The sequence below is a fragment of the Antechinus flavipes genome, chromosome 2 (assembly GCF_016432865.1).
Source record: "Antechinus flavipes isolate AdamAnt ecotype Samford, QLD, Australia chromosome 2, AdamAnt_v2, whole genome shotgun sequence".
Taxonomy (NCBI): Eukaryota; Metazoa; Chordata; class Mammalia; order Dasyuromorphia; family Dasyuridae; genus Antechinus; species Antechinus flavipes.
Window position 1 is genome coordinate 172786968 of NC_067399.1, and position 144179 is coordinate 172931146.

Consider the following 144179-nt stretch of genomic DNA (forward strand, 5'->3'; position numbering starts at 1 on the left):
TTTAAAAGCAAGTGAGTAGACCTATAAACTTGATGTGACTATGGTTCAGATGTGTAAAAGTAGTGGCGAATTAGCTACTAATATCCCATAGACATTTCAAAGAAATTGATTAGTCCTGCTAAACTAGATTATAAATGGTTCACAAATGCAAAGAAGAAAATTAATCGTGTAAGAATTTCACTGCAACTTGAATGAGAAATAACAAGTATATCAGAAGAGACTAATTTTTTTTTTTTTTTTTAACAATAGAAGCTAACATTACCCTTAGCACAGGAGTCTTATAGTGCAGGCATATTGTCATAACAAACTTCAAAACATAGCAGCTCAGGAGACTTCAGAATTAATAATTACAGTTACAACTTAAAGAGGAACAGATTAAGAAACATAGTTTCAACATATTTTAGAAAGACAAATAGTATTGCAAGTGGATAGTAACATGACTCAATAGCACAGCAAGCAATAACTCAATCCTGATGAACTAGATGTGAACAAAGTATAGATGCATCACAAGAAACAAATGGTACCAATTTCACTAACCAATCTCAAACACAGACAAATGAACTAGATTCTCACATACCTCCAAAGTATACCTAGGATACTAATACTGATATAACTAAGCAACAATGTGACAGGTCTAACAGAATGTCTGCTAACTGTACAGGATATCATTGTGACTCATGCTTATCAGAAAATGAAACTAATTGTAAAAGATTTGGTCAATGACAGGATTGACACATACGATAAAAATTAACTGGACGTCAACAGGGCTTACTTAGTCTTACTAGAGGAGTTTCATTACTTAGAAACTGATGCCTTAATATTACTCAAATATATACATGAAAAGACTAACAGTGATACAATGGGACTTAACATACGTCAAGAAACATGATTTCAACACACTTCTGATACAAAGAGGCTAGAAGTATAGCTTGACTTGACTCAGACATGCATGTTCAGGAATCTACCAGTGTCAGAAATAAGAGTTAACTTGTCATTATACAAAGCTGATGAATAGCTTATAACAAAGCCATTATTAGCCAGGTAGGAATACAAAGACTACCTTGGCCCAGTTTATGGGAAATAACTGAAAATGGCTAAGGACATTCTAGAAGATATTAAAGGAGATGGTAGTTATGTATAGTTGACCAGTTGTCAATTCTGAAATATAAAGGTTTCACCCATCAAGTTTTCCAGTATAGTCAGGACAACCAATTGTTAAAAAGACAGATATGTCAAATAAAGTAAAAATTGAAAATGAAGTAGGGCCGACATTCAAAGAGGGTTGGATGAAAGAAAATACAGAATGGAGTCTCTCTCCATGCTTAGAATGACCAAAACTCCATTCTACTAGTAATGAACAAGAAGGGAGGATTAATTAGCTGATGAGCAAAACAAAATAAATGAAAAGAATCATTGGGAAGACAGTAAGCAGGCAAAAGTAGCTAAGGGAAAAAGCAGTTATCCAAGTTGCCCAACTTCATTCCAATTAGTCAATCAACTATCATTTATTGACCTTCTATTATGTGCCAGGCAAATGAGTCTCAATACCTTCCTAAATTCAGCAGGCAGATTACTACCAGATGTGGACTTTGCCATACCAAGCTCTCTCCTTGTTGGAATCTTTACAAACTGCTAACTCATTAGAGCTGATAGATTATTGATCTGATCTTACAAGAAGATGTTTTGGGCCAGAACCTGAAACAAGGTACTAAGTAGAACTAATTGATACAATGCTTGTGTTCACACCTTTACTCATTGGAGTTCACAAGTATGGGAGATTCACAAAGTAAACTTTGTAATTTTGTGAATTCACACCTCCCTTGAAGTTCTTACCACCAGAGAGCACTCTGGGAAGAAACCCATAATCTCTCTCTCTCTCGTATCCCACAATCCCTCTCTCTCAAAGGAGCATAAATAGAGCTTCAATGGGCCAATCAAGAAAGTTTTCAGAGGAAGAAGCTACGAGTAGAGAGTTCAGCTGAAGATTGAGAAGGCTTTCTCAAAGGCAAGACAGATTCAACTTGGTGCTGGCTCTGGAGGCTGAAGAAAGCAGAGGCAGAAGCAAAGGACAAAGCAGCAAGAGCTCTTGGAACTAAGCAGAGAGGCAGGCCTCTAAGCTAACTGGGCTATATTGGAGACAATAAAAGATCTAAACTTTTATCACCTGGCTGCATTTGGGGTAATTATTGATCTGAACTGATACTAAGGCTGCCTCCAGAAAATCTCCCCTGAGAAACCTACCTTCTCCCAGAGAGAACCTTATTATATTATTTTAAAGAAGAAAAAGAACACCACATCTCCTGAATTCCAATCCTGGTTTAGCTTTTGTTTTGATTTTCAGTAATACTTCCAAGTTATATTGCCAACAATGAAATGTAATTAGATCAGGTCAAATGGTATAATTTTTGAAATTTTTATTATGTAATGCCAGATTGCTTTCTAAAAAAGTTTCTACAAGTTTATGATTCTACTGGCAGTGGATGAGTGTATTTTTTCTTTTATACCCTTAGCAGTTTTACCTCAATGAAGGTCTTCAAAGGCTAGAATACCATTTACCAGAATGGATTATTTTTTTATAGATTGCATTAGTTAATTCCTTATATCATTTAAATTCTATGATTCATTTTTTTAAAGTACTTGTGGCCATTTGCTGAGTATGAAGCGGTATTTTAAAACTGTTTTACTTATTTTTGTTAATGATGTATTTCAAATATGTTTTCTTTAAAGGGTTAATGGAAACCCTTTAAAATTGTTTCTTGCAATATGGATATATAATTCCTACTAACATTACCAATTCTTCATCTTGTCAAATTTTAAATGTGACTTGAAGTATTTTTTAATTTTACTTCCAAAAATTTTACAGAAAATTTTTAAAATTTTCAGTCAAGTATATCAGTATTTTACTAATAATTTCCTTTTTGTTGAATAAAAGTATTGTTTTCATTGCATAACAGAAAAGCATTACTCCATTTCAATGTTTAAGAATCTCATGGAGCTAAAAGTCATTACATTGTATAAGATGCAGGTCTAAACCCTTTTCCTACATTACTCTTAATTTCCCCAAGTACGTTTGTTAAATGATGAATTCTTTTCCCTAGATTTTTAAGACTTTCTACAGATTTATCAAATACTAACCTTTCATGAACATTTTATTGTCCATTTGGTGTTTGCTGATTTAATTTTCCATTTTGTCTCTGGAACCAGAGAGCTTTAAAAATTACTTTATATTTTAAAAATCTAGGAATTATAAGGAATATAAGGCTACTTTATTCTCTTAAGTGTCCTCCTAATTTATGGTTTTCTACTATTTCTCCATATATATTTTCATATGATTTTATCTAATTTCATAAAGGTCACCAACATTTTTAGTTAAAATTACAATTTAATTAATGGTATGTTGCTATCTTTATGTTATTAAATCCATTCACTATTGATGGATGCCCCTCTAGTCAAGACTGCACTATTATCCCCTAGTGAAAAATTCTCCTGTCTCTATGCCTTTGCATAAAAATGCTCTGCTTTTTGACCTTTATTTCTCATGTTAGCTTCCATTAAAGGTTAGCTCAATTGCACTTTTATACAAATATCTTCCTATTTCCCCATTTGTAAGTACTCTCCTCAGAAATGACTAACTGAAAATTTGTGAAGATGTAAAATCCTCACATTAAGATGAGAAGGAACAATTTTTACTTTTGTATTCCTAATCTCTGACCCAATGTCTTGCATAAAACATGTTTTTTTTGGGGGGCGATTCAGTACTTTTTCTTTATTTTTTAATTTTTTTTTTATTATAACTCTTTATATACAAAACATATGCATGGGCAATTTTTCAACATTGACTCTTGCAAAACCTTCTGTTCCTACTTTTCCCCTCCTTTCTCCCACCCCCTCCCCAAACTGGCAAGTAGTCCCATACATGTTAAATATGTTAAAGTATATGTTAAATATATGTATACATATTTATACAGTTATCTAGTTGCACAGGAAAGATCAAATTTAGGAAGAAGGTAAAACTAACCTGAGAAGAAAAAAACAAAAATGCAAGCAAACATTAACAGAAAGAGTTGAAATGTTATGTTGTGGTTCATATTCATTTCCCAGTGTTCTTTCTCTGGGTGTAACTGGTTCTGTTCATTACAGATTAATTAGAACTGATTTGGATCCTTTTATTGTTGGAGAGCCACATCCATCAGAATTGATCATCATGTAGTATTGTTGTTGAAGTGTATAATGATCTCCTGGTTCTACTCATTTCACTTAGCACCAGTTCATCAAGCCTCTCTGTATTCATCCTGGTCATTTCTTATAGAAAAATAATATTCCATAACATTCATATATCACGATTTATTCAGCCATTCTCCAATTGATGGGCATCCCTTCAATATCCAGTTTCTAGCCACTACAAAAAGGGCTGCCACATTTTTGCACATATGGGTCCCTTTCTTCCTTTAAGATCTCTTTGGGATATAATCCCAGTAGTAACACTGCTGGATCACAGGGTATGCACAGTTTGATAATGTTTTGAGTACAGTTCCAAATTGCTTTCCAGAATAGTTGCACAGAACACTTTAAAAAGTGTTTGCTGAATTGTACAGAAAGGACAGTAAGAGAAGACCTAACTGGCTTCAAATATCTGAAAAGAAAACTTGGGTAAGACAGGGTGAATTGTTCTTACTTTAGAGGACAGAACTGAAGTGGAAGTTACATGGAAGCAAATTTATCAAGGCTTTAAAATTAAGTTAATAGATCATTGTCTCAAATAGGGAACATCCTTTTCAAACCTGGTTGTATTCAAGTAGAGAATGGTTCAAATTAATATTATAAAAGGGATTCCAAGAAAGGTCAGGCAGCTATATACTAAATAATCTCAGAAGTCCTCTTTTACAATATGTTTTCATTGAATGATTTTTAGATTCCCAAAATGCCTATCTTAGTTACTAAAAGTCCTATTTACAGACACTAATTTCTAACTCCTACTTTGACTGTAGAACCCATTAACTTTTCAGTTTGCACCACTGAGGCAACCAGATTAGAATCCCAATTCTGATATTTACCAGTTATATAATGAAGTCATGTGATCTTTTTCAATTCTTCTCTCCATCTGTGAAATATTGATAATTCTACGGGCAAAAAGCTTTGTAAATTTTCAAACATAACCTAATTTTTTTCCTCTTATCTTTGCTTACAGCAGCTAGTACCATGCTAGGTGAGGTAGTAGGTTATCTATTTAAGTACCCCATAAATTCTTAAGGCAATATATACGTTAAATCCACGAATAAAAATGTCATATCAAAGATCAATCTATTTAACTCCTAATACAATTGCATTTCTTTTAAAATAACATCTCATCTTTTTTTTTTTTCATTGACAGCATTTTTTCTTAGCCTTATGAATCATGATAGCCAGATTTTTAAAATATTAAATATAAACTATTTTAATTTTCCCTCTAGCAATTAATGCCCAAAATTTATCTTAAAGCAACATGAAAATCTACCACAGGTAGCTGTTTTTGCTTGCCAGTTCTGTCTCTAAGGTTGGCAGGGAGCAATTTTTTAATTGAATATTTTTTCCCTTTCTCTCCCAAGGGCTGAAACAAAAAATCCCCACACCATTCCTGCTCTGCGGTGCCACCTTGGAAGCTTCCCTTTTAATAAAAGCACGTTGGCTCATCGGTTTATTTTCGGCTGTGGCAACCATGAAAAGGAGGGGAGGAAAGGGTGCTCGTTGCCACGACAACCACCCCAAACCCAAAAGCAAGTGAAAAAGGAAAAGGCGAGGAAAGACCTCTAGGCTGAGAGAATGGAGACCAGGGGCTAGAGAGAGGGGGATGGCAGGGGCTTTCCTGACTTTCCTTCAGGTTTCATCTGCCCAAAGACCCAACCTGGGGGGACCCTCCACTCAGGTTAAGAGGCTGAGGAATTGGGGAATCTCTCCAGACCACCTTAAAAAAAGAAACGGAGAAAAAGGTGGGGGCCTGAGGTGGTGAGCGGGGGGAGGGAAAAAAAAACCCGAGCCCGCCCCCCTCCCCGCCGCAGAGCCAGCCTCCGCTTCACTTCCTGACTTTCAAAGCTTGTCTTCTCTCCTGCCTTTCAACATGGCGGGCCCAAGCGCCAAGGAAGCCCGGAGGCCTGGAGCCCCAAGCTTCTTGGCCGCTACAGTGGCCGTGACGATGGCGATGGTTGGGCCCCCTTCGGCAGCGGCGGCAGGGCAGGAGGAGTCGAGCCGGGTACGAGCCATGACCTCCTCCAACTGGACCCTGGTGCTTGAGGGGGAGTGGATGCTGAAATTGTAAGTCACCCCCCACCCCCACTCTCACCCCCGCCCCCGCCTTCTCTCCTACCCTGGCTGCTGCTGCTCTCCAGCCGCTAAGAGGGCGGGGTCGCCTTCCCGGCTCTCTAAAATCCCCGCCCTACACTAGAGAATCCCCCCTCCCTCCTGTAGATCGCTTCCCCCAAACCCGCAATGCGCTTTACTTGCGGCTCTCACGCTTCGCCTCTGAGCGCGGAGTCGGGGCGCATGCGCCTTTTGAGAGCTCGCATCGGACGAGCCCCCCCATAACCTCCTCTCTGGGGAGGCAGAGTGTAATCCCCTCTGCTGAGTTCCCTTTTGGAGGGAAAAGGAGACGTTTCCTGAACAAAAAGGGAGAATGAAAGCTCCTGGGAAAAGAGCTTGTCTAGCGACGGGGGGACGGGGATTTCTATGTGTTTTAGAATGGGTTTAGGGGAAGATAGGATTTGTAGGGAAGCTTAAGGTTTTGATAAACTGGAGAGGAGATCAAATAGCCAAAAAGGTTTTGGGGGTGGGGGAGTGGGTTTTCTTGGAGGAGATGAAAAAAAGGGTTCATTTAAAATGTCTTTAAAATTTTTTTCTTGTTGTTGTTTTTACATTTTAGGGCTAGGAGGAAGGGGTTGGGACAACAATGTTAAGGTTTGTTGCTCAGATGAGCCTAACCTATCTCCCAGGGTTAAGGCTAAGTCTCTCCCCAAAGGTTCACATTTTCCTGTAGAATCGTTAGGGTAGCATGGAAAGAGCCCTAGATTGGGAGTCGTTTGGAGATTGAGTCGTGATCTCTCTGGAATTCAATTTTTCTTTTTCATTTAGAATTGAACTTTATTGCTTCTGGTGTCTCTTCCAGCACTGAATCTGTGATCTTTCACTTTCCTGGGAAGGAATTCAAAAAGGGGAATGAGAGGCAGTTGAGGAAGGATTTTTGTAGCAACATGTGTGCTTTGTATTAGGTGCCCTTGGTGCACTTGATAAAACACTGATTTGGGGTTTCTTCAGCTGTAAAAAGATAGAAATTTCTGTTAATTATCTCATAAATTTCTTGTTATGAAAATGCTTTTTAACCTTACAGAATCATTATACAGGTGATCTTTGTAGCATTCTCACTTACTGTCTTACAGGACTTGGGTAAATCACTTCCTTTGGACTCAATTTGCTCCTTTATAAAATGAAACTAGTTGATTTTAAGGGCCATTTCAGACCTTGATCCAAGTGTGAACATATGTTGAAAAAAAAGACTAAACCTTGGTATTTGAAGATCTTACCTTAGGTAACGGAAAGAGAAAAAACATACATCAAAATATAACACAAGCATGTAAACATGTTACATTGAATAATATTTGTTGTCAGATGTTTCTAATATAGATTTACCTGGATAATATGATACTAAGCAAAGCATTAAAATGCTTAAGATTTCTGATATTATACATATTGCTGGTAATACTATACACACACACACACACACACACACACACACACACACATATACACACACACACAAGCACCTAATAAATATAAATTTTATTGATTGTACCACATGGACTTGTAGGAAAAGAGGATCTTGGTGAGTCTTTGAAATGTTGATAGCTGGTGGTTGTGGTGTTTGTTTGTTTTTTTTTTTCCAATGAGAATATTTCCTGAAGAAGATATAATTTGATAAAATTTTCTGGGGGATCTTGAGGAAGACTGGTAATTTAGATAATGTGAACTAAAAGAATCTTTCTATTTGAGGTAATGAATGACCTAGCACAAGGCAAAGTTGAGTGTTCATAGATATATCAAAGGCTTTGTGAATCTCTGTTGGCCAAAGGGGACAGGAAGGAATGAGAAATGTCAGATGAGGAAGACTAATGAAAGGTTAAATGTAACATGTCCTATTCATAACTTGGTAATTGATTTGAAGATGAAGATGATTTAAAAAAAAATTTCTGATTGGCATAGCATTCCACAATAGCAGTTGGTCTTCAGCTTTGTAAGAGTTGTAATAGCTCCATTTAGTCTTGTTTAGTGAAAGCTGTTGATAATGCCACTTATTTTACTTTATCTTTTTAAAATTTTATCTTTTAAAATCTTTATTTAAGAATTAATTCTTTCTGATTTGATTTTAGCTATATGTTTCTTAAAATGCCTTTGAATTATAATTACAGATCTTCATAGTCCTGAAACAAAGGAAAAAGAATTGGAAAATATGAGTTAGGGTAAATTTGTCTATAATAAAACCCCTTTTTGGTATACTTAATAATGTATAGTAACCAAAACACTAACAACTTTAACATTTGACCCTATGAGTTTTTAATATTTATAAATATTTATCTATGTTATCACTATGTGTGTACCCATCAGCCCAACTATCTATTCTTTCTCTTTATTACTTTAATATATTTTCCTCATAAATCCTTTGTGCCCTACCCTACCCACTGGACTTAACTTTTTTCCATTTTCAGCAATTTTTGGATGTCAAAAATATAAATATGTTATGTTCACCATTTTCTTCCACTCACATGCCATGACCCAAATCATCTTGATTTTAAGTACCAGCAAGGTTTTCTTCCCCTCAGCTGCTCTCCATTATGCCATGTAGGGCAAAGGAGGTTAAGGAGAGAGCAGTGTAAATATGGAACAGAAGAGACCCCAGGACAGAGCTTGAAGTAATGTCTTCATTTAGAAGTAGGACAAGAATGGTGCTTTAGTAATGGTCAAGGAGGAATAGCCAGAGAAGCATGAAAATCAAACCTAAGCAATGTCATGAAAAAACTAGAGAAGTATCCATCCAAACTCCAGAATCACTCTGAGAATTTAAAAAGAATAAGGACTAAGAAAAGGCCATCTAGTTTAGCAAATAAATAATTATTGATACTTTCAGAAAATTTAATTTCAGTTGAATTATAAGGACCATAGGGTTTAAATCTAGAATGGAACAGTCATATGTGAGCTAGAGGAAAACAAATGAAATTCATTTATTTTTTTCTTTTTTCTTTTTTTTCTTTTTTCCCCCATAGGAGCTTGACTCTGAAAAGGACAATATGACAGTACCCTAGGCTTAGTAATTGTAAATGAAGTTGTTGCTTTATTTTGTTTGCTTGTTAATGAGAGAGATCCGAATATGTTTATGTAATGTGAGGTCAGAGCCAGTAGACTGGCAGAATAAATATAAATATAAATAGGAATGCTGAAAAGCATGATGGTTAGACTTCAGGATTATAGACCTTTATATCAGTTATCTTATCATTCAGTATATCAAGAATCAATGCTCAATCAATGTCTTCATTTCTGCTTATCAATAAAGAGGAAAAAAAAAATACATATACCTACATATTTATGAAATCTGAAAAAAGTTCAGATTATGTTAAGACTTCCCAGTATTCCATCATTTTAAATCCTTAGAATTAATTTCAACATGAAGCTACTGTTAAGGTGTTCACAATGAAATTGGTGGCAAAACTTTTTAGAGCAAGCACACATCCCTACTATAGACACTGATAAAAATAATATAGTCAGTGTTAGAGGTACCTTTTTTCCCCCGTTATAGTAAGTCAAGAATTCTTATTTTGTAAAGCATGCATTACATGAGCATTAATATCACAGTTCTTTATCTTTTGGTGGTATTGATGATAGGTTTTCAAAGGCCAATCCAGACTTCGGTGGGGCCTATGAAGCCAAAAAGCTTTCAGGTACAGGCACAAAAACAAATTTCAGAGAGGCATATCCCTAGTGGGATGACCACCAGAGTCTGCAAAAGTGGTGAGATCTATTCTCATGTGGGGGTAATTACTCTGATAGAATCATAGTTCTTTTGAAATATTGAAGCACATAACTATCATAAGTGAATCAATTAAATATTTTTTGAATCATAGCTGGCTTTCAGCATGGGTTTAAGTTTTCTCATAAATATGTACAAGTTGCCATAGTGCTCTAGTTATAATCACCTTCTACCCATGCAATTAGTCCTAATAAAGATGAGGAACTTGAACGCAAGTGCAATTTATTTAGGATCTAGGTTTTAAGCTTTTGCTTTTGGAATTTCAGGGTGTGGATTGACAGGAAAAACTTAAAATTTACTTTGTGTAAATTAGCAGACGAGGCCAATATTATGTCCTTGGAGAGAAAATATGTGTCCTATTTTAGACTTGCCTTTTTTTTTTGCCTACAGAAGAGGAGATGATTTGTTTTGAATATTCAGTATTTTTGAGATTCATGGAATATCCAGTAGACCATAACTGTAGAGTTCACTTCCTATTTAGGAAAATTAGAGATCTAAAACTGCATTAAGTTAAGTGAAGCCTAATGCCTGGAACTGACATAAACTTTAACAATAATAATTTTATAGAAGTTAAGCATTCTATCAAGTACCAGTTGAAAAACAGTTTTTATTCAGTGCTTATACACTGAAGTCATTCTGGAATTTTATTTTGTATTCTACACTTGTATATGCTTAATGAAAGAAAAGGCAGGAAATGAATCATTCTCTCTTGTATCAATATTTTTTATGTTTCCTGGGGAAATATTCTTTAATGCTTAAAATAATACCATTAAATATGGGGAATAATTAGCTCTAAATGTGATTTTAATCATGGCAAATAAGTTCAAATTTTTAATTATATTTGAAACTTTGTAGTTTTTCTTTCAAGTGTACTTCAGAGCCACTGAATTTTGATAAATAATTATTAGAAAACTTCTTTAGTCTTCCATCTCACATGCCTTGACTTGATTAGAGATGAACCTAATGTTTTTTTGGTTACTTTGCTTTAATCTATGTTTTTCCTTTACAAAAGACAGCTATAGGTAATAAAAATAGGACTGTCAGTGGGCTATAAAACAATATTATAGTGTGTGAGTTTGCATTTGGGGCTCATGAAGTAATTTTAGTAAAAATGTTTATGAATACTAAGAAAAAAATAATGGTCCCTACCTTCTCCTAAAATATCCTTTTTCATTAAAAAAAATGTCAAATGCAATTAGTGATTGTCACCACCAGTAAGTTAATTGATTCTTAGGAAATTCAGTATAATTGACAGTTCTTGATATAATGTAATAGGAATAGTTTCTGAAAAAACTCATCTTTTTTTAAAAAATATTTTTCTATCTAATATCAGTCAATATTGTTGGCCATACTTTTGAATTTCTTAAAAGAAATGTCTTTTAAAAAATTATTAAAGAGAAAAGTCAATAAAAAAGCAATATATTCATAATATGTTAATATCATTCTCTATTGTATTTTGCAGCTTCTCTTTTCTTTTTTATTTTATTGCAATTTGTTATTATTTTATTAATGCACAGGATTTTCCAAAAGTCTTATTATAACTTGAAAGTTTTTAAAATAGTATTCTATTTCATTCTTTTAAAATCCAGATCTTTCTATATTCTTTAAATTTACCAACTCATCATTTACTATAACAGCAGAAATATTCGAATCTTACACTATCTAGTTATTATTCATGTTGTTAATCTAATGATGTTAATGTTGCTAATAAAACAATAATAATTAATATGACTGGCAAATAGTGTAGTTTCCCTATTTTTTCTCTTTTGAATGACCCTATTTTAACTTAATTCTGAGATCAATGATTATTCTCCCTGTTTTTTTTTTTCTAATAAATTTTACTCCTGCTCATTACTATTATGTTTCTGTGTATCTTGTTTTCTGTCCCTGCTAATTCTTCTACTTTACTTCTGCCTCCTACTTTTTCTTGCTATGACTTAAATTCCCCTTTCCCCTTACTCTTCCCCAGATTACTTTCTTAATCTTATCCTCTTTTTTTCTTTTATCCTTTCCTTCTCTCTCTCCATTCCTGTTACTCTACCCATCTTTGTTTTCTAATTTTTTTTCTCCCTTCCCCCACCCTCTCCCCTTGACAGTAATTGAACCAATATATGGTAATTCCTCTATACATATTTCCACAAATATCATGCAGCACGAGAAAAATCAGATCAAAAAGGAAAAAAAAATGAGAAAGAAAAAAAATGCAAGCAAACAACAACAAAAAGAATGAAAATACTATGTTGTGTTGCATATCAGTTCCTACTGTCCTCTCTCTGGGTGCAGATAACTTTCTTCATCACAAGACAATTGGAACTGGCCTAGATCATCTCATTGTTGACAAAAGCCATGTTCATTAGAATTGATCATCATATAATCTTGCTGTTGCCATGTACAGTAATGTCCTGGTTCTGCTCATTTCACTTAGCATTATAAGTCTCTCCAGGCCTCTCTGAAATCATCCTGTTGGTCATTTATTATAGAATAATAATATTCCATAACATTCTTATACCATGACTTAATCAGCCAATCTCCAATTGATGGGCATCCACTCAGTTTCCAGTTTCTTGCCTCTACAGAAGAGGGCTGCCACAAACACCCTTGCACATGTGGGTCCCTTTACCTCTTTTAAGATCTCTTTGGGATATAAGCCCATTAGGAACACTGCTGGATCAAAGGGTTTGCACAGCTTGATAGCCCTTTGGGCATAATTCCAAATTGCTCTTAAGAATGGTTGAATCAGTTCACAACTCCACCAACAATGTATTAGTGTTCCAGTTTTCTCAACATTCCCTTCAACATTCATCATTATCTTTTCCTCTTAGCCAATCTGAGAGGTATGTAATGGTACCTCAAAGTTGTCTTAAATTGCATTTCTCTGATCAATAGTGATTTAGAGCACCTTTTCACATGAGTAGAAATGGTTTTAATTTCTTAATGTGAAAATTGACTGTTCATGTACTTTGACCATTTATCAAATGGAGAATAAAATAGCCAGATTTTAAAGAATCATCTCTTTAGCCCATAGTATTATTAGTAACTAATGTAAAAATGAGATAGTGGCATAAAACTATTTCCTTTTCTCATTCTTCATTTTCTTTCATTGTCATTCTTTTGACTATCTTTCTGATAACTAACAATATCTTGACAGTACCTGTTTAGTCTCATTGCTTTAAGTCATCATAGGATGCCTTTATTTGCCTACATTTAAGGACACTGGATTGATTCACTTTCCTTGTTTTAGGGACTTATACAGCTCCAATAACTTGACATAAAGCTATTATTTGTTATTAATAGGTATTGGTGGACAATAGATAAAAATGAAATACAATATACGTTTAACATATATAGCCTGGGTGCTTGAAAGGAGTGAGATGAGTTCTCTCTACTCACTTCTAAGTAGATATTAGAGGTGAAAACCTGTCAGTGACAGTCTAAATATACCTGAAGAATGAACTGTAGTCTACATATTCTTATGACCTGATCAGTTGAAAATGAAAAAATCTAGGCTTTTGACACTATATAATCTCAGCATTAGTTCTGAGGAAATTGTTTAGAAAAAGGTAAATGTGCCCCTTCCAATTAGGAAAGCTATGGAGTCTGCTTCTCTTGGCAGTGAAAATGAAAAGGAATATTCAGTTCTTATGTGTATTGAAGAGGAAATATATATTGTAGAATCCATCTAATTCTTTCCTGCATTTTATCTCATGTGATAAAGTTTCTTACAAAGAAATGTCATTAAAGTCTACTCCCTTTGTTGACAGAGGTATATGTAACCATTCCATTATTGCCTTGAACATGTCTCAAGAACACCCTTGTGTTTTATAAAGTGGCTCAACATCATCACTTTCTATCCTTCAAACATTCCATTTCAAAAGCAGAATCTTTTTTAGCCCTGCCACCATTTTTGCCATGAGTTTTCAGCATTGCCAACTGTGACTCTTCCTTGGCATTTTACAGATAACCCTGTACTGTTATAAAATAACAGATTCTATCTCACAGTTTACAACTTTTTTTTTTTTTTTGATACAAATGTTCTATCAAAAGCCATGTTTAGAAAAAGGAAGAATTGCCCTGCAACTTCAGCTGAGCTTGTTTAGTGACTATGGGTTTTGTTTTGTTTGTTTCATCATAGAAAAATAGAGCATTTCTCAAAATCATTGCAGTAATGACTCTGAATGATATAATCAAACTAAATTCCAAGGGAAAATTGTTTGCCTTAGATATCTTTCATCAGCTTTTTAAAGGATGAGAGATTGGAGGAGAAAAATGTATTTGAAAAGATCAGTCAAGTTGCTACTGAGATAGAAAAAGAAAAATCTGTTATGGAATAGAAGCATTTGATTTGGACTTTCTTGGGGAAATATATTAATCTAGATTTAAATAATTTAATTCCTCCATTTTTTTCAAAATTTGTCTAATAAAAATAAAAGTATTTCATGAGCTATATAAATGTTACATTTCAGTCAAAATTTTAAATACCTTTAAGTATATTTAAATCTGTCAAAAAGTTTTAGACTGAATATAAATATTTTCAAACACTAAGGTTAAACAGAAACAGGTTGAAAGTATGATTATAGAATTTTTTTAATGGTAAAAATTAGGCTAAAAACACTTAGGAACCACAGTAGATTGAACTTGTTTACTCTTTTAGCAGCACAAAAAAAGCATTTTGAATTTCAGTACAAATTCAGCCCAACCTTCTATATCTTTTAATCATCAACAAATAATATATATGAAAATAATTATCTTTCTAAAAATATTGATGACTGAGCACTGGTTCTTTATGTGGCTTTTGAAAAAAAAAAGGATTACTTTAAAAGACAAAGACAGAAATATGTCCAAAAGATCAATAGATTATCAGCATAAGTCATGAGTTCTATCTCCTGCATGAAACATTTCCCAAATCTTCCAACTACAAATGATGTCTCCCACTCATCTTAAATTATATTGTATTTTTAAATATCATTTTGCATTCTGACCTTTAACACTAAAGGAACTTTCCATATACAGAACACAAAAGGGGAGTCTATGAAACCTTGAATACTGCTTTATGAAAAAAAAAGTACATAAAATTTTGTTCTTTGCCTTGAAAACTGTCCTGCTTGTCCATCCTCTCTATCTGGACTTCCTTCTGTTCTCTTTTATGCATTTTAAAAATGTTACAGTGGCCCACTCTATTGTATTACAATTATATGTCATAATTTGCTTAGTCTTTTCCCAAATTTCTAAGAATTACTTTAATGCACTTAATCTTGTAGATGCCAGCTCCTTAGTATTTTTTTTTTCCTTTTCAGTTATCATTTTCAGAAACAAGAAGTTTGTTTTGTTTATGGTTGTTCCTCCCATAGTATTATTCTTTCTGTTAACCATTCCCAGCAGCTACATCTGTTTCCCTGTTGAGTTTTTTTTTTAAATGCACGTGCATATGTATTCATTTTAAGTAAGAGTAAAGTTCATCTGATGATAGCATCCCACACATCCTATATGTCCCCATTGCTTCATATTTGTATTTTCTCCACACTAATTATGAGAACTAGAAAGTTGCTCTAACTCCTTCCTCCCTTTTATACTGTTATTCCTCTTTTTATCTTCCTTTCTTTTTCTCTTTTAAAAACCTGAAAAATACAACCAGTTTTCCTGCCTTTCCCCAAGTGTCTCTTGCTTTTCTTTTTTTATTATAAAGCATTTAAATTTCAAAACATATGCATACTTTTCAACATTCATCCTTGTGTTCCAATTTCTCTCCTTTCTCCTACTCCCTTCTCTATATGGCAAGTAGTACAGTATATGTTAAACACGTGTAATTCTTCTATACATATTTCCACAAGTATTAGACTGCATAAGAAAAATCATATCAAAAAGAAAAAAAAATTAGAAAAAAAACAAAATGAAAGCAACAACAACAAAAAGTGAAAATACTATGTTGTGATCCACATTCAGTCCCCACAAACCTTTCTTTGAATGCAGATGTCTCTCTCCCTTAAAAGACCATTGGAACTTGCCTGAATCACTTCACTGTTGAAAAGAGCCCTATCCATCAGAATTGATCATTGTGTAATCTTCTTGGTGGGTACAATGTTCTCTTGGTTCTACTCACTTCACTTAATATCAGTTCATGTAAGTCTGTCCAGACCTTTCTAAAATCATCCTGCTGATTGTTTCTTATAGAACAATAGTATCCCATAATATTCATAAATTGTAACTTATTCAGCCATTCTCCAACTGATGCATATCTACTCAGTTTCCAATTCCTTGCCACTAAAAAAGCTATTACAAATATTTTTCATATGGGAGTCCTTTCCTCTTTTTTATGGTCTCTCTGGGATACAGATCAAAAAATATGCACAATTTGATAGCCCTTTGGGCATAGTTCCATATTGCTCTCCAGAATGATTTGATTAGTTTACTATTCCACCAGTAATGTGAGTGTTCCAGTTTTCCCACATCCCCTCTAACATTCATCATTATCTTTTTCTGTCATCTTAGCCAATCTGAGAGGTGTGTAGTGGTACCTTAGAATTGTCTTAATTTGCATTTCTTTTATCAGTAATGATTTAGATCATTTTTTTATGTGACTAGAAATGGTTTTAATTTCTTCATCTGAAAATTGTTCATATCCTTTGACTATTTATCAATTGGAGAGCAGTTTATATTCTTATGAATTTGATTCAATTCTTTATATATTTTAGAAATGAGGGCTTTATCAGGACCCTTAGATATAATTTTCCCCTTGGTTTTCTGCTTTACTTCTAGTCTTGTCAGTATTGGTTTTGTTTGTACAAAACTTTTTTAACTTAATATAATCAAAATTATTCATTTTGCAATCCAGAATGTACTCTAGTTTTTCTTTGGCCATAAATTCCTTTCTTCTCCACAGATCTGAGAGGTAGACTATTCTTTGTTTTTCTAATTTGCTTACAGTATCACTTTTTATGTCTAAATTAAGAACACATTTCATTCTTATTTTGGTTTAGGGTATTAAGAGTGGATCAATGCCTAGTTTCTGCCATATTAATTTCCAATTTTCCTAGCACTTTTTTTTTGTCAAATAATGAGTTCTTATCCTAGAAGCTGGGGTTTTTGGGTTTTTCAAACACTAGATTATTAAAGTCATTGACAATTGTATCTTATGAACCTGATCTACTCCACTCATTAACTACTCTATTTCTTAGCCAGTACCAAATGGTTTTGATGATTGCTGCTTTATTATATAGTATTATGTTTGGTACAGTTAGGCCACCTTCCTTTGTAGTTTTTTTCATTAATTCCTTTGAAATTCTTGAACTTTTGTTCTAGATGAACTTTGTTATTATTTTTTCTAGCTCTGTAAAATAATTTCTTGGGAATTTGATTGGTATGGCACTGAATGAGTAGATTAATTTAAATAGAATTGTCATTTTTATTATATTAGCTCAACTTACCCATGAGCACTTGATATTCTTTTAATTTATTAGATCTGACTTTATTTGTGTAGAAAGTCTTTTGTAATTGTGTTCATATAGTTCCTCACTTTGTCTTGGCAAGTCAATTCCCAAATTGTTGTGACCAGCACAACTCAAATGGGCTAAGTTGAAAATAAGGAGCCGGGGTTGCTGATAATTCAACAGAGCCATTTAATGTGAGAGTTCATGTTGTTTATATATCTTAAAACAATGTTACTATGAAAAACATTGTTCTGTAATCAATCCTGATTTAACTCTTTGAAGCATGTTGTTATTTATAAGGACTCAGTCTTATTTAAAATTCACAGTGCCCCAGTAATTGTGCTAGGATCTTTTGTTTTCTCATGATTTCAAGCTTAAATGCACTCTTGGTTAATCTTAGGAGGAGGGAAACATCCCAGTTAACTGAAATTTCTAATTTCCTGGGAGTTCTCTATTTCTCCCCCCTTTTTTGTTTATTGAGATGCTCTCAAATCTTAAAGTCTGAGATCTTGCCTGTGGACATTCTCTGCAATCCTTTTAATTATGGTCAGAAAATAGCTTATCAGAATAGGTCCACAGACACAGAAACATATAAGCAAAATTATAGCAAATGCTATGAGAATAATTTCATGTCCAATGGCACTGAATATTCCTTGTGCTTTTGATCTAATCAGCAATTGTTTGGGTGGTCTGGTCAGGTTCTAGATTTTCATGTGATTCTTTATCTAACATATCAGCAATTTTTTGAAGATCTTCAATATCCATTGTAACACTTGAATTTCCCCATAATCCATTAAGGTAATTTCTAAATTTATCCCATTCCCACTCTGATTCTTTGTATTGCTTATTAACCATACAGAAACTAGTGAATCTATAGTCACAAACTAATCTTTGTCTAATCCTTAATATTTCCTATTTCAAGGACATCATTCCTTACTTGATTTTTAGTTTCATAAAACTCCTTATTAATTTTATTCTGTATAGGAAACCCTTTAGAGATGTTTACAGTAAGTTCATGCAAATAATTAGCTTGAGCTACTTGATTTTGAACAGTGGTTACAGACATAGCAATCAAGGCACTGAAAACTAAAATAGAAATTAATGCAATTATACCAAAAACAACACATGAAATACATCTTTTCTTTCTACTTTTGCTGAGTAAATTTTCAATGTTCTCCAAGAATAGTTTGCTTAAATGTGAGACCAATTATCGTTCTGTATAAATAACATATTAAATGAAGGCTTCATGATAAACACAGTACTGATATTAACCTTATTTCCTATGCATTAGAAACCTTGCATTCTCTGCAAATAACATTATGAACCCCTACCTTTTTTATTGTCCTTGGACAATTTCTTCTCACATGAAAGCGTAATCAATCCCCAGACATGCCTGCACAGTAGCATTATATGATATATTCTTATTTCTGTTCTGAAAATATCCCTCAATAGGAGCGGATGGTAATGTGATTTTTCTAAACCTGATCATTCCCCTTTTGATTATATCCCCACCAATTCAGTTGGGATATCCTCCATGCATATGATGATTACGAGAGTCCTTAGGCCCGGACATATAAGTCTGATTCCAAATTGTGTGACAAAGTCTTTGCTCTGTTCTGCATTCCAGAAAAGGAGGATCAGCTTCTTCAGAGTCCCATAAGTCCTAATCTGAACAAAGTGATATATGAATTCACTAATTGGGAATTGTTTCACAGTTCTCTCCCAATATACCAATAATAATGGTTGTTAGATTGAGGAAATGTATGGTTTGTGGCACTATGGACTTAAAGCCTTTTTTTTTTTTTTTTTGCAAGATTGGAGGGTTGCAACATTCTTAGTAGTTAAAGGCCTATGAAAAAGATCATATCTATAATGAAAAAGCTCAAAACAGAGAAAGAAAATTATAGATCAATTTCCCTAATGAATATTGATGCAAAAATCTTAAAATATTAGCAAAGTGATTACAGCAAGTTATCATCAGGATAATACACATGATTAAGTAGGATTTATATCAGGAATATAGGGCTGATTCAATATTAGGAAAACTATTAGCATAATTGACTATATCAACAACCAAACTAACAGAAATCATATGATTATTTCAATAGATGCAGAAAAAGCATTTGACAAAACCCAACACTCATTCCTATTAAAAACACTAGAGAATATAGGAGTAAATGAAGTTTCCTTAAAATGATCAGTCGCATCTATTTAATACCATCAGCAAGCATCATATGTAATGAGAATAAACTAGAACCATCCCCAGTAAGCTCAGGGGTGAAACAAAGTTGCCCACTATCACCATTACTATTCAATAATGTATTAGAAATATTAACACTAGCAATAAGAGAAGAAAAAGAAAATAGAATTAGAGTAGGTAATGAGGAAACCAAATTATCATTCTTTCCAGATGATATGATGGTATATTTAGAAAATCCTAGAGAATTAACTAAAAAGCTACTACAAACAATTCACAGCTTTAGCAAAGTTGCAGGACAGAAAATAAATCCACAGAAATCATCATTTCCATGTTACTTACAAAGTTCAGCAGCAAGAGATAAGAAGAGAAATAACTGTAGATAATATAAAATATTTGGTATAGAGAACTCCCAGGAAGCTGGAAACTAAAGTAACTGGGATGTTCTCCTCCTCCTAAGATTAATGAAGAGTACATTTTAGCTTGAAATCATGAGAAAACAAAGTCCTGGCACAATATCCTGAGGCATTGTGAACTTTAAGTAATATTAAGTCCCTAGAAACAAACAACATGCTTCAGAGAGTTAGATCACAGAAAACAGAAATTAGAGTTGGTTACAGAACAATGTATTGTTAAAAAAAAAAAAAAAAAAAAGCATTTTTTTCTTAGCCATTATTCCCCTTTTTAACATGATTAACTGTAAATTATGTAATTTCTAATTAATTTTTGGTCAATTTTTCCATGATCCTTTATTAATGTAAATTTATTGCATCATGATCTGAAAAAAGTACTTACCATTTCTGCTTTTCTGCATTTGATTTTGAGATTTCTGTACCCTCATACATGGTCACTTGTTGTATAGATTCCATGTACTGCCCAGAAAAAAGCATATTCCTTTCTGTCTCCATTCAGTTTTCTCCAAAGGTCTATCATACATAATTTTTCTAAAATTCTTTTTATCTCCTTAACTTCTTTCTTGAGTATTTTGTGGTTTGATTTATCTAATTCTGATAGAGGGATGTTGAGATCCCTCACTGGTATAGTTTTGCTGGCCGTTTCTTCTTATAGTTGTCTTAATTTCTCCTTTAGGAACCTGGATGCTATACCACTTGGTGCATACATGTTTAGTATTGATATTACATCATTATCTATGGTACCCTTTAGCAAGATATAATTATCTTCATTATCTCTTTTAATTAGTTCTATTTTTTGCTTTTGCTTGATCTGAGATCAGGATCACTACTCCTGCTTTTTTTAAATTTTAGCTGAAGCATAATAGATTCTGCTCCAGCCTTTTACTTTTACTCTATATTTATCATGCTGTTTTATATGTGTTTCTTGCAAACCTCATATTGGAGGATTCTGGCTTTTAATCCATCCTGCTATACGATTCACTTTTATGGCAGAGTTCATCCCATTCACATTTCACAGTTAATTACTTACTTTATATTTTCCTCCATCTTATTTTTCCTAAATTATACTTTTCTCTTTCCTTTTCCCCTTTCCCTCCTCACCAGTGTTTTGCTTTTGACCACTACTTCTTTCAGTCTGCCTTCCCCTTTTACAGCTCCTCCCCCTTTCTTATCCCTTTTCTCTACCACTTATATTCTCCCTTATATTCCCTCCTCCTTTCTTTTTCCTTTCTCATCCTACTTCCCTGTAAGATGAGACAAGTTTACATATTAACTCAATATGTCCGATATTCTTTCTTTGAGCCAAGTATAATGAGATTAAGGTTTACACAATGCTCATTCCCCTCCCTTCTTTCCCTTAACTATAACAGGTCTTTTTTTTTTGATCTTCATGTGATGAAATTTACCTCATTTTATTTCTTCTTCCTTTTTATCCCAGTATAATCCCTTTTCCATCCCTAGTTTCTTTTTTTTTTGTATTATTATAGTAAAGTCAAATTATATCTGCTCCCTCTAAGTTTACCCCTAACAAAGAAACAGTTCTCAAGAGTTAAAACATATCATCTTTCCATATAAGGATACAAGCATTTTAACATTTATAGAGCATAGTTTTTTTCCTCCCTTTTTTACCTCTTATGCTTTTGTTGAGTTCTGTATTTTAAGATCAGATTTTCTGTTCAACATGTTTAACATGTATAGGACTGCTTGCCATCTGGGGAAGGGAGTAGAGGGAAGGAGAGGAAAAGTTGGAACAGAAGTGAGTGCAAGGGATAATGTTATAAAAAATTACCTAGGCATGGGTTCTGTCAATAAAAAGTTATAATTATTTAAAAAAAAGAAAAAAGGAAAAAAAAAGATTTTCTATTTAACTATGGTCTTTTTTATCTAAAATAGTGGAAAATCCCTTATTTCAATAAATGTCTATTTTTTCCCTGCTGAAAGATAATGCTTAGTTTTGCTGGATAGTTGGTTCTTGGCTGCAGTCCAAATTCCTTTGCCCTTTGGTAAATCATATTTCAGGCCCTTCAGCCTTTTAACATGGAAGCTGATAAGTCCTGGGTAATCCTGATTGTGGCCCCTCTATATTTGAATTTCTTTCTGGCTGCTTACATTTTCTTCTTGATCTGATAATTCTGGAATTTAGCTACAATATTCTTTGAAGTCTTCATTTTAAGGTCTTTTTTAGGGATTGATCAGTGGATTCATTCACTGGCTATTTTACCCTTTAGTTTGAACATATCAGGGTAGTCATTGATGATTTCTTGAAAGATGCTGTCTAGGCTCTTTTTTTTTTTTTTTTTTTTTAAATCATGGTTTTCTGGGATTCCAATTCTTAGATTGTCTCTCCTGGATCTATTTTCCAGGTCAGTTGTTTTTCTGATGAGGTAGTTTACATTTTCTTCTCTCTCTCTCTCTCTCTGTCTCTCTCTCTCTCTCTCTCTCTCTCTCTTTTGTTTTGATTTTGTTTGATTCTTGATGTCTCATTGAGTCATTCACTTGCATTTGTTGAATTCTAATTTTTGGTACATTGTTTTCTTCAGTTAGTTTTTTAAAATCTCCTTTTGAATTTGGCCAATTGAACTTTTAAATAAGTTGTTCTGTTCATTGGATTTTTTTTTTTATTTCACAAATTCTGTTTTTCAAGGAGTTGTTTTATTTTTCCTTTTATAAAACTATTTTTTAAGGAGTGATTTTCTTCAGACAATTTTTATATTTCCTTTTTCAGGGTTCTCATTTCCTTTCCCTATTTTCTTCTAACTCTAAGATCCTTTTTGAATTCTTCCAAGAGAGCTTTGTGAGATGGAGACTAAAATATATTATCCTTTGAGGCTTCATTGGGAGTTATTTTGCCTTTAGTGTTCTCAAGGTTTGAGGTCTGTTCTTCCCTGTCCCCAAAAATGCTATCTATGGTCAGAGTTCCTTTTACTTTTTTATTCCTTTTTAAAGGTTGAAGGCTGCTCTTAGGAAAAAGAGGAAATTGTTCTAAGCTTCCTCTACAGGTGACAGCAGCTGCTGGCAGCTTCCTTCTCATATTGGGTGGGCATAGCTAAGTCTTGCTTGTTATGTTGGGATTCAGGGGCTCACTATTTGTCCTTTGTATTTTTGATGGAGATTTTACAACTAGCTTGCTGACCCACTGGCTTCTGAACCAGAATAGAGTAGAAAATGCTGCTGTATTTTGACTAAAAGCCAGTAGATTCATCCAGCACAGGGAAGACTCTTTACCTTGGGTCTCCTTGCACTGGCCTGAGCTTCTCTCCTTCCTCTCTCCCCCTCCAGCCTGATTGAGACAGATCTTTTCTGAATGACCTTTTCTTCAAAAATACCTTCTGCTGGAAAATTTGTTTTACTCCAAGTATTTGTGGGTTCTATACTCTAAAACCAATTCAGAGGCTTAATCTGGTGTCAACCTGAGGGAAGCTGGGAGCTCAAAGACCTGTCTATTCTGTACCATCTTTCTTGACGTTTTTTCATTTTTTTCTTTCTCTTTTCCTAGGAAGAATGAAAATCCTTTCAAATTATAATACTTTGAGTTACCCTGTTGAGAGGTAGTTTGTATAGTCAAATAATACAAAGTATTTTACTTTGACATTTGAATGGTACTTGTGTACTAGACTTTGCACAGATCACAAATTTTAATTGTATTTGTAGATAATGACCTGATGGTGGTGTTTGGCCATAAATACTGTTACAGATTTTGATCAGCTGTCTTTTTGTTTTTCATTTCTTGTCATCTGTCATGATAGATTTCCTCCTCTCTGTTCTGTTCTTTATACTTTGCTTGACTTTCCTTCTAATTCCTTTTTTCTTCTTTTATTTAAATAATTATGTTCTCCCCTCACCTCCATTTTTCTTGACATCCCTTAACCTTTTGAAAATCCCTTTGTTTTTTATTATTTCCTTCAAGGAACTAAGCTATTTAGAATTTAGAGCAATCTTTTTTATACCTAATTGACTTTTTTTTGTTATTGGGGATATTTTGGCAAAATTTGTAGTTTTCTCTTTGAGGAAATATTGTTCCAACATCATTATCCATTTAATGTTAGTCCTTTTTAACATGGTTAATATGGCAACAAGTACACATATGTTATATATCAACTCTTAAACAGGTCTCATACTTAAACTATTGCTTAATAAATTCACAATTTTTTTTTTTTTTTATATTGAGGCTTCTCTTTTCCAATTACCTAAGACACAATAAGAAACACTTCTAGTCACATATTCTTCTGGTTTCAATAAATAGCATCAGATTCTTTTTGATTTAGCATAGTAAATACACTGAAACATATAAAAAAGGGAACAAATTTTCACATGCTACAGAGAAGGAGAATAGTTATCATTTTAACCAAATGCTATGTTTAAATATTTAATGACATTGGCTTAGACATTTAAAGAACATTTATTCTAAGTTATAAGTAAATGTCATGGTTCAGGAGAAATTAAGAGAACTATTTTTCTTTTTCTTTCTTTCTTTCATTTTATTATTATAGCTTTTTATTTACAAAAAGATAAGCTTGGGTAATTTTTCAACATTGACCCTTGTAAAATTTTCTGTTCCAACTTTTCCTCTCCTTTCCCCAACCTCCTCCCCCAGATGGCAGGTAGTCCAATACATGTTAAATATGTTAAAGTATATGTTAAAGACAATACATGTATACATATTTATACAGTTATCTTGCTGCACAAGAAAAATCAGATCTAGAAAGAAAATTAAAAAAAAACTGAGAAGGAAAACAAAAATGCAAGCAAACAATAACAGAAGAGTGGAAATTCTATGTTGTGGTCCACACTCATTTCCTACAGTTCTCTCTCAGGTATAGTTGATTTTCTTCATTACTGAACAATTGGAGCTGGTTTGAATTATCTCATTAATTAACAGACATTTTAAAGAAGAACACTAATGAAGCAGATAATATGGAATAATTAAAAAAAATTAAATTGATATAATAAAGGATAAGTTTTTGCTTTTTGGAAGATTTGCTTATGTATAATAAATCCTTCCCTGATGTTGTTACCTGGGTAAAACTTACTCTGCTGTGATAAGATTATTTTCAGAAATAGATTTTGAGGAGGAAGGCAAGAAGATAACCAATAATTTAAACTTCTCACCATATGCTAGGGTAGTTACAAATTGGAATCCTTACTAACTGCTAACTAATTAGAGTTGATCTAATCTTACAAGAAGATGTTTTGGCCAGAACCTGAAACAAGGTACTAAGTAGAACTAATTAAGACAAGGCTTGTGTTCCCACCTTTACTCATTGGAGTCCACAAGTATGCTAGCTTCACAAAGTACACTTTCTAACTTCAAGGGAGTCCACACCTCCCTTAAAGCTCTTTGGGCTAGAGAGCACTATAGCCCTTGATCTTCTATCAGCTTAAGCAGGCTTTCTATAGCACCACTCCTGGGTGGGGCTGGGGTTTGTGGGGTTGGGGTGGGGGATGGAGAATCTTTACCTAAGATCTGTCCCATTTTCGCCAAAAAAGGTTGTACTCACTCAGTTCCTGGTCACTGGAAAAAGTAGGACATCTGATAGCTCAATGTTGGTATAGAGATAGAATGGGAAAACAGAGTGGGAGAACAAGACCCAATATCCCATGTCCAAAATGCAACAGAGGCTTCCATTGGGCCTCAGAATGTAGACAGATTCAGGGAAACGGGATGAGGGCCCAGCCCCAGGGCCCAAAGCAAAAAACACTTGGGGCATGATGGCAGCCAATGGTGCACCCAGAGAGTGCCTACAAGTTCAGTACCCAGACATGACCAATCAGCCAGAAAGCCATATGATGGGAGAAGGGGATTACACAGTCAACCAGCCAGGAAGCAACCTGATGGGAGAAAGGAATTACAATTGGGGAGAATAGAGCTGTATGCAGCTGGGACAACTGAGATACCCCCGGGAGAGGTGAAATCTGTTCCTCTCCAGCCTATGGATCCCCTACCTCCAGGCACAGTAGGCTTGACCATTTCACCTTGTACAAAACAGTGTCCATCCACACACTGATGTGGGAAACTGGGGAATGTGTAGATAATATCCCAGTCACTAATACAGGTAGACAATGTGTGACTTATCACCCAGGAGACGTAGTAGCATCAGGTTTACTCATACAGAATCCTAATAAGCAGCCTCGTGATAGTCACCCAGGTTCTGACTCCAGACCACAAAATCCAGGAATATACTGGACAGCAGCAGTAACGGCTGACCGACCTATGCTCATCATCTATATAAATGGCCTACCATTGGAAGGATTGGTAGACCCAGGTGCGGATCATACAGTTATTAGAGGTGCCAGTTGGCCCAGTCACTGGCCAAAGATTAAAGCAGATACCTATATGTCTGGAGTAGGAGGATCAATAGCAGCTGAAGTTAGTGCTGCCCCTATGAGATGGACTTTTGAAGGCAAAACAGGAGTTTTTACTCCTTTTATAGTTGAAAAAATCCCCATCAATCTGTGGGGAAGAGACGTTTTACAACAATTGGGGTTAAAAATGAGTACTTCGGTTTTTTAAGCAGGGCTGCTGTTGAAGGCCTGCCAACACTTTCACCTGTTCCTATCCAATGGAAAACTGATACACCAGTGTGGATAGAACAGTGGCCCTTAAGTAGCAATAAAATTCAGGCCTTATTAGATATAGTACAGGAGCAGCTTGAACAAGGGCATTTACAACCTTCTCTAAGTCCTTGGAATTCACCAGTGTTCGTTGTAAAAAAGAAATCGGGAAAATGGAGGATGCTCACTGATTTAAGAAAAGTGAACGAACAGATGGAAACTATGGGAACTCTTCAGCCTGGACTTCCATCTCCTACTCAGCTTCCTAGAGAATGGCCTCTTTGGGTTATAGACATCAAGGATTGTTTCTATTCCGTTCCTCTGGATAAGGAGGATATGAAGAGATTTGCCTTTTCGGTGCCCAGTGTCAATTTAGCTGAGCCTTATAAAAGATATGAATGGATGGTTTTGCCACAGGGAATGAAGAACAGCCCCACTATGTGTCAAATGTATGTTGCTGCTGCTCTTGCTCCAATAAGAAAAGCATTTCCAAAAGTTATGCTATTACATTATATGGATGATATATTGGGATGTGCACCTGAGGAACAAATGTTAGAAGCATGTTTACAAAAAACCATAGAAACACTAAGATACTACAAACTTCATATCGCTACAGAAAAAATTCAAAGGCATGCTCCTTTTCAATATTTAGGATATGAAATATATCCTAAGGCACTTACACTACAAAAACTGTCTTTAAGAACAGAGAGGTTGAACACCTTAAATGATTTCCAAAAATTAATAGGAGATATCCAATGGATGCATCCAGTATTAGGTTTAACTACCAATCAATTGCAACCCCTATATGACATTTTAAGGGGAGACACTGCTTTAAATTCACCACGCCGGCTTACAAAAGAAGCTCAAGAGACCTTGAGAGAAGTTGAACTGGCTTTATCCAATGTAGTTGAGAGAGTAACTCAAAAACCCTTGGAAATATCAGTTTTTGCTACAAAAGAAGCACCCACAGCAGTCCTTCATCAAGGAGACAGTGTGATAGAGTGGGTGAACCTCCCAGCACAACCAGAACAAAGCCTTACGCCTTACCCAGTGCTTGTGGCTAGGATTCTCTTAAAAGCCATTAAGCGAGAAGTACAATTATCTGGGACAAGACCTGACAAGATATACACCTTCTATACAAATGCACAAATTAATATATGCTGTGAAACCATCCCAGAGTGGCAAATTTTATTGTCCATGGCTCCAAATTTTGCACATGGATCTCCATTAAAGATAACCAGACTACTACATAATTGACAATGGATTTTTGAGGAGAAGGTTTCTAAGGTTCCTCTTGAAGGACCAACTATTTTTACAGACGCAGCCAAACAAAATATTTGTGCTGTATACTCTCATGATTTAACCGTAAAAAGAGTAGTCAGAACTCCTTTTCAGTCCACTCAGCAGAACGAATTATATGCGATCATGCTAGCTCTCATTTATTACCCAGGCAACATAAATATAATATCTGATTCAGCCTATTCAGTAGGTGTGGTACAAAGAATTGCCACAGCCCAAATAAAATTTGCAGCTTCTAATATATATCAGCTCTTTAAGGAACTTCAAGAGCAAGTGAGAAAGCATCCAGGAAAGATTTATATCCTGCATGTCCACTCACATAGTGGACTTCCAGGTCCTATTTTTGATGGAAATTCAAAGGCAGATAGCCTTTTAACTATGTTGGCCAGTACGCCTTTATTTCAGGAGGCCCAGGAATCCCATTCTAAATACCATCAGGCTGCTCGAGCTTTGCGTTTACAGTTTGGGATTACAAAAGAAGAAGCTAGGAGCATAGTAAAAAGCTGTACAGCTTGCCTTCCCTTCCATGCTCCTACACTGCCTCCAGGGAAGAACTCTTGTGGTTTGAGACCCAATGAAATGTGGCAAATGGATGTGACCCATTATAAATCTTTTGGTCGTCTGTCTTTTATCCACGTTGTGGTAGACACCTTTTCAGGATTCACTTTTGCCATACCAGCAGCAAAAGAGACAGCCCGAGTGGTCACTGAATTCCTCATTCAAGCATTCGCAATTATGGGTGTGCCACAAGAAATAAAAACAGATAATGGACCGGCATATACCTCCAAACATTTTGAACACTTTTGTGCACAGTATAAGATTTTACACACTACTGGCATACCCTTCAATCCTCAAGGTCAAGCAATAGTAGAAAGAAGAAACAGGGACATTAAGACACTCCTCCAAAAACAAAAGAAAGGGGGAGCCACGGGTAACCCTAGAGAACTTCTAAATTTAGTTCTCTATACCATTAATTTTTTAATCTTTGATAAAGATGCACTGGCTCCAGCAGACAGGTTTTATAACCCACCAGAAGAGCAGTGTCCAGTGCGAGCAGCTCCACTATCTTTAGATAATCGCCAGGTGATGTGGAGAGACCCAGAAAGTGGTGAATGGAAAGGACCAGATAGGCTAACTGCTTGGGGGAGAGGATTTGCTTGCATCTCTACATGTGGAGAAGGAATCAGATGGTGCCTATGAGCCGCATTCGCCTTGTCCATCGCAGAAAGATGGAGCAGACCCTTGAAACAAAGGAGAAGACCCAAGAAATATCGGGTGGCTCTGTTGCTGACTGTGCTCACCATTGAAAGAGCATAGCTGATAAGGAGACTGTTAAAAAGACTTTTAAAATCTTCAGGAATCATTGGATTTCCTAACACAAGATGAAACTGTTTTAGTTCTTGAAAAACCAGCGAGAATCATTGGATTCCTTAAGATGAAAAATTGTTGATGAGACCTTTTGCAGTACTTCAGAGCTTACAAGAATTATTAGATTCCTGGCACATGAACTAATGGACAATGGAATCCTATTGGACTGTTTCTAGGACTTATGGACATGTGTAAATTTTCAGGATGATTCATGTTATTTGTTACATTACTATTAGCCTATGTTATATTGCTATGTGCTCCTGTAAATTATGTATAATGCCTCCCATATTGATGGATTTATGTATACCATGTATATCTGTTACAAAGTTCTGGCCCATATTGATGGATTTATGTGTACCCCCTCAAAAAACCCCTATGTTTTAAAACAAAAGAAAGGGGGAGATGTTGGAATCCTTACTAACTGCTAACTAATTAGAGTTGATATAATCTTACAAGAAGATGTTTTGGCCAGAACCTGAAACAAGGTACTAAGTAGAACTAATTAATACAAGGCTTGTGTTCCCACCTTTACTCATTGGAGTCCACAAGTATGCTAGCTTCACAAAGTATACTTTCTAACTTCAAGGGAGTCCACACCTCCCTTAAAGCTCATTGGGCCAGAGAGCACTATGGGAGAAAACCCATAATCCCATTCTCTCAGAAGAGTCAGATAAAAGGCCAGCGATGAGGGATCTATGGCAGAATACATTTTTTCCTCTTGGCTGGCTGATCGCGTTGGACTCGAGAGGAGCGACTCTGGTGCAGAGAACACTTTGACGGATTTCAGTGGAGCTACGCCAGAAGCCCTCTCTCCGCGGCAAGTTGGTGGCTGGGCTCCCCAGAAGGAGATAAAAGAGACCTTCCATCTCTGTCTTGGTTGGAGGCAGAAGAAAGCAGAGGCAGAGGCTGAAGGACAGAACCTTTGGATTTGGAGACATCCGAAGGGCACCAAGCCTCTAAACCGGCTTTGCCTTGAGAAGAACAAGAACTCCAACATTTGAACTCATATCAGTTACATATAGAAACTTTGGAATTATTTGTGACACACTCTAGTGTTTATCACTATGAATGAACAAGAAAATGTTTAAAGTGTGTTTTAGGGGACATTTTTAGCTTCCATTCATGGTTTAGTTTATGTGCTAGTTAGGGAATTCAATGTCTCTTAATTTTTAGTGTAACTTCATCAAATATTTTTATATGTGTATACATAATTATATATATATATATATATATATACACACATACATATGCATATGCATATATATACACTCATATATATGTATGTATGGTGTCCTCCATTAGCAAGTAAGCTTCTCAAAGAGAGAATTTTTTTTTTTTAATTTTTGATGTTGCATCCCCAGAATGGGGCAGTGTAAAGGGCCACAGATAGTGGGGGAACTCTGGGTGAGTATAAGACCCTTCAGCCCAGAGGGAACCTGCTAACAACGTCTGGTTCGGCTCCCCATCTTCCCTAAGGGCTCTTGGTCTTCCTGAGGAGTCAGGGGGTGGTGACAACCTGTGTTGTAGTTGAAGCAGAGTGATAAAAGGTGGGAGAGATCTGCATACAATGGCAAGTTATTTATATGGTACCACATGCACAGTATATAGTTAGCACATGTGCAGTATCACTTTGGTTACATAAGGGTATGAGGGTATATAAGGCTGAGAGAATGTGGAATATATTCATCCATCTTTGGTCATTCTCATGGGTCTCCTGTTTCATCACTCCTCCATTAAGACCAATGACTCAGGCTGGCCCCAAGATCCTCCAGAGAACTAGTCCAGATGGTATATTTTGGCACTCCAACTTGGAGGCTCTAGAAAGCACACAACAGGGCAGTGCTTTCAACATGTTATCATGGATTTATTAAGCTTTTACAGTGTGCCTGGCTCAGAGATTGAAACTATGAAGACAGTGACAAGAATGAAAGATTCTATGCCCCCAAGGAGCTTACATTATAGGAAAAGGCTAGAAAGAAAGACTGCATCTTCAGGTGAGCCAATATAACATATATTCAAGTAGATATAAATACATTTTGCATAGTAGCAGTCCCTAATGACTAAGATTTATTATGTAAAACTTCTTAAAGAAGGTGGTGTTTTCCTGAGTAATGAAGGGAGCTACAGGTTTCAAGAAGCAGAGGCAAAGAAAGCAGAGAAAGCATGGAGAAAGTGTAGGTAAAAGTGCAGAGGCAGGAGATGGAACATTGTGCACAGGGAACATCAGGCATGTTAGCTTGAGTGGAAAGGAGAATTTTTAAGAAGTAATATGAAATTAATCTGAAAAGAAAGGTCAGGGGGAGGATTCTTGGAAGATGACAGAGTTGGTTGGTAAATTTTAAGCTCTCCTGATTTCCCTCGCAAATGGTGCAAATTTTTGCCTTAGGGTGAACAAAGACTGGTGAGAAACCAATAAGACTTAGGGCAGAACAGGGGTCCTCCAGATACTACCTTACAAGAACTAAAGAAAGACCCCAGTCAGGCATTAACCCGAATAAATGCAAATACCTCTGGGCTAGTTCCACAGAAACATCATGTGGGCACCCCTAGGGGCTAGATGGTTGTGGCTGCAGCCTTTGCAGGAACCACAGAGACTTTTACCTCCCAGGCTGTTCGTGGAGTTGCAGTTTGAATCCAGGAAGATGTAGTGTACTTTAGCTGATTAGGAATGCCAACCCAAGCTGTGCTGTTGAGTTGGGCCCTAGGTGAGTAGGAACTAGCACTTAGTGAGCATAGAAGCAGTGGGGCAGGAGCATTGGTGGTTGTAGGCACTTGCAGGAGGAAGGTGGTTTGGGGTTCCTAGTCAGAATGAAGAGTTGAAGGGAAGGTTGAGACATCATTGAGTATTATTAGAGGTACTTATACTAATACCTCTTATTAAAAAAAAAAAAAAAAATTGAGCTAGCAAAGAAGAAAGAATCCCACCATTGAAATATCTTATGGGAACAGGGAAACTGGGATTCATCTTCAAAGGAAGATACATTAGTTTAAAAAAAAAAAAAAAAAAAAAGCTTCTATCCCAAAGAGTAATATGAAATGGCTCCCTTTCTAGAGAGAATTTATAAAAAATTTCTAGAATCAAATGAGAGACATTAAGGAAAAACTAAATAAAAAATTTAAATCATCCAAGAAAAACAAGAAGATTATGAATAAAAAAAATTAATCAATTAGACAAGAAGATACAGTCTCAATGATGAAAATAACTCTTTGATAATTAGAGTTGAGCAAGGAGAAGCCAGTGAAGGTAGGAGAGACCAATAAATAACAAAACATATTATAAAGAATGAGAAAATAGAACAGAATGTGAAAGAATTCATAAGAAAAACAACAGATCTGGAGAACAGATCAAAAAGAGAAAATATAAGAATAATTGTATTGCCAGAAAGTTGTGACCAAAAACAGAACTTTGACACAACAATGCAGGAAAAAATTCTAGAAAATTGGCCTGGAGTGATGGAACATGAAGGGAAAGTAGAAATAGAAAAAAGTCCACTGTTCACAACCTCAAAGAGATCTTTTGTGGAAAACACATCAGAATTTTATTGCCAAATTTTGAAACACCCAAATCAAAGAGAAAATTTTGCAAAAAATAAGAAAAAAAGTCAAATATACTTGAGATAAAATTAGAATTGTATAAGTCTTAGCTGCAGCTACAATAAAAGACCACAGGTCTTGGAATCATATCTACAGACAAGTAAAAAAATTAGCCTATGGCCAAAAATATTATCAAGCAAAATTATCTATACTTTGGAATGGGAAAAAATGGACATTTAATGAATTTGCAGATTTTCAAGAGGTTTTATCCTAATTTAACACAACCCTAATTTAACTGAAAATTTAACAGATAAGAGCCAATATCAAAGAGCAGTTTTAAGGAACTCAACATGGACAAACTGTTTAAACATGGACAATTTTTTTTTTTTACATAAGAAATGTATTATATTTAACTTTACATCATTAATAGGTTAAGTTCAAAAGAAAGACTGGGAGAGTAAAGGTAAAAATAATAATCATGTTATACAAATGAGGTGCAGAAGAATAGACACAAAGGCATTAGAGGTAGGAGAAGGGCTCATAGTTCTGAAAACCTACTCACATTGAAAATGGGTTCAAAAGGCAACACTACATATATAACATGAAGGGTTTAGCACCCTCCAAAATCTACAAAGAAATAGGGGAGAGAGATGGCAGATGAGAATGCAAAAGGTGAGGGAAGAAGACAAAGGAGGGATCCTTGGGTGGGGAGAGATTAAGTAATAGTAATGCAAGTTAGGAAGTTGAATTTAATTAAAGAGTTAGCCTAGATAAGAAAGGCATGTGGATGTATGTATATATCTACATATCTATACTATATTTTTGCTGAGGCAATTGGGGTTAAGTGACTTGCCCAGGATCACACAGCCAGGAAGTATTAAGTGTCTGAGATCACATTTGAACTTAGGTCCTCCTGACTACAGGGCTGATGCGCTATCCATTGCACCACCTACCTGTATCATAAATATATATTTTCTTTGCTATAGCTTGCTTGCGAGTGATAGGAGGATGAAAGGGAGATATGTGTATTTCTGCCTGTGCATGTATATTTCTATATGTATATGTATATTTCTTTATACATATTATATAAATATATCGTTTCTTACCTATAGCATATATGGGGATGGGGGTGGGACTGAAAGGGGGGAAAAGAATAAAGTAAATAAGGTGCATAGCAGAGAACAAAAGAACAATTTACAAGGAAGTAAAGAAAGATGGACACTCATTAATATAAGTTCATCTACTTGTATATATATATGTGTATATATATGCATATATATACTTTCTTAAATTAGTATTTGTTGATGTATATTTTGAATCCTCCCTGATATTCATTATGATACATATATCATTTAATGTTTTCTTTTGTTTTATTTTATTTTGTTTTTGTTTTGTATTGCTTTTCTATTTTTCTTTTTGTTTATTCTATTTCTTCAAATAAAATATTTTTTTGGGGAAAAAAAAAGGTCAGAGCTGTATAGTGAATAGCTTCAATACCAAACAGGTGCTTGTATTTTATCCTAGAGGAGGTAAGAAACCACCTAAACTGCTTAATTAGAGAAATCACAAGATCAGATCAGTGTACTATCATTTCATCTATTACATCAGCATAGATTAGAGAAAAGACTAGAGGTAGGGAATTAAATAAGGAGACTATTGAAATAGTATAGGTCAGAGGTATCGGAATCTGAACTGATAATTGTCATTTCAGTCCATGGAGTCACATTTGAGAGATCTTGTGGAGGTCAAGTTCAGAGGATGTGATAATTGATTGGATATAGGAAGAGTGAAAGAGAAGGAGAATGACTGTTGAGGTTATGATCTGACTAATGGAAAAGACTCCAGTCACCTTGGCATAATTAAGGAAGAAAGTTATAATTCTGGGAAGAGCTGAGTTCAACTTGGATATGTTGAATTTGGTAAACATTCATGGGCCATTTTAAGTACAATGATAATTGATACTTTATGAAATTCTACCTAGAAAAAAAAAATCCCCTGACCTTCCTTTCAGGCTATGTTGGAAAAAACTTAAGATAAACTCATGCTGTAAGTCTAGCTTCTCTTGCCCTATCACAGGCCACTCTCCTTGTTGATTTGACAGGACTTCAGCTCTGATTTATTTGATTTAGTGTCATAAACAGGATTAGAGAATATTTACCACAATTTTCTTTACAGGTCTTGGGATGGGAGTTTCAGCAAAAGGCAAGCAAGCAGATTCTCATGTTTGTGTCCAATTCTTAGTGGTTCTTGAAGCTCTAAATATTGCAGGGTTGTTTCTGATTAGTTTGAAGATCATTTTCCTTTCTTTTTAATGTTAGTACCTTTTCTCTTAGATTATTTCTAATTTAACTTTCAAAAGTCTTGTTTGTACATAGTTATTTGTTATCTTCCTGTTGTGTTCTTCTGGAACTCCCTGTCCAGGCGCCAAAAAGTAGTGTCCAGACTAGCTCTCTGGAGGATATGTGGACCAGCCTTGGTCTTAGTGGAGGAGAGAAGAAGGTAGGAGAACCACCAGAATGGTCAAAGATGGAGGGTTTCATTTCCAGTTCTCTCAGCTCTTAAATACCTCAGGATGATTACATCGTTACACTAAATAATTACATCATTACACTAAATATGTGTAAACTAGAGAACCATTATCTCATCAATCACACTGAGTATGTGCTAACTATAAGCACTTTCCTATGTAAAATACCTCTTGCTGTAAGTATCCCTTGCTTCAAGTAGAACACAGGTGGTCACGCTCTACCTGACTTCTCAGGAAAGTTGAGAACACCAAAGGGAAATGGGGAGCCAAATCAGACATTGTCAACAGGTTTCCTCTAGGCTCAGAGTTCCCCCACTATCTGCAGCCCTTTACGTCTTCCCCAAAAGATTGTAAATTCCTTGAGATTAGAAATTATTTTTGCTGTTCTTTGAATCCTCTGCATTTGATAGAATACATGACACATAATAGACACTTAGTCAATAAGCATTTATTAAGCTCTTACTATGTGCCTGGCATTATGCTAAAATATGGGAATGTAAATTCAAATAGAAACAAAGATAGTCCTTGACCTTCAAGGAATTAATTATTCTTATGGGGTAAAATTACACAAAAGAAAGCTGAAAGTAGGGAAATGGGAAGGGAGGGGGAAGGTCAAGGACTATCTATTTGAATTTATATTCCCATAATTTGTCTGGAAAGTAATGGGACATGGCTTAATAAATGTTTGTTTACTTAATTTTTGTTTTGGAAAGCAAGATATTTAGTTGGTATAGTGGATAGAGCACTGACCCTGAAGTTAGGAGGACCTGAGTTCAAATCTAGCCTCAGATACTTGACATTTACCAGCTGTATGTTCCTGGGCAGGTCACTAAGTCCCAATTGCCTTGCATAAAAGAACAGAAAAGCAAAATATTTGTCCTGTCATGCTGTGATATGACAATTCTCCATGATCTTTTAAAGATTATTATTAATAGTTTAGCAGTCATCCCTTTCAGTTTTTTCAGAACTCTAGAATGTGTTCTATCAGGGCTAGGCACTTGAATTCATCAAGGGCACCTAGGTGCTCTCTTGGTATCTTTCTAATTATTCTGATTTTCAATTCCTATTTTCAATTCTTTTCCTTCCTGTCTTTTCCATCTTAAATATCATGCTCTCTGGGAGAAAAAAAGAAATAAAATAAGAATTGAATAGCTCTTCCTTCTCTTCATCCATTTTCATTCCGTCTCTAATACCTGCTATCTATCCCTAATTTTATTTTTGTTCTTCCCAATATAACTAAAAGTAAATGGTGCTAACTTTCCTTGGCAATTTTAATACTTTAAATGTTTTCGTACTGTGGAAAATATTCTACTTGACATTAACTCAACTCACTTGGATTAATACTATTCCTTGTCCTTCTGTCTTCTATACCTCTCAAAAAATTTAACTTGATTTATGAGTTTCCCTGTATACTCACATTCGTCTCTTTAAACAAACCTCCTTCTCTTTGCTCCTCCTCATTATTATTTCTCTTTGGATCTTCAGATTTTCATTTTTTGAGATTTTTATCAGATCTCTTGAAATGATTTCCTTTGTAGAATTTTAGGTTTGGGGATCCTTTTAGGAAATCTTTAAAATTAAAAAAAAAATCTATGATCTGCATCAGATTTTATATGTCTTTCTTTACTTGGTTCTAAGATGGAGTAGTCACTACCCCCTAGCAATCAGTTCTTCCTTGTTTGGTCTAGTCTGGCCCTATGATTTCATCAGTATAGATAAAATCTGGCATGCACATTTCTTTCACTTAATGTGTGTGAGGGATGTAGAAGACCCTTACCCAAAATGATTACTCATATCATTCAGTAGAAAGCAGAATAGTTGTTTATTGAAATGGATGAGCCATCCCATCACGACATAAGAAAGAGAAAGCTTGTGGTAGGAGGGCTAAAGAAGTAGTAAAGATACATAGCTTTTATACAAGAGATTACATCACAAGTAAGAGAGCATTGAGAAGGAGAGGGGGAGGTATCTAATTGGTTGTTGTTATTTAGAGAGATTGGAATGGAAGATTTTTGTTTCCTCAAAATCACCTGATTTCTAGGAAACAGAAAATCAAGTCTTCAGGCTTAATCAAGCAGAGAGTGGTCAAGCTAATAGACTAAATATCGATAAATGTCAAATACTGATAAATGTCATCAGCTCAGGTTATGTTAATATGTTTATAGCTGGCCAAGGCTCAAGTAAATATGGGCCTGCACATATAATACAGGTCATAGAGGAAACACAGAAATAATGAAAATAAAATGCAGAAAAAGAATTCCTTCATTCCTGTAATTCTTCACCTTATCTCTCTATTTCACACATGTGGATGAGGAACTATTTAATGTAGAGTTTTAGAGAATTGTCTAGGAACACTGAGAGTTAAGGCTCTATCCACTACATGTTGCTACCTTTTTCTTCTCGCTGGTGAGATTCAAATTGTCCATTGTTTGAAATATAAAATTATCATTAAATTAAGAAATTATTAGGTATTCTGATTTGGGTAGAGTCTATTCCAATAAATATCTGTTTAAATGAAGTTCTTTATCACTTCCATTTCATGTCTTCTAGGCTAGGAATTTGATGTTTCCTAAACTACCTTTCTTTTCCTCTTTTGATCTATCTAGGTGATGTGGTATGCACTAACAACAATAATGCTTCTCTTTCTGAGTCCATTTATCTTTACTCAAATGCTCTTCACTCTGCTTCTTTTACTTTTATTTCCTCACATAAATACATGTTTAAAATAGTGTTTAACCTCACCTCTATCCTTTTCCAATCCTTTGGAATATTTCATCCTTTTGGAATAAGACATACCCTTCCATATCATATTCCGTCATAGGTCTTATTCCTGTAAGAAACAAAATATCTTACCAAGAACTCTACAGATTCACTGATGAATGCAGGAAAGATTTATTTTATATTCTTACAAGAAAGGGTGCCTAGATGAGTAGACACACTTTTGAAACTCCAAAGGCAGCATTTTATTTCCTATCCTGAAGCACAAGTCCTTCTACTGATTCCTCTTTAATTGAATGTGATAGAAGTATACTTCATGAATCTCCACCCCTCATTACATAGCCAGTCCTTGCTCTCAAAGGAACTTCCATTCTAGTAGTGTGAAAGGTAACTAAAGAGGGTTAAGAACAAAGGACAAAAGATTCTTTTCAAATCCCAGGCCACCACCCCAGATTACAAAAGTCAGTCCCTGCCCCCAAGGAGTTTACATTCTTTTGGAAGAAGATAAACTCCACCCTTGGTTATTCCTTGATGTCCTTTGGGTTACATTTCTCCAATTTAATTCTCATAACTGTAAAAAACAAATGCTTATCAATTTCTCACATTTCATAAAGTCTTAGATCAAACTTTACTCCTTGTATTAAAGTCTTTATTTCTTCCTACTTGTTACCCATCCTTTATGCATTTGTGTATCTGCATCTGAGGCCTTGTATTTTATTGCTTGTCTATTTACTTTGACTTGTTCTCATGCGAATTTCTGGAAGTCTCTGCTTCTGTTCTTATGTACTTTATGGCTATTCTCTATAGAGTCTAGCTTGATTGTTATATAATAGGCATTTTTCTCCCTCTCCAATTTTTAGTTTAAAACTTTTTTTTGATTAGATTCACAAGATTCTAAGTAAGTACATCTTAAAAACCAGGTTTGTTGGCTATATACTTGACTAGAGTCCTATCATGGTCCAGAAATCCAAGTAGTATTCTCAGGAAAATCTAGGTTATGTTGTAATGCCGGAGAAACTGAGACAATATAGAGATTAGAGAGTATTTAATAATTTATTTAAAAGGGAGAGATTTCCTAGGACCAAATGGATCCATGGTTTGGTCCTGTTGTGCCACAGTTAGTTCCCTTTTGATGTCCTGACCTAGTTTTTCCAATTGTCCTATTTAGTTACTCTGCCTCAGGTTATGATCTTTCCCTCCTAATGTTTGATGAGATAAAGGTTTTATATTTTTAGGTTATGATTATTCCTTCTTAATGTTTGACAGGATAAAGGTCTATCCATTTTAGACATCATTAGAATATCAGTAACCTCTCCAGTACCTCCCTCCGTTGTGTCATCCTAGGTGTCTCCCCACATTAGGTTATCCCCTTCTATTATGTCATTATTCTTGTTATCCTGTAAAAAAGCTTGCTGTCTGATACTCAGTGCTGGATTCTTTGAGATGATAGCCTTGTCCAGCCCTGGGACCAACCATGGATCCATGTGGTCCCAGTATGTCTCTCCATTTAATAAACTATTAAATTGGTCTCTAATCTCTGCCTTGCTCAGTTTCTCCAACATTGCAGTCCCAGGGCTGAATGAGATTATTGTTTCCAAGAATACAGCAAACGATGTGAGTTCTCAATGACATATATACATGTGGCTCAGACTCAGGGGATTGACTGAGCCAGGGGTGGAGTCAGAATGCTGAGAGGGGGAAAGGGACTATGACAGAGTGGGGTGAATCATCAGAGATGGGATGACATAATGGGGGAGGCACCCCAGAGATGAGGAGAGGCATTTTGATAAGACTGTGTCTGATATTCTGATAGCTTGGGCTGGGGAGAAGCATTTTGATATTCTTAAACAGGGATCCTCAAACTATGGCCCACGGGCCAGATGCAGCAGCTGAGGACGTTTATCCCCCTCACCCAGTGCCATGAAGTTTCTTTATTTAAAGGCCCACAAAACAAAAGTTTTTGTTTTTACTATAGTCTGGCCCTTCAGCAGTCTGAGGGACAGTGAACTGGCCCCCTATTTAAAAAGTTTGAGGACCCCTATAATCTAAAATATAAGATCTTTTATCCTTATCAAATATTCTGATAAAGAGGGAGGGGAGGTTTTGCAGGATTGAGCAGAACCATTATAAACCGAGGGAGAAAAATTAGGGAAACTGAGTCAGGATAATTAGGGAAACTGAGTCAGGACAATAAAAGAGAACTGTGGCATAACAGTGTCTCTTTGATCTACCCTGGTCTAGATTCCTAGGAATAGTTATTTTGCAACTGAACTCACCACTCCTAGTTTAGGTTATAATTACTGGACTCTTTTATCTTCTCTTATGTAGTGACTAAAATAATAATAACCATTTGATACTTATAGGATCATAAAAATCACTTCTCTCTTGAAAATTGATCTTGTCTGCCAAGAGAACATTATCTTGGTGTCTTTCTAATAATAAAAGTCTTTTTATCACAGCCTTTTTGAGTTAACAAATTTCCTTCCCTATAAGCCCACCATACCTTGGTGTTTTGGAGAACAAGGAGAAAAATCCATTCTTGCCACTCAATCCATACCTCATCAATGAGGTAAAGTCTGCTTTTCAGGGCTCCTAGTATGGGAACCAAAAATATGATAAGGTTTAGGTTTTGGGGTTCCCTTTCAAAGGGAATCAAATGATAAGGTCTAGATTCAGGGAACCGAAATGAGATTAGGGTTTCTGGTGGTCAGGGAATTAAATTCTAGTCTAGTTGCAGGTTTGGGGTTCAGGGAACCAAATGGAGAGGTTTGGCTCTCCTGTGCCCCCTTGGGATTCAGTGCAATAGAAGGGAGTTTGGGGGAATCCCCTTCTGGCAGTGCAGGGATTCACTGTTAAAGGAATTTACAAACCCCAAAACTTAGATTGATAAAAGAGGTTTATTATAGGGATTGGGAAGTAAGGTTAGAAATCCTGACAGAGAGGCATAAAGTCTCATTAGTGAAATAGATGAGGGTAAAGAGAGGGTAGCACTGGAAAAGAATATTATTCCAGTGGGCAGAGGCTTCCTTGGCATAGTATGGCATAATCTAGCATGGCATAGTATGGCAGGTTTAGAAGCTCTGCAAAGAGAGGATTTTAGTTTGGCTCTTGTATAATAGGAGTTTTGATTACAAGCTGAAGGGGGCTCGTGGGTGGAGTCCCAAGTTGGCTCATCTACAAGCTGGGTTTCAGCTTGAGCTGGAATTTGAGTAGAATTGAATGAGTTTCTTTAATTCAATAGAGTTGGAATTCTTTTGCTCAGGACTGAACCAACCCCATCTAGATAATAGAATGAAATTGTCTTGTTTCCCTCGGCTGGGTCCCTCAATTAGGCAGAGTTGAAGATTTTCTCCTTCAAGGAGTTTAGAGTTTCGGGTTTCCTTCTTCAGTGTGATTTGGATTATGTATGTTCAATCAAATTAAACATTTTCACATTAGACATATTGTAAAAGAAGAACCAGAACAAAAGGGAAAAGACATGAAAAACAAACAAGCAAAAATAAGGTAAAAATCTATGTTTGATTTACATTCAGACTCCATAGTTCTCTCTCAGGATGTGGGTAGCATTTTCCTTATGAGTCTTTTGGAATTGTCATAGATTATTGCATTGCTGAGAAGAGCTAAGTCAATCATATGTGATCATCATACAATGTCATTGTAAAAATGTTTTTTTTTTTAATTTTTTATTTAATAATTACTTTATATTGACACTCGTTTCTGTTCCGATTTTTTTTTCCCCTCCCTCCCTCCACCCCCTCCCCTAGATGGCAAGCAGTCCTTTATATGTTGGATATGTTGCAGTATATCCTAGATACAATATATGTTTGCAGAACCGAACAGTTCTCTTGTTGCTTAGGGAGAATTGGATTCAGAAGGTATAAATAACCCGGGAAGAAAAACAAAAATGCAGATAGTTCACATTCGTTTCCCAGTGTTCTTTCTTTGGGTGTAGCTGCTTTTGTCCGTCATTTATCAATTGAAACTCAGTCTTTGTCAAAGAAATCCACTTCCATCAAAATATGTCCTCATACAACATCGTTGTCGAAGTGTATAATGATCTCCTGGTTCTGCTCATTTCACTTAGCATCAGTTCATGTAAGTCTCGCCAGTCCTCTCTGTATTCATCCTGCTGGTCATTTCTTACAGAACAATAATATTCCATAACATTCATATACCACAATTTACCCAGCCATTCTCCAATTGATGGGCATCCATTCATTTTCCAGTTTCTAGCCACTACAAACAGGCTGCTACAAACATTTTGGCACATACAGGTCCCTTTCCCTTCTTTAGTATTTCTTTGGGATATAAGCCCAATAGAAACACTGCTGGATCAAAGGGTATGCACAATTTGATAATTTTTTGGGCATAATTCCAGATTGCTCTCCAGAATGGTTGGATTCGTTCACAACTCCACCAACAATGCATTAGTGTCCCAGTTTTCCCGCATCCCCTCCAACATTCATCATTATTTTTTCCTGTCATCTTAGCCAATCTGACAGGTGTGTAGTGGTATCTCAGAGTTGTCTTAATTTGCATTTCTCTGATCAATAATGATTTGGAACACTCTTTCATATGAGTGGTAATAGTTTCAATCTCATCCTCTGAAAATTGTCTGTTCATATCCTTTGACCATTTATCAATTGGAGAATGGCTTGATTTCTTATAAATTTGAGTCAGTTCTCTATATATTTTGGAAATGAGGCCTTTATCAGAACCTTTAACTGTGAAAATGTTTTCCAAAATGTTAAAAAATATATAGAATATTCTCTTGGTTCTGTTCATTTCACTTAAGCATAAGGTCATGTCTTTACAGATTTTTCTGAAATTCACCCACTCATCATTTCTTATAGAACAAGAGCATTCCATTCATATAGTAGAATTTGTAAATACATTTTCCAATTTCCAATTGGAATATATTTTTAAATATTCCCTCAATTTCCATTTCTTTGCCACTACTGTAAATAGTTTTTTTACAGGAAGGTCATTTTCCCTTTTTTATGGTTTCTTTGAGATAACAAATCTAGTTGAGTTACTGCTGGATCAAAAGATATGAACAATTTGATTGTTATTTGGGCCCAGTTCCAAATTGTTCTTCAGAATGGCTGGATCCATTCACAATTTCACTTACAAGATATCAGTGTCCCAATTTTCTCACTTCTTTGCCAACATTTATTATTTTCCTTTTATGTCATATTAGCTAATCTAACAGGTGAAAGTTGGTACCTCAGAGCTGTTTTACTTTGCATTTCTCTAATTAATAGTGATTTAAAACATTTTTCATATGAATATAAATAGTTGTGACTTCTTTGTCTGAAAACTGCCTATTTATGTCTTTGGGGAATGACTTGTATTCTTATAAATTTGACTTAGTTTTCTATATATTTAAGAAATATTGCTAGAAACACTTGTTATAAAAATTATTTCCCATCTTTCTGCTTTCCATCTAATGGTAGTTATGTTGGGTTTATTTGTGCAAAAGCTTATTAATTTAATGTAATCAAAATTATCCATTTTGCATTCATAATGTTCTCTCTCTCTCCTTTGGTCATGTATCCTTCCCTTCTCCATAGTTCTGACAGGTAAACTATTCCTTTTTCTTCTAATGTGCTTGTAGTATCACCCTTTATGTCTAAATCATGTATTTTGTTCAAGGTGTGAAATGTTGATCTATGCATAGTTTCTGCTACACTGTTTTCCAATAGTTTTTGGCAGATCATGAGTTCTTGTGCCAGAAATGGGAATCTTTGGATATAAAACAGTATATTACTATAGTCATTTGGTACTCTATCTTTTCTACCTAACGCATCTTACCACTCTATTTCTTAGCTAGAGCCAGCTAGTTTTGATATTGCTGCTTATAGTTTTAGATCTAATACAGCTAGGCTACCTTCCTTTACATTTTTTCAATTAATTCACTTAATATTCTTGACCTTTTATTCTTTCAGATGAATTTTGTTGTTATTTTTTCTAGCTCTATAAAATAATTTTCGACACTTTGGTTGGTATGGAACTGAATAAGTAAATTAATTTAGGTAGAATTGTTATTTTTATTCTATTAGCTTGGTCTACTCATGAACAATTGATATTTTCCCAGTTGTATAGATCTGACTTTTATTTGTGTGAAAAGTGTTTTGTGATTGTGTTCATATAATTCTAGATTTGTGTTCCAAATATTTTATGAAGTCTACAGTTATTTTAAATGAAATTTATTTTTCTATTTCTTGCTGTTAGGCTTCAGGCTCCTCATATTAAAGATGAGAAAGGATATGCCTTACATCACAAAGGTGATAAATATCAATTAGGATTTGAAAACAGTTTCTCCGACCATGGAGTCATATGATGTAAATACAAATTTGAAGGTTTTCACTTTCACAAAATCTGAACAGAACAAAAAACCACATAGTAAAGTTCTTCTTTTCCCATAAATCTTTTCATAAGAAAATATTTTGTTTGAATATACTGGGACATAGATTGATAAATTCAGTGTTCTAATTTTTCCATCTCTAAAAAATATGCTTTTAAAAAATATATATTTTCCTTTTCTGTGCCTTTTTTTAAAAAATAAACAAAAATTGTTTTATATGTCTTTATTTTTCTCACAGGTACATTTTCATTATGTATTGATGAAATATTCTTTCCTCTGTAGTTATGCCCCATGGTGTCCAGCTTGCCTGCAGACTGAATCAGAATGGGAGACTTTTGCCCAAAATGGTGAAATACTTGATGTCAGTGTGGGAAAGGTGGATGTCACTCAAGAACCAGGTACTATAGATGATGAACTTTGAATGACATTTTTAAAAAGAGAACTCTCAATTAGCATGGTTTTAAATGTTGGCAAGATACCCAAAGTTAATTATTCACTTAGTATATAAGAATAATATATAATTTAAGAAATAAAGCTATATTTTTCCGTAATTCACATTAACTCTAAAAGTTAAATACTTTTGAAGTCTCCAAAGGAACTATATTTTTACTTTTGAATTACATATATGTGTGTGTGTGTGTATTTTTTTTTTTTTTTACTTATTTCATGTCTAAGTTCTGATTTGACTTATTATGACCTTTTGAAAAAAAGAAAATATAGATATGGATTTCCTATTGGAACTCTAATAAGTTAAAGAATCAGATTTTGGAAAATCTTCATTGAAAAACCTGAATCATGAATTCAGTTGGCAATTAAAAAAAAAAAAAAAGGTACAACAGTTTAGGCTTGAGATATGTAATAGCTCTGAAGAAGATGATTTTCTTTTTTCTTTCTTTCTTTCTTTCTTTCTTTCTTTCATCCTTTATTTATTTATTTATTTATTTTTAAAAATAACTTTTTATTGACAGAACCCATGCCAGGGTAATTTTTTACAACATTATCCCTTGCACTCTCTTCTGTTCCGATTTTTCCCTTCCCTCCCCCACCCCCTCCCCCAGATGGCAAGCAGTCCTATACATGTTAAATAGGTTACAGTATATCCTATATACAATATATGTGTGCAGAACCAAACAGTTCTCTTGTTGCACAGGGGGAATTGCATTCAGAAGGTAGACATAACCCGGGAAGAAAAACAAAAATGCAAGTAGTTTATATTCATTTCCCAGTGTCCTTTCTTTGGGTGTAGTGCTTCTGTCCATCTTTGATCAAGTTGAAACTAAGTTAAATCTCTTTGTCAAAGAAATCCACTTCCATCAGAATACATCCTCATACAGTATCGTTGTTGAGGTATATAATGATCTCCTGGTTCTGCTTATTTCACTTAGCATCAGTTCATGTAAGTCTTGCCATCCTGCTGGTCATTTCTTACAGAACGATAACATTCCATCATGTTCATATACCACAATTTACTCAACCATTCTCCAATTGATGGGCATCCATTCATTTTCCAGTTTCTAGCCACTACAAACAGGGCTGCCACAAACATTTTGGCACATACAGGTCTCTTTCCTGAAGAAGATGATTTTCATTAAAAACCCAGTGAGATAACTTCTTTGTCCTTTTTCTAGAGGCTTTTCAATTGTGATTGTTTCTGCTGTTTTGCTTTTTAAAAGGAGGGAAAAATTAAGATTGTTTTTGTATATGTGGGGGAGTCATTGATTATGCATGATTTGGGTATTAAGGATGCAGGATATCATTAGGTTTTGATGAGCATCTCAATTTGGAAGTCATTTCTTTAAAGTTATAATTTGAGAAGTTGTATTTAATATTATTTTCAGCCTAATTTCAGTGAAAGTAGGAGTAAAAGTTATTAGTTAACAGGCAGCCAGAACACATTAATATTACAAAATACTTGGAAATTTAGCTGCTTTATTTATGTTTCAATCATTGGAAAAATGCTAATCATGAATTCATATTATAATAGTAAATTAAATTACAGAATTCATAATGAAAACCTTCATAATGTTAAAATATAATTGAATCCACTGTTTTCATCCAGTGTGTTTAGTAAATGACTTTTATTAATAAACTGAAGAAACAATGAAAATACTAAATATGCAGATATATGTTTATTTGTATTCAGTACTACCAAATTGATGTATGTTAACTGAAAAAGATGATCATCAAAAAAGTTTAAAAAAAAATTAAATGAAGGAATTGATTTTTAAAAAATCTCACCATTATAGTGAATTACCTGTAAAGATAGCAAACAATGAAATATTTTAGAACAAAACAAATTGAGTTTGTCCTTCAGAGCAGATTGCTGATTGTGGCAACTTTAAAAAGTAAGAAGTGTTAAATTTCTCATTGTTTTGAAATAACTAAAACTTAAACTTGAACTAATAAATTAACATTTTAAGAATGTCAGAATGTTTGGATGGCCTGTTAGAATTTTCCACTTCTAATTAATTATTCATTATGTTATTGTTTTTTAAATGGCTCTTATATTACTTTTAAATAGAAATATATTGCTATACAAACATGAATTAGGAATTAGAAAATAAATTGTGTTTCCAGTAAGATGGCTAGATCAGAAAGATTCTTTAAGTACTTAAATAATTTCCTGATTTGTTCTGTTCTGTTTTAGCTTGATCACATTGAGAGGCTAACTTACTTATGTATTAATAATCATCTTAATAGCTTTTAAAATTTTTATTCCAATTTTAAACTTTTAGTTATGAGTTTAAAATAGCGAATTGAACAGGCCTTTAATGCAACTAATAGCTTCACTGGGAACATACTTGAGTTTTCAAAACCCCTGGAGATTTCTTAGTGATTGAACTGTGCTCCTTGCTTTAACTCTAGTAATTCCAAATTGATTATTGAACTTTACGCATCTTTTGCCTGAAGGAGCAAATCTATTACCTTGTTCATTTTTGATTTAGCAGAAAAGCAATACAATTCCCTCAAAAAGACTCATCCTCATATGATTTCTTAGATAAATCTTATATGCTTATATGTATGATATGTATAATTAAATACAGATAGGTGTCTGAAGCAGATTTGAACTCAGGAAGATGAGTCATCCTGTCTTCAAGTCTACTGTGTCACTTATTAACTGTGTCACCTGACTGCCCTTATTTTCTATCTATACACATATGCATATTGTATATGTGTGCATATGTGAATACATTTGTATATATATGCTGTATATATATCTGCATATGTATAAATAACATCAAAGACCCCATACCTTGAAAGAGAGATCATGAAATGAGAGTAGCTAGTTGATTGACAGCTCTCATGTTCCACAGTTCCTTTTGAATGCACACAATGTCACAATTTCTAAAGGAAGCTATCTCTCCAGAATTTTTAGGAGAGTATGCTGCATAAAAGTTGCATGGGGTAAGAAAATAGTTATTGGTACCACTGGCATTAAGAGATCTGTGTTTTGCCTATGATGTTTAACATTTTGTTAGTGAATTGGATAAAGGCATAGATTATATTTTTATCAGATAGATAACAAAAAGGTAGATGAGATTAGCTAACATGCTAGATTTTAGTGTTGGGATTCATTAAGATTTTGTTAAATCAGGAGAGTAGTTTGAATTTAATGAGATGGACTTTTATAGGAATATATTTTAAATCTTATATGTAGATTGAAGAAACAAATTTAAGAATAAGAAGATTGGAAGCATAATTAATCAATTTTTCTGAAAAAAAGATCTGGGGATTTAAGTGTACTGCAAAAATCATTATGAAGCAGCATTATGATATGGTAACCCAAACTGATTAAATATTAGGCTACTTTAAGAGAGGTCTAGCTTCCAGGAATTAGAAGGTGATTGTTCTACTATATTCTTGGCTCTGGTTACACTATATTTGGAGTGCAGCATTTAGTTCTGGAAGTATATTTTAAAAGGGACATTAACAAGGGAGAGAGCATGTTGAAAACGTCAATCAGAATGGTTGGTATCTAGTTCATGCCATGTGAAGATTAGTTGAAGGAACTAGGGATCTTTTAGCCCAGAGAAGATAAGGATTAGAAAAAATTTGATTGACATTTTCAAGGACATGGAAGATTTTTTTTGTATAAGAAAAATTAGACATGTTTTATATGGTAAAAAGGAACATTGAAAATAGTTCATTATATAGAGGTTGCGAAATCTATTCTATTCACATTATTCATCTAATTTCATCTTAAGTACTTTTGGAAATGTTCTGGCTTAATTAGGGCTCTAAGTTTCTGAAAATTTATTTTTTCTTCAGTTTTTTTAATTTTTTATTATTTTTAAAAATTTTTTTTACTGTTTTATGAAGTAAAAATTGTCAAGGAGATCAAATGATTATGGATTGAAGCAATATATACACATTATCATTGTGGTTATTAATTTACCTTGGTTAAGATAAATGGTGATATTCTACATTGGTGTCTATTTTTTATCCCTTTCCTATTTTCCCACATTAATAGCTTGTTTAAATAGATTAGAGTTGCTTTGACTACATGTATCTTGCTTTCATTTTGTCCTTTAATTTGGCATTGATTTTGATCTTTGCTGTAACAGATCTGAAAATATATAGTCATTCAGTGTAGATTTGACTCCCTCACCATTCAATCATTTTCAGACCAAAATGTGATCAATTTTAAATCTTGTGATATTCATTATTCACCATGTTCCTAACTTTTTTCTTGAAGAAAGTAAGCGGGGATTTCTCTTTATCAACTTCTATTCTCTCATTTTTTTCTCTTGAATCTTGTTCTCCAGTATAGTTTTTGTATACTCACCATATTATCTCTTCATTTAAATCTTAGAGTATTAAAATATTGATTTAGTTTGCATAACCTTGTTGAGGGCAGTTTGGTGACATAGTGTTTAAAAGCTGGCCTCAGATACTTACTAGCTGTATGACTTTGGCCAAGTCACTTAATCCTATTTGCCTCATTTTCCTCATCTGTAAAAGGAGCCAGAGAAGGAAATATCAAACAATTCTAGGAGCTTTGCCATGCAAATCCCAAATGATATCATGAAATGTTGAACATGACTGAAGTCTTGCTGAATTATTTATAGAATTTATCTACCCATTTTAGAATAGTATGCATATGTATATATATGTCCATATATGAGAATGCTATATGATAGGTAATATAGTATCTAGTATGATATGTAGCATATATATACTCCAATAGTGTCAAGCTACAATAAAGATGGGGAATCATTAAACCATACATAAGGATTTCTTCAGGCTGCATATTGATTTAGAAAACTACATCTTAACATCTGTGTTCTATTGTATTTCTGTTTATTTTGTGAAAATGTTTTCCAGTTACATTTTAGTCTAGTTTGTGCAGGACTTGGTAGTGTTATAGGCCACATATTTGACATATCTGATATATACTATAATATATAAATAATTTAAATTTGAATTTACATTTAAATGCAGAGCTGATTATTCTGTATTATGAATATAGTACTATATGAATGCATATAGGAATAAATATATACAATTTATTATATTCACATATAGCCTAAATATATACATTACATTATATTTACATGTAACATAATATATGTAAATATATATAGTGTGTATAGGAATCAGTGCATGTTTATTCCTATGCTGTTCAGTTATTTGTTCAGTTATTTAGTTACATAGATGAAGACATGTCGATTCTGTAGTAATTAAGACAAATACAGTTAAATGACTTGTCCAGAATGGCAAAGCTTGTATTCAGATTTGAATTCAAGTCTTCTTGACTCCAGGCTCAGCATTCTATCTACTCTTTAGTGGGTATCAGTGCTGAGTTATGTACTAGAAACAAAAGACCAACAATTAAATAATCCTGCTCTCAAGAAGTTTGTATGGAAAGAACATGCAGACATATGAATAAAAAGAAGCAATATGAAAAATGAATAGAGAGCTGTCCTGTGAATCTACAAGACCTGAGTTCCACTCTCACTTCTGATATATGTTATCTAGGTCACCCTGGCAAGTTTTTCAGTCTCTTAGTCCTCTAGAAAGTTTTCTTAAGATTATAAATTGTAAGGAAAGCATTAATCTGCATTGGTAGAAGGAGTTTCCTCCCCCATGAGTACCCTAAATAAATGAAATTATAGATGTTTCAATTCCTATGTATAAGTAAATACAGAATAAATGTAAGATCACTTGGAAGAAGGAATTAGAAGTTAGGGGAGCAGGAAAGGCTTCATGTAAAAAGTTGTCCTTTAGCTGTGTCTTGAGGGAAGTAAAAGATTCTGTGAGATTAAGGTGAGAAGGCAGTGCTTTGCTGCATAGAGGAGGGCCAGAGTAAAGACCCTATAAAGGAAATAAGAAATAGAGTGCTGTGTGTGAGGAACAGGGAACAACCAGTTTGACTGAACAGTAGAATGCAAAAAGGACAGTAATATAGAATGAGGGCACAAAATAGGGATCAGGTTGAGAAGGAGGAATTTATATTGGATCTTAAAAGCAATAGGAAGCCACTGAAGCTTTTGAAGGGGAATGAAATGGTTAGACTTTTGAGGAAATGACTTATGACGTTTATGGAGGTTGGATTGAAATATGGAAAGACTTGAGGTAGAAGCCTCCTCAGAAACACACTGTAATAGTATAAAGCAAGAAGAGAGAAGTGACTGATTTCAAGAGTAGATTGTTTGGGGTGAAAGATGTTATAATGCTAGAGGTAGCAGTTTTTGGCAGTTGTTTGGTTATGTGAGTGAGTGAAGATGAGTATTCAAAGTTGGTGCCAAATTTACAAACTGAAGTTAGAAAACAATGGCTAAAAATACAAAAAATATGCTTAAAGAATTTGTAATTATATCCATATTGGTATCTTCCTTGGTTGAATTTTGCATCTTTTTTATGGTGATTTCATAAAAGTTAAATAATAACTAGCATTTATAATAATAATGCTTAACATTAACATAATGCCTACTCTGTAACCAAGTAGTATGTTAAATATTTTAAAATATTATTCTTCCCCAAAAACTTGGAAGGTAGTTGCTATTAGTATCCTAATTTTACAGATGAGTAAACTAAAGCAAACAGGTAAAGTGACTTGATCCCCAACTATTAAATATCTGAAGCTGAATTAATCTTCCTGACTCCAGGCCCAGTACTTTATCTATTGTACCACCTAACTGCCTCTAGCTCTGTAAACTTAATGCTTTGCAAAGCTACACAGGCCTATATTTATCTATGTATACATACACAATCTCATTTGACCCTGTGAGATAGGTGATATAATTATGCTCATTGTTTTAGATAAAGAAACAGAATCAGAGAGGTTCAGTAATTCCCAGGAACCATGGATATTAAGTGTCTGAGTCAGAATTCAAACCTGGTCTTTAAGCTTATCTGACAGAATATTCAGTACACCACTTAGGAACCCTATTCATGTGGTTGTGGCCCAGAACTATTGCCAGTGATTACTAGTTTTGTGGTGATGAAGCTATCTGAATTTGCTGAGTTTTTCCTCAGAAAACAAAATCTGTTGCTGAGCCTTGTATTCCAAGCCATATCAACTTAGAATGTCTCAGAGTTGGTCCTTTTAATGCTGTAAATTTTAAGCTTTTAATGTTACTTTCACATTATTATGAGGCATCATATCATAGAATGACTTTAGTATACAAATACATATGCTAGAAGTTAAATATGCTGTCTTTACAGTGAATTTTTAAAAAATGAAAAAAACAAAAACAAAAATAGTTGAGTGAATTAGAACACTTACCTTCCCCTAGTATGGAAGCTATTGAGTTGATACTAAATGATCATCATAAAATGATAGCTAATATTTTAGACATAAATGTTAGTAAGGACAACGAACCAATTAAAAGTGTTTTAATAATTAAATTTCAATGCTGAATTTTCAAATCAAATGTCAGTTTTAGGTTATTTGTTGTTAAAATACAAGAAGTCATTTGATATTTAAGTGCTTCTAGAACCCAAAATGAGCAATGGAAAATTATTAAAATAAGAATAAATTCTTATATTTGAAAGCTTTCCAGGATAGTGCCTTATGAAAAATTTCCATTTAGTTAACTATCTCCATTAATTTTTTGCTTTATTATGACTGCATATATCTATAGCAATGCTTTTATTACTTGTAAGGAAGAATTATACTTTTTCCTGAAAAATGAAGTTAATAAAGAGAGATGATGGTTATAAATGAATTGGGTCTATAGTTTAAGTATTTGTCATAAGTTTTCTAATTTAATACAAAAAAGTCTTTTAGATATTTAGAAATTAATGGAATTTGAAAATTTAAAAATGGATTCTTTTTAAAAAGAATAGATTTTTATTTTCAAAATATATGCAAAGATAGTTTTCAACATTCTGGCAAAACATTGTATTACAGATTTTTTTCTCCCTCCATTTCTCTCACCCTCTTCTGTAGACAGCAAGTAATCAAATATATGTTAAACATGTGCAATTCTTCTATACATATTTCCACAGTTATTATACTGCACAAAAAAAAAATCAGATCAAAAAGGAAAAAAAAATGAGAAAGAGAACAATAAGCAAGCAATCAACAACAAAAAAGGTGAAAATACTATTTTGTGATCCACATTCAGTCCCCACAGTCCTCTTTCTAGATATAGATGGCTCTCTCTATTAAAAGACTATTGGAATTGGCCTGCATCACCTTATTGTTGAAAAGAGGGATATCCATCAGAATTGATTATCACATAATTTTGTTATTGCTGTGTACCTCTTGCTGATTGTTTCTAATGGAACAATAATATCCCGTAATATTTATATACTATAACTTATTCTGCCATTCTCCAACTTACGGGCATCCACTCAGTTTCTAGTTTCTTGCCACTACAAAAAGGGCTGCTACAAGCATTTTTGTACTTGGGGGTCTTTTTCCCTTCTTTATGATCTCTTTGGGATATAGGTCCAGTAGAGACACTGCTGGAACAAAGGATATGTATAGTTTGATAGCCTTTTGGGCATAGTTCCATGTTGCTCTCCAGAATGGTTGGATCACTTCATAACTCTACCAACAATGTGTTAGTGTCCCAGTTTTCCCACCTTTCTTTTCCTGTCATCTCAGCCAATCAGAGAAGTGGTACCTCAGAATTATCTTAATTTTCATTTCTCTGATCTTAGAACATTTTTTCATATGACTAGAAGTAGTTTTAATTTCTTTGAAATTGTCTATTCATATCCTTTCACCAACTACATCAATTTGAGGATGGTTTGTGTGCTTACAAATTTGAGTCAATTCTCTCGATGCTTTAGAAATGAGGCTTTTATCAGAGCCCTTGTCTGTAAGAATTTTTCCTACTTTTCTGTTTCTCTTCTAATCTTGTCTGCATTGATATTGTTTGTACAAAATCTTTTTAACTTGATATAATTGAAATTATTCATTTTGGATTCCAAAATGTATTCTAGTTTTTCTTTGGCCATAAATTCCTCTCTTCTCCACAGATCTGAGAGGTAGACTATCTATCCTTTGTTCTCCTAATTTGCTTATAGTATCACTCGTTATGTCTAAATCATGAACCCATTTTGATCTTATCTTGGTATAGGGTATTGGGTATGGGTGCCTAGTTTGTGCCATACTACTTTCTAATTTTCCCAGCAATTTTAGTGAAATAGTGAATTCTTATCCCAGAAGCTGAGGATTTATGAAACACTAGATGTCTATAGTTATTGACTTTGTTTCTTGTGAACCTAATCTATTTCACTGATAGACTACTCCTGTTTCTTAACCAGTACCAAATTGTTTTGATGATTGCTGCTTTATTATATAGTTTTAGGTCTGGTATAGCTAGGCTACCTTCATTTGCATTTACAAAAAGGATTCTACCAAAAAAAAAAAATTCACACATTGTGAAAACACTTGTAGTATATAATCTCAGGATAAGAACAACATTCAATGAATTGAGCCATAAAAAAAATGGTTATACTCCACAGAACTGTAGTCTGTGTACATTTCTTTTATATGGAAAATATTGTGTATAACAGAGAATGTTTCAATTAAGTTTACTTTTGCATATAATTTTAATGAGAACAGACTTGGATTTTCTGTTTTATGCATGTGAAGTTGATTCCCAAAGACAAAGAAGACCAGTTGTTTCTATAATGGTAGCATACATTTCCTAACTCATTTCAGAAGTTAGAAGTTAAATTAAAATCTTGCTAAGATCAAGGTTAACCATCTCAGGAAGGAGAATTAAGTCTGAATTACACTGAAAATTTCAGGCCATTCCTTAAAATCCTTTCTCAGCAAAATCTTTAGGCTGGCAAGACTTGTGGTAGTGTGACATGATGGAAAGAACATAGAACTGAAGGGTAGGTGTTATGAGACTGAATACCCACCATGCACTCTGTCATTAGCTAGCTAATGCTTTTGATAAGTTTCTTAATCTCTTTACTTCAATTTCTTCATACATTAGATGAAAATTTTAATAATACATCCTTTTGCAGACTCACAATGCCATTGTGAGAACCAAATGAAATAATTTACATATTAAAACATTTTCTAAAAAGTTTTCAGGGAGGTAGCAACACTTTTCAGGTTCAAGTTGATATCATTGTTATTAAAACTCCTTACAATGTCACAGATGACAACTCAACTATAACTTAATAGTCTCAAAGAGTTGCCCACAATTTGGAAAAGACAAGTGATTTTATATATAATTACAAAACTAAGTATCGTAAGAAGAAAGAATAGTAACCACTTGTCAGGTATTGAAATTATGAAAAAGTTTGAATAGTGAAAGGAAATTTGTAATGACTTCTGGAGAATTTGCAAGAGGAGAAAGGAGAAAGACTCAAACTGGAGGAAGAAAAGGTCAGGACTAAAAGGAACAGATTGACTAGGATTCAAGAAAAATCAAGAAGAAGCAAGAAATGGGATTTCTCAGTGAGATTACTTCTATAATAAAGAGTCTGGAATCTGTGACCTCTTAAGATCCCTTCCAACTCTAAATCTATGACCTTATAATACTGTGATTGAAGCAAAAACAAAAGAGAACAAAACCTGAGGAGAAAAATATTGGTTTTGTTTATCCTTTGTTTTTGAAGTGAATCAATGACATCACAGGGTGATGTTTTGACTTGTGCATAAATTGAATTTAAATGAGGTAGAATTGTGCAAAGCATTTAACCTCACTCTTTCAGAATCATCAAAGTATAGTGGCAAGAAAAACATCAGAACCATGGTGGTGACCTAGAATATAGTGGATGATCTTGGAGTACCCTTTGTTTGACCAAGCTCTGAGTGCTCCACAGTGTATGCTTCAGCCATCTTCATGGTTGTTAGAACAAATTGTTCTCATTTGCCCACATTGCCAGGGGAAGTTTTTACATATTTGGTGTGGACATCCCCCTAAACCAATGATGGATTTGAGGCCTATTGGTTACTTTCACCCTGGCTTAGCCTCTTCCAAGATGGTTTTATTGAGTAGTGGCTGCTCCTCCTGCTATAGCTTCTTCGAACCGTAGATGAGAATTAGAGGAAGAGTGGATATTAAAGATGGATGAGTAACCCTGAAAAGGGCTCAATAAGCCTTAACACCAGAGATATTAGTCCTCCCTGAACATAAAACTAGAAAAACACATACCGATGGGGTAAAGATGACAAAAAAATAACTATAGTAAGAACTCATTAAGAGATCTTTCATTTTGTTTTCTTGATATTATTTTATTTTTCCAAATACATGTAAAGATAGTTTTCAGCATTCATTTTTGTAAAGCTTGTGTTACAAATTTTTCTCCTTTTTGCTTTTCCTTCCCAAGGAAGCAAACAATCTGATATAGGTTAAACATGTTCAATCCTTTTAAACATATTTCTATGCTTGTCATGTTATGCAAGAAATATCAGAACAAAAGGGAAAAATTCATCAAGAAAGAAAAAGCAAAAAAAAAAAAAAGACATTAAAACACTATGCTTTGAGCCCCATTCAGTCTCTACAGTTCTCTCTCTAAATGCTGATGGTGTATTTTCCAAACCAAGTGTATTGGAATTGTCTTGAATCATCAGATTGCTGAGAAGAGTCAAGTCCATCACAATGTATCAACACAGTTGATAATCTTGCTGTTATTATGTACATGTACTGTTGATGCTGTTCCATTTCACTCAGCATAATGATGTTCATGTAAGTCTTTCCAGGCTCTTCTGAACTCAGACTGCTCATCATTTCTTGTAGAATGATAATATTCCATCACATTCATATATCATAATTTATTCAGCCATTCCCCAATCAATGGGCATCCACTCAATTTCTAATTTCTTGCCATCACAAAAGAGCTACTAAAACATTTTTGCACATGTGAATGCTTTCCCTTGCTTTATAATCTCTTTGAGATACAGACCCAGTAGTGACATTGCTAGATCAAAAAATATGCACAATTTGATAGTACTTTGGGCATATTTTCTATTGTTCTCCAGAATAGTTGGATCAGTTCACAACTCCATCAACAATACATGAATGTCCCACTTTTCCCACATCCCCTCCAGCATTCATCATTATCTTTTCCTGATATCTTAGCCAATCTTAGAGTTGTAAAATGGTATCCCAGATATCTTAATTTACAGTTTCTCTAGTAAATAATGATTTAGAGCGTTTTTTTCATATGATTATAGATGCTTTTAATTTTTTCACCTGAAAATTGTTCATATCCTTTGACCATTTATCAGTTGGAGAATGATTTGTATTCTTATAAAATTGATTTATTAAGAGGTCTTTTTCTAAAAGGATGTAGAGGATAAACATAAAATGGCTTAAATAAGAGAAATGGCAGTTGGAGAAGGAGGCCTGAAACACTGTGGAGTAAACTTCCCCTGCCCTCTAGATAAAAGAGCTTATATTCTGAAAGGCGAGACAACATATACATCTAGATTATATACAGAAGACATACAAAACAGACAAGATAACTTTTAATGACAGAGTACTAGCAACTGGGGGTAATTTGTTACTGTTTTGTTTTTTCTCAAAGGAAGGTAAAATAGATATATATGTCTGTTTTAATGGCAGAAAAAAACTGCTTTTCATAGGACTTCCTTTTGTGATAAAACAAGCCACTTGATACATTGACTCTATAATCAGGTTTCCAACCTCATCATTTAACTGAACCTGATCTCTCCAACAATGATCTCTTAAGTACTAAATTCAAAGGAAGTCCTTTTTCTACTTTAACTCTGTAGTCTTTTCACCCTCTTCTCCTTGATATTCTCTTATCTCTTGTTTTTGGGAATACCAGTTTCTCTTGATTCTTCTTATTCTCCTTATATGACCACTTTCCTTTTGTTACATCTTCATTCAGGTCGCATCTTTTAGCCATAAGTGTTCTACAGGACTCTGTCCTGAGGTCTTCTTGTCTTTGTCTATACTACTTCACTTGATAACCTCATCTACTCAAATTGATTCCATTATCAACTCTACTGTACAAAAACTGAACTCATCTTTTTCTCCTAAAATTTCCCTCCTTCCATATTTCCATCTTATTGTCAAGAGTACCATCATTTTTGCAGTCTCCAAGACTTACCTTTAATTACTAACTCGCACTCCCTGCATCCATTCTGCTGCCAAGGCTTGTTAATTTTACTTCTCAAATGAGCCCTCATCTCTCCTATGATAACCACCACCATCCTGGTACAGTAAGCTTGGTGGTTGGTCTATCTGCCCCAAGGCTCTTCCCACTCCAGTTCCTTTTCCTCTCAGCCACCAAAGTGGTTTTCCTAAAGTCTAGGTCTTACCATGTTACCACCCTACTCAGTAAACATCAGTGATTCCCTCTAATCCTCAGGATTAAATATAAAATGTTCTGTCTGGTACTAAAACACTTCATAATCTCTCATCTTCCTTTTCAGTTTTTTTTTTTTTTTACATTTTTTTTTTACAATTACATATAAATAGAAAAAAAACATTTTTAAAACACTTTCCAATCTTCTTACACATTTACAGGCTTTTCATGCTCTTAAATCCAGGGATACTGGCTTTTCTATTCCATACATAAAAGGCACTGTCTCCTAACTCCTGTCCTTTTAACTGTCTGAAATGTTATCTCTTCTTCCTTTCTTCTTTCCCTCTCTCCCACCACTGTCCTATGGCTTCCCAGGTTTCTTTTAAATTCTAGTGAAAACCCTACCTTCTACGATAACTTTTTCCTGACACCTCTTAAATATTAATTATCTGAGATATGGTCACCACTTATAAGGAGCTTACACTTTTATGGTGAGCGTAGGAGACAACATAGACATAGATAAGGTAGAGGTAAGGTAGATATTGGTACGGTGATGGAGAGGTGTCGTCTAGACCAAGAATATTTGAGTCCAAGTCCTGCTCCTGACACCTATAAACAAACAAATAGAAAATATACAGAAAGCAATCAGGGAAGACTTCATGTACCAGGTGACACTTGGGCTGAGCTTTGAAGGAAGACAGATTTTGAAAATCAAAAATGAGAAAGGAGTGCATTCCAGACTTAGAAAGTAGTTTACCAACTTGGTTAGAATGTCAAATGCCAGAAAGGAGGAAGGTGTAATGGGCCTGCAAAAAATTAGAACTAGAACATAATGTGAAAGGTTTTGAACCTTTGAAGGTCATTCAATCAGTATTTATTACTCAGTTGAAATTCTGGTTAGCTGTTACCTACCAATTTTCCAGGACATTCTTCTTTCCTTAATAAGTTCTGTGTCTTTTGGGCTCATACTCTCTTTCTTCTTTTAAAGTCCTGCCCTCATACTGGGGTATTTTATCATACATCCTGATAATCTCTCTCTCTCACACACATTATATCTTCCTTATTCCTAAATTTATTCATTTCCTGGGACCTGTACTTCTACCCTCCCACATATGTATATAGAGATAATCTTACCATCACTTACAAGTATTCCACTTTCAAGTTCCTAAACTCTAAAATTCCTTAATCCAATCATAATCTTTTTTCATTCTATTTTTCTCTTTTCTTTATAATCCCTAAATCTTTTCATTGTCATGATCATTGTCATGACCATAGTCCCTTAACCCCTTAGTCCTTCCCAGTCCTTCTCTCTGATCTGGCTACTGCCTTCTCTTCCCTCTCTTAACCCTATTGTGAATCACATCATGCCTCCCAAACCTAGTCTTCGGATTAATTCCATCATCCCCTGATTTTCATCTTATTTACATGCTAAATGAAATTGGAGAAAATGATAAAACTGTACTTTTGTGGTCTATACAGATTTCTGTTATGTATTCTGAAGTAGCTCTTATACAAGCAATCTTTTTACACATTCTTAATCGATTGATTCTCCACAGCCATTTTTCCAAACATTTTTATCCCTCCTGAAACTTCCACTCCTCTTCAACCCTCTCATCTTCTAAGAATATAGCCTTATGATTGAAAAATTTGAGTTCCTTTGCAGAAAACTGCTTCTTTTTCCTTCTTCCTTATCTCATAACCTTCACATGGATTCTCCCCTTGTCTCCTCAATCAGTCTTTCTCACATGAAGAATTAGCCTGTCTCCTTGCCAAGGTACATCCCTCTGCATACACATGGATTCCATTAGATTCCCCCATCTTCTTCATCAGATAGCCCTCTATCATCTCTACTCTCTCATTAATCTTCAGTGACTCACTACTGGGTGTTTCTTTGCTACCCTAAATTATAAACATTAAAACAGCTTTCATTTAATCTAATTATCTTTTCATATTATATTTTTCCTCTACTTATGTGCCTAAGCTTCTTAAGAAAACCATCCCAAATTAGAACCTCCACTTCCAATCTTCTCACTTTTTATGTAATCTAACTTCTAAACTCATTATTCAACTGAACCTACTATCGACAAACCTACTATCATTCAAACTGAACCTAATGATCTCTATTCCCAACATAGTCGCTTTTTCTCAGTCTTCATTCTCTACCTTTCCACATATAGCTTTAGACACTATTGGACATTCTCTTCTTCTTGATACTCTCCTTTCTCTACTAAGTTTTTGTGACCTTGTTCTCATTAGTACTTCTACATATTTGATTATTCCTCCTCATTTTCCTTCACTAGATCTTTATATAAACAGTGCCTATGTTGATTGCCTAGATCTATGAAAATCTTGGAAAAAGGCAAGTTAACTTTTTTTTTTTTCCTGAGGCATTTGGGGTTAAGTGACTTGTCCAGGATCACACAGCTAGGAAGTATTAAGTGTCTGAGGCCAAATTTGAACTCAGGTCCTCCTGACTTAAGGGCTGGTATTCTATCCACTGAGCCACCTAGCTGCCTCCAAGTTAATTTTTAAAATATATGTATATGTGTGTATTCTCTCCCATCCCCTATCAGAGCTGTTATTAAATGTATACCAGCACATTTCTGGATTATAGGATCATAAGATCATGGAAGTAGAAGGTCTTTTAAATGTTATTTAGGTCAGCCACTCATTTTAGAGAACAAGGTTCAATGATAGGCTCTTAGAGAATGTTTATTGAATTGAATAAACATGTTTCCTTGAACCAAGAAGACAGAACTAATGACAGTGGGATGAAGTTTTTTAGAGAGGTAGATTCAGAGTATATATAAGGGAAATGTTTTTAATAATTAGAGATATCCAAAAATGGGTCAGGTTCCTTTCAAATAGGTAGTGAGCTTACACTCATTAATGAGTGAATAATAGCCAAATGACTATATATTGTGGATATGATATAAAGAATTCTTGGTCAGTTACTTATTAATTTGTATTGTTGCTAAGGTTCCTTCCAATTCATAGTGTCTGTTAAACCTTTAAGTGGAATAATAGAAAAAGTTTATTATTTAAAAGAAATGGATTTCATCAGGGTCTTCTCTTCAGTGACATAAATAGTACTCAACACCTGCAGCATAATTTTAAAGGATTGCTGTGACCCCCAAACAACTTTATACCTAATATGGTAATGAGTCCCTATAGAGAGGTTCTCATGGGGAAAAATCCCCAAAACCCTTCAATTCATCACCACTCTTTAACTAGAAGTCTTTCCAACTTGTGCTCTAATGGCATAATCTTTTAAAATCCAGAGTAATTTCCATGTTATGCTGAGTTCATTGAAGAAACATTCACATATAATCCATATAAAAACACAATATTCTAAGGCACAAATTGCATTTTATTTCTGTAACAGAGATTTAAACAACTAATGACTTTGTTGATAGAGATATAGCTTTGGAATGAGAAAGACCTGGATACAAGTCTTACTTCTAATATTATTTATGTGTTTCTGCACAAGTTATTTGTCAGTGCCCCCAAACTCAGTGAGACTGTCATTCACATTGCTGATGTACATTGGTAAAAAGATTCTTAATGGTCATTAAATCATAGTAGATCTATATTATTTTACAAAAATTATTAGGAATGATCATATATTAATTAACTATCTATTGAATACTTACTATATATACCTTACATTCTGTTGTGTACTATGCAGGAATGTAAAAGTAGTATTTTATATGGTTTTTGTCCTCAAGGAATTTCCCATCTCACTGAAGATATGAGATACTTAAAACTACTTGAAAAGCAATACAAAATAAAAGTACAGTTAACTGATTCAGCATGCAATTTAAATTGTGCCAACATCCAAAAACATTGCTGCAAGCTAATTCTGAGCTGGGTGAGGAGGCCCCTGCAATGATAAAAACAAACAAAAATAAACACATAAAATAATGACTAGGATGAGGGTGGTGTTATTAGGATGCAGATAAAAGGATACCACTGATTAAAAAATACAAGAGATTTAACTTAGAAGATATGGAGTATAAAGGAGAGAGAGCTATCAAAGGTTTCTTGAAGCTTTTATGCCTGATTGAGAGAGAAATAGTGTTGTTAACAAAAAATGTGGAATTAATTAAAGGAAATTAATATGTAAGTTCACTTTACAATTTATTCAGGTTAAGATGCTGGTACACATACAAATAAAAAATACCTAAACATAAATGAAAAAGCATAGACTTTTTAAAATTGGAAAGTACTTAAACGAAAACATTTACATGAGGATCAGTTGAAAGAAACAAAAGTACTATTGTGGTGAGACTATATGATGCAAATTGACTGGTGTAAAGGATAAAATGGATGATGGTTTTTGGAAACATCACAAAAATGGCATTGAGGCATTTTATAGACGTGATTGAGGATACTCACTATCCATCTTAGCCTCTGCTTGAGTTTCTATGCAAGAGGAACTGATAAATTTTCACCTTACTTTTTTTTTTTTTTTTTTTTTTTTTTTTTTTTAGTGAGTCAATTGGGGTTAAGTGACTTGTCTAGGGTCACATAGCTAGGAAGTGTAAAGTGTCTGAAGCCACATTTGAACTCAGGTCTTCTTGACTTCAGTATTGGTGTTCTCTTTACTGTACCATCTGCTACCCCTTCACCTTACTTTTGATGAAAGTTTTTATTTTTTTTTCACAAATTAAGGGCAATGATTTAAAAAAAGAAAACATTATTTTGAATCTCATCTTGTTTAAAAAGGAAGACTCATTAAAATCTACTAGAAATAAAACTTTTTGTAGTTGTCATCTTAAAATATGCTGTTAATAATAAATAGAAAGCTATTGATAGTATAAAGTATGCTCTGTTTAAAATATGCTTTAAATTTTGGGTACAACAGATTTTAAATTATTCAAAGAAAATAATTAGTACAAAATAAGAGCCTTTTAAAATTTAATGGGAGACCTAAATTTAAGAAGAATAGAATAATCTCTAAAAAGAAATTCTGATGCCACAAAATATAAATGGACTACCTAAAAAGATTAACATTCATATTCATGGAACTTATCAATCAACTTTTATTTAAGGAAGACACATTAAAAAATGGAGGCAAGAGCAAGAAATGAAAAATTAATACAGAAAATGGGTGGGATCTTATGCAATTAGTGTCTGGTAAGCTAAAATCTACAATGATCTTAGGCTGGTGATGAATGCTAAAGACATGAAAGGATTTGTTTGTTTGTTTTTTTTGTTGAGGTAGTTGAGATTAAGTGACTTGCCCAGGGTTACACTGCTAGGAAGTGTTAAGTGCTCTGAGGCCAGATTTGGACTCAGGCCCTCCTGAATCAGGGTGCCACCTCGCTGCCCTGATGAAGGGATTTTTTAAAAAGCTATGTTGAAAAGTAGGAAAAGAAAGGAACTGAAGTATTCCTTGGAGGTGAATAAGGAGGTAATAATGGATGACAAAGACATGGAACTACTTAACATTTTGTTTTTTCTTTCTCAAGGATAATGATCTTAGAATTTTGGAATGTAGAACAAAAATATTTAATAGAGAATTGAAACCTGATGTGTATAGATTATGATAAAAAATAATCATTTGAAATTACCAAACCTAAGTGAAATACTTACCAGGGTACTGAAAGAATTGACAATTATGATCACTAAGTCAATATCAGATCTTTGAAAGACTGTGAAGAATAAGAGATATGCTGCTAAAGGATATATCAGTGTTTTCTTCATTTTTAAAGAAGAAAAGGAGAATTCTGCAAGCTATAAACTGTTGAATTGACCATGATTCAAGGGAAAATTGTGGAACACATTCGTAGATTTGTGATTTCAATATGCTTAAAATAAAGAGTATCAGTGAGCTATCATGTGTCAGGAACAAAAACGTGCTAGACTAACCTAATTTCTTATATTTTTTAATAAGGTTCCTAGATTGATAGAGCAAAAGTATATTATATAGTATACATGAATTTTAGCATGAGCATGGGCGAACCTGAACACATTTGATTAGCCAGTCAACAAAAATTTATTAAAAGTTAGTTATTGGGAATACAAATGCTAGAAGAACACAATTATTCCCTGTCCTCCAGGAGCCTATATTCTAATAGAGAAAATAATACATAAAAGGAAAATGAAAGGGAATAAGGGTGAGTGCAGGAGGTTTACTCCAATTTGATCCGTGAAAGTCCTGTGGAAATGAGTTGGTAATTCAGTCTGGAAAGAAATGAAGACATGGTTGCCTTGGACCTCCTTCTTAAATTTGAGGTATTAAGAAGACTTAGAAAATTAGAAGTTGATGTCTCAGAGACAGAGGGTACTTCTAATGTGAGACATCATCCAGGGTAGAATGAGCTTTTAGGCAGAAGAGGTTTCAGTGGCATGGTTGATATAGTCCTGTGGAGATGAATCATAATTGTTGATGGACAAGATGCCCTCTGTAAAATGTGTTAGTCTTTCTTCTCATGTTTATGTTATTTACAAGTTTGATGAGGCCTTTGTCTTCAAAAAATTAACCCCAGTCCTAACCTGTCAACATTGTGCAGGTTGGGTTATATGACATCATGATCTCATGCTAGATAATAGCAGTAGTTCATTCTTTAAATATTACCTTCCAGTCTTCCTTATGACTTCCCAGATGATATTGTCCTCAATTTCAGTTTATCTTTTTTTGGTAGTACCTAATTAATCTTACACTGCTTTTACCTTGTCATTCTTTTGTTCAAAAACAATGATACACCATCACATTTATCACATACTTACTGACTTGTAATGTCATTCCTGTCTCTCATATCCAAGCACTTGCTTGTTTTATCTTCACTATTAGAATGTAATTTTCTTGAAGTTAGGCATTGTGTTTTATACAACTATATATATGTGTATATATATATATATTATATATATATATATATATATTATATATATATATATATATATATATTCTATCTAGTAGTTTATAATTCATCACAGCCTCTCAATAAATCTATGTTAAATGAATGGATAGTTAAACTAAAATTTCTCTTTTACTATGTTCATTGTTATTAATAGTATATTTCAGAGACTTTTAATGATTTTCTTCATTCAATATTCCCTGTGTTTTTGTGTGTCTATACTTGTGCTCTACATTTATTATAAAGGAGATGTGATCAATTAGCTAGATTATGTATTTCTTTATATAGGAGATATGGATCAATGGGAGGGTGAAACAGAATAGACAATAATAATGATAACTTTCACTGGAGCAGTTACAACATTTTACCTTGACAAATGCCCTTGTTTAGTCTCCATAGACTTATTTGATCTATAACATTACCTAAATCACAAAGTTGTTGTGAAGGTCAAATGAGGTAACTTAAAGTACTTTGTAAAGCAATAATACCAACTAATAGTATAAGAATACTAAATCAATAATATCATTGACATAGTTTCTTTCTAGTCCTGGGATCACTAATGATCAGCAGTTAAATATATGTCAAATTATGAACATAAGAAACTTTGATAGTAGTGTATAATAGTAAAAGAAAAAAATGTATATAAATAGCAATATGTAGCGTTAAATCATATCTAAACACTATCATGTTAATAGACACTAAAAGTCTATCATGTGTGGCTCTTTTCAACAATGAAGTGATTCGGCCAATTCCAGTAGACTTGTGATGAAGAAAGCCATCTGAATCCAGAAAAAGGACTGTGGGGACTGAATATGGCTCACAACATAGTATTTTGACCTTTTTGTTGTTGTTTGCTTTTTTCTTCCTCATTTTTTCCTTTTTGAATTGATTTTTCTCATGCAGCATGATAATTGTGAAAATATGTATAGAAGAATTGTACATGTTTAATATATTAGATTACTTGCTGTCTACGGGAGGGAAGAAAGGGGGAAAGGAAAGGAGGAAAATTTAGAACACAAGTTTTGCAGAGATGCATGTTGAAAACTATCTTTGCATATATTTTTAAAATAAAAAGCTATTGTTTAAAAAAAGTCTATCATGATTAGATACAATTTTGAAAAGTTGCTTAATTCTTGGTTTTGTTTTTAGAATTGAAAATTAATGATTAAGATGTTTTCCTTCTAAATGTGATTTTTCATGTGGTTTCTTTTATTTTCCTTAGGTTTGAGTGGCCGATTCTTTGTCACTACACTTCCGACTATTTTCCAGTAAGTTTAAATATCAAATAAGGAATAAAACTGTTCTCTTCCCATATAAACAGATCACTCAATAAAAATGTCAACAACAAATCCCAGAATATCTCATACAAATATCTTTTGTTAAGCTTTGTGCTGTCCTACTCTAGATTTTATATGATCTGACAATTTCTTCATTGTTTTACTCTGTTTGGAGGTTAATTCAAGCTTTTTGATTTCTATTTAGATCACACACTTTAACTTTTAATTTCTTTAATTAAATATATTATTTAAATATATTGAAAAGCCTAGAAACATTAGATTCTTCCAATTCCCTATTCTTCCTTAAGAAAAGAATTCATAGGAGTGTATTACCTCATTCCAGTGATCATGGCTGGACAGATTCAGGAGTAACAATTCATTATTCCATTTATTAATGACAGGTGGTGCAGGATTTGTTACGTGGATTTTTAAAAACATTTGAAATCAGCATAGCTTAGAAGTTTTGTTTTGTTTTTCATTTTCAGTTGTATTATTTAGATGAGAATACTTCCTTTTGTCAGTAATTCTCAAATGTGGGCCAGTTAGTTGGCAAAAGATATAATTTTAGAAATGTGAAAATTAAGGATATAAATAGTCAATCAACATATTTATATATATTTATACATTATAATATATATATGAGTATAAACCTCTTTTAACAATTTTATATAATTGGCAATATACTTAATTAGATAAAAATAATGATTGACTAATGAAAATTCTAGCACAAGCTTTCCTTATTTCAAAATCAGGAAGCTTTCATTTGTACCAGATAAGTACTTTTAAATTTATAATTTTGAGCATAATTCTTTCTTTGAACTTTTTTATTATTATACTTCACAGACACATCTACTAAACTATAAATTCCTTTAGCATCAGAATTATATGTGTATATATATATATGTATGTGTATATATATATACACATACATAGAAGTATACATATATACATACTTAAGGATGTTATATCTGAAAATATATTGTAAATCTTTGAATCTCAGTTCAACTTTGGGGCTTCATGTCCTGTAAAGACTAAATAAAATTGTATTTAAGAGAACTGAAATGAAAGAAGAATTAATTTTTTTTTATGATATCCATTGTACTATGTACTTGTGCTATTAATAGATGCTTATTTTCTGTGACACTTGTAGTGCAAAGGATGGAATATTTCGCCGATACCGTGGCCCAGGGATCTTCAAAGACCTTCAGGATTACATCTTAGAGAAGAAATGGAAAGCAGTTGAGCCTGTGGCTGGATGGAAATCCCCATCTTCCATAACGTAAACTCTGGCTTTCTTTTACTGAAAGAGATGATTATTAAATTCACATAAGAAATACATTGGGAATCAAATTAACTTTTTATGCACCCCAATTCAGAATTTCTTGTTTATACAAGCACAAGCAAAGCATAGACAGCAAACAATGCTCCATGTTGTATCTGAAACTAGTGTATGTATACTGTAGCAACCTTTCAAATTCCTATTTAGCCTCCTTGTAGAGACACTTTGAAGAGTAACAAATGTTTATTCATATTTTAGACACTGACTATGTTGATTTAATATAACCTGGAATTTTTAAATCTTGTAGTAAGTTGAACTAACAGTACCTCCTTTGTACAAAATATGTATTTGTGCCATTTTCAGTTTCTTTTACTTTTGAATTAATTGGATATATGAAATCAATTAAAACTTATAATGTATGTTTCTTATACTACATATATTCTTTGAAAGAGTTGATAAGAATTTAAGACATCTATTGAGATAGTAAATAGAGTGCCAGACTTGAAATCAGGAAGACCTCAGTTCAAATCTACTAGCTGTGTGAATCTGGGCAAACTATTCAACCTTTCTTAATCTCAGTTTTCTCATATATAAAATGGGGTAATCCTGAGATTCTATATGTAAAATGCTTTGCAAACTAAGTGCCATATAAATTCTTATTATTTTACTATCCTCATTTTATTATGATTGTAATCACACTTATACCCATTTCTACTACCACTACTGCTGCCACAACTACTACAAGTCCATGTAATAATTAGTGAGGTTGGTATATTTCTTTGTCTAAGAGTTAGAAAAGAAATTTATAATTAATTTTAGCTATCTATAGCTACTCTGAAGTGCTCTGATCCCTTTCCATGATATAGAAGTAACCTTGCTTTTTCAAGAAGCCCTTAGAGAATGGAAGTCTTCAAAAGTGGTCCCGTTCTCTCTGTTGTACACGAACCAATCTATGTCTTTAAAATCTTATTACCAAATTGGCCAAAGGGTGATAAAGTGTTCAATCATAGCAACTCTATCTATTAAGTTCATAATTCATGAATTTTAGCATTAGAAAGGATCTGAAAGGTATTCTAGTTTATCTCATGCATTTTGCAATTGAAGTAATTGAGACCCAGAGAAGTCATTACTTGACTAATATAACAAGGGAAGGAAATGGAACATTTGGAATTCAAATTCATATTCTTTCACTCTTAAGTCTTCTACCACACTTTAGTGGAAGGAATATTCAAGCCATATAGAGCATTAAAGTATTAAGAATCAATATGATAGGGTATACAGTGTTGAATATATCTTTACTAAAATTGAAATAAACCCTGAATAAATTACTGAATATATAACTTCAGATATTTTATATATATAATACATTTTTATTTCTTTGAATAGAGCTAATCTTTATTAATCACTGGGATAATGAAGAGTTGGATATGACTAAACAGTATGTTAATCATAGTATAGGAAAAATCCAGGTTTATATTTTTCTTTAGTATAATATAAACTTTCTTCTCTGTGTCTAGAGAAACATTACATAAAGAATTTTGTAACTCGCTTCACTATGATATGTCATATAAGTAATAGCAGTATCTTATATATTTGGCAATTTTATTTGTAAAACATTTGGCTTTATTAGTCTTATTTGTTCTTGATTGTATTTGTCAAGCAATTTGCCCAAAGTTAGAACAGATGTTAACACCAATTTACACATGTGGACATTAAAGCTCAGACAATAGATGACTAGCTATCTATAGCTATTCTGAAGTTACACAGTTAGACTATACTAGTTTTGTGGAACCAGGGAAAGAGAAAGTAAAAATTACTTCAAAATTGAATCCCAGTTATGTTTGTTATTATTATTATTTTTTGTCCTGACTTGTGACCTTATTGGTTGAAGAACTATGTCTTGACACCAGATTAACAACTCATCTATAATGGTTTGGACTTAGAGAGTTAACTAGGGAATTCAGAAGTAAAATGACTTTCTCCTGGTCATTTAACTAAAATAGTTAAGCTAGAATAGATCAGTAACAAGACTCAAATCTAAATCTTCCTGCTTCCCAGTATAGCTTTTTATCCACTTCAAGCTTTCTTTCTGATATTCATTTTATAGACTATTTTATGTTAAGAGTTACAAACATATGACATACTTTGACTCATGGGCTAATTAAATTCATTAAATATAGAAGTACTTTATAATGGACCTTTGATATTTGATCTAATTAGGGTTTTGTTTTTCAACTTCATGGCATAGTTTGTTTAAATAATCCTTGCCAAGAACCTAGGTATCATATAAATGCTTATTCCACCCCAACTCCCTGCTAAATTAAAACACTATTTGCAGAAAAAAAAATATATATAAATAACAATTTAGATTGGAAATTAACTTAGGTTTGAAAATTGAAATAGGTTTACATATCCAAGACAAAGTTGGGGGATAACTTTTCAAGTTCAAGTCAAGATGTCACCATTGTAAAGTTGGCAGTGATGTGGCATAATGGGATAGGGATTTAGACTTTTGAGTTGGGAAGATTTGGATTTGAGTTCTACCTTGGATACTTACTAGCCATGTGATTAGGCAAGTCAGTTCATCTCTCATGGTCTCAATTTCTTCATCTGTAAAATGAGAATAATAACAGCATCTACCTCACAGAATTATTGTAAGTTCCAAATGAAATAATATATTTGAAAAAGTTAGTTGCTGTTATCTTTATTATTATTGCTTTTATTCAACCTATCTCTTTTCTAGCCCTGCTTAATGAGATAAAAGATAAGTGGTGAGATAGTAGACAAATAATTTTTTACTTGATATTTAAAATATCATGAGATGCTTTCATGGTATAAGTGGAAGATAACTATGTATTAGGTCCCAGCCAATAATGTTTGTTTGGATTCTGCCACTGTATAAAATCATCTTATTTAGAGGATAGCCAAAGAGAAAAGGATATTAGAATTTTTTTTTTTTTTGCTGGCTATAGTGTTCATCAATTTTTGTGGGTTTTTAATCATATTTCATGTAATTACTAATTTTTCTTCTTTAATTTTAATTTTTAGAATGTCTGGAATGGCTGGACTTTTCAGCTTATCGGGTTGGATACGGGTAAGCAGCCTTTAAGAGTTACAAACATATGACATACTTTGACTCATGGGCTAATTAAATTCATTAAATATAGAACTACTTTATAATGGACCTTTGATATTTGATCTAACTAGGCTTTTATTTTTCAACTTCATGTATATTTTTGTTTAAATAATCCTTGCCAAGAACCTAGGTATTAATGGGAAAAAGGTTCCTACAAAGATTTTTCTCTGTTTAAATGCTCAGCTTTCTTATAGAATGATATGGATAATAATTAGTCATAGTAATTTTAACCCTTATTTATTTTCAAATATCTGTCGTCTTTTCTATGCTTTTTCTATTTTCTATACATATGTAATTAAGGAAATATAGCGTGCTCATAGCAAAACTTGCTATCTAACTTGATAAAGCCAGATTGTTGTTTCTAATATTTTCTGTGGATCAAGGATTATGGTATTTTCTATGGCTCATCTATAAGTAATTTTTGGACAATTTACAATTCTACTCTAACTACAAATCTCCATCCTTTTAGCTTTTTTTTTTTTCCTGAGGCAATTGGGGTTAAATGTCACATAGCTAGGACATGTTAAGTGTCTGATGCCAGATTTGAACTCAGGTACTCCTGACTGGGCTGGTACTCTATACATAGCACCATCTAACTGTTTCCATCCTTTAGCATTTTGATTTTTTTCTTTTAATAGTAGTTTATTTTTCCAAATACATGCAAGGATAGTTTTCACTATCCTTTTTTTAAAAAATTATTTATTTTTTGACAATTGCAAAACCTTTTATTCCAATTTTTCCCCTTCTTCCCCCCACTCCCTTCCTCAGATGGCAGGTAGACCAATACATGTTAAGTATGTTAAAGTATATTTTAAATACAATATATGTATATATATCCATACAGTTATTTTGCTGCACAAGAAGAATGAGACTTTGAAATAAGTATACTTAATCTGTGAAGGAAGTCAAAAATGCAGATGGACAAAAATAGAGTGATTGGAAATGCTACAATATTCACTTTTTTAAAGCCTTTTATTTTCAAAACATATGTATAGATAATTTTCAACATTCACCCTTGTAAACCTTGTGTTTAATATTTTTCTCCCTCCCTTTCCCAACCGCTCCCCTAGATGGCAAATAATCCAATATATGTTAAACATCTTTAATATATATTTCCACAATTATCATACTGCACAAGAAAATTCAGATCAAAAAGGAAAAGAAATGTGAAAAAAAAACCCAAAATGCAAGCAAACGACAACAAAAAAAAAGTGAAAATAGTATGTTATGACCCACACTTAGTCCCCAAAGTCATCTCTCTGGGTACAGATGACTCGCTTCATCACAAGACCATTGGAACTGTCCTTAATCACCTCACTTTTGAAAATAACCATGTTCATCAGGATTGACCATTGTATAATCTTAACATTTTGATTTTTAAATATTTAAAAAATATATTTGTGTTTGCAGATCATTCACTCCCACAGCTTGCTCTGTACATTTTGTGAATAATTGATGAGGTAGATTTTTTTGTTTTTTTAAGGTAGCTAACTGACACTATTTCATTATCTTTGCTTCTTTATGTAGGAAAGTTCTGGGATGATTGATTGAGATTCCCTGGAAAATCTCAAATGTAAAAAAATAACTTTAAGAAAAGGTAACAAGGTATATTATAATCCTAGGAAATTTTCCCTTTCTCTTTTCTGACTCTGCCTTCTCCTCATCCAAGAGACTCTGTTTGTTATTTTACCTCAACTCTACTTAAAATAGACTTCTGATGGCAAGAGCCTCAAATGAAGGATTTGAACTGCTAGCCCCCAACATCGAGAGCTGAAAAACTCCTTGATTCTCAAGTATACAGATCCTCAAGTGGAGCCATCAGTCTAGTGAGGGGGAATATCATCCTGACTTCAAAATGGTAGACTCTTCATCTGAGTCTTCAGCTTCAAAGAGATCAGCTTGTTTCTTATTGGGTTGAAACCTTTTTAGAATCCTGAAAATTCTAGCTTTAGAGTCTGCCTGCCTGACAATATAGAACTTGGAAAACATCTCAGCCACAGTAACACTTGTGTGATACAATGAATAGACAGGGCTGAGCCTGGAGGCAGGAAGATTTGATTACACATTTACTAACTGTGTGACCCTGGGCAAGTTATTTAAGCTCCCTATTCCTGTTTCCCCAGATATGAAATGAGAGTAATAATAGCATTTACCTTGAAAAGTTGTTGTGAGGATCAAATGAGATAGTATGTGTCGAGTGCTTTTCAAGTCTTGATATGCTATAGAAATGTTACTATTATTATTTCAAACATAGTCTCAAACACTTAATCCTGTTTATTTCAGTGTCCTTATTTGTGATTAGACCTCTTGATACAACTTGAGAACTTGATACAACCAAAATGCTGACAGATTCTATCAGCCTTCTCTCCCTATCCTTTTTTTCAAACCAGTGGTCAACTTGCCATAGATCATAATTTTCTTATTTGGATTATATCATAGGAAAAAAAAAATCCCTAGACTACAGGAAATAGGAGACCTGAATCCTAGTGCCTATACTGTCACCAGCTAGCATGGACAAGATATTTAACCTATTTGGGTCTGAGTTTCCTCATTTGTAAAACAGGTTGTACTGGATATTTCTTAAGAGTTTTTTCATTTCTGCAATGCTGCTTTTCTGTCTGAAATCTTCCATATTCTTATCCATACGTATCACAAAATTTAAAAAGAATCTGTATTTACATCAATGTAAGAAAAATCTAAGGTGGAACTTCTTTCACTAACGTACAGAAACTACCCATGATTATCCACTAAATCCTAGAAAGTTGCTTGAGGCTCTTAGAAGTTATGGTCACATATGCAGAAGTAGAATTGGAGCCAAAGTTTTCCTTCTTCTAAGTTTAATGTTCTTCCATGATGACTACTTCCACATGCGTACTTATGTTTAATATTAATTAATTTATGTGTCTATTGCTACAGATATTTTCCTTTTATATAAATAGAGACTGAATCGTCAGGAAATTATTTGTCCAGAATTATTTGTCTTGAATTTTTATTCTGTCCTACTTATGTAGTGACTTACCCTTTTATTTTCTCCCTATTACTCCCTCGTCTTTCCTAGGTATTCTATAGGTTTACAGGTAGACATTTTCTTTTGTTAGATACTTATTAAAACATTTGTTATCTTTTTCTGTTAGACAATGTGGAGTGTTTTCTCTTAAAGATTTTTTTTTTTTAAATTAAAGATAGAGCTGGAGTTGGCTAGCAGTTGGGAAACATCTGCTTTGTTGACCCAGATTGATATTTTTTTAAGAGAATAATTGCATTATGTTGTGGATATGTATATTCTTGATGACTTAGTAGAGTTACTCTCTCACTTTTAGCTTTACAGATGTATCATATCCATGGAAAAAACATGTTTTATGGTTACTAAATTCCTTTTTGACCAAAACAAAGGAAGATTTGCTGCCTTAAAATTTTTTCATAGTAAAAATTAAAGTTCTTATTTGTATAGGTTATAGAAAATTACATCATCAAAGTGTGTGTGTGTTTGTGTGTATTTAATGGGGTGCCCAAATTTCCACTTTTATCCTACATTATAAACCATAATACGAGGAGACCAGGTCATAAGAAACCTTATCTCATCACTAGGCTGCAAAGTTTCAAAGGTTAGAAGGTATATATCCATATGACTGGAATTGTCGTGTGGCTTCAGAACCTCTTATGTACCATTTTTTGGTCAATGGGTAAAGATTACAGGAATGAAAAATAGGTAGACCTATAATCACAATACAGATTTTTTTTTTCCACTGTTGATTTATATTCCAAGAAATTCATAAATACATTGAGTGTCATTGGGACTTCCATTCTGTTTTTGATAGGAACAAGGGCAATAATTCAGGTTGAATTGCCCCATAAGTCCACAAAGTACAGCAGAATCCCAGGGGAAGCTTTAAAACCAGCACTTCTCTAAAAATAAATGGTACCCTGTAGATTATCTAGTCTAGCCTTATTAGTGTACAGCTATGGATCCATTGGCTCACACTGAGAAATTTTTATTATTTTGATTAAAGTTTCTACTTTTAAGAGTTTCTACTCTTGGAAAAACTGTGAAGTAGAATTAGATTCTTCCAGACCTGATGGAGTTTGAACTCATTGTGATTACTGAGTTTGTAAGGATGCAGGGCAGGTACTACAATCCCATTTTCTGCTTCCCTGATATCTCTCTTCCTCCCTTCCTAGTGCCTTACCTCTAATATGACTACTCTACATATTTTAAATGTCCATAGTTGTTTGTATATTGTCTCCTTCATTAGAATGAGTTACTAGAGGGAAGGGAGCATGTTTTTATTTTTTCTTCATATTTCCTATTACTTAGGATCACTTAAATACTTGTTGACCCTGTTGATTACTTGCTTTTGTGGAAAGAGTATTGAACTTAGAACCAGAAGACCTGGAATTGAATCCCAGATTTTATTCTGGCTGTGTAACCTTAGATAAGTCATCTAAATTCTTTGTTCCCTCAATACCATCTCTGTAAAATATAGATAATATTATTTGGTCTATTTTTATGGGAAGGTTGTTGTGAAGTCTGTTAATTGCTGTATAAATATCAATTACTAATGCTAATGTGTTGCATTTTAAGAACTGAGCCCTTTGATCTCAGAGACGAGATGAATGAGGCAGGAGACTCATAGAGTGTGAAAAGAGCTTCACTTTATTATGCCATATAGCCTTGTTGATATACATTTTTGCAAGAGTGATCAGCATGTGAACAGTCGACAATCCCCAATCACCATTCAGAGAAGCAGCTGTGGGCTTTGCGTATGCATGGTATCTGCCAATGGGAGGAGAGCCAATCCAGCAATTCAGCAGCTCACTTACAAGAGAGGCCTTGTCAAGGCATCCCTGCTCATGAGTAACTAGCTGCGACCCTCGGCTTACACCCGTTCCCACGATCAAAATCAATGCTCTTGCTCAACAAGGACAATTCTGTAATGTGGCAAAAAACTTATTGTGCACCAAAGATCGAGGTAGCCTCAGTTCTCCCTCTTGGCGGGATCTATACCCTTGCACTAATGTTCTTTAAATGTGAATTACTCTTGGTTATATATGATATGTTGAGTTTATACAATTATTAAGTGCTTATTATGTGTCAGACCCTGGCTATGTATGGAGGGGAATACAAAGAAAGGCAAAAACATGGTCCTTATCTTCAGAGCTCCCTTTCTAATGGGGAAGACAAAATGTAAACAACTATATTCGTATAAGATATATATGGGAGGCGATCTTAGAAGAAAGGCCTTAATAAGCTAGGAATTGGGTTTGAACTGAATCTGAAAGGAAGTAGAGAAGCCATTATAATAGGTGGTGCAGTGGAGAGAGCACTGGACCAGGAGTTAGGAAGACCCTACTTTAGATCTGGCATCTTTTTGTGTTTCAAATAGAGTTCTAATACCCAAACCAGGAAGGAATAAAGCAATGAATCAGAATTTTAGAATCATATTATAAATTAAAATTGATACCAACATTTAAAAGAAAATCTTAATTTAAAAAAGACTATAATAATACATGCAAAAATGATGCAAAGAAGTTGAATTTATAATATGAATACAAGGATAGTTTCATCTGTAAAATGGCAATAATATTACCACTTACCTCTCAAGCATTGTTGGAAAGACTAAGAAAATAATGATTGAAAGCTCTTAGCACAGTACCTGAGACAAACTAACCACGATATAAATGTTAGCTGATATCATTAGAGCAGAAGTGGACATTGCATCATGGGGGACAGCCACTAATGCAGCGTGGATATGTAGAATGGAGTGTTTTTTGCAGGGAACAGCAAGAAAATCCATTTCATTACATCATAGCATAGTTAGAGAGGAGTAAATTGTAAATAAAGTGAAAAGGTATGAAGGAGTCATAATGTATATGTCTTTAAAAGCAAAATAGGATTTTCTATTTGATCCCGGAGGTAGAGATATTATGGAATCACTGGAGTTTATTGAACTTAACTTTGAAATAAGAAAAAGATTCATTTAAATTGATCTCACTTTGATTCATTTCTATCAAATTAAAATAATGGAATACTCAAAAAGGTTGGAGAGAGTAGGCAAGATAAAGGATGGGAAAGGAAAGACTTCCTAAGGCAAATGTTGTAGAATGTCCATTGACATGGAGTCAGAGAATTCTGGGTTTAAATCCAGCTTTTGATATTTACTAGCTGTTTGACCCTATGCAAATCATTTACCATTTTTTAACGTTAGTTTTCTCATTCATAAAGTAGAGAAAATAGTATCTGAAATATGTTTTTCACAAGTTTTTGTGGGTATTCTTGTTTTACATCTGATCTTACTTGAAAGGCTTCTAGCCTATTCCCATTGCAAATGATGCTTGTTGATGGTTTTGCATAAATGCTTTTTATCAATTTACAGAAAAATTCATTATGTAAACCTTCAGCTAAGTAGATCCTATGAAGGAGGATACCATCTTCATCCAGAGAAAGAACTAAAAAATACAAATATATGTAGAATGATTATATGTGTGTGTGTGTATGTATGTGTATGTGTGTATCTATCTATCTATATATTTATTTGTTTTATTTTTTTTCTAATAGTCATTTCTTAGATAGGGAGGGGAGGATGAAAATTAAAAAAAGAAAATTACAAAATAACTTTCATGTATATTTAAAAGGAGTAGCATATTGTAAATATGCACTCATCTTTTTTTCCCCTATTATGTTATAGAAATGTTTGTTTTAGTTCTTAAGTTCAGAATAAAATCAATACAGTTAAGAAAAAAAGAAAATGTACAGCATTCATTTATGATAAAAATCTTAAAGTGATTAAGTATAGGAGAGCCATTTTAATATGTTTTTTGAAAGCCATACTAACAGCATTTGAAGTAAGGAAACACTAGAAGCTCTCCAATTAAATACAATGATAAAGTAAAGACAATATGACTTGATATTATTCAAGAAATACTAGTGATAACAGTAAATAAAAAGAAACAAATTAAGGGCATAGACATTGTCAAAGAAATAAAATTATGCATATTTGCAGACCACAAAATGATTTATTTAGAAAATTCCAGAAAATCAACAAAAGCAATATATAATTTAATGGAGGCAATGATCCAAGTCAATATGATTAAAATAATAATTCTAATTAAAATAATTATCTGACATAAGTAAATTACACACCAGTTCAAATACCAAGGAAGTACTTTTTAGAGTTAGACACATTAATAATAACATTAATTTAGAGAAACAAAAGGTCCAGATTCTCAAAGGACATAATAAAAGCAAGTAGAAATTATGGGGTAAAGGGCAAAGGAGAAAATAAAAGCATTTCTAGACGTGAAACTTTGTATTTAAATAGTAATCATCAAAACTTTGGTATTGACTAAAAAGTAGAAATGTGTATAAGTGGAACAAACTAATGAAGAATCTAAAATAAATGACTTACAGATTAGGGACTCCCCAGAAAAGGAGTAAAAATACACTCAGTGTACAATATGAATCAACAACATAAGAAAAGCCAAAATTAAGACTCACAAAGTTTCATGAACCAAACAGGATTCACAAACTTTCACATATAACTGCCATTAAAATTTGTTGGGAGGTTGGTATTTGATCTCAACAGAATATAAAGCTTTATGCAAACTACTGATTAAACATTTACTTTTTACATTGGCCCTGTATTACCCAAATAATTCATGCTTTGTATTTGCTAGCACATCAGCCAGGCTTTCAGTAATCCTTTTATTGTCTTCATATGCAAAGCAGAAGAATTCTTCTGTTGTTTCACAGAAGGAAACACACACACACACACACACACACACACACACACACACACACACAAAATAAAAATGGTCAGTAAGATCCCAGGCAAAGTTGTTGTTGTTAAAAGTCCATAGCTCTTTTGTGGGGGTAAAAAAGAAAGTAAAGGCCACTAACTCTCTTTCATATCCTTTCTCTACATGGGAGAATCAAAGCAAAGATTACATTATTTCCTGCAAATACTATCCCAAGTATTTAACATTCCTTTTAGCTCTTGGCCATCATATGGCTGGAAGCAGGCCCTAAAACAATTGACCATACTTCATTGTGGGAGATGGGTGGAAATATGACCCTACGAACTATAAAGGGCCATTTTCCAATGGGTAAGCTGTTGGAGGTTGTAAACAAATCGTTCTTGTGGGCAGAACCAAGAGAATATTATATACAGCAACAACAAGAGCATCTATCAACTATGATAGACTTAGTTCTTTTCAACAATGAGGTGATTCAAAGCAATTATAATAGACTTGTGAGGGAAACAGCCATCCACATCCAGAAACAGAACTATGAAGACTGAATATGGATCAAAGCTATATTTTGACCTTTTTTGTTTGCTTGTTTTTGTTTTCCTGTCCCATATATTTTTCTCTTTTGATTGATTTTTCTTGCGCAGCATGACAAATGTAGGATTATGTTTAGAATTGCACGTTTAACCTATGTTGGCTTGCTTCCTGTCTAGGGGAGGGAAATCTAGAGAGAAGGAAGGGAAAAAATTTTGGAAGACAAGGTTTTGTAAAGTGACTATTGAAAACTGTCTTTGCATGTATTTGGAAAAATAAAAAGATATAAATACAGCAGCAAATAAATGTCAACTATATTCAAAAGGCAAAAATCCTCCCCAAACCAAATAGTTCTTAAATTGATAACTGTTAACAAATATTTTAACGTTTGCTTCAGTTCTCTTATAAGATCAATGAAAGTCAAAATAACTATGAAATTTCATCTTACACCTAGCAAGTTGGCAAATATATTAAAAAAGCAATAGTAAGCAAGCAAAGGGTTTGATGAGAAGATAGATACACCACTGTTGATGTATGAATCTGTGAATTGGTCCAACTATTCTAGAAAGGAATTTGATGACATGCCTTTGTTACTAATGGCTAAAATGTCCATTTTCATTCATACCAAAATATTATTTATAGTAAACAAAAAAATGAAATAAAACAGGTGCCCATTGTTTGAAGGTGATGAAACAAATTGTATGAGTTTGAATATGCATATAAATATAATGAAACTTTGCTGCACTTCAAGAAATAATGAATATGAAGAATTAAGAAACTGTGAGAAGACTTAATTGAACTGATGCAAAATGAAGTAAGCAGAACTGAGAAATCAAAACAATAATGATTACTACAGTATTACATTGGAAATGTTCAAGCATGCAAGCATTTATTAGGTATTTACTCTATAAAAAGAACAATAAAATGAAACTGAAGGCTGTGGAAAAAAAAATGAGACAGGAAATGAAGTGCTTTACAAATTGTAAAAGTTCTATATGCATATATCAGCATTTGTTTTCATTTGTTAACTACCAAAAAATAAATATCAGGTCTATTTCATTGTAATGTTGATCATCTCTTTTTAAGTCTATAATTAGTGTTTGTAAATTAAATTATAGTTTAACTCATAGAGGCCTTGAGATAAATACAGTAAAATCGGGTTGCCTTTGTTTTTAAAGAATATGCAACATATTAATCTTTTTGTCATTCTCCCAAAAATTTTGTCAAAGGAATTTTGGCAGTTGTTCTTAGCTTTATCAAAGCCAAACATCACTCTTGACATAATAGTTATTTGTATGTTTTGTTAAATATGCTTTTTTGATTTTTCCAAATACCTAAATTATACAAATGAATAGGAAAAAAATTGTTTATTTGGTTAATTTGATTAACCTGAAAAAAGGGAGTTAGAAATGAGATACTTGCTGAAATTTGAAAACAACAGCAGTTATTGCCAAAAGCAAAGAAGCAAATGATTGCAAACTAAGATAGCTAAACATGTAAGGAAAGGTTGCCATCTTGTGGACTTCTAGGGTAATCCAATTGAATTGGTATGAAAAACTACAAGTAAACTTGAAATTATGCACTTTAGTCTGTTGCTAAATAAAAAAGTGATTGAGACACAATGAGACCCAGAGAAACATGGGGTCAGAAACATTTTTGGGGACTTTTTATATGAAAAAATATAGAGTCCTCTTACACTTTGAATTCTTTGAAAGTAATGATTTCTTTCTTACCTTTCTTTGTATCAGTAGCATTTAGCACAGTGCCTGTCATATATTAGAAACTTAATAAATACTATAATTCCAATCAGCCTCAATTTCTAGAAGTGTATGCGCACATGTGTGTACTGCTTTATGTGCTTTAAAACATGAGTACTAAGCACTCAGAAATCTCTTTTAATTAATCTGACACCATTATAAAATTTTGAGTAAATAAAAGGGGTGGGATCAATGATAATCTACAATTTTATGCAGAGGAATTTTTATTGGTTAGGAAAAGGACCTCTTAATTATTAGAGATTGGAGTAAAAGGGGAGAAAATGGAGAATAAATTAAGAGTTTGAAGATAAAGAGATGGGAAGAAGATGGAACTCATGGCCAATGACCTGCCATTGAAGAAATGACTTTTCTTAGTTAAGTATGAGGGTAGATTATTAAAAGAGTAGTACAGAGAGGGGAATTTGGAGGGCAGAACAATTTGGAACACCTCTTATGGGAAGTGAAACAGGGAACTGATTAGAGAGAAATAAATGCTTCAGCAAGACCTCAGTAGTTCATATAAATTTGCACTACATTCAATCTGCTTGGTTGAATAATTTCTTCTAGCTAGCAGCATAAGAGTGTTGAAAGATGATGATGGGAGTAATCTAGTATTGAGATTTGATAAAGCAAGAGAAACAGTAAAACAGAAGGACAAGAGATTCAAGAATAGTAGGCAGTGTGGAATTGAACCGTTTAACTATAGCATCAAAATTAAGGAGAAAGGGAAATTAAATAGAACAGAAGGTACAGCCTGAGAAAGTTCTGAGGATTGGATAGATGAGAAGTTAACAGAAAAAGTAAAAGGCAGTTTCCACATGGCACTTTAGAATTCCCCTCCAAGAGAGCCTCTTTCACATAGGGTTAGAAATGGAGGGCTTTGTCATTGTTGTGGAGATTTACCTCAGACAAGAAGTAGCCCCAGAGCAGTTCCAGGGCCACAAAGGGCTCCAGACCTATTCAGTGCTATTTAAACTTGAGGCCTACTCTTCAAGATTCAGTGATGAAGAGACTAGGGAGAAACAGGTACTAGTGTTGAGATATCAGGTGTGTGTTCTGGTGTTGCCCCTGAAAGAATTCAGGCTTACACAGCTTCCAACCCAAGCAAAGAAATTTTAATGAGATTTATGTACTCAGAGGGTGGGCCAAGCTCCTTGAGGGAATCAACAGCCCAGAGAAAGAAAAGAAGGATTTTTAGAAATAGTGCTAATTACATCACAAGATATGTAAATTTTGAGGTTATAGGAGGAGTTAACTAACATGGGAAGGTCCTAAAACTTTGGTGGAACTGCACATCTGGTTACTCAGAATGCATATAGAAAAGCCCATTTGGGGGTATTAATTTGAGGTGATTCTGTCATAACTAGCATGGGTTCACCCTAGGACAGCAGAAAAAGGGAACTATGCAGGCTCCATGTTTGTGTGGGGAAGATTTATTGAGGTTTGCAATCCAATGTCCTGGTCAGTAGTTGGTGCTAATTTCTTATTGGCTAATTTCTATGTTATGTTTTGTGATAACCCTCATGGGTTAACCTGGTGATGTGGTTGTAGAGTATACTGGCCTGCTCATTGTTCTAGTGAGACCCATGATTAATGATTTCTCTGGAGTTAAGGAGTTGGGGCTAAGTTTGGGCTGGGGTGGGACTGGGGCAACAATCAGAGTTCTGTCAGTAGGACTGGATCATTATTAGTAGCACCCCATCATTACTTAGCCCCACATGCCTGGGTGCTTATAATAATAAGTATGGAGTATTATTATAGAGATTCAAGGAAGAATACCAACAGAGTCCTGACTAGTAAGTTTTAATGAGAGGAGAAAGGGCCTCTAATACTCCAGCTAGCTGGAGTATCTCTTTTCATTAAACAGTGGCAATTCTACCTTTGTTCCTGGTTTACTGATCACAAAAGGTTGTGATTTTCTTTTAGTTAGTCAAAAAATGAGCAGTAGATTTCAGAATAAAGGTTAACTGCAGAGAGGATAGGGGGGAGAGTGGGGGTGGAAGAGATCTTACAACTCAGTCCCTGATTGGCCCAGAACTGTAGCATTCTCTACCATTCAAGGGACAAAGGTTACAAATGTTAGCTTTTCCATGAGGGCAGATGCCAGATGCAGTCATATATTCATGCTGCCTTTTTGCACATATATTATTAGTACCAAGTTATGACTAAAAACTTAACACTAATAATTTTCACTTGGGAAGAACTGATGGAAATTTAAAAAAATGTTTTTAATTCTATTTTGAAATATAGTAAAAATTCAGAATCACAACAAATAGAAAATTGGTCAGGCCTATATGTCTTTCTGTAAATGTTGGGCAAGTAGACAGAAAGAATCTCAGATTACAAATATCTGGCATTTATAGATGCTGTGTTTCTTTGGAGCATTTCAGTAGAACAAGATAAAACCTAGAACAGAACTTCACAAAGGAAATATGAAAGAATTCCAGTGTGATGGATGAATGGACCAAGGAATACTATGAATTCCTTCACAAATCAGGCTATTGACTTCAGGCAGCTTTTAAGTTTCATTATATTTAAATGTATTCCTTTATCCATGATTTGTAATTTTATAAAAAAATAGGATTGTTAGGGAGAATCATTCTGGTGCTGAAATATATTGATGATTGATTATAATTCACATAAAAAAGTTCATAGATTTGAGTGAATATGGAATAGAGATAATCATACTCTTGTCTTCAGTGAAAATTAATTTATTCTTTTTTTCTTTCCACTTCAGCAACTTCACAACTATTTCACAGGGACTCTTGGAATTCCAGTTTGGGGTTCATATTTCATCTTTGTTGTAGCCACACTGATGATTGGCCTTATCCTTGGTCTGGTAAGAGACTATTTTTTTCTCATTTTCCCCACTTTACTATAGGGGTTCTTAACTGGGGAATCAGCAAACCCCTTTCAGTTCCTGTATATATTTGGGGGCATTAATTTGAGGTGATTCAGTCCCTGTATATATTTAATGAGGACTTTGAACTTGGGTGGGAAAAAATTACATGTATATTTCCATTATTATCATATTATATATTATATTTTTATATATAATTGGCATTTAACAATATAATATATACATTATGTATATAATACATAATATGTATTATAATTCCATTATTTCCATTAATATATCTGCAATTTAGCATTTCCTTTAATTTCTTAAAAGCAGACACTATTTTGAGAAATCCATTGACTTCACCAGACTATCAGGGTTGTCAATGACTCAGAAAAGTTAAGAACCGCTTCTTTAAAGCAAATGGTTAATTTTCTGTGCAATTTTTCTTAAGTATTTTTTAATATAACTTGGGATTTCTTGTTAGGTTTTCTTATAAGATACCACTCATTTTTAACTGTTCCTAGTAATACAGAATAATTAAACTGTTCTTCCATCAAAAAACTCTTATTAGCTATTTTTTCAACTACCTCTTTCATTAACAGTCTCTAGAATAAATTGTCTGGAAAACCATCTGCTTTTTCTGATTCTCTGATGAAGGTGCATATTGTCCCAGAAATGGCCAAATGACAACAGCTGAAAAAAGAAAAGGGACTGGTTAGCAGTCAAATTGTAGGATCATTCCATTGACAAATGTGTCAGCTGTTTATGCAAATATCATTCATCTGGTTAGAGCACTGTGCTAATGAGAACATTGTGTGGATTTGGCATCTAAACTCATTGTCATAGATCAGAGGAGCTAAAGCTAGAAATAATTTTTAGAGGGCAGCCAATCCAACTCATACCCAAAAAAGCATCCTACAACAACATACTTGAGAAAGTTCATTCAGGCTTTGCTATAATAATTATGACATATGATATGTATTGTATAATATAATAACAATACAATCACCTATCATAATTGTTATGATTATTTCTCAAGGCAGCTTCTTCCACTTTTGGGTAGTTGTAAATGTTAGGAAGTTTTCCCTAAATACAAGCCTAAATTTTTCCCTTTCAGCTTCTACCCATTGTTCCTAGTACTCAGTATGGGCCATTAAATTTTACTCAGTTTTATGACCAAAGATTATCCTCTTTATCCTGGTTATTTGTCTCTTAACTGTACATACATTGTTCAAAAGGGGAGCAATTCCAAAACTTCTGTTACTTGAAAAAGCAAGCAACTCTCCATTTTCCAATTGCTGTTTGTTTGGTTTAGCTTCCAGGAACAATAATTCTCCCCATTCCACCGCCACAGCTTGAGAATGGTCTATGCTTACCCTTTTTCAGAGGCCCTTTCTATATTTGATTTCCCTCTGTTAGATTTCAAGCTTCTTGAAGTCTTGTCTTTCTTTTTCTTATTTGAATTCCTAGTACTCAGAATTATGCTTGGCACCTTATAGGTATTTCATAGATGTTTATTGAGTGTTGACAAACAACAATTTTCAGCATATGCCCTATTGATGATGGTTCAAAAGTATCTTTTTATTATAAAAGAATTACAAGTGTATGTAAAATTTTTCTATCTGTATGTGTTTTCAGGAAAAGTTTAAATAGCAAATATGCTAATATAACTGCTTATGAATGCAGCAAAAAATTCTATTAGTTAATTACAGGTACATTTAGCTAATTTTGTCTAAAGAATAGTCATTAAAACACTCCTCTTTACTTAGGCAATTGCAAGTTGTCTATTGTGCTTTCAACTCCTGCTTAATTCTGTGGGATTTCACAAATTATAAAAAAAGTTGTATACTATTTGCAGAATTTCTGATTACAATATAATGAAAAGATCTGATGACTTAGTGATGGAGAAAAAAGAAAAAAATATTTCTCATCACAAAATTTTTAGAGTTAGAAGAGATGTGAGGCACACCTCTCAGACTGACTAAGGTGATGGGAAAAGATAATGACGAATGTTGGAAGAGATGTGGGGAAAATGGGACACTGACACATTGTTGGTGAAATTGTGAACAAATCCAACCATTCTGGAGAGCAATTTGGAACTATGCTCAAAAAGTTATCAAACTGTGCAGATCCTTTGATCCAGCAGTGTTTCTTTATTTCTTTTTTTTTTTTTTTAATATATATATTTTTTTTATTGACAGAACCCATGCCTGGGTAATTTTTTTTTACAACATTATCCCTTGTACTCACTTCTGTTCCGACTTTTCCCCTCCTTCTCTTCACCCCCTCCCCCAGATGGCAAGCAGTCCTATACATGTTGAATATATCACCATATATCCTAGATACAATTTATGTGTGCAGAACCGAATTCTCTTGTTGCACAGGAAGAATTGGATTCAGAAGGTAAAAAATAACCTGTCCCTCTTGTGGCTGCCAAATGTGATGGATAATTAATAATAAATTTATTAAGTATTTCTAGCAAATAAATAAATTGAGGTCAGTGGTTTGTCTCAGCCACCAAAGAAAACTTCAGGGGCCTCTGAATGCTTAAAAACCCTTGGAGAAGTGGACCATGACTCTTATTTGCTTTGATATTAAATAATTTTATTTTTATATTCAACACTTTTTGTTGTTGATGATCATTTAGGATATCTGGTTGTTTTTCTATATGTGTATGTGTTTTAACAAAAACCTTTGAAATATCCTTAAAACAAATCTAGGGACCCAGAGTATAATCCAAAGCCACACATAATTCAAGGGAACCAGATTATTTTAAGATAAACATACCCTTTTTAAAGCATTTTATTGTTTATCTTTTAAAGTTAGCTATTTTTATTTATATATATATATATATATATTTTTTTTTCTATTATATGGAACTCTTTTATTAGTTCTATTGCAGATTCTGGATTATTTTTTGTTGTTGTTGCTAATTAGCATGTATCCACTGTTAAATTCTAAAGGAAATTAACTAGTATACCTAAAAGAAATAAAATGGACTCTTTGTCTTTTTCTTTGTTTTATTTATTTTTGGTAAGTTTTCATAGGAATTTACTCCATTCTTGCAGGATCATGACTGAATTTGATGAAATTGTATTTCTTTGCTTATTAACTTGGGGAATTAATATAACTCAAGTGATCTAAAGATCAGGACATTATTAAATGTAAGTAAAATGAGTAATTTACTTGATGAAGCAAAGAAAATTATCCTCTTAGCATGAACTTTGTCTTTGATGGAATTTAATGAATGTTTATTGACTGACTGAAATTCACTTTTTCTGAGAGCGCATTCTTAAAAATTTAGGTAAGCCTTCCCCTAGGCTTCTATGTAGCTCTATCTGTACATATTGTTTCCCAATTAGAATGCAGACTCTTTGGAGGCAGAGATTGTTTTGCTTTTGTCTTTGTATCTCCAGCAGGTTCCACAGTGTTGGGCAATGGTAAGCACTTAGTTAATAAGTCTTTGTTGTTTTTTAAATAACCTTGTATTAAAAGTTCTATAGATATGGCCAGTTTCCCCTCCCCCCTTTATAATTTATAGAGTGCTTTGCACTCAGTTTTGCAAAGTATTTTATAAATATTATTTTATTGTATTCATATCACAACCTTGGAAAGTAGATAGTCTTAATCATACTCAATTGACAAATAAGGAAACCGAGGCAGACAGAAATTAAACAACTTTCCCAGGTTTATACAGTTATATCAAAGGTAGGCTTGAACTCAGGACTTCCCTGACTCCAAGTCCATTACTCTTTCCTCTGCCTCACCTATTTGCCTTAAAAAAAAAAAAAAAAAAGACAACTTATTTGTTGTCCAGAGTAAAAGCCATAGGACATTATATGCTTTGGAGAAAGTTATAAAAGGGGGGAAAAAATGTGATCCTCTTGTTTAATCAGCAATCAAATGTAATTGCAAAGAAATAATAAATATTTACTTAGCTCTTACTATGTAGAGTGTTGAATATTGTGGTAGATAAATAAGACAGTTTCTTCTTTCAGTTTATCAGGCAAAGAAGGAAATAAGATATTTCAAATTTAGGAAATAGACTGAATAAAACTATGAAAGAAAAAGAGCATAAGGCATGTTGGGGGATAGTCGTTCTGTTTGTTTAAAGTATAAAGATTGTGAAGGGATATACTAAATGATAAGCTAGAAGGTAAAGCAGTGCCAGTTTATGTAGCTCCTTGAAGGCCAAAGGGTTTAGTTTTTTTGTTTGTTTGTTTGTTTTTTTAACTTAGTAAGCACTAGGAAACAATATAATAAAATTGTTTTGATTACATTATGAAGGATAAATTGGAGGGAAAGGAGAAAAAAAAATCACCCTAATTTTACAAATCAAAAAAAAAAAAAAAAAGGGAAGCAAGCATTTATTAGGTATCTAACATGTGCCAGGTTCTGTACTGTGCTTACAAATATTAGCTCATTTAAGTCTCACAATACTCCTGCGATTATTATTATATTGTTATTATGTTATTATAATTCTCATTTTTGCAGTGGGAAAAAAAAAAAAAGGGTGAGACTCACTTGCCCAGTGTAATACAACTAGGAAGTACCTGAGGCTCAATTTGAATTTGGGTTTTTCCTAACTCTAGGCCAAGTATTCAATGCATTGTGCTACCTAATTGCCAGTAATGTGAGTTCAGGTGAATGATGAATTTATCGATGTTAATACTAAAATCAGAAGCAGCAGGTTTTGGGAAAAGATAGTAAACCTAGTTTAGGGCCTTTGGAGTTTAAAATTCCAGTGGGACATTCAGGAGAAGTTCTGTAAATAATTGAAATGTAGATCTGGAGCTTCAAAGAGAGATTGGAACTGACCGTGTAGATCTGGGTAGTAAGCTGCATGGTCATGGTAATAGAAACCACAGGCTGCCTACTATAGAGTCAGAGAACATAGGTTCAAACATTGTCTCTGTTACTTACCTCTGTATCTTTGAGCAAGTCACTTAGAGTTGTGTTTCCTCATCTATAAAAGGAGGGGGTTGGAGTTGATGGCCTCTAAGGTCCTTTCAGCAGTAAGTCTGTGATTCTGGCATTGTAGGAATGAATATGATTGTCAAGGGAACCTATAGGGAAGAGATTGCAAGTAAAGTCAACTCCATTTCATGAATTTCTTCTGAAACAATAAGCTAATTCTCCAATTCTGGAGAGGGAATCAGGTGATACAGTTGGATAGAGCACTAGACCTGCACTCAAGAAAGACCTGAGTTCAGATATGGGCTTAAACATGTATTTACTATCATCCTGGACAAAATCTCTTAATCTGTTCTGCCCCAGTTTCTTACATGCAAAATAGTATATACATTCCAGAATTATGTGGATAAAATGAAGTGGTTGTAACACATTTTACAAACCCTAAAGGGATGTATAAATGACATCTATTCTTCTCATTATCAAATAGCAGAAAAGGAATCAGTTGCTATGAGTTAACTAGGCATGAGAATCCCCAGGATGGGAATTGTGAGTGTTTAAAGGACAAAAATAATAACTAGTGAAAGATTAAAGTGGAGACCATGTGGCAACTATAGCCTTAATAGAACAGGCCAACTGGTGACAATAAGGGGAGGCCAAGGTTCATAAGAAAGTCAGTTGAAAAATTTACAGTGTGAGTAAATGAATAAGAAAGTTAATTTGAGAAGATTGAAGAGTTTCAAGAGAATATAGACCTCTAATTATTCTTCTTGTTTTCTGTTACACTTTTGAAATATTATGACATACAAATAGTATAATGCATATTAAATACTGTGCTTCAGTGCCTGTGATATGCCATATATATACATGCTTTAACTCTCTAAAGCTGGAATTGTGTGTTCAACAAGCATTGGTTGTTTCTGACTTGTCAGCTTTTGGGTTATAAAAACAGTTACAAAACTGTGAACCCTCATGGTTTTAGTGACCATTTTCATTCCCAATTTATCAGTCATTCCATAATGACATTTTTATTAGCTTCAGGAATTTTTATTGTAGAGGGAACTGAAGTCCTCTGGCTTCATAAAATTATAGCAGCAAGAGGGGCCTCAAGAATCAGCATAAGTCCTTAGTCTGATGAGAAAACCGAGCCCCAGAGAAATATTATGATTTGCCTATCATGCAAATAATATTTTCAGGCATATTTATTCTCTAAGTGATTTATGCTCATTCAGAAGTTAAATAAATAAGTTTGACAAATAAGTATTGAATTCCTGTCTACTTTGTGCAAGATCAGTGGTAGCATGGCATAATGAAGGAATTTTTTTGGAGTCACTGAAACCTGGGTTCACATATTACCTCAGAAACATATTACCATGGAGAAATCAGTTAGCCCCTCATTACTCAGCCAGTTTTCTAATAGGAGCCCTTTGACATTCTGGTAAACCCACTGGACTCCTCAGAATGTTTTTTAAATGCATAAAACAAAATACATGGAATTACAAAGGAAATGAATTCCATTAAAATACAGGTATCATCTTTTGGGAAATAAATCTAAACCATGAAAGGATATTATAATTATGTATAAATTTTGCATAGTTTTGTTCATCAATATTTTAGATATCCATTTTGATTGTTATTTTACCTTTGTTAATTTTATTCTTCTGTGTATGTGTTTTGCTCTCATTTAAATCCACTTAATGATAACAGAGTCAAACATCTGTGACAATGCCATCTGCTAGAACTAAATGGAACCGACATACCAGTGTGTTGAGATGTCCCCTACATAGTCACAGGAACATTGGTTTCCAGAGAGGGGAATCACACTTCAAAAAATTTGCTAATTTTCCTTAACACATATTTCTGAACTATTCACTTGTGTGCTTGGAAAGTTAAATAAATGTAGATTCTAATAGCCATTTAAGACTTTAATATATACATTTAATAGCATACAACATTATATAGGCTCCTAAATAAAACTCCCTTTCTTTCTTCTCTTTGTTTTGTAATATTCTGTAATGTTTAGTGCATACTTGATGCTTAGTAAATGCTTGGTTATTGGCTAAAATACTGGGAACATATTAATACAGAGAAACAAATTATGAATAGATTAGAAAAAGAATGCCACGTAGCCTGTATAGCTTTCCAATGAAAGGCATAAAGGTTAGCTACTGTGGAAGGTACAAAAATAAGTTTAAAAATACAAAGGATAGTCCTGGTTCTCAGAAAGCAATCTCAATGAGCTTATACTATATTAGAAGATACACATATAGGAATATACTACAAAATAAAATGAGGGAAAGCTTGCTAAATGGCAGGGAGGGATGGGCGAGAGCTCAGTGAAGGTTTCCTAAAGAAATTGGCACCTGATTGAACTTTGAAGGAAGACAGTGATTTTTTTTTAAAGGTCAGAGAACAAAGTTAGTTTATGACTTGAGATGAGTTGGAGTGGAAATTCCAAAAATTTTCGTTGAAGAAGAGAGCTTTTTGTTTGAGTGAATAAAGCCACAATTGTAGGAAAATGCAAGAAAGTACAGAGTATGGTGAACATAAGATGTATACGGGGGGAATTTAGGAAATGAAAATTGGTATCATACTGTAGAGGTTCTTAGATATCAAAGTAAGGAATTTGAACTTTGGCAAATGAGAACAATTGCAGATTTTTTTCTCCTCTTTTTTTATTTAAGCTTTTTATTTATTAAAAGCATAAGCAATTTTTTCAATATTGACCTTGCATAACCTTTAGTTCCAAATTTTCCCCTCCTTCCCTCCACCCCTTCCCCTAGCTGGCAGGTAGTCCAATATATGTTAAATATGTTGAAATAAACAGTAGATTTAATATATGTATACATATTTATATAGTTATTTTATTGCACAAGAAAAATCAGATCAAGAAGGAAGAAAAAGAAAAACTGAGAAAGAAAACAAAATACAAGCAAATAACAACAGAGAGAGTGAGAATTCTGTGTTGTCTTCTACACTTTGTTCCCATGATTTTCTCTCTGGGTGTAGATGGCTCTCTTCATCATTGCACAAGTGGAACTAGTTTGAATCATCTCAATGTTGAAGAGAGTCATGCACGTTGGAATTGATCATTGTATAGTCTTCTTTTTGACGGGTATAGAGATCTCCTGGTTCTGCTCATTTCACTTAGCATCAGTTTATGTAAGTCTCTCCAAGTTTCTCTTAAATCATTCTGCTGGTCGTTTCTTACAGAACAATAGTATTCCATAGTATTCATATACCACAACAATTGCAGATTTTTGAGAAGGTATAATGATCACATCAGAACTTTTAAGTGTTTACATAATCAAATGAAAACATTTTCATCAGAAAAAATACTGATGCCAGCATATTTAGATTTCCAGTCAACTGTTGTTCAGGTGCTATTGGGACATTCTGTTTTCTGTAATTAATTTCTTGGGAATACTACTCTCTGTTTTGAAAAAAAGAGGCAGTCTGATGCAATGAAAACATCTTGGATTTGGAATCAGAGGACATGAGTTCAAATCCCTCCTTTGTAACTTGTTATGACTATTTCTTAGAAAGAATTCCAAATTATCTCTACCCTCTAGTTTCCTTGGAATTCTTTTCAGATATAATATGTGATTTTTTTTTTTTGAAGATTTAAAAATTTTTTCTTTATTGGATCTTATTTTGGAAGGTCAATCCTTCTACAATATTTGGTTGAAACCTATTTTCTGGTTTTTGTTTTTTGTTTTTTGTTTTTTTTTTGCTGAGGCAATTGGGGTTAAGTAACTTGCCCAGGGTCACATAGCCCAGGTAACACATAGGAAGTGTTAAATGTCTGAGCTCAAATTTGAACTCAGATCCTCCTGACTTCAGAACTGGTGCTCTATCCACTGTGCCACCTAGCTGCCCAAGTTTCTTATTTAAAAAATAGAAATATCTGTTTCAATATTTTATTTCTACTTCTGCTGTCTAAGCAATTTATATTCACTTTCTCAGAGTCATATAGTTAGTCTTTGGGATTTAGGGAATTCTAGTACCTCTGGATGTGAGGTCTGTTGATCTCTTTTCAAGACAATTTTCCACCTTTGGTGTCCATCTGATTTGCCCAAATTACTGCCTCTTCAAGAAGTTACATTCTGGTAAATAGTCTCACCAGACGGCCTTAACCAGGATAACTGAGTGACTTTAAATTTGTCAGTGAGCTGGAGGGGTAGGGATAGAGAAGAGAGTGGAGTCTACTTCAAGCATGTGAAAACTTCCCCTGGTGCAATGAATTGATGAGAACAATTTGTTCCAGTGCTCAAAAGGATAATTGAAGCAGCTGCTTAATTAGACATTGAAGATGTCAAGGTCATTCATTGCATCCTGGTCCATCATCAGTCATCTTGATTTTTGTCTTGCCAGTAGATTCTGATAACTCTGGGGGAAATGTGATGCTGAAGAGTAAACGCAACTCTGCTTCACTTAAATTCAATTTATGCACCAATCAGACATCATCTATACCATTTTGCTATTTTTTACCTATCTCAAAATCTGCTGTCATATAGCAGACATGGAAATACACTGGAGGCAGGGGTTACAGCTCTACATGCAGGTGGGCTAGTTCATAGGATCATGAATAGAAGCAACAGTAGGATTTGGTAACCTCCTTAGACTGAACAGCCTTTTTTAGGAACTGCACTGCTCACCTCTTGGCATGAAGAAAGGGCTAGAAAAGATGCTCTTAAAATTGTCTGCTTTACCCAACCCTTGCCTTACTGTACACAGCAGGCAGGAATCTTACTCTGTGGTCAGAACACCCTCCCCCTCCCCCCCAAAAAAGTGCAAAAGCTTTTGCAAAGGTTTACTCACCATTGGTATATGGAATTTGTGCACATTTATGGACAACATGAAACCCAGTAGACTTGAAAGACAAATCATTTTTGTTATGAGAAAACTCAGAAGATATCACATCCTATAAATAACAATCCTTAGTGAAACAAAGCTGGTAAATTATGGCTAGCTTACTGAAGTCAGAACTGCATATACATATTTTCCTGGAATAGCCACTGTAATGGGGACTGCTGTGAAGCTGACATAGGGTTTTTCAATCAAAGCTAATCTAGTCAACAAGCTTGTATACCCACCAAAATGAACAGATAACTGACTCATGACTGTATGATCGCCATTTTCAAAAAAGCTCCATAGCACCATTTTTGTGCATATGCTTCCACTAAACCCTGATATGGTTAAAGAACAATTTTAGGAAGACATGGAGACCCAAGAGGACAAGCTCGTAATTCTGGGTAACTGTAAGGTAAGAGTAGGTACTAATTATGCTTCATGGCAAGGAGTCGTTGGGAGGAATGGAATTGGAAACAGCAACAGTAATGGTTGCTTACTATTGAAGATCTGTGCATTTCATGACCTCATCACCAGAAACATTTTCCATTTCCCTTAATGCAATAAAAGTCTGTGGATGTACCTCACAGCAAACATTAGCATTTGATAGATTATGCCATATAAAGGAGAAGAAAAAGACAAGATGTCAAAGTAATGAAGGCCATATGTGGCACAGAATTCTGGACTGATAATAGACTTATCTTCTCCTAACTAAATATTTGTATTAAACAAAAGTGGTAGCCCCAAGGCGAAACAACTACCAGAAGATTTAATGTCTACAGATCAGAATGCTTATGTGAACACTATGTTGCTAATGGTAAATTATTTAACTTGAAGAAGCTACAAGCCAAGTGGATGGGAGAATTAGTATATGACTTTTTGTTCACAGATGATTGTGCACTCAGTGCAGCCACTGATGCTGAAATATAATAGAGCAATACTTGATTCTCCACTATTTGTGCAAATTTTGACTTCACAATTAACACAAAGAAAAACGGTTCTTTACCAGATAGCATAGCACCATTTATATGCAGAGCCATTGCTTATAGCAAATGAGGAAATTTTGAAAGCTGTGGATAAATTCACTTATCCTGACAGTATACTTTCTAGGGATATACATATAGGTATATGCATAATATGTTGCCAGAGTTATCTCAGCATTTGGGAGGTTCCAAAGGAAAGTGTGAGAGAGGTATTAGGCTGCTTACCAAACTGAAGATCTCTGGAGCTATTCTGCTGACCTCATTGTTGTATGCCTATGAAATCTGGACCATATAACAAGTGCTTATACCAGATAATTGAACCACTTCCATTTGAATTGCCTAAGGAAGATTCTGAAGATCATCTGGCAATTTAAGGTACCAGATACTGAAGTTCTTTCTCTAGCTGAACTGCCAAGCATTCAAACTTGATTGCAGAAGGTAAGTCTGATGGGCTGGTGATGTTGTTCAAATGTCAAACGTATGTTTGTCTAGAAGACTGTTTTGTGGAAAACTCACAAAAAGAACTCTTCATAAAACAGAGTACTCACAAAAAGCAAGCTCTCACATGGACATCAGAATAAGCAATACAGGAATTCTCTCAAGATCTCACTGAAGAATCTTGGAATCAGTTGTGAGATATGAAAGATATTGACACAAGACTGAACCAGCATGATGCATTTATATCAAAGAAAGCACAAATCAGAATTGTAGTAGCTCAAAAGACATGAAATACACAGGTTTAGAGATATCTCCACTCCAAATGTTCATATGAACTGTTTGTGCCTGACCTTTGGGTAAGCCTTCTAAACTCATATTGGTCTGATCAGACACAGTTCAACACAATGTACCTTGACCTCAAAATAGTGATATGATTTCTATCTTCTTTGAGCTTGAATGACAAATTCAAATCAAAAACAAATGATTCTATACAAGAGCTTCTATTGTATTCTAGAGCAATATTATCTGTGAATGGGAATATTTGAAGGATTTTATCATCTTTATGGAATCCCTTTCAAACCATTTAGATCCTGTGCAAGGCATCCTTCATTTCAGTGGCAAACATTGTTAGAGAACATGTCTCCTGTTTAATGATGCTTGACAGTAAATGATTAAAGAATCATGAAACAGTTATTTCTGTTGTTACATCTTTTTTTTTTATTTTTTATAATAACTTTTTATTGACAGAATCCATGCCAGGGTAATTTTTTTACAACATTATCCCTTGCACTTGTTTCTGTTCCGATTTTTCCCCTCCCTTCTTCCACCCCCTCCCCTAGATTGCAAGCAGTCCTATATATGTTACATATGTTGCAGTATATCCTAGATACAATATATGTTTGCAGAACCAAACAGTTCTCTTGTTGCACAGGGAGAATTGGATTTAGAAGGTAAAAATAACCCGGGAAGTGTTGGAATCCTTACTAACTGCTAACTAATTAGAGTTGATCTAATCTTACAAGAAAATGTTTTGGGCAGAACCTGAAACAAGGTACTAAGTAGAACTAATTAATACAAGGCTTGTGTTCACACCTTTACTCATTGGAGTTCAATGAGTTCACACCTCCCTTGAAGCTCTTTGGGCCAGAGAGCACTATGGGAGAAAACCCACAATCCCTCTCTTGAAGGAGCATAAATAGAGCTTCAATGGGCCAGTCGAAGAAGTTCTTCAGAGTGAAGAAGCTACAAGTTGAGATTTCACTGGAATGACATGAAGAGTGGTGCTGGCTCTGGAGGCTGAAGAAAGCAGAGGCAGAAGCAAAGGACAAAGCGGCAAGAGCTCTTGGAACCAAGCAGAGAGATAGGCCTCTAAGCTAACCGGGCTATATTGGAGATAATAAAAGATCTGAACTTTTATCACCTGGCTGCTTTTTGAGAAGAAAAAGCTCACCACAGGGAAGAAAAACAAAAATGCAAATAGTTCACATTCATTTCCCAGTGTTCTTTCTTTGGACATAGCTGCTTCTGTACATCATTTATCAATTGAAACTGAATTAGGTCTCTTTATCAAAGAAATCCACTTCCATCAGAATATGTCCTCATACAGTATCATTGTTGAAGTGTATAATGATCTCCTGGTTCTGTCATTTCACTTAGCATCAGTTCATGTAAGTCTCTCCAAGCCTCTCTGTATTCATCCTGTTGGTCATTTCTTACAGAACAATAATATTCCATAACATTCATATACCACAATTTACCCAGCCATTCTCCAATGGATGGGCATCCATTCAATTTCCAGTTTCTAGCCACTACAAACAGGGCTGCCACAAACATTTTGGCACATACAGGTCCCTTTCCCTTGTTTAGTATTTCTTTGGGATATATCCAGATTGCTCTCCAGAATGGTTGGATTCGTTCACAACTCCACCAACAATGCATCAGTGTCCCAGTTTTCCCGCATCCCTTCCAAATTCATCATTATTTTTTCCTGTCATCTTAGCCAATCTGACAGGTGTGTAGTGGTATCTCAGAGTTGTCTTAATTTGATCAATTTCTCTGATCAATAGTGATTTACTGTTGTTACATCTTTAAATGAATCTTATATGGTCTAAACATAGTCAGTGGAAATACTTATTTTCCACTTATTTATATTTATACTGGATAAGTGTAAAGTATGTCGTAAACTATCATTGAACCTGCCTGTCCCCTTCACTTACCTTCTCCAAGGAAGGAATCCATTTATCTAGATTATTCTCATCAAGTTTTTTTAGAGGTAGGAAAGTAGGTATATCAATTGTAGGTATGAGATCTTAATCTCATTCTTTTTCTTTAATAATAAGATCTGTTTTTTTCCCCAAGAATTTTTGTATTCTGTCTTCCAGAAATCTTGAAAATCTAATACCTAATTGTCCTAAAAATTTTGTACCCTGGCACAGAGTCTTGCCATGTATATATTTGGATTAATCTACCACACTTATCACTTGTTTTTTCCTTAGCATCATATCAATATCCTTAACAAAAATGTGATATTAGAGTCCAAATAGTTCTACAATCAATGATTGGGGTGGGGGGGAGGTTATAGAAATCTTTATGAATCTTGATTTTTTTGTCTGCCTTTCAGTTTAGTTTAGTTTAGTTTTTTTGTTGTGTTCTCCCAGTTTTACTTATAAATGCCCTCAAGATCATCTGGCTTATTTGAGCCTCTGTAACTTTTTTTTTTTATCCTTCCACTACTTCTCGCTGTTTTATAAAGTTAAAATTTTAAGTCTTCCACCATTGTATAAAAGAATTTGTGTTGCTCTGTGTTGTAATGTTTATCCTTTTGGCCAGGAGTTCAAGAGTTTGTTGATTGTGGCAGATTCTAATTAATTTTGTTTTTGCCCCTCTTTGGAACAATTTGCATTCCATGATTTTCCCATAGGGAATGATGATAGCTTGTGACTTTTTCCCCTACTATTTCAAATTTATTACTCTACGCATGTCATTCATTTTTTCATTTTGAAAAATATATAGATTGCATTCTATAGTCTCTCATTTTTAGTCTTTGTTCTAATTTTTTATTGATTTTCATCTCTTCTCCTTCAATAGTTTGATTATATATAGCTGATTGAGAAAGCAATTTCAGATCACTAATCCATCATTTCCTATTCATATAGTATATTCATATAATCAATTTTGTTTTCTGTAACATTATTCCATGTCCACCACATTCAGCTCTGAACTGGAACTAAATCATTGCAGAAGTGGAGGGGGATGAGAATTGAGGTCTGTGAACAAGTTTTGTTTTATTTTGTTTTTTTCCCCCCACAATTTGTGTGACCAGAGAATTCAGCATGCTATGAAGAAATTTCTTCAAAGTGCTTAGAAATGTTAGCTCTTAAAAAGAAGAAATGATCTCTGACTGAGACTTTATTTTCTATTTATTAGCCTATTTATTAGCCAATGTAGTATAATTGTCCAGTGCTCATGGTCCGTTGACATAACCTGAGAGAATCCAAGTTCATCTCCATGCACTTATTTTACAGATAAAGCCCCACAGAAAGCTAAGGGTCTTGCCAAGACCCCACTTTAAGTGTCATATTCCTAGCTTTCGGCTCCTGTCCTAAAGTTGCTATCTAGTGAACAAAAGATTAAAAAGAAATGGATTTATTTTGAGAAGAATTGTGGTTAAGATGAAATGACAAAAGAATACACAGAACCCCAAATAACAAGTTACAATTAAAAAAAAAAAAACAACAACTAGAACCAACAATTAAAAGTGTATTTGCAATGTTATCATAGATACTACCACAGAATAAAAGAGACAATTTATTAAGGCTATTCAGTTTGCAACATTAGTTATCTTTCCCTGTTTGTTTCAAATTATGTTTTAATTCTTAATTAAAAGATTTCTGGGAGAAAGTTTCATTTGGAAATTGGGATGGTTATGTATTTTGAGAATTTTGAAATTCTTAAATCATTTCATTTGGGGAATTCAAGAATATTTCTCAGAGAAAGGGACATGGAAGTTGGGCTCTAAAAGAGAAATAACAAACTTGAGGGATAGAAAGATTATTATAAACATAGAGGACTGCATGATAAAAGAAACAAATGCAAAAAAGTGAATGAAGGAGGCGAGATAAGAAATCGCAAATATTCTAGTTTGAATAGTGTATAGAATATGGGGAGAGATAAAGTATTATATAAAGATAAAACTTTTGCTCTTTAAGGCCAACAAAATATTTTACAAATATTAATTCATTTGCTCCTCAAAATAAATCCTGGAAAGCAAGTTCTATTATTCTTATTTTAAGAAACTTGCCCACAGTCACATAGCTAGTAAATGTCTCAAGTCATTTTTGAACTCAGGTCTTCCTTACTCCTGGCCCAAAATTCTGTACCATCAGCTGCATCAACTAAATTGATTGGTACTAGATGAAAGCCTTTGAATATCAAATAAGGGAGTGTGAAGTTTTTCTGGTGGGCAGTAGGGGACCTTGTGGATATTAGATTCGTAATTACCTAACTAAAACATAAAGTCAAATTTGCTTAATGCAAAGGAAAGATCTAAGCCAAATGCGTTAAATTTGAGGAGGCATAGGTCATTTCCCAGTAAAGGGGATTAGGAAATTATTCCAACAAGAGGTTGTGATTGAATTAGACCTTGAAGAAAGAGAAGTTCAACAATTAAAGACACAAAGGAGTTTATTTTAAAATTCATGGTGACAAGCAGAGTCATAAATGACAAAAAAGCAGGACAGGGAAAGGGGGAGTTTAGAGTAGCTAGGACAGAGAACAAGTGAAGATAATGCATGTGAAATATGCCTAAAAAGATAACATTGGAAGTAGGTTGTTGAGAGTCTTCCATGTTAGAATAAGGAATTCATACTTTATTTTATAGATGATGAGGGAGCTACTGAAAGGATTTAAGCAAGAGAATTAATGATCTGAGCAGTATCTTAGAAAGATTACTGGAGTGGTCATGCATAGGATGTATTTATTGGAGAAGGTAGAGACTGGAGACAGGGAAGTTAAAAGGTTATTAAAATTTTCTTTTATCATTGCTCACTGTTGATCATTTATTTAGAAATCCATGCCTGTGTTTTGGAACAACATATAACTTGAGTATTAAATATTGTCTTTTTTATACCTTGAATCATATCTTTTATTTTTTTCCCTCTCAGATATTGGTTTTACTTGCAGACTGCTTTTGTCCACCTAAACCAAGAGATGGAATAGATCAATCTGGTAAGCATTATGAGCTAATGTATACCATGTCTTTGGAATGATGGGGGGGAAAAGGGAGAAGTAATGTGAAAGCTCTTGTTTGATTTCTTAAATGTAATTAAGCCTTTTTACCATCAAACAATCTGTTTACTGGTACACTGGGGATATCTCTAAGAAGAAAAAAAATACTAAGGACAAAAAATATCCTTATATATTCTCTACTAATTTAAGACAATTATATAGGAGGACATTTTTTTAGTTTCCAGAATTTTAAAAGCCATTCCATTCTAGATTTTCCATTCTTCTTATCATAACAAAGGACATAAGTTGAGCAAATTTTATGTTTTGTTTGTATATTCTTGTGTTTGTGAGGCCAGAGAACAAAACTAGGAGAAAAAATATATATTAATCTCTCTCTCTCTCTCTCTCTCTCGCTTTTTCTTTCTCTTTCCCCCACCCTTTTTTTCCCCTAGACCTATAATTGTTCATGTTATAAACTAGCAATGTAAAAACTTCCTCCACTGATGCTAATTAGGAACTTTTTTGTATTTTACATTCTTTCTCAGCACCCAAAAAGATTAAATTACTTGCTCATGGTCACATAATTTTTATGTACTGAGGTAGGACTTATACCCAGATCTTCCCAATTCTAATGCTATGTAAATCATATTCTTAACACTTCAGATAAAGCTTGATATATGAATCTGAGAGTGTCTGCACTGGTTGTTTCTTTGATAATTGTGAGGACCCAGAAACTTTCATTGCTCCCTTGCTGCTACTGAATAAAATTCAAACTCCTTAGCCCAGTTTGGAAGGCCCCTAAAAGTTAGTTGCAAGCTATCTTTCTAGTTTTATGCCAAGCTATTATGCTTCCACTCTATTTTTCAAAATCAAATACTTTCCGTCTCTTGTTTTCATTCTATGCTCTCCTCTTTGTTCTTTTCACCATCCAATCATGGAATAGATTTTCTTGCCTAATGTCCATTGATTGAAATCTCTTCTTTTTTTTTCAAAGCCCAGCTCAAGTACCAAGTCTTCTAGAAAGCTGTTTGTTTTTTTTAATCTTCCTTTCTTCAACTCCTTCAACTTTCTTCAACATGATCCTTATATCTAATATCACTAATGTCTATCTGTCACTCATATCTAATATCAGATCTTCCTTTGAATTGTAATTTTCTTGTCAGCCCCTAACTCTTCTCTTGAAAAGATTGAAAACATCCTTTTGTGATCTTCATTCAATCCCTGATACTTCAAAATATTTCTTTCTTCACTCATATTCTTGTCCTTGTACTCCAGTGTCAAAGAAGAGAATTTTTTTGTCAAGATTGACATCCTCACTTGCATTCTTGAACTTCTATTCTGGTCTTTTTCAGGAGCTTGCCTTATTGAGAATTAATTCGCTCGACCACTATGATCTTCATTCTCCCCTTATCCACTACTTCCTCCCCCTCTGCCTATAAGTGTGCTTAAGTTTTTCCCATCTATTAAAAGGGAAAACATTCTTTGACCTTGCCCATCCCTGGAGCTATCATCCTATATCCCTCTTCCTTTTCCCTACTAAATGTCTAGTAAGAGTATGCCTTATCACCCATCATTCATTCATTCCTTTTTTAATATTTACATTCCAACTTGTGACTCTATGACTCTAATGAAATTGGCCCTTCAGAAATTACCAATGACCTTTTAATTGCTAAATCTAAAGATTTTTTTCTGAATCTTCATCATCCTTAACTTTGAACATCATTTAAAAACATTGCCAATCCCTGTATGCTTTCTTTTCCTTTAGCTTCTTTGACACTATTTGAGATCTTGTTTCTGCTTCTGTCTATCTGCCCATCCCTTTAATGTAGCCTTCTTTCGCCTTCTAAATATGGGTGTCTATTAAGGCAAATATCATGGGACCCCTTATCTTTTCCCATGACACTCTTTTCCTTAGTGGTTTTCCTTATTCTTATGGGTTTAGTTATCACCTTCATATAGATAATATTAATAGTTAACATTATGGCATGTAATCTACTATATTCCAAACACTGTACTAAGCACTTTACAAATAATATTTCGTTTGAGCTTGTAATAACCTTGGAAGATAGGTGCTATTATTCCCATTTTACAGAGGAAAAAAATAAGGGAAGCAGAAGTTAAGTGATTTGCCTAGGTTACACAACTAATAAGTATCTGAGGCCAGATTTGAACTCAGGTCATCCTGATTCCAGGTTAAGCACTCTATCCACTATCCTTTTAGCTATCCCAAATGATACTTTTTCCCAATCTAATGCTATTTATTTATTAAATCATTACATATATTTATTTTGTCCTAAGTTTAAAAAATAAAAAAATAGTTCCATAACATAGTAGAATAGGGAAAAGATGATTGCATATGAAACAAAACTGCAAATCTATTATGTTCAACTCATTTTTCCTTTTAAAAATATATTTAAATTTATAATGTAACTTTTTTCCCTTTTATTCTTCCTTCCATATAAATAGTTACTATTAGATACAAATATATCATTCTATATATACTTTTATCTATTAGTTCTTTCTCTGGATGCAGATAGCATCTTTCTTCATAGGTCCTTTGAAGTCTAATCATTCACCCCTAATTGACTCTCAGAAATCTTTACCCACTTGTCTTGCCAGCACCTCAAACTAATATATTCAAAACTCTACTCAATATCTTCTCCTGCCTACTCCTCTCAATTTCCCTGTGTCTTTTAAAAACACTACCATTATCTTAGTTACCCAATCTTGAAGCTTGAGAGTCATCTTTGAATCTTCTTGACAACATCTCACACTTTCTGCCATTTTTACTTAAGTGATTTTGTACAAATCACTTAAGGTCTCAGGTGATCAATTTCCAGATCTGTAAAATGAAAGGGTTGGAATAGATGACTTTGGAGTTGCTTTGCAACTCTAAGCCTATACTCCTGTGTTGCTCTTAAATATTTTCTTTATAGCAGAATATCTCCTGTAGAATTTAAAATATGTTAGGAAGAGAATAGAAATTTGCTTTTTGTAATATCTAAGATTAATATAGAACTGAGTAATGCCATAGGAGGAAATATATTAAGTCTCCATCAACGATCAGAAGTCTTTGAAATAAATAGAATTCAGGTAAGATTAAGGACAAGGACAAAAAAAGCAATTGATTAATGTATAAACAGAGGTGTCCATTCAGAATTGTAGAAATTAGCTTAATAATTATCATTTAAATTTTTTAAATTATTGAACATTTGTGATTTGGTTGCTTACTGGATACTGATTTCATATTCAGTGCAAGTTATTTTTACTTTTATTTTTCTTTATAGAATTAATTGAAAAGGAGAAGGAAGCTCTGATAGTTGAAGATCTAGGAATTTCAGAAGGGAAAAAAGACCTTTCAGATGAAGAGGAAGAGAAAGATGACCTATCAGAGGGAGAAGACGACAAAGAAGATATTTCAGAACGAGAAGAGGAAAGAAGCAATTCAAATGATGAAACTTCTGAAGATGACTCTGCAGTGGATGAAGGATCAGCAACTGAAGATGCAGGGAATATCCCAGACCAACAGTTGACTGATGTGGAGGCTGAAAGTTCAGTGAGGCAGCGTAAAAGTCATGTTGCTGATGGAGAACAGTAATTTTTTTAAAGTTATCTTCAGCAAACTGGACCAAAGAAATGTGTCAGTTTCCCTTCTGGTCTACAGTGGAAGCCAAATTCTTAATCTCTCCTGCATGAGCCAGCTTCTCTCTTAAAAGCTTATATTTAATAAACATCTAGTCCTAAAAGGTAGTAATCCTTATGTAGTAATGAGAATCTTTTAGGCATGACAATCAAAATCAAAAATAAGATCCATTATTCTGCTTGGAGATTGTTTAAGATTGTAGGGTTAAGAAGTTCTGATTGTAATAGGTGGCCATTACTCCTTTTTAATATCCTCTATATTCATTGCTCCAAGCCACATGAGATGAAAGCATATTTGACTTCATACATCAGCAATAACAAAATGTGTCCTAATAACTGTAGTAGAAGTTTCCCTTCCTTAGTTGGTCTTGAATGTTTTTGTCAAACCGTATGGAAAACATCAGACAATGTAGTCAGTCAATAGTTATTTATTGAAATAGAAACTGAGAGGCCTTTAAATATTATCCTAGTACAGGAACTGTGGCTATGGTGGTTTAGCTCTCATCACTGCTCACTGAAGTACCTTCATTATGCTCCCGTTTTTGCTTCTCAGTTTTCCTTCTCAATGTTTCTTTTAAAAATATACTGAGTGCACTGTGACAACAGGGACTAGTCTTGGACTGGGCTTCCTACATACAACACCAGCACTCTTCAGTTCCCAAGTATTCAGAAGAACAGCATACAAGTTAATGTGACATCAGCCAAGCTTATTATGACTTCAGGGGCTTAGATCATTGGAAACCACAGGCAATGAATTATTGACAAGCAAATGCTGAAAACGACATGTAACCTTCAGAGATTCAGAAGGAAGTGGTCATTTAGCAAGAGGAGAACTTTTTTTTTTTTTTTTTTTTTTTTTTACCAAAAGGCAGTCATTTCCCCCAACACACTTCCACCTCCTTTCAACTATTTCATTGAGAAGTCTTTTTTTTTTTTGAAGCCAGAAAATCCTCTTAGTCTTGCCAATATAAGCAAGTCATGTGCAGAGAGCTGCAGTATGATGTGGTACTATTTCCCTCTCCAGAGTAGCTCCCTGGCTCCATCTGAGCTACTTTAGTAATCATAACAACTAAAAAGCCACTTATGGTTTCTTTTTTAGTGAACTGACCTACTGGTGAAAGAATGAGTGAAAATCAAAGCAGGAAATGAGAGAAATGGTTTCTTCTCTTCCCACCTACCCTCCAACCCCCATTCTTTTTAATCCTACAAAGAAATGCATCTTTGTAAATCTCTCAATACTTGACTTATTAAAAGTGCCCAGGGATTTCGTTTTTTTAACTTTCTTTTTTATTTGTCTTATATTTAAGAAATAAGTTGAGAAAATAAGGAACCAAGTTGTGCATGGATTCTCCAGGTAGGACGTATCACCTCCTCTCACACCACTCCCCTTTTAGGGGGATGCACTAGGGTGCATAATAAGGAAAAGGACAGAATTTAATAAGATCTAGAAATTATTTTGTCACCTTTTAAAATAAATTAGGTATACATTTGGTTATTCCAATTGTATTCTCTTTGGGTGTGCTAAAAATAAAGAAATTAATGTGGAATTCTGAGAATCTCTGCCTTCAGTGGTTGAATAAAGTATTATAGGGCTTACTTTATTATTATTATTATTTTTAATATATAAAATCTGATCCTGGGATTAGTTTACATCTTTAAAATGTCAGGTGGGGCAGCTAGGTGGCACAGTGGATAGAGCAACAGCCCTAAAGTCAGAAGGACCTGAGTTCTAATCTGGACACTTCCTGGCTGTGTGACCCTGAAGCAAGTCACTTAACACCAGTTGCCTCAGCAAAAAAACAAACAAATTTTTTTGTTTTGTTTTGTTTTTAGTTTTCCTTTCCCCTCCCCTTGGGTGTGAGGAGGGGACAGTAAAGATAATAATTAAAAAGAAAGGATTTATTCCAAGGAATTGTAGGGTTTCTCTTAAGCCCCTGCAGTCCCATGAATTAGATTGTTTATTTCATAGTTTTACTGCTGCAGAATAGATACAGGAACAAACCATGTACCCAATAGGCATATTGTATTCATATTTGTGTTCTTGATGATCTAATAAATATTAATGTTATATTAGGTACTTAATATATTCCAGAAAAAGAGACTTGATCTTTTTTCCTTAGTTATTTAAAATCTAGGGAAAGTTACACTTTGATACTTGGTACTGTTGTTCTTGAGATAGCTATATAGCCTTAAGAGCTTTAAGAAATCTCAAAGTTGTTGGACAGTTACTCCATTTCCTGTTTTTTTGTTTTTGTTTTTGTTTTTGCTTTTGTTTTTGTTTTTGTTTTTGTTTTTTTCCTGACAGGACTATTCATATATATATATTCTTTTTTTCCCCCCTGACAGGACTATTCATCTCTCCTTCAAAGAGATAATAGTTTCACAATTACAATGTGTACCTGATACCAGTAGCCTTTCTAATTATTTGAAATCAGTTTGGCCCATAGAAATGGCCTGGGATTTGAGTTTGAATTCTATATTTTCCACATGTGCCCATTGGCATGTTATATCACCTGTAGAGGCCTTGGAGTCTTTGTCTATAAAGTGAAAGGCCAGAATCGATAATGTACAGATCTGTAACCCTAAAATTTCTGCAGTATTGTCTTACATTTGTTGTTCAGACATTTTGGTTATATTACATCTGACTGTTCATGATTATGTAAAATGAATTTTGATATGATAAGTGTTAGAGTTAGTTATGTTTTTTAAGTGGGGAATATAGACCTTTAAACTAGTGACAGGATAGAATAAATAGTTCTTGGAAGAATTTTCTTTCTACAGAACATCTTTCTACTGTAGTATTTCAGTTTTCTTAGTTTGGACTATGATTTATGGTCAAACCACTCCTTCTTTTATTTCTCTATTTGATAGTGAAATAAGCCTTTTTTCCCTGCCCTCACTTCAAGCTTTAAAGAAAGATGAGAGGGTAGGTATCATTCAAGTATGAAAGCTTTGCAGTGCAATCTTTGTTTATATCTGGTTCATTTGATCACTATTTTATTTATAGTAACTTAAATTATGTAAAGAAATGAAAAATAAATGTTATATTATCTAGAAGTTTTAGCTTCATCAGGTTTGGCTTTCAAAAAAACAATTTTAATTATTTGCTAGCAAAGAAATCATGTTGATTTCTATAGGATTTCTGTGTGTTCTGCAAAATTGCATATACTCTAACCTACCACTTAATTGCAAAGAATAGCATGGGGGGGGGCATTGTTTTATATCTTCAAGTCAGTGTTAACCATCTGAAATTTTATGACTCAGTCTTTGAGTGGTAGAAAAAGCATAATTTTAAGTGATGGGGAAAAAGGGGTAAAGATGGGCAAGATAAGCTAAATATATGATTTGTTTGATAAATGAATGATTACATCATGTAAATGCAAATCAGGATAGAAAAGAAAAAATGTAGGTTGGTGACTTGTTCTAAAATGAATATTTCATTTTTCTTTGGCATCCTTCATCCCAGTACAATATTGAAGTGTTATTTCTGCCAGTATTATAAATGAGTAGTTTATTCAATCTGCCACATTGCCAAGGTTTTCAAAAATACTTGCTTCTCTCTTCTGTGTCAACAGTAAAAGTATTTTATTGTTACATTGTGTTTACCTCATTCATGTGTTTTGATTCACTTGAAAAAACACAACTTATTTTGAAAAGTTGAAACGTATAATTAACTTATTCAATATAGTATGCGTTATTACATGATTGATTGAGACTAAGCAATAGGAGATGTTTGGAAAAAGCACGTTTCTGTCAACATCATCAAGCTAATTACCAGCATGTAAACTACATAAACCAAGCTTTCTCCTAATTGACTTACTTAGTATAAAGAAAGTTTGAGGTAGAAGGCAACTAATGTATGTGAGTCATGCAGCTTTGACATTTTGTATTGGCTATAAATGTTGAATGATATTTATGTTACACAGCTTTTTTCATGGAAATGCAATCTTTTTATATAAAAGTTCAGCAGACTTGCTATTGCATATTTGTATTGCAATACCTTATAAATTTAGTATTTAAACTCTTTGTGGCTACTCTTGATTCTTTTAATGCAGTGGTATTTAAAGTTTTATTTTCCTTATGGTGCTTTGTGTAAATCTTATGAATTTATAATATTCTTCTTTTACAGTTTCAAATGATGTGTAAAAAGCTGAAATAAGAAATCAAGACAGTTTTGAAACATCATTATATCAATACTTAATAGTTATCTCAAAGATTGTAGTCAAAATACCTTACTTTTGAATGAAAGATTCTACATGACATTCACCCTTTTGGATTATATAGAATATTGGCTTAATTAAAATTGGCTTTTACCCTTTAGTTGATTTCTCTCCCCCACATCATTTTTTTCTTTCTTTCTCCTTCTTGCCTCATTTTCTTCCCTCTTTCTCATCTTGCTTCTTCCTGTCTTCCTCCTTTCCTATATTCTCCTCATTCTCCCTTACAATTTCCAAAGTTGTCTTTCTTTCCTTCTACTCTTTCCCTCTCCATGTTTCCCTCTACTCTCTTTTCCTCACCTTTCCCTCTCCTATACATTTTTTCTGTTGTGACTCTGAATGGCCTAAGTTTGGCCAAAGACATATCTAAAATTCTAGCAAACTGTAAGGATATAGCATGTGTCACCTCATTACTCAAAGCTTCTGATTAGCCTAAACCCAGGCTGTTTACCAATCTTTTGAGATTAATTGGAATTGAGACTAAGAATGATGATACTTCCTCTGTTAAAGGAAGCTATGCCAAATTTGGAGGAAACGTTTAGGACTCTTCAAAGTTTTTTAAGTTTGTATAGACAGCTCAGTTGTGTCTAATCCTGACTCAATTGAGTGAGCTAGAGGAAGACAACTATGCTTCATACTTTCTTCCTTACAGTCTAATGGTATATCACCAGACTACTCTAATCAGTGTGGCATTCAAAAAGCACAAAGAAAGGTCTTTGTCCCTGATAAACAGTATGATGATACAAAGATGCATATAGTATTTCATCCCTTGCTTTGCTTGAAAAACTAGGTGGGAGAGAACCAAAGTGAAATCACTAAATAAACATATAACTTAGTGTTTTATTGATGTGGAAAAATGGAAACACTATAGGCTGAAAATTAGAACACCAACTAATGAAGTTGATCTTAGTGAACAAAACACTTTTTATGATTTATTCTGATCTTGGGATAAACATTGATTCTCTGTAAGCCTTTGTTTTCCCATCTATAGTTGCTCTCTGTGAATATTCTTTATGGATGAATACTCTTTATGGATTATGATTTCTGGAATGCCTGATGAATAATTTAGAAATTTACTTTCATATTAAGCTTTTTCCTTTTTCTTTAGTTTTTTTTTTTTTTTTTTAGTACTTTCTTATACATACATAGGATACTTCAGAATATCAAAGACTTGAGGTTTAATTAGTCTGAAAATTCATTCCACCAATCTAGCTCATAACTCCTCCAAGATATGATTTAAAAGAACTGCTCTGGATCCCAAATTTAATTCTTTTTAAACTACTCTTTCAAGGGAGAAAAGCATAAACAGGGGTTAACAAGATGGCAATTAATACAGAATTGGTCGTTTTAACCATAAATGTGAACGGGGTAAAACTTCCCCCATAAAGAGGAAGCGGTTAGCAGAATGGATTAAAAGCCAGAATCCTACAATATGTTGTTTACAGGAAACACAGCTGAAACAGGGAGATACATGCAGATTAAAGGTAAAAGGTTGGAGCAAAATCTACTATGTTTCAGGTGAAGTCAAAAAAGCAGGGGTAGCCATCCTGATCTCAGATCAAGCTAAAGCAAAAATTGATCTAATTAAAAGAGATAAGGAAGGGCACTATATCTTGCTAAAGGGTAGCATGGATAATGAAGCAATATCAGTATTAAACATATATGCACCAAGTGGTGTAACATCTAAATTCTTAAAAGAGAAATTAAGAGAGGTGCAAGAAGAAATAGACAGCAAAACTATAATAGTGGGAGATCTCAACCTTGCGCTCTCAGAATTAGATAAATCAAACCACAAAATAAATAAGAAAGAAGTCAAAGAGGTAAATAGAATGCTAGAAAAAAATAGATATGATAGATCTCTGGAGAAAATGTAATGGAGACAGAAAGGAATACACTTTCTTTTCAGCAGTTCATGGAACCTATACAAAAATTGACCATATATTAGGTCATAAAAACCTCAAACTTAAATGCAGTAAGGCAGACCACGATGCAATGAAAATTACATTCAACAAAAAGCCAGGGGAAAGTAGACCAAAAAATAATTGGAAACTAAATAATCTCATACTAAAGAATGATTGGGTGAAATAGCAAATCATAGACATAATTAATAACTTCACCCAAGAAAATGATAATAATGAGACATCATACCAAAATGTATGGGATGCAGCCAAACTGGTAATAAGGGGAAATTTCATATTTCTAGAGGCATATTTGTATAAAATAGAGAAAGAGAAGGTCAATGAATTGGGCTTGCAACTAAAAATGCTAGAAAAGGAACAAATTAAAAATCCCCAGTCAAACACTAAAATTGAAATTCTAAAAATAAAAGGAGAGATCAATAAAAATCGAAAATAAAAAACTTGAATTAAACTACTCTTTCAATTGGCTTCTGAAATATGATCCAGATTAGTTTTCAGATGACAAACATTTTTTTTCTTAAAGCTTTTTATTTTCAAAACATATGCATGGATAATTTTTCAATATTAACCCTTGCAAAATCTTTTTTTTTTTTATTTTTATAGATTTTTATTTACAAGTTATATGCATGGGTAATTTTACAGCATTGACAATTGCCAAACCTTTTGTTCCAATTTTTCCCCTCCTTCCCTCCACCCCTTCCCCTAGATGGCAGGATAACCAATACATGTTAAATATATTAAAGTATAAATTAGATACACAATAAGTATACATGACCAAACTGTTATTTTGCTATACAAAAAGAATCAGACTCTGAAATATTGTACAGTTAGCCTGTGAAGGAAATCAAAAATGTAGGCAGGCAAAAATATAGGTATTGGGAATTTGATGTAATGGTTCTTAGTCATCTTCCAGAGTTCTTTTGCTGGGTGTAACTGGTTCAGTTCATTACTGCTCCATTAGAACTGATTTGGTTCATCTCATTGCTGAAGATGGCCAGGTACATCAAAATTGATCATCATATAGTACTGTTGTTAAAGTATATAATGATTTCTTGGTCCTGCTCATTTCTTCAGCATTACGTCATGTAAGTCTCTTCAAGCCTTTCTGAAATCATCCTGTTGGCCATTTCTTACCGAACAATAATATTCCATATTATTCATATACCACAATTTATTCAGCCATTCTCCAATAGATGGGCATCTACTCAGTTTCTAGTTTCTGGTCACTACAAAGAGACCTGCCACAAATATTTTGGCACATACAGGTCCCTTTCCCTTCTTTAAGATCTCTTTGGGATATAAGCCCAGTAGAAACACTGCTGGGTCAAAGAGTATGCACAGTTTGATAGCTTTTTGAGCATAGTTCCAAATTGCTCTCCAGAATGGCTGAATGTATTCACAGTTCCACCAACAATGTATTAGTGTCCCTGTTTTTCCACATCCCCATTCAACATTTGATTTTTCCCTGTCATTCTAGCCAGTCTGACAGGTATGTAGTGGTATCTCAAGAGTTGTCTTAATTTGCATTTCTCTGATTAATAATGACTTGGAGCATCTTTTCATATGGCTAGATATAGTTTCAATTTCTTCATCTGAGAATTGTCTATTCATATCCTTTGACCATTTATCAATTGGAGAATGGCTTGATTTTTTATAAATTAGAGTCAATTTTCTATATATTTTGGATATGAGGCCTTTATCAGATCTTTTGACTGCAAAAATGTTTTCCCAGTTTATTGCTTCCCTTCTAATCTTGTCTGCATTAGTTTTGGACAAACATTTCTACATCAGGCTTATATCTAGATCCTTCAAAGATCAATAAAGCTTACCAACTTGCCAAAGCTTGGGCTTCAGTTTTCAAGAATCCTGGATACAGTAAGAATCTAGTGGAAAATTGTGTGGAGCTCTTTAGAAGAAAGGTACTATTATTTGCCATCCAGTCATCTTTATATTCTAGGCTCTTTCTAGCATTCTGAGCTACTCTCAACACTGACTTCTCTTCATAGCCTTCCTATCATTACTTTCTAATTCAAGACTGTATTCAATATTCATCTGCCAAAAGATTAGATTTCCAGAAAGGAATTTAAATAGCCTCACCTGTCTCATTAAGGGAAAATATATATATATATAATTTTTAATTATTTTTATTTACTCATTTATTTGTTTGTTTGTTTGTTTTTTGCTGAGGCAATTGGGGTTAAGTAACTTGCCCAGGGTCACACAGCTAGGAAGTGTTAAGTGTCTGAGGCCAGATTTTGAAGTCCACCTGACAAAGGCTGGTGCTGTATCCATTGTGCCACCAAGCTGCCCCTTTTTCCTTTTTCTTTTTTAAAGGACATTAGGTAAAACCAATGAAACATTAAAACTTTTCATTGAAAAAATAATCTGGCATTTTTTTCCTATATATCATTCTTTTCTAATGAAAGAAAAATTTGGAAAACATGAATTCTTTTCTCTACATATTTTGGTTAATGCTCAAAGACCACAATTTCCTTGTTGCTGTTTCTAAGGTCCTCTCTGCATTCTCTTTAATCAGAAGAGAGAACATTTAAAGTAAAGATGCATTTTCCAATCTATATTACCAGTCACGAAATGTTAAATTTTTAAAAATTCTTCAAAACATTAAAATTTGTGTTTTTATATGCATATTTGAGATGACTATGAAAAGGAGAATAAACATTTCTTAATAGTTTGTTGATTTATGAGTTTGTAATTGTAACAAAAAATTAAGAGATGTATTAAAAATTCTCAAAACTATTTCCAAAGACCTTATTGGTGGAACTGAAAGTAAATTTTTTTTTTCAGGATTGAAAATTCATATTTAAGAGATGTTCTAAGAAGCAGATAGCTGGCACAGTGGCTAGATGTTAGACATGGAGGCAGTAAGTGCTAAGCAGAGATCCAGCCTCTCTTAATAGCTATGAAACTCTAAAATAAGTCATTTAACTTATTTGGCTCAGTTTTCTCATTTATCAAATGTAAATAGTGATATCACCTACTTCCAAAAGTTGTTGTAAGGAACAAATTTCATAGTTTATAACAATATTTGTAAAGTTCTTTGCAAACCACAAAACAATATAAATTTTATATGTTTATTATATATTATTAAATTATATTAAATTAAATTTAATTAATATTAAATTATATATAATATTATTATTATTATTAAATGCTGATTATTCTTTTGGGGATTCCTCCCAAAATGAGACGTGCTATATGCTGGTTTTTATTAGCAATGAATGTAATAGTGGAGAAATTTAGATAAGGATGAGCATAATGATAAAATTCAGAGACTTCATTTTTACCTGTCTTGAGCAAGAGAAGTTCTTTAAACAAAGGTTGCATAATATTTGATGTTGAAAAAAAAGGAATTGCGTTACCAAATAATGCTCAGTAAATTTGTTCAGTTGGAGTGTTCGTTTTCTTCCTGTTTGTTTATATATCTTGGTCTTTGGAAAATGTATTTGTTCATCAGTGGTATGTCTTTATTGTCCCAGGATAAACTTCAAAATCTTGGAACCAAAACATATCAAAAAGTAAACTTGGGCTGAATTTGCAGGGCCCTTTGCTATCACCAATTTGCATATTTGATTCTCTCAGAATAAGCTTAATTTAATCACCTAGGAGTATGTCCTATTTGGGGGCACTTATGTGTCAAATTTCCCATTTCTGCATTCGTAGCAGAGGATAAAATAATTTGAAAGACAACAGTGCAATTTCAGAGTTGGAAAGAATTTCAGAAGATCATTATACCTTAGCTGCAACTGCCCTCTGGCAGAGCCAAGGTGGCAGAGAGTAAAAAAAACTTTGCCTGAGCTCTTTCTGGCTTCCCTCAGAATCAAACCTCTGAATGGATTTTGGAGTAGCAAAACCTACAAATATTTGGAGTGAACAAATTTACAGCAGAAGATATCTTGGACAAACTTCAGGAAAGATCTGTCTCAATTGGGTAGGGGAGGATGCAACTCAGTTCAAGAGTGGAGAGGTGAGGTTCTATAAGCATGGGCAATACTGTGGGACATTCTTAACCCAAATGCAGCAGTTTTGGTTACTCTGTCCTAGCTCAGAAGGCCAGTAAATCAGTAGACTAGTTGTGAGACCTCCAACACAATTTCATAAACACAAATTTGAGCCCCTGAACTCCAGCATAACAGACAGGATTTGGCTAGGCCCATCCAGCACAAGGAGGAAATATGTAGCACCACAGGGAAGAACAGAACCCAAATCTTGAGGATACTAAAGGGAAAATTCCTCTAGATGAAGCCTCAAAGGGAAATAAGAACTGCTCTCCAACTCAAAAAGCTCTCTTGGAAGAATTCAAAATGAGACTAAAAAAGGGAGTTAGAAAAAAAATGGGGAAAGTAAATGAGAGCTTTGAAAAGGGGAGTTTGGAAAAGAAAACACTAAACTGACTGAAGAAAACAACTCCTTAAAAAATAGATTTGGTGATATGGGAAAAAAAATAACTTGGAAAGTAGGATTGATGAAATGGAAAAAGAAACAACTCCTTAAAAATATAATTGGTGAAATGGAAAAAAAAAATCCAATGAACAAAACAACTCCTTTAAAAGTAAAATTGGCCAAATGCAAAAGGAGGCTTAAAAAAAAAACTAACTGAAGAAAATAATTCACTAAAGATTAGAATTGGACAAATGAAAGTGAATGACTCAATGAGACATCAAGAATCAGTCCAGCAAACCACTCCCCCCCCCAAAAAAAAAAGAAAGAAAAAAATAGAAGAAAATATAAAATATCTTATCAGAAAAACAATTGACCTGGAAATTAGATCCAGAAGAGACAATTTAAGAATCGTTAGACTACCTGAAAACCAAAATTAAAAAAAAGAGCCTGGACAACATCTTTCAAGAAATCATCAAGGAAAACTACCCTGATATTCTAAAACCAGAGAACAAAACAGTCATTGAAAGAATCCACCACTTACCCCTGAAAAAGACCCTGAAATGAAAGCTTCAAGGAATATTGTAGCTAAATTCTGGAATTTATTTGGTCAGATCAAGGAGAAAATAAAATTCAAATATCGAGAAGCAACAATCAGGATTACTCAGGACCTATCAGCTTCCACTTTAAAAGATTGAAGGGCCTGAATTATGATGTTCCAGACAGAAAGGAGCTTGAACTCATTTATTCACCAAAGAATCATCTACTCAGAAAAAAAAAATCTTTTAGTGGGGAAAAGATAGACATTCAAAAAATAGAGAATTTTCCATTTTTTTTTAATGAAAAGACCAAAGCTGAACAGAACATTTGATTTTCAAATAAAGAACTCAATAGAAGCATAAGAATGTAAAAATGAGAGAAAAAACCCCCTGTGTTTCTTTAAAGGTTAAATATTTACATATGGGAAGATGATATATGTAACTCTTGAGAAGTGTATCTTTGTTAGGGATATACTTAGAGGATATAGGTATAAGATGATTTTAATGTGATGATATATCAAAAAAAAAAAACTACGTGTGAAAAAGAAATTGTACTGGAAGAAGAGAAAAGGGAAAGTAAAATGGTGTAAATTATATCACATTAAGAGGCAAAAAAGGACCTATTACAGTTGATGGAAAGAAAGGAGGGGAATGAGCATTGTTTGAACCTTAATCTCATTGGATTTGTCTGGAAGAGGAAATATCATACATATTTAGTTTGATATAGAAACTTGTTTCACCTTATAGAGGAGTAGGAAAGGAAAAGAGAAGGCAAAGGGGAGGCTAATAGAAGGGAGGGAGGCAGTACAAGGCGAAAAGGATAAAAAAGGAGGAGCTGAAAAAAAGGAAGTGCAGCTTGAGGGAAGTGATGGTCAAAAGCAAAATGCTGATGAGGCGGGGAGAGGGAAAAGGAGAAAGAAAAGTATAACTTGGGGAAAATATGATGGTGGGAAATACAGAATTAGTAATTTTAACTATGACCGTGAATGAAATGAACTCTCCATAAAATGGGAACAGCAGACTGGATTAAAAGCCAGAATCCTACAATATGTTTACAAAAATACATTTGAAGTAGAGATATGCATACAGAGAAAAAAGGTAAAAGGCTGGAGCAGAAACAATTATGCTTCCATTAAAGCAAAAAAAAAAAAAAAAAGGCAGCACTAGCGATCCTGATTTCACATCAAGCAAAAGCAAAAATAGATATAATTAAAAGAGATAAGAAAGGAAACTACATCTTGCTAAAGGATACCAGAGAATGAAGTAGTACCCATATTAAACATATATGCACCGAGTGGTATAGCACCCAAATTCCTAGAGAAGCTAATAGAGTTGCAGATTAAATCGTCAAGAAGTATTCAATCTCTCTCTGTTTCTTTCTCTGTCTCTCAATCATACACACACACACACAGGCATAATAAACATATATATATATATATATGTATATATATATATGTATAATATAGAGAGAGAGACAATAATATGAACACCTCTTCCTTATTTCAGTGATTTCAAAATTAGGGTGTATGTGTGTGTGTGTAGATAGATATAGGTAAGATATCTATCCAATCTCTTATCTATTTATCTAAAAATAAAGTAGATAGGATAGAAACAACAGTATAAGAAATTAAGATGAAAGTACCATCTATGTGTTAGACATTTCTATAATGGTTGTCCCACAGAAATCTCAAATTTAATATGTTCCCCATGCCTATAATGCTTATTTGTCAACTCTTAAAATCTTGGTTTCCTTTAAGACTCAACTGTAGTATTATATCCAGGAGATCTTTCCCATTATCCCCAGTTGTTAGAGCCATTCATTTTAAAGCTATTTTCATAATTTCTGTATTTATTTTGCATATATTGATTTTATAGTATTGCCTTCATTAGTGTATAAATTCTTTGAGATCAGGATCTTTATTTGTTTATTTGTTTGTTTACTTTTTTTAAAGAGAGAGTTGAGTATATTTGCAAACAATAAGAAAGGAGCCAATAGATAGGAAGAAATTGAAGAGGACAGAATGGGGAAATGGTGGTAACAACATGCTGGAGAAGGCCATAGGGAATGGTATTAGAAACAGAATGTCTATTTTATCATCCAGAACTAGAGCAAAAGAAGAAATAATGGGAAACATCAAAGGGAATTGAGATGAGGAGAGAGAAATGGAAGCTCAGTGAATGGCCTTAGTTTTGTTGTGTGTGTATGTGTGTGTGTAATATGAGTCAGGGTATTCATCAGAAAATGTTAGGGATTGACGAAGTGCATTTATTTTGTGTTCCATGTCCAGATAAATTTCAGAAATCCTACTAAAAATAAAAGGACTGACTGAGAATTGTTGGATTGACCTTGTTCCTAGTGTTTTCTGCATAAACCAAGGGATGTGATTACGAATATGAAAAGGAGGCAAAGAGCTGGGGGCCACACATCCGTAGAGCTTCTAGTTTGTCTCCAAGAAATAATGATGATGATAATAATAATAACAACAACAATAATAACTTTAAATTTTATTTGTAATGCAAAATTTAACTTTGGGGCTTCCTAAATCTGGGATTCCTAGTCCCACTGCCACTTTTTTCTTTATATAAATCTGAATCTGGGCAGAAAGAGAGAAGGAGCATTAACAAATTGGTGGAAAAACATTAGAGAAAATAAGAAAAGCTAAAAAAAAAGATAAATGTAGAACATGCTAAAATTTCTAAGAGAGAAATATATGTAACTAAGTTGGGTAAAGCTCTTTTGGTTTGGTTTCCTTCAAACCAGTATTTCTTAAACTGGATGTCAGGTCAACAGGTAAGAAGTTCCAAAGGAATTGTGAAAACCAGAGTTGCATAATTCCAAATAATTGTTTGGTCTTCGCCAAAGAAAAGGATTAGAATATAGGATACGGATAATCCCTTGGCCTTTTTCTCTGCATTCTGTTCTGATTGGTAAGATTTGGAAACTGATAAGGAAACCAAACCTATAATGCTCTGATTAGCCACTGCATTGATTGCATTTATTTAGGATTATTGGTGATAGTTGCAGAGTCACTTATATTTTTGCTTCAAGAACTGACATGGATCTGCTTAATAATAATAATAATAATAATTCTGTAATTAACTAAACAATACTATTATGCATTGTTTACTTTTTCTTATTTTCAATTGAAACTTTCTTATAATTGTTTCTCTCTAATTATATACACAACTTAATATTTTTTTATGTTATCTATCATCTTTCTATAAGTTCTTCTCTCAGACTCTGAATAGAATATAATGCTTAAATTTGTGTGTATGTAGATTCTCGGGATTTATTCAGCTAGCATTGAAGGTTTTGGAAGGGAAATAATGATAGTGTCACATGTGTCTTCCTTAGGACACTCAGGATTGTATATGGCCCCCAGTAATGATGTGGTAGGAAAAAATACTAGTCCCAACTCTACAATTTATAATCTGTATCATTTTAGAAAGTCACTTACTAAGTCTCAGTTTTCTCATTTTCTAAAATGTAAGAGTTGGATTATAGAACTTCTATAGTCTCTTCTTACTTTATATCTAAAATCCTTTGACCTCAAGATAAAAATATTGTATAAGTCAAAATCTCATTAGTCAAAAGTCAATATGTCTGGACCTGCTCACCAGAGGATTTTGGTACCAACCCTAATCCTGATTATGGATAAGTGTTGTGACACAGGATCCACCTGACAGTGGCTGCTGGAGATCCAACCCAGACCTGCAGAATGGATCTCCTGGTGTGAGAGGATGATACAAGGAGACTGAGAGACAGTTGCTGTTTTCTGATTTCTCTGACTGAAAGGCCATTGCATTGTCTGTCCTCTCTCCTCTTCTCTCTGCCTCCAATTTATTTCATTCCAACACCTGTGTCAGCAAAGGGTGCCTGCAAATCCTTTAGGTATTAGGATCCACAGCTGTGGAGGCTTTCGGAGAATTGACCTGCCCCTTAACAGGTGAGGAATAGAGGGGCAGCACTCACAAAGATGGTCAAATAGGAGTCCATTTATTCAAAATTTTCTTAGCCTTCTATACCCTAATATGCTTACATAGCTATAGCACATTGTACATGCTCTAACTATAGGATACTGTGCATGTGGGACCACATAAACAACTTGCTATTGTGTGCAGATGTTTCCTTGCCACTTTAGTATAACTCTGCTTTAATTACAACATAGGTTGGCGTGCCTCCTGACTCCTCAGGAAGGTCAAGATGTCCCAAGGGGGAATGGGGAGCCAAATCAGTCAGTTAGCAGAGTTCCATTGGACTAAAGAGTCTTATACCTCGCCTAGGGTTCCCCAGTATCTGTACTTCTCTACAAAAAACATAGCTCACAAGATTCTATCAACATATTTGATTTTGCCAGTCAGACAGAAAATATATTATTAATTCAAGCAAAAAAAATAGTCAAATAGTATAGCAAAAAAGTAACAAGGAGGCCTCCTCCCATCCATGCACAAGAAATATTCTCTACAACATATGAATAAAGGCATATTTCCAGAAAGGAATGTTCTAACTAGGCCCATATATGGATGGGACATCTATAAGAAGCAGATATAGTCAGGGAACAAAGCAGATGTGGCCAAGGAACATATAAGAGGAGGTACATATATGAACTCCTGTGACCAGGGCACTCACATGCAAGAACACTTATGGTAATGACATATTACAGAAGTTCATAACTTTTATTCTATAGGGCTGAAAAAATCCTCTGGTGATATCATCATCTTGATCTTTGATAATCAAGTTGCTCAATTGGTTTGGATCAGTTCTGGACCTCATTCTTTGCTTTGAACTTCTAAGATTCATAACTTTGAGGTCACTTGCTGACCATTTTGCTATTGTGTGCCATAAAACTATGACTAACTACCTTCTTCTTGATAAGTGTAAGCTAAAACTCTTTTGTCATAGGCAGAACCTATGAACTACCCAATAGTTAAGGGCTGCTGAATTTAGTCCAGGGAGGGTAATCCAAGTTTAAATTCTTCTTTTAATTTACTGTGTCTGAGGTTGGGCTAAGTCCACTGATCAAGAATATGCGATTTGGGGTTAGAAATTCCTTATTTGCCATCAATAAACCTATTTCAAGGAGTTTTGCCAAAGAAAACCACAAAAGCTGTGTGGGAGCTCAGTTACAAAAGCCTATTTCTATTCTCAAATCATCTAACTGGGCAAGCAAATGAATAAAATCAAGCACGAATACCAAGCAAAAGAGCTGTGGGTATTGTCCTCTACCTGATTTATGTTCTTGCCTTTATTATTTGTATGTTAACAGAAATAATACAAAATAATCTCAATACACAATAAAGTTGTCCTGGTGTCTATCTTGCTACTCTGATGCCCATCAATGCCCTCAGTGTCTCTTTATATATGTTTTTATCATGACATTGTATCCTTTTGGTATGGAAGGCAAATTGGCCTCGGAAAACATGCTTATTTTTGTGCTCATGCAGCATCTTACAGTTGGTGTCCATTCTCCAAAGACAGCAAGCAGAACAAGAAGGAATATTGGTCACTAAAGAATTTCCTTCATGAAACATGGGCTGACAGATTTTGCTCAGGTGTTGCAGAAAATCTGGAAAGCAACTATCATTTTAGGGATTATAATGAGCTTGCTGCCATTAAATAAACTGTAAAAATAACCTATAGAGATTTGGAAACACATTCTGCCATTTTCATTGTCAGTTGCTAAGGTTAAAGCTGAGACAGCTAAAGTCTCATTAAGTAAATTTAAAGAGTCTTTCATCCGGCTGGACAACTGCTGGATAGCTTCATTAGAAAAAAGGCCAATTACTCAGGACAAAATTACATTAAAGCTACTCCACATTTAATAGGATGATTTCAAAGATAGGAGTTAATGGTAAATCTGATACATTAGAAGTTAGGGTCAGAATACCACATCTGAATCTCACTTCCTCTGTACAAAGCTGAAAAGGTTCCCATGGGATTATAAGAGGTTAAGTGATCTGACCTACAGACTGATTAGATATTTTAAGTGTTTCTATTGTAAGAAATTCCACAGTCCTCTAGTTCTTTGACACACATATAACTGTTAAGCAATGTCTTACAAGAGACGTTGAGATAAACTTTTGGGATCTCAAACCATTCTAATGTAAGAAATAACATTTTTGACACATATTTAATAGTTTAATATCATTTTTCCTGGTTGCCTTTTGTTTGTGCCATACATCTTTGAAATATGGAAACTAGGGAGCACAATGTAAGGATCCTTAAACCTGGAGTTATTAAAATTGCATTCAAATCCAATCTCAGATATTTACTAGCTATGTGGTCTCAGGGAAATCACAACTTAGCCTGCTTCAATTTCTTCATCCAAAAAGAGAAATTATAATAGCCCCTACCTTTCAGAATTATTATGAATATCAAATGAGATAATTTTTGTAAAGTGCTTTTCAAACCTTAAAATGCTAAGTAGATGCTGGGCAGTCATAGTAGTAATAATAATAGTATCAGTAGTAGGGGCAATAATAGTAGTAGTAGAAGGAGTAGTAGTAGGAGCATTAGCAACATGGCCTTTCATATATTAAAATATGACATAATTTTAGAAAACATTTTTATCATTAATTCAAGGACTTTCTACTCAATCAGACTGGGATCCTTATGTTTCTTCTCAGCCTGTATCATCATGTGAAATTTACATAGGAAGTAAACTCAATGCAGTAGTAGGCCAAGGTGAAGGAAGTATTACTTGTGGACCAAATCTGGTTTACTCCCTGTTTTTCTAAGGCCCTTCAGAGGAATTTATAATTAACCATATTTGGCATGAGCCATAGTTTCCAGAGCCTTGTGCTAGGGACTTTATTTCAATTCTTTTAATATTGTGTGGATTACAAAAGAGCACACAGGTTGTATATTACTCCCTACAATGCATCCATTTTCTTTTCAGAACAGGTGTTTCTCTGGTTATGAACTTTATGGCACTTTTCTTGTTTAGTTGTTTATAAGTAATGTGTTGTGTAGCATATTCACTCATCCCTACTGATTGACTGATCTTCAGTCATGACAGTCAATTTAGTTGTAGCATAAACTGTGATTATTCAGTAATGGAAGCACTTATATCATTTTTTTTTAAAGCATTAGATTTTTATAACACAAAGGAAAAATTATACATAGAAAATATGTAGATTTTATTTAAAAACTAAATATCTGTGTCCTATCATTATGAATCATATGTTTAAACCAAGTCACCATTTTCTACTTCTATTGTTCAGTACAATAAACAAAGACGGTTTGATTAAGTTTCATTTGACCAGACAAAAGTTATTAAGGAAATTCAACATTTATGAAATATATATTATGTGCACAGCACTGAACATTCTCTCCTACATGGAAAGCAACTGAAATTTAACTCTTTTTTAAAACATCAATCCACAAAAAGAAAATCAGTAGGCCTAGTGGTCTTCTCTTTGTGGATTTATAGGAGAAAGCAGTTCAGGCCATCTCCTTCTCCCAGCTAATGAAATAAAGCCTGAGAAGCCACAGTGGACCAAGTCCCAATCAGGAAATCTAGGGAAAAATCATATGCTGTCATTTTTCCAGCCCAAATAAGTATAGGGGGTAAACAAAGGTTTATGTATACTGTGGTCCAAAGATCTAACCAGGAGGGAGGGCTCCAAGTAAAGCCTTCCAGTACAGGAATTAAACTAGAATATGGGTTTATGTATTAAGAAAAGAAGATATAGCCTCCTACATATCCCATATCCTCAATCAAGCGTGACTAGTCTTGATGTTATATAGAAATCAATAATAAGTGCCAATTGGCAGCTCTATTGATCATGCCTCAGAGCTGGAATATAAAATCAGTTTGGACTGATTAAGAGACCTGAGCCTGGGGATGGGAGTAACCAAGGAAATACATGTATTAGGCATAGGACAGAAAAAGAAACAGACAACAGCTGTGTGAGTGATCACAAGAGTCAGAGTTTTAGATGTAGCCCTTAATCCAATCTGAAGACTGCATTGGCATAATAAACATAGAGAGCTAAAGACCATGTGGAGCCTGCCATTCTGTTACTAAGGACTTGCAGACCCTTTCAGGTAGTTAATGGTGGCTCTGTACCCAGCAGGATGTTGGACCTCCAACTAGGGGCAAACCCACAATTGTATTGCTCAGATCCAAACCCAGTTCATGGGCTTGAGAAGATTAAACTAGGAGTCAGTAATTACAATTTACTCTGCATCAGACCATATTGGATGGTTCTGAAAACGTGCAAGTCTCAGCAGAACATTTAATACTTGAAGAAATCAGTGAGAAAACACTAGAGAATACAAAATGGGAGTAAGACCCAGTCATTTTGTACATTTTCTCTAGAACTATGAAGAATCTGGTTGTAATGAAAGATATTAATTTAGGGGTAGTAATAGTGGAAAAATAAGTATACACAAGAAAATTCCACCATACAGAGCTATTATGGTAAAAGTAATGTCTAAAACAAAAAATCCAGAAGAAGAGAATTCCAAAACATCTATAAGCAAAGCCTCAAAACAATTAGCACACTGCGCAGGTATGCACACACATACACACACACACATATACACATACACCTCTTTTGATCACAAGATCAACTAGAATTTCTGGAAGAATTGAAGCAAGGGTTTTTTTTTTTTTAAGTTTTAAAAATGATTTATAAATCAAATGAGAATATTAAAAAAGAGAATTGAAAGGAAAAAGGATTATATGAAGAGAATTAAGAATTTTCAATAGGAGGTACAAAACTTTACTGAAGTAACAAATTGGGTGAAAATTAGAATGAGGCAAATAGAAACCAATGTTGTATAAGACAGCAAAAAATAGTAAGACAAAATCAGATGACTGAAAATATGGAAAAAAAAGTAAATTCTGTATATCAAAGTCAACTGACCTAAAAAACAGAACACAGAGAAATAATTTAAGAATCACTGAACTACCTAAAAGTTATTGCCCAAACCAAAAATGCCTAGTTAGTACATTTCAGTTACTAATGAAAGAAAACTGCCCAAATCCTCTGGAATCTGAAGTTAATGTGAAAATAGAAAGAATTTACTGATATCTCATAAAAGAAATACCAAAATGAAAGCTATAAGGAATATCACAGCAAAGGGAAGTCAAAGGGAAAAACACAGCAAACATCCAGAAAGGGAGACTCCAAGTGCTGGAGAGCCACCCCAATAATCTCATAAGACTTAGTAGCCACCTCTAATAAAAATTGGAAAGCTTAGAATATTATAATCTAAAATGCAAAGATATAGATTTACAAATAAGAATGACTTTCCCAGAAAAACAGTATAATCTCACAGGGAAAAAAAAAATAGACCTCTCATAAAATAGAATACTTAAACATTTCTGAGGAAAAGACTAAAAATTATTAGAAACTTTGAATACAGTGAAACTTTTTTTTTTTAAAAAAGGATTACCTTTGTACTAGAAAATGATAAAACAAACATGGCTAATGGACTTTTAACTCAAGTTAAGAACGAGTAAGAAAGCATTTAGTTGTCATGTAAATGCCAGCTATATGCATTAAATTGCTCTACAAATATGCCTCAATATATCAAGGACCCCATCTTAATCTAAGTGGGAAACGCTCCATTAAAATTTGTAATTATATGAAATTGCCTAAGTCTCAGTGAATTTTAGTGATTTTCCTAGGGCTAGTAAAATATCAAAGATAGATTTAAACTCATGTTTTTCCAACACACAGCTAGTAAAATATCAAAGATAGATTTAAACTCATGTTTTTCCAACTCCAAGTTTAGTACTTTGCCTACTATATCATGCAACCTCTTTGTTTAGAGAATAAAAGAGGGGATCATTTCTGGATGTCATTTAACTCCTCTTAATTTTCTTCTCTAAAATGAAGGTAATACTTGCATTCCTCTCTCATATGTTTTTTTCTTTTTTTTTCTTTTATTTTTAAGATTAAAAGACATAATTAGCTCTAGAGCTAAAAACTGAGAAGCCATCTAGTCCAGCCCCTTCATTTTACAGACAAGGACATTGAAGCCAAGGGATGGTATGTGATACAACATGACTAAAAAAATACAAATAATAAACAACAGAAGCAGGATTTGAACACAAGAGTTCTGATTCCAGTCTCCTTTTCCTACAATATAATGCATGTTAACCATAAAATTCTGAACAAATGGATGTCAATATTCTTTTCTCCTTCTGAATTTTTAAGAATTTTAAGAATTTAAGAATTCAGATTCTTCTGAATTTTAAGGAGTGAATAGATAGCATCACTGTAAAGATAGCAGGTAATTGGCAGGAGATGAAGAAGGAAATGACAAACTCTTCCAGTACCTTTGCCAAGAAAACCTCAATTGGGGTCACAAAGAATTGGACTCTACTGAAAAACAACTGAACCAAATCAAATAGAAGATGAAGAAAAGCTAAGCAACCATAAAACAAGAGTATAAGAAACCTCACCAGAGGGTTCTGATGGTATCATATGTGAAGATTAGGAGGGAAAATAAAGCAAGAAGTAACAAGATATATAAATGACTAAAAATGATTTTAAAAAAGGAGGGGAAAGAGAATTTAGGTATCCACTCTCACAGCATTTTGCAATTCTATGTTACTTAATACCATTTCATCTCCATGCTTTTCCAGGATATTTCTAGACTGCCATTTGGAAATGAAACATTTGGGAAGAGGTGGGGGAAGAATAATTAGAATAATTATCTATAGAGAAATATCTATGTTCTAATGGTTCCAAGGCATTTGAAGGAATCACCTTCATTGCAAATAAAATTTTCCTCAATTGCAAGTGACTGACCATGAAATCCTGTGACTTTCTACCTCAATCAGAGATTGAGTAAAGTGAAGCAAAAGTCCTAGAATAAGCTACTATATCAACCTACACTCTCTAGAGGAGCAATATTCTTGAAAATAGAATTAAAGAATCAAAATAACTATTTTTTTCTTTTGCTCAGTACACTAAGGATGAGCAAAATCTTTGGTGGCCAAAAAATACCTCTATTGCCACAGAGAACCATTAGAAAATGAGTAAATAACTATGCAAGTTCTTTGGCTAATTTTCCATGTTAATGTGGCTATTGGCAGTAACATGAAAAGAACAGAGCTGCAAACATTACCTTAATTTATGGTTGTTTTGTTTCTTTTCCAAGTCTATTTGATTATTTGTTTCTAAGAAATGTGTATGCTTTCTAAATTTGTGACAAATTCAGACACTGTTATGCATTGGTAATTTCCAAAAAAATGTGGGCTTAATAGATATTGAAAAATTAACTGTATGTCCAAATATATTGAAACAATTTTAATTCAACAGGGACAAGGATATGCAATCTTCTGCATTTAGCAACCAAGCCTAATTTACAGAAATAACATATATCTTTTGAATTTTGTTACTTCTGTGAAGATGTATAATTGAATACCTACATGAAAAGTAAACTTCTCTCTGACTTCTCAAACTAAGCCAGTCTTCAGATGTAAAAGCAATTAGAAAATATGTATCTTTAAGTGCTGTGCTTTTTGTTTAAACATTTACACATCTACCTTTTTTACTTAGAGCTATTCTTTCTACTCTGATTTAAGAGATATCTACCTAAAGCCTTTTTTTTTAAATCAAATCTCAGAGACTCTTATTTCTGATAGGGTTTTAGATTCCCTAAAGAAAATACTTTGCATACTTTGTCCAGAAAGCTTCTAATTGGTTCAATGGATAGAATGCTAAGTAAGGCAGACCTAAGTTCAAGACCAGTCTAGACATTCATTAGCTGTTGATCCTGGCAAATCATTTCACTTTTTGTTTGTCTTAATCCACTGGAGAAGGAAATAACAAACCAGTATGTTTGTTAAGATAATCCCATGGACAGTATGATCCATGGAATCACAAAAAGTTAGACATAACTAAATAATTGAACAACAAATACTTTCTCCAGTACCCATCCTCACATCTGACATACTGGAAATAATGACATTTGAACACCAACTTCATTCCTATTTTCTATGTCTTGAGATTAAAAGGCATATCCATTATTTAAAGCTGTAAACTTGTTCAGAGCAAGTTTTCTTTATTTCGGATACTCTTAAATACTGTATGGGCATTAAAAGATACTGATACATTTCCTTTAAGTAACTTCCTATGCCAATAAACCATGATCATTGTGGTGTATTGCAATGATTAATAGATTAGATGGCAGAGGAAACCTGAATTTGAGATCTACCACCTATACCTATTCACCATGTGACAATGGCCAAATCATAACTTTTCTGAGACTTGGTTTCCTCATGTGTATAACATGAATTATAATAACTGCAATATTTTCCTCACATTATTGTTGAGAGGATCAAATGAGATGATATACTTAAAGTTTTTTTTTTTCCCCTCTGTTAAGGAAGCAGTTTATTTAATGCATTTTTTATTTTAATTTTTAAAATTTTTATTATATTTTTTAATTTACAAAACATATGCATGGATAATTTTTCAACATTGATCCTTGCAAAAACTTCTGTTCCAACTTTTCCTTTCCTTCCCCCCACTGCCTCTCCTAGATGGCAGGTAGTTCAATACATGTTAAATATGTTAAAATATATGTTAAATCCAGTATATGCATACATATTTATACAGTTATCTTGCTGAACAAGAAAAAAAATGGATCTAGAAAGAAAGAAAAAACCTGAGAAGGAAAACAAAAATGCAAGCAAACAATAACAGAAAGAGTAGAAATGCTATGTTTTGGTCCACACTCATTTCCCATAGTTCTCTCTCTGGGTGTAGCTGATTCTTTTCATTACTGAACAATTAGAATTGGTTTGAATCATCTCATTGTTGAAGAGTCACGTCCATCAGAATTGACCATTATATAATCTTCTTGTTGCTGTGTATCATGATCTCCTGATTCTGCTCATTTCACTCAGCATCAGTTCATATAGGTCTCTCCAAACCCTCTCTGAAATCATCCTGCTGGTCGTTTTTACAGAATAATAATATCCCATAATGTTCATATATCACAATTTATTCAGCCATTCTCCAATTGATGGGCATCTATAATGTTCAGGTTAGCTCTCTGGAGGGCCTCAGGATCAATCAGAATGAGCATCAGTCAGAGTCCTTGGTCTTTAGAAGGAGAAGTGAAGGAGGCAGGCAAGCTGCCACATGGATTATCTATGAGGGATCTTGGACTCTGGAGTCTGGAACCTAAAGTCTTCCCTGCTAAGCATGCTATGGCAGAGAGACTCTCTCTCTCTCTCAGCCCTCCAATTTTCCCTATGATTACCTCACCACAACACATTCAGCAGCTTCTAGTCGCCAATCTGAGCTTGAGAAATGCTCATCTATTTTTTTTTTAAATAATTTTCCCAGGGGGAAAAATATCTATTTTGTGACCAATAATGATCACTAGTTCTTCTTTGGTCACAAATTTCTTTCTCCTCCAAGGTCTGAGAGATAAACTATCCTATGTTCTTCTAATTTATTTATAATATTCTTTATGTCTAAATCATGAACCCATTTTGACCTTACCTTGCTGGTCACTGCCTAGTTTCTGCCATATTAGTTTCCAATTCTTTCAGCAGTTTTTGTCAAATAGTGAATTCTAGCCCCAAATCTGGGGTCTTTGGATTTGTGAAACACTAGATTGCTATAGTTATTGACTATTTTGTCCTGTGAATCTAACCTATTCCACCAATCAACTAGTCTATTTCTTAGCTAGTACCAAATGGTTTTGATGACTGTTGCTTTATAATATAGTTTTAGATTGGTACAGCTAGGCCACCTTCATTTGATTTTTTTTTCATTAGTTCCCTTGAAATTCTTGATTTGTTGTTCTTCCAGATGAATTTTTTTTTTCTAGGTCAGTAAGAGAGTTTCTTGGGAGTTTGATTGGTATAGCACTAAATAAATAGATTAGTTTAGGTAGTATTGTCATCTTTATTACATTTGCTCAAGCTATCCAAGAGCACTTAATATTTTTCCAGTAGTTTAGATCTGACTTTATTTGTGTGGAAAGTGTTTTGTAGTTTTGCTTATATAGTTCTTGACTTTCTCTTGGCAGATAGATTCCCAGATATTTTATACTATTGACAATAATTTTAAATGTAATTTTTCTGTGTATCTTTTGTTGTTGGATTTTGTTAGTGATGTCTAAAAATGCTGATGATTTATGTGGATTTATTTTGTATCCTACAACTTTGCTAAAGTTGTGGATTGTTTCTAATAGCTTTTCACTAGATTATTTGGGGTTCTCTCAGTATACCATCATATCATATGCAGAATGATAATTTGGTTTCCTCATTATCTACTCTAATTCTTTTAATCTCTTTTTCATTTCTTATTGTCAAAGCTAGCATTTCTAATACAATATTGAATAGCAATGGTGATAGTGGGCAATCTTGTTTCACTTCTGATCTTATTGAATTTTGCATCAAAATTCATTAGGGAGGTTGGTCTATAATTTTCTTTCTCTGCTTTCATCCTACCTGATTTATGTATCAGTACCATGTCTATGTCATTAAAAAAAAAATTGGTAGGACTCCCTCATGCCCTATCCCAATTACATATGATGCTTACTGATGGTTTTAAATAGATGCTACTGAGTATTTCAAGGAAAGTCCATTTATTCCTATACTCTCTAGTGTTTTTAATAGGAATGGATGTTGGATTTTCTCAAATGCTTTTTCTGCATATATTGATATGATCATATGGTTTTTGTTAATTTGGTTATTGATATAGTCAATTATGCTAATAGTTTTCCTAATATTGAACCAGCCCTGCATTCCTGATATAAATCCTACATAGTCATGGTTATTATCCTGGAAATGAATTTTTGTAATCTCTTTGCTAATATTTTATTTAAGATTTTTGCATCAATATTCATTAGGGACACTAGTCTGTAATTTTCTTTCTCTGCTTTCATCCTACCTGATTTATATATCAGTACCATGTCTACGTCATAAAAAAAAAAATTGGTAGGATTCCCTCATGTCCTATTTTTTCAAATAGTTTTGGACTTAATTATTCTTTAAATGTTTGGTAGAACTCACATGTAAATCCATCTGATCCTGGGGATTTTTCCTTAAGGAGTTAATTAATAGCCAGTTCTATTTCTTTTTCTAAAATGGGACTATTTAAACAATTTACTTGCTCCTTTGTTAATCTGGGAAACGTATGTTTTTGTAGGTATTCCTCCATTTCACTTAGGTTATCAAATTTATTGGCATAAAGTTGGGCAAAGTAATTCTTAATTATTGCTCTAATTTCCTCCTCATTAGTGGCAACTTCTTTCTTTTCATTTTTAAGACTAACAATTTTATTTTCCTCTTTCCTTTTTCTAATCAAATTGACCAAAGATTTATCTATTTTATTATTTTTTTCATAAAACCAACTACAATAGATTTTTTTTAATTTTCAATTTTATTAATCTCCTTTTTTTTTTTTTTTTTTTTTTTTTTTTTAGAATTGCAAGTTTAGAATTTGATTGGGGAATTTTAATTTGCCCTTTTTCTAGCTTTTTTTTTTTTTTAGTTGCAAGCTTAATTCATTGATCTTTTCTTTCTCTATTTTATGCAAATAAGCCTCTAGAGATATAAATTTTCCCTTTATTACTATTTTGGCTGCATCCCACAAATTTTGGTAAGCCATCTCATTATTGTCATTCTCTTGAGATGAAATTATTAATTGTGCCTATGATTTTCTGTTTCACTCATTAATTCTTTAGGATGAGATTATTTTTAGTTTCCAATTACTTTTTGGTCTATTTTCCCTAGGCTTTTTATTGAATGCATTTTTTAAATTGCATCATGATCTGAAAAGAATGCATTTACTATTTCTTCCTTTCTGCATTTAAATTTGAGGTCTTTATGTCCTAATATATGGTCAATTTTTGTATAGGTTCCACGAACTGCTGAGAAGAAAGTGTACTTCTTTCTGTCTCCATTCAGTTTTCTCCAAAAATCTATCATACCTAACTTTTCTAGTATTTGATTTACCTCTTTAACTTCCTTCTTATTTATTTTGTGGTTTGATTTGTCTAGTTCTGAAAGTGCAAGGTTGAGATCTTGCACTATTGTAGTTTTGCTGTCTATTTCTTCTTACAGCTCTTGTAACATTCTCTTTAGGAATTTATATGCTATACTACTTGGTGCATATATGTTTAGAATTGATATTGCTTTATTATCTATGGTACTTTTTAGCAAGATAGAGTTTCCTTCCTTATCTCTTTTAATTAGATCACTTTTTGCTTTTGCTTGATCTGAGATCAGGGTGGTTACCCCTGCTTTTTTTTTTTTTTAACTTTACCTGAAGCATAATAGATTCTTCTCCAGCCTTTTACCTTTACACTGTATGTATCACCTTGCTTTAAATGTATTTTCTGTAAACAATATATAATATATTGTAGGATTCTGGCTTTTAATCTAGTCTGCTATCTGCCTTCGCTTTATGGGAGAGTTCACCCCATTCACATTTACAGTTAAAACTACTAATTCTGTATTTCCTGCCAATTTATTATTCCAGGATTATACTTTTCTCTTTCCTTTTCCCCTTAACTCTCTCCCCAGTATTTAACTTATGGACACTATTTGCATCAAGCAGCCCTCCTTTTTTTTAGAATCCCTCCCCCTTTAGAGTCCCTCCCCCTTTCTTATACCTTTCCCCTATTATTTCTGTATTCCCTTCTATTTAGCTTACCCCTTCCTTTCTCACTTTTCCTTCCCACTTTTCAATAAGTGAGAGAAGTTTCTGTGTAAACCAAATATGTCTAATATTTTCTCTTTGAGCCAAATATGATGAGAGTAAGATTCACACAATGTTCATCCCTCTTCCTTCTTTCCCTAAGATACAGTAGGTTTCCTTTGCCTCTTTGTGAGATGTAATTTCTCTTTTTTTACTTCCACTTTTCCCTTTTTCTAGTACACTCCCCTTTCTACTTCTAGTTCATTAAAAAAAATTATAACAGTAAAATCAAATTATACATGCATTCTCTATGTATACTCATAACAGTAATACAGTTCTCAAAAGTTCTTTTTACCTTTTTATGCTTCTCTTGAGTTCTATATTTGGAGGTCAACTTTTTTGTTTAGCTCTGTTTTTTTTTAATCAGCACTAAATGCAATTCACCTGTTTCATTGAATGCCCATCTTCTTCCTTGAAAGAAGATGCTCAGCTTAGTGGGGTAGTTTATTCTTAGTTGCATTCCAAGTTCCTTTGACTTTTGGAATATCAGATTCCAGGCCCTTCAATTCTTTAACATGGAAGCTGCTAGATCCTGAATGATTCTTATTGTGGCTTCTCAGTATTTGAATTGTTTTTTCTGGCTGCTTGTAATATTTTTTCCTTGGTCTGATAGTTAGAAAATTTAGCCACACTATTCCTTGGAGTTTTAATTTTGGGGTCTCTTTCAAGAGGTGTTTGATGAATTCTTTATGGTTATTTTACCTTCTGATTCTATGACATATGGCTAGTTCTCTTTGATTATTTCCTGAAAAATAGTATGTATGTTCTTTTTTTTATCATGATTTTCAGGGAGTTCAATAATCCTTAGGTTATTGTTGTGTCTTGCTTTGTAGAGCCTCCACACCAGCGTGATTAAAATATCCTGCTTTCTAGAGCCCCCAAGCTAGAATGACAAAACATACCATTGCTTTCTAGAGCCCCCACATTTCCTAGTGGAGAGGTGATGAGATGGGACTCCCCAGGATGGTGGAGAAATGGAGTCCCTTTATTTCAAGGACTTTCCCCTTTATATAATGTAACAAAAATAACACTGCTCATGTGGGACCATATAAACAACTTGCTACATAGTTTGCCACCCGGTATCACTTCCACCTGATATCACTCTGCTTCAATCTCTTTTTATCTATCTATCTATCTATCTATCTATCTATCTATCTATTTTAAATTTTATTTTATTTAATAATAACTTTATATTGACAGAAACCATGCCAGGGTAATTTTTTACAACATTATTCCTTGCACTGGCTTCTGTTTCGATTTTTCCCCTCCCTCCCTCCCCCCCTCCCCTAGATGGCAAGTAGTCCTATATATGTTAGATATGTTGCAGTATATCCTAGATACAATATATGTTTGCAGAACCAAACAGTTCTCTTGTTGCACAGGGAGAATTGGATACAGAAGATAAAAATAACCTGGGAAGAAAATCAAAAATGCAAATAGTTCATATTCATTTCCCAGTGTTCTTTCTTTGGGTGTAGCTGCTTCTGCCCATCATTTATCCATTGAAACTCAGTTAGGTCTCTTTGTCAAAGAAATCCACTTTCATCAGAATACATCCTCATACAATATTGTTGTCGAAGTGTATAATGATCTCCTACTCTGCTTCAATCTCAACACAGATTGTCACCACCCTCTGACTTCTCAGGAAGGTCAAGACCCCTTAGGGGAGAAGGAGAGCTGAACCAGACATTGTTAGCAGCTTTCCTCTGGGCTGAAGGGTCTTATATCTTACCCAGAGTTTCCCCACTATCTACTCTACATCTTTCCCTTTCTTTTGTTTTAATTGAAGCAGGTATATACCAGTGGTTAAATCCATCACCATGGGAAGAATCACACAGGCAAGTTGTAACATCATAAAAGCAAGTAGTAACATAACAAATAATATGAATAAACAAAATAAAGATTTCCCAGAAAGAAGATATAAAAAATAACTATCAATTCACAACCACACATATACCTCCTTCAGCAGCCAAGATATAGTTCACAAGCAATCTATTATTCATCACCTCATGGTTCAGGGAATCCAGTGATTCTTGCAGGTTTTAAAGCGTTGCATCAGTCTTAAGTCTCAGGGAATCCAATGATTCCTGTAGGTTTTGAAGTCTTGCATCAGTCTTATTGAGAATTATTTTTGATGGTCATCAGTACACAAAGGGTTAACTGCCAGGCTCCTTTAATGGTGTGCACAGTCAGTGATGGAACCACCCAATGCCTCCTGGACCTTCCCCTTTAATTCAAAGGTCCTGTTCCTTTCTGTCTCTCTCTCTAATGGACAAGGCAGACATGGCTCATTGGCATCCATTGGGTTCCTTCTCCATCTGTTGAGATACAAGCAAATTCTCTTCACCAAGCAGTTAACCTATCTGGTCCCTTCCATTCACCACTTTCTGGATTGTCACATCACCTGGTGATCATCTAAAGATAGTGGGGCTGCTCGCACTGAACACTGCCCTTGCAGTGTGTTATAAAACCTGTCTGCTGGAGCCAATGCATCTCCATCAAAAAAAAAAATTAATGCATAAAATTAAATTTAGAAGTTCTCTAGGATTATCTATGGCTCCCGCTCTCTTTTATTTTTGGAGGAGCATCTTGCTCCTGGATTCTGTTGTTGGGAGTCAAAATCTGGATAAATATCACCAAATTGCATTTCAGGAGTGTATAAGTAGGCCTGAATTTTTTCACTGATTAAGGAATGTTGTTCCACCCACACTGGTATATAAATTTTCTATCGAATGGGAACAGGTGAGAGTGCTAGCAGGTCTTCTACTGCAGCTCTGCCTAAAAAGCTGAAGTGCTTAATTGTTTCCTAACTGTTGTAAGATGTCTCTTCCCCATAGATTGTTGGGGAATCTTTTTTTTTTTTAATACAGTAAAAAAAAAAGGAGCAAAATGCTCAGGTGTAGGCAGAATTGAAAATGATCTTTGAAGGTGAAAAGCAAGCTCCTCAGCAAGGTACTTAAGGTATTTAATTTCCTTTCTGCCCAACAGACAATAGTACTTAAGATGCTTAATTCTCTTTTCACTCAAATGGCCATGCCCTGCAGTTCTGCAGATCTGCAGAGGGTAGTAGGAGAGCTCAGAAAGAAGCTTGTGTCCTCTCTGCCATCTTGGCTCTGCCCCCAAGGAAGCTTATACTTAAAGTTTTTCTTTTTTTTTTTAACCAACATTAAGATGTTGCATAAATGTCAACATTTATTTTCCTCAGACTGGGAAACAGTATTCAAAAAGTATTTTTAAAATGGTGGTTATGTCTAAAACATATGATTTTAAAATCATTATATGTATATATATATATATACATATAATGATTTTAAAATCATATATATATATATGATATAATTTGTCTAAGAGTATTAGCCATTTTCAAGCTATTAATGTTAAAACTACACTAGGCTTTTGGGATACATTGTATATGTTGCATTCATCTCAGCTTAGTACAATGAGGGTTTTAAAAAATAAATTTATCTTGGAAAGAAATGTAATATTTTGGAGAATAATAATCATAAGTAATAGCAAGTTATAGTATATCCTATTCCTTTTCTTTAATGTCATCTCTTATGCCTGATCAAGAGGCATGGGAACAAAAATCAATCCTTTTCCTTATCTGACTTTTGCATTTCATTTGTACAAAATAGGCATTTTAAAAGACAAAGTCCTTAGCAAAAAATTTGGAGAGTTTCTTCTCCTTTTTTCATTCTATTTTTTTTTTCAGGAATCTCCTCATCAAATATCTTTCTGTTATTGCTTTGATTGCCTTTATGTAGTTTTAGAACTTTTGTTTACCTCACCAAAATTGTCAAGGTTCTAATTATTATTAATGATCTTTATAGAAAATAACAAAACTTATATAATATGTTTGCCCAAGCATTTAATGACCATACATATAAAAAATGTTTGCTCATGATTTTGCAAAGGGCTAAAAAATTCCAAACTCTAGATAGGAACATAGGCAACTAAATGGTGCTGTAGATAGAATACTACCAGGTTTGTAGTCAAGATGATCTGAGTTCAGATCCCATCTCAGATACTTATTGCCTATGTGACCCTATTTGCCTCAGTTCCTCATCTGTAAAATGAGGACATATTAGAGAAGTGAATGGCAAACCACCCTAGTATCTTTGTGAAGAAAACCCAAGATCAAAAGTCCAACAATAACAATAAGCAGGAATTTAACAGGGGTTTAAAAACTGATAGAGATTTGTCATTCAGAAGTACAAAATTCCTCTCCAAGGATTCTGGGACTATTAAGATCTTAATAGAAGGAGGACTTGAGTCATACCTATAAGTTCTTAAAGGGAAACAACCATTGTACAAGAGAAGACAGAAAAATGGGTAAGCAGCAGAAGTTTCTCTGGGGAAACTTTCCATTATTACTTGGTATTTAATAAAACAAGATAGGAAGAATTGGTACATAGGTGAAATAGGATAAATAAAAGCAGGAAGTGAAAGGAGGGTGAAATTGTGCTAAATGAGAGTGGGATCAAAAAAGAATAGAAAACTCAAAATAAATCTATGAGTAGTAGTCATCTCTTAAAGGATTGAGAGATGTTCACAAAAAAAGATTATTACTTTTCTAACTTTCCCTCCCCGTATTTGTCCAATGGTAGACACTCTAATATAATCTACTTGTTTCTTTTATTTCACTGTTTCCTGTTTCTTCATTTCCTCCCCTCCCCCCTGAAATAGAAAAAGGCCAAGAACTAGTTAGAGAAAAATAAAAATTTGTATTAGGGCAGAAAACCAAATCTGCATTGAATTTTAAGAATTTTATAATTAGGGCTATAAGCTATTGTGATTATATTATAGGTAGCTTTTTGTTTATTATGAACTTTATAAAATAGAGAAATGGACTAAATTCAACAATGTCTTTTATATTATTATCTTTATGGTGAAAAGCAATAATTGTATCAAGGTGTGATTGATAAGTAGAGATAAAAAAAAGAGAGTAGTAAGGATGATGACAAAATAAAAGTTACACTTTAAACTAGTTCCCAAGGAAGAGATGGAAAATGCTAAGGAAGCATTCAGCTCTGCTCCTATCCAGCATGGAAGAGAGAAGAGAAAGAATCAAATACTCTTAGACCAATTCTTCCCTTCACAGAAACATCCACTAGCATTAAACCTTTTTAAATGTGTTTTTCAGGTTGTATTTTTTTTTCCTAAAGGTTTTAATAGTTCTAGAAAAATATCTACGAATTATATTGAAACTCTTTACAATATCTACTTGGTGCTTATAGTTTTACTTGTTGCTTAATTCTCTATAATTAAGCAGAACAAATTTAATCTCTCTTCCCCCGGACAGCCTTTGAAGTATCTAAAACTCATGCTCTTATCAGTTACTCAGTCATCTCTTCTTCAGGCTAAGCATTTCCAGTTCTTTTCATCAATTCTTGCTTGAAAAAGGAGTTGAGAAAGAAGGAGGCCTATCATTACTTTTGCTTAGAAATAGAAAACCAAATCAATTTGTAGCACTTCTAAAGCTTTTTAGCCTTTTAGTTTTGTTGGTAAATCTGTGTATGCTTTCATAGGTTATTCAATATCAATTCAACCAATGCCAAAAGATTGAAAGGAAGTTTCCTAGAATGTTGGATGGACCCTCTGTATTAGATTTATAAAAGAATAGGAACAAAATGATGGACTAGTATGAACAGATTGCTAATAGCAATCTTGGAGGAAGATTTGGAGGAAAATCCAAATTTGGAGGAAATATACAAATTGATGTGAACACTTTGGACAATACTTTGGAATGCAGGAATATTTTCCATAAGGTGATCAGCCTAACAAACAGGTCTTCTGAGTAGGTAGCATAACAAAGCAGATAGAGTTCACTTGGGAAAAGAGATGTCTTGCTATTCACTTCATGTTTAAAAAAAAACACCTAGGGAAGGGGTCTTTAACATGGTGGGTGGGCAATGGTAAAGACAAAAACATTGGAAGGACATAAAAACAGTGGCACAGAGTAAGACAGAAAAATTAGGTTATGATCTTTACTTGTTGTTTGTCCTTTGTTCTCTAAGAGGACATCATGGAGGTGACACCATGACATGAAGTGAATTGGATTTAAATGATGGATTGTGAAAGGTTATCTTCCTCACTTTCCTCTTCAGAACCATCTGGGTTCAGTGGCAAAATATAGATCAGGAGATGGCCTTGGATGAAATGGGAGATCTTAGCCACAGATTTCAGTTTTTCTGAGACCATACCCATTTTGTAATTAAGGCTAGGGAGCATTAATCTTAAACTAATCTGATTCTAACTGATTACCAATGGGTCCTAGGCCAAACCCCATTTGATCATTGCTTCCTTCCTGACTGAATGTAAATAGAAGTCATTTTTATTTTGGCCAGAAATTCTGAGGGTCTTTCTCTCCCAGATTCATTCATTTATTAATTAAGATTTTTCTGAGGGAAGGACTAGATCAAAGAAGAGATTCTTTGCCTCATTTGCAATCTAGCCTTAATTACTGAATGATCTTTACTAGTGACAAGATCACAGACCATTTTAAAAAATATTTATTTGTTTATAACACACATTGCTTTATGGATCATGTTGGGAGAGAAAAATCAGAGCAAAAGGGAAAAACCATGGAAGAGATAAGAAAACAGAAAGAAGTAAAGATAACACGTGTTGACTTACATTCAGTTTCATTAGTTCCTTTTCTGTATGCAGATGGCATTTTCTGTCCAAAGTCTATTGAGATTGTTTTTGATTATGAAACCACTGAGAAGAACCATGTTTTTCATAGCTGATCATCACACATTCTTGCTTTTATGGTGTACAATGTATTCCTGGTTCTGCTTGTTTCACTCAGCATCAGTTCATGTAAATCTTTTCAGGCTTTTCTAAGATCAGCTTGTTCATCATTTTTTATAGAACTATAATATTCCATTGTCTTTATATACCACAGTTGTTCAGCCATTCCCCAACTGATGGGCATCTACTCATTTTCCAATTCTTTGCTATCACAAAAAGATTTGCTACAAACATTTTTGCACACGTGGATCCTTTTCCCTTCTTTATCATTTCCTTTGGATACAGACTCAGTAATGTTACTGCTGGGTCAAAGGGTATATGCAGTTTTATAATTCCATTTTACTCTCCAATATGGCTGGATCATTCCAATATGGGTGGATCACAACTCTACCAACAATGTGCTAAGTGTCCCAGTTTTCCCATATCCCCTCCAACATTTATCACTGTCTTTTCCTGTCATCTTAGCTAATCTGAAAGGTGTGAGGTGATACCTCAGAATTGTTTTAATTTATATTTCTCTAATCAATAGTGATTTAGAGCATTTTTTCATATGGCTATAGGTGGCTTTAATGTCATCTTGTGAAAATGAACTGTTCATATCTTTTGACTATCAATTGGGGAATGACTTGTATTCTTATGACAGAGTTCATTATATATTTTATGATATTTCAGGCCCTTCAATCCTTTATTGTAGAAACTGCCAGATCCTGGGGAATCCTGACTGTTGCTCCTTGATATTTGAATTGTTTTTGTCTGGCAGCTTGCAGTATTTTTTCCTTGATATTGTAGTTTTGGAGTTTCCCAACGATGTTCCTTGGGGTTTTCCTTATGGGATCTCTTTTGGAGGGTGATTAGTGGATTCTTTCAATCAGTATTTCCCCCTCTGCTTCGAGAATATTGGGACAATTTTCCTTAATGATCTCTTGTAGAATGCTATCTAGGATCTTTTTTGGTCATGGTCTTTGGGTAGACCAATCATTTTAAAATTGTCTTTTCTGGATCTATTTTCCAGATGGGTTGTTTTTCCAGTGATATATTTCACATTTTCTTCCATTTTTTTTCATTATTTTTAGTTTGACTGATTCTTGTTGTCTCACAAAGTCATTAGCTTCCATTTGCCCTTTTCTGGTTTTTAATATGTGATTTTATTCAGTTAAATTTTGTATATCTTTTTCCATTTGGTTAATTTCACTGCTTAAGGAATTTTTTTTTTCAGACAATTTTTTTCCTTTTCTTTTCCAAGCTATTGACTATCTCATGCATATCTCTTATTTCATTTCTCATTTTTTCTTCTACCTCTCTTATTTTACTTTTAAAGTCTTTTATGAGAACTTCCAAGAAGCCACTTTGAGCTTGAGACCAATTCATATAATTCTTTGTGATTTTCTCTGTGGACATTCAGGCCTTGTCTGAGTTTGTGTTTTCGTCTGCCCTGTGACCATAGTAGCTTTCAAAGATCAAGGTTCTTTTCTGTTTCTTGCTCACTTTCTTTCCTTTTCTTTTGGTATTTCCTCTTTTTTATTTTTATGGTTGACCTCTGCTCCTGGGGTAAAAGGAATGCTGTCCTAAGCTTTCTGTGCAGCTCTGTGCCTTGGCTTTGAGCCCAGGGACCCCTTTTGTTTGCAGGAGTATTTTTGCCTGCTCTTTTTAGGAAACATCCTGGTTTCCCATAATTTGCCTTCTTATCTAGAACTGGAAGCTGTCTCACTGATTTGCTCCTCTACTGAGCCAGGACTGAGGCTCTCAGTTGCTGATTTGCTACAATTAAGAAACTCTGACTAGCTTTCCCAGAATCTGTTTGAGCTGAGCTGAATATCCTTTTCATCCCAGTGAGACTGACCTTTCTTGACATTTTTTCAGTCTATCTTGAGCTGGAGAGAGGTTCAGATTCTGTTCAGAGGTTTGGTTTTATGTGGTTTTTTAGGGAAACTGGAAGAAGTTGAGCAGCTTCCTGACTTTGCTATCTTGGCTCAACCTCTGGAATCCACATTTAATTAAATGTGGATATATGATAACTATTTCTCATTGGATTAAAACAAAAATACTTTCTACTATTCTTCTGTATACTGTTATTATTGTGGAAGACTTTAATCAACATGGTCTAATAGCATATTGTAGTTTTAGTTTGATTCTCAGTTAAAAATATTCTGTTCTTCATGTAGAAGTGATGTTATTAAACTACCATTTATTGTTTTTCCATTAGTAGAAATGTATTTTGCTGATCCACCCACACTCTTCTTGTTGGAGCCCTTTATAACCAGCTACATGATGCATTGAACAGATGGTTGGCAAATTAGGGATATAGTCTGTCATCATGGCTAAGAACCGAGCCCAAAGATATGCTTACTTCTTTCTTTGAATCTCAGTTTTTCCCTTCTCTTCACTGAGTTTGAGAGGTAATCTGTGCACTATGCTGTGTTTAAAGTCAGAAAGAACTGAGTTATGATATTTGCCTATGGCAGATACTAGGTGTGTGACCACGAACAATTCACTTAACATTTTAGTATATATAAAACAATTTTCTGATCCTGGAACTACAGTTGGAGTAAATATGTTTGTCTGAATTTACCTTGTGTGCTTTAGAGTAGGAATCAAACTCCTCTATGATAAAAAGATTATCCATTGTCTTATCGATTTTTAAGGTTTAATGTTACTATTAATTTAGACTCAAACAAAAAAAAACTCTTCTTTATTATGAACTTATCATCCATAAATATAAACATTTCAGTGTATAAAGGGAAAAATAAGATTGGGTATGAAAGAATGAACTTTTGTTATGTAGTCTTTTAAGTGTATTTTGAATTTAGCATTATACTAACAGATTTTCCCTTTTTTGTTATCCCTTTTTTGAACATTCTTTTTTTTTTTCCTGAGGTATATTTCTAATGTTTTAGGATCCTCCTTCCTTTCTTATTCTTCCTTCTTTCCTTCCTTCTTTCCTTCCTTCCTTCCTTCCTTCCTTCCTTCCTTCCTTCCTTCCTTCCTTCCTTCCTTCCTTCCTTCCTTCCTTCCTTCCTTCTTTCCTTCCTTCCTTTCTTTTTTCTCTATTGTCATCTCTGTCTCTCTCTCAACTTTATCAATATCAAATTAATCACATCCTTTTCTCTATCTTAAATAGGAGCTCTCTTTCATAACAAATAAATGCAATCACTCAAAACAGATGAATGCATTGACCATATCTGAAAATGTACATGATATTAGCTATCTCTGTACAATTGTACAGGGAAAATCAAGTTACAATAATAATTTTGGGGTAGAAATAGCATGTATTATTATCTATATATGTTTATATAATATATAACATAATTTTGCAGTGTGGATGTTGTTGGAGAACAATGTAGAATTGTATACTATGTTAGATTAAGTTTATATTTTGAAATGGCTATCAAAATGACTCAGATTGTTTTCTATTTTTCTAATTAGCTGACTTAATTTTGATACACAGGTAGCAATTATTATTAGTCCTAATGAAAATATAATTAAATAAGACATCAATAGTTTCATGGGAAAGAAATGCTGCTCATAGAAATTTGCTGACACTCGCCTTCCCTCAGCAATTCCTAAACTGATAGTGATTATCTGATTTTCCTAGTCCACAAAGTCATTTTGGGAATAAACCATCTCTGTTCCCAGATAACAGAAAGGAAAAAAAAATATTGACCACAGCAATTTTTTTTTGTATTTATATACGGATCATATCTTTCAATAATATTCCTACCATCATTATGCTAATAAATTAAAATAACCTGTACTTCAGTTTGATATTGAATTATAATTTTGAATTGTAAATAATCATTTTTACAAAACATACACATGATCAAAGCAAGAGAAACATGAAACATGGAGAGGAACACAGGCTTAGATAGTACTATGAAATAGATAAGCTTTGTTTTCAACTCTTCTTTCTCTGAACTTCAGAATTTCAGATTTTGAGAAATGAAAGCTCCCTTCTACTACCCTCATCCTCTTTCTCCTCCATCGGAGCCCTTCAAATATTTGGAGATAATTAGCATGTCCTCTTGAAATCTTTTTTTCAACTGATTGTTATGTGGAATGGTCACTCAGTTTTGGATTTTCTCCATCTTATAAAAATCTTTTATAAATATGAAATCCACTATGCATCAAAAGGATAAAAAACTAAGTAAAAGAATAAATATGTACAAAATTATTTATAGCAGATTTTTTTATCATAACACTAAAATGATAACAACCTTTTGGGGAAATAAATTGTGTTGTATGAATGTGATAGAATATTATTGTGCCATTAATAATGACAAAATAGATGATTTCAGAAGATATAAAAAAGGGCTCTGTGAAATAATTTGAGTTGTATTAGGGGAACCTATACAATGAAAATAATATACATTATTAAGAAAAAAATAGCTTAAAAAGATTTAGAACTCTGACTGAATGGACTGAAAATGAAACTTGCTTCATACCTCCTGCCAAAGAAGTCATGGACTTAAAATGCAGAATGAGAAATACATTTATAAACATGACCAATGTGGGAATTTGTTTTGTTGGACAATATATATTTATTATGTAAGTTTTTTGTTACTTCTTTTTATTGTTCAATTATGGGGAACAGTGGGAGGCAAAGATAATAAATATTTGTAAAATAAATAAAATGTTCAAGGAAAAATAAAAAAAAAATAAATGTGGTAATTAGAGCAACTAATAGCTCAAATACTATTAGACCAAGTTCCTGCCTCCATTCTGGTTATTATACTATTGTGAAAAAAAATTAATATGTCCCCAGTGATGTATAAAAATAATTTAAACATTTATTTCTTAAAATCTGAGTTTACTATTTCAGTCATCCCCAATGGCTATTCCTGGTTTCCTGTGGCTAGTCTATACAGATGCATCCAGTGGTCCACTCTCACTCCAGTGCAACAAACCTTTTTTTCCAAGTTGTCTTGGGGTAGAGAATTGTTTTACTCCATTTTTGTGGAGGTTCTGTTACTTGAGACTTTGTTCTGTAGTGTTCCTTAAAGTTGTTTGGGAAAACCTAGGCAAGTCCTATCTTTTTCTCTACTGTCTTGTCTTTACCTTTTATTTTGCTCTTTTCAAGATAATCTACAACTATATTAGCTTTTGTTGTTCCTTTTCACATTATTGCCTCATAATGGGCTATTTTTTTCATCCAAACCTTTGATTCTGTTGATATAGGAAATGAAGATAAGTAATAACCATCTTACAATTTATAATCTTAGAGTATTGTCTCATGATATTTAGAAGTTAAGTGATTGTTTCAGAATGATAACAGCCACTATGATTCAGAGACACTGATCTTCCTGAATCTAATACCTGCTCTTTAGCCACGATTCCACGCTGTTTCATTAATGGGCAAGTAGTCTATTAAATACCTCAGTTTCTTGGAATTTTTTCACACATGCTCTCCTCATTTTGTACATGTGAAGTTTTTTATTTTTTTATTAAATATAATTGTAGGACTTTATATACGTACATCCCATTACATTTCTTTATATTATATTTCACTCAATATTCTAGCCAAGTGAGGTTTTGTCATCCAAAGTATCATCATCTAAAAATTCTATAAGCATTCAGCCATCATGCTTTCATTTAAATAATTGATGAAAATACTGAGTGAACATCAATGGGCCAAAAAAAGAACTATGGGACACTCTACTGGACAGCTTTCTTCAAATCAACATCATTCTATGACAAATTTTTGGTTCTAGTTCTTTGAACAGTTCCAAATCCAACTAATTGTAATAACATTAAATACTATTTTAATGATTTCACTCACAAAATTCATTTCCCTTTCATCTTACCACAGGAAACTAGGATCCAGAGAAGTTTAGTGAGTTTCTCACTGACACTCAGTGAGAGTGATTGCAGTCATTCAAAACCAGTTTTTTATTACTCTCTAAAACACAAAACAAAAAAATATCTAAAAGCTATCTACAGAAGACCAGGAGAGGCAGAAGCCAGAAAGCATCAGAGGAAAAGATTGAAGGAAACAAGGGAAGACTGTTGTGGATGGCACCTTGTAACTATAGGGAGATTGTAG

General features: G+C 33.8%; 1 protein-coding gene across 1 annotated transcript; it reads left to right on the forward strand.

The window, feature by feature from the left end:
• Positions 1–1614: 1614 nt before the first annotated feature.
• On the forward strand, positions 1615–107651 carry TMX4 (thioredoxin related transmembrane protein 4). The gene is made up of 8 exons (XM_051975945.1): positions 1615–6288; positions 44727–44842; positions 66228–66273; positions 67433–67561; positions 70610–70655; positions 83472–83573; positions 99922–99985; positions 103273–107651. The coding sequence occupies exons 1-8, from the start codon at positions 6095–6097 to the stop codon at positions 103581–103583; spliced, it is 1008 nt and encodes a 335-aa protein (XP_051831905.1). The 5' UTR covers positions 1615–6094; the 3' UTR covers positions 103584–107651.
• The last annotated feature ends 36528 nt before the right edge of the window (positions 107652–144179 follow it).

Coding starts and splice junctions, on each gene's coding strand:
- TMX4 (XM_051975945.1), top strand. CDS start 6,095: ATGGCGGGCCCAAGCGCCAAGGAAGCCCGGAGGCCTGGAGCCCCAAGC. Junction 70,656..83,471: donor GCTTATCGGGTTGGATACGG/GTAAGCAGCCTT, acceptor TTTCCACTTCAG/CAACTTCACAACTATTTCAC. Junction 99,986..103,272: donor AGATGGAATAGATCAATCTG/GTAAGCATTATG, acceptor TTTTCTTTATAG/AATTAATTGAAAAGGAGAAG.